At 41.6% G+C, this 120,528-nt stretch overlaps 9 protein-coding genes across 13 annotated transcripts in view; 6 read left to right on the top strand and 3 right to left on the bottom strand.

Annotated features, from left to right (window-relative positions):
* Positions 1-1,097: 1,097 nt before the first annotated feature.
* sacm1lb (SAC1 like phosphatidylinositide phosphatase b) lies at positions 1,098-11,527 on the bottom strand. The gene is made up of 20 exons (XM_062399313.1): positions 11,403-11,527; positions 10,836-10,933; positions 9,694-9,768; positions 9,443-9,570; positions 8,483-8,632; positions 8,196-8,255; positions 7,252-7,285; positions 6,709-6,810; positions 6,182-6,267; positions 5,590-5,676; positions 5,439-5,507; positions 5,139-5,218; positions 4,911-5,009; positions 4,272-4,410; positions 3,633-3,702; positions 3,430-3,502; positions 2,916-3,009; positions 2,564-2,656; positions 2,424-2,481; positions 1,098-2,273 (listed from the first exon to the last, which is right to left on the bottom strand). The coding sequence occupies exons 1-20, from the start codon at positions 11,429-11,431 to the stop codon at positions 2,137-2,139; spliced, it is 1,761 nt and encodes a 586-aa protein (XP_062255297.1). The 5' UTR covers positions 11,432-11,527; the 3' UTR covers positions 1,098-2,136.
* Positions 11,528-17,257: 5,730 nt separating this feature from the next.
* Positions 17,258-25,076, top strand: fbl (fibrillarin). The gene is made up of 9 exons (XM_062400217.1): positions 17,258-17,407; positions 19,405-19,524; positions 19,771-19,905; positions 20,190-20,284; positions 20,448-20,618; positions 20,923-21,055; positions 22,155-22,267; positions 23,101-23,246; positions 24,062-25,076. Exons 1-9 carry the CDS (start codon positions 17,398-17,400, stop codon positions 24,084-24,086), a joined length of 948 nt encoding a protein of 315 aa, XP_062256201.1. The 5' UTR covers positions 17,258-17,397; the 3' UTR covers positions 24,087-25,076.
* Positions 25,077-25,537: 461 nt separating this feature from the next.
* dyrk1b (dual-specificity tyrosine-(Y)-phosphorylation regulated kinase 1B) lies at positions 25,538-70,941 on the top strand. Of its 2 annotated transcripts, none has more exons than XM_062400215.1 (13): positions 25,538-26,236; positions 59,657-59,823; positions 61,624-61,743; positions 62,453-62,641; positions 62,787-62,934; positions 64,362-64,511; positions 65,010-65,146; positions 65,681-65,827; positions 66,154-66,294; positions 66,755-66,875; positions 67,621-67,803; positions 69,033-69,136; positions 69,323-70,941. In XM_062400215.1, exons 2-13 carry the CDS (start codon positions 59,755-59,757, stop codon positions 69,836-69,838), a joined length of 2,025 nt encoding a protein of 674 aa, XP_062256199.1. In that variant the 5' UTR covers positions 25,538-26,236; positions 59,657-59,754; the 3' UTR covers positions 69,839-70,941. The 2 variants fall into 2 exon arrangements, with proteins under 2 accessions (XP_062256199.1, XP_062256198.1); XM_062400214.1 differs by lacking the exon at positions 25,538-26,236 and adding an exon at positions 46,067-48,201.
* A 2,575-nt stretch (positions 70,942-73,516) lies between these two features.
* ppox (protoporphyrinogen oxidase) lies at positions 73,517-82,201 on the top strand. Of its 2 annotated transcripts, none has more exons than XM_062399523.1 (13): positions 73,517-73,631; positions 74,645-74,819; positions 75,679-75,813; positions 76,315-76,430; positions 76,935-77,067; positions 77,627-77,771; positions 78,323-78,516; positions 78,856-78,916; positions 79,129-79,247; positions 80,311-80,424; positions 80,831-80,980; positions 81,244-81,286; positions 81,379-82,201. In XM_062399523.1, exons 2-13 carry the CDS (start codon positions 74,736-74,738, stop codon positions 81,513-81,515), a joined length of 1,431 nt encoding a protein of 476 aa, XP_062255507.1. In that variant the 5' UTR covers positions 73,517-73,631; positions 74,645-74,735; the 3' UTR covers positions 81,516-82,201. The 2 variants fall into 2 exon arrangements, with proteins under 2 accessions (XP_062255507.1, XP_062255508.1); XM_062399524.1 differs by lacking the exon at positions 73,517-73,631 and adding an exon at positions 73,639-73,917.
* A 274-nt stretch (positions 82,202-82,475) lies between these two features.
* On the bottom strand, positions 82,476-87,684 carry rbm42 (RNA binding motif protein 42). The gene is made up of 12 exons (XM_062399766.1): positions 87,369-87,684; positions 86,842-86,898; positions 86,469-86,589; positions 86,253-86,322; positions 85,395-85,463; positions 84,814-84,968; positions 84,344-84,508; positions 83,888-84,019; positions 83,676-83,793; positions 83,184-83,281; positions 82,849-82,945; positions 82,476-82,725 (listed from the first exon to the last, which is right to left on the bottom strand). The coding sequence occupies exons 2-12, from the start codon at positions 86,895-86,897 to the stop codon at positions 82,613-82,615; spliced, it is 1,194 nt and encodes a 397-aa protein (XP_062255750.1). The 5' UTR covers position 86,898; positions 87,369-87,684; the 3' UTR covers positions 82,476-82,612.
* A 1,035-nt stretch (positions 87,685-88,719) lies between these two features.
* LOC133964635 (aldehyde dehydrogenase, mitochondrial-like) lies at positions 88,720-100,172 on the top strand. The gene is made up of 13 exons (XM_062398826.1): positions 88,720-88,885; positions 90,198-90,302; positions 91,246-91,386; positions 92,000-92,079; positions 92,226-92,337; positions 93,547-93,675; positions 94,089-94,202; positions 95,627-95,729; positions 96,338-96,522; positions 97,092-97,256; positions 98,250-98,407; positions 98,835-98,949; positions 99,737-100,172. Exons 1-13 carry the CDS (start codon positions 88,769-88,771, stop codon positions 99,767-99,769), a joined length of 1,557 nt encoding a protein of 518 aa, XP_062254810.1. The 5' UTR covers positions 88,720-88,768; the 3' UTR covers positions 99,770-100,172.
* Positions 100,173-100,760: 588 nt separating this feature from the next.
* On the top strand, positions 100,761-111,621 carry LOC133965071 (protein Jumonji-like). Of its 2 annotated transcripts, XM_062399467.1 has the most exons (8): positions 100,761-101,347; positions 102,613-102,768; positions 103,110-103,809; positions 104,088-104,226; positions 105,058-105,230; positions 106,291-106,437; positions 106,586-106,797; positions 107,179-111,621. In XM_062399467.1, exons 2-8 carry the CDS (start codon positions 102,724-102,726, stop codon positions 108,430-108,432), a joined length of 2,670 nt encoding a protein of 889 aa, XP_062255451.1. In that variant the 5' UTR covers positions 100,761-101,347; positions 102,613-102,723; the 3' UTR covers positions 108,433-111,621. The 2 variants fall into 2 exon arrangements, with proteins under 2 accessions (XP_062255451.1, XP_062255450.1); XM_062399466.1 differs by having other exon boundaries at positions 100,761-102,768.
* A 632-nt stretch (positions 111,622-112,253) lies between these two features.
* LOC133965058 (dysbindin-A-like) lies at positions 112,254-118,729 on the top strand. Of its 2 annotated transcripts, XM_062399443.1 has the most exons (11): positions 112,255-112,447; positions 113,693-113,746; positions 113,979-114,029; positions 114,112-114,172; positions 114,458-114,590; positions 115,299-115,431; positions 115,703-115,725; positions 116,145-116,291; positions 116,373-116,423; positions 116,707-116,835; positions 117,379-118,729. In XM_062399443.1, the coding sequence occupies exons 1-11, from the start codon at positions 112,281-112,283 to the stop codon at positions 117,630-117,632; spliced, it is 1,203 nt and encodes a 400-aa protein (XP_062255427.1). In that variant the 5' UTR covers positions 112,255-112,280; the 3' UTR covers positions 117,633-118,729. The 2 variants fall into 2 exon arrangements, with proteins under 2 accessions (XP_062255428.1, XP_062255427.1); XM_062399444.1 differs by lacking the exon at positions 116,373-116,423 and having other exon boundaries at positions 112,254-112,447.
* A 1,613-nt stretch (positions 118,730-120,342) lies between these two features.
* Positions 120,343-120,528, bottom strand: part of LOC133964719 (IgGFc-binding protein-like) — a 22,990-nt gene continuing 22,804 nt past the window's right edge. The window contains exon 35 of the mRNA XM_062398950.1: positions 120,343-120,528. This exon is cut by the window's right edge and continues 542 nt beyond it. The gene's annotated coding sequence lies outside the window, so the exon portion shown is untranslated.

Here is a 120,528-nt window from a genome sequence, read left to right as displayed (position 1 = left end):
AGAACTCACGTCATCAACAATCTGGAGTTTTTTAATGATGGAAACTTCAGGCAACAAGGAAAAAAACATTAATGAGTAGCTTTTTACAATCTCACTTAGGCGGAAGTCATATATGGCGATAAGGAACTTACCTCGGCAGCAGTAAATGATTTTGTACACTCAGACAAATGTCTGACTACTTTAAGCAGCAGCTTGAGGTGTGAAGGAGAGGTTGAACTGTGAGGGCAGAAAGGTATGTAGCTCGAGTCCATTTGTCCTGCATCAGTCTGTGCAGGTTCAAACGTAATGTACAGACTGATGATCTGATGTGGTCACAGCAGAGACTGAACATGAAGTTGTTTGTGACGGTGTGTTCATCCACTTCCTTCTTTCAGCACACTGACATCTTTCCATAAAGGTGACATTACTTCACTTATGGGATATATTGAAGTTGTTTTTTTTACATATAGCATACAGATGTGGTCCACTTCATTGATGATGCAGCACTTCTGGCCTTGTTATGACCAGAACAAATCAGATATGAGCCTAAAGTGGCCCACTTGTTACGTAGCAAATGCAGCCGAATTAACCCCGAAACAGATGTGGTGCTTCAGGCAAGGTGTAATCTGGATGTGAACCTACGGTGGCCCATGTGGTGAAAGGAGAAAAATAACACAAAACTAATTCGAGCCACCTTTGGCTGACGTTTAGTAGTGCTATGGCATACCTGTGGCTTACAGTAGAGTATATGCTAAAGGTATTGTTTATTGTGTATAGTGTCTTATCATAAAATCATAAGCTACATTACATAAATATAACAACCTGTTATCAATAAAGGAGTTCTCTTTCAGATGGACTACAATACACTGTCCCAACTCAGGCGTTAAATCCTACATTGAAGTGGAACCCTCAGAGGACGGAAGTGGGCTGAACCGGTATTTCCTCCCAAAATGGCAGTCTCTCTATCTTCAGGCAGATTTACATGTGTCCATGAAGGTGATGCAACAATCAGGTACCACAGAGGATGACACTGGAGAGAGAACAGACCCTCAAACACCTAGTTTAACCTAGATGTGGATTTGATAAAAAAAGAAACCTCATTAATTCGGCAGCTGTGATGAGGATCACAATATTCATCTTTATTCATTTATTTCATTTCTATATATTTTATTTGAGTTAAATACAGTAAAATACCTAAACCCCCCCCCACAATTCATTCAGTTTAAGGCTTTAAGATTTCAAGTCAGATGTCGAGTCAGAAAATGTTTGACAGATCTGGACCATAGCTCAGGAAATCTTACAACAAAAAGAAAATGGTAAATGCTGAAAAAACAACCATGAGTCCCTCACAAAAAAAATATGTTCTTGCACGAGGCTGATATATAAAGAACCAGAATTCGACAGTCAGAATTTAGATAAGAATGTCCACTGGCTGTGTTAAATTAATTTCAGACATGCACTTGGAGGAGGCGATGTCATAAACAGCTCGATATCCTCACCGCAATCGAGTGGGTGTGTTGATGACATTTTTAACACGCAACAGGTGAAAACATAAAAAAATCGAAAACAAAACAAACAACCCAGGACGAATTCTTCCAGCCTTTGGACACCTTATTGACCCGTTACTGTTCTGGAAATGCAGGCAACGTGTAACCTGGGACGTAGTAACTGCAAATGGACAGGAACATATTGTCAATGACAAACGTAAAAACACTAAATGAAAATCAACAGTAGAAACACTAAATCATTTAAAACTGTGCTGTGATATCACAGCTTCTGTTGTGAATCTGATCCCAAGCATCCATTAGGAATGCAGGAGGACAAACATGGAATTTAACATGGGTCCCACCACAATCTTCTGAAATCAAGAACAATTAACACCAGAGGTTCAGTGTCCAGTAAAACGTGTGGACAGACAGTCCTGTCCACATGGTTATCGCTACAGTGTGGACAGCAGCCGGCTCATGCACTCCCAGTCTCTTTCTTTCCACCATCATCATCGCACATGAGGCCTGCCCCGCTGCCCACCGCCCTCCTCCACTCCCCCCTCTCTTAGTAAAGGCTCCAGGTCTGCTGATGCTGGGGGTAAAGTGATGACGAGCTGGTGGATGAGGCGGTGAGCTCGCCAGGGCCTAGCTGCTTTCCACACACACACATTCAGTCCAGCTTCTCCTTCTGGACCAGCTTGGGAGCATCTACAAAGTCACGTCCATTGAAGAGGATGAGGCCACCCGTCACCACGCTGGCTGATCCCCAGAACAGAACGTAGGCCAGAGTCTCAGTCCACGTGTCCCCTGAGGAGGGACGGCAGGTCACAGAGTCAGTGGAAGAATCAAAAACTACATTTGCATTCATCAAATACTGGATAAAGTAACCAAAATACTTATAAGAGGATAAAAAAAAAAAATGTATAAAAAAAATGTCTGTTAACCAGTTTTTCTTACCAGCCATTAGCAGGCAGATGATGCACATGGAGAACGCTACCACCATGACGATGGGCAACTACAGAAGGAGAAAAACAGGTTAACAATAAACATATTGGGAAAAAAAGGTTGGTCTGTCCAACTTCCTGAGCTTATCTTACCGTCAAAAACTTCCAGTCTTTGGGGTCCCGCAGTGGGGTGGTCCGATCAGCTTCCTCTGCAGCATAGTTCCCCAGGAACAGATCAATGGAGTCCTGTAATATAAAAAAAAGACAAACCGTCTCCTACTGTTTCACCAGTTACTCATTCCTGCATTGATGCTTGATATTTCAACCTTATCCATGGAACAGCCCCATCCAGGTGTGGTTCAAATTACACTAACATTTTACTAAAATCAAAGGATATGATGCCCCTAATACTAATACATTAATTGTATTTATTTTACTGTAAAATACAAATCACTATCCACAAATATATACTGTAGCACTCACATCTATGAGGCTTTGGACCCACCTGTCTGAAACCATCAGAGAAGTTGTTCTTGTAATATCGAATCATGGAGTTCCAGCCGTCCATCAGCAGGCCCCACTGAGTTCTCTTCCCCGTCCTGAAAGATCAATGTGTCAACACCTCATAGAAACTCTCCACAGTCCCCAGAGGATTCATCTGAACCAGGTATCTGAAATGAAGCTTGTTGAGCCAATTCGTGCTCCCCAGAGTATACACTTTTTACATGTGAAATGTATTCCAACTTCTCACTGCAATTTTGCCCCTGTCAAGTGAAAGGTGGTCGAAACCAATGTTGAATGATAATAAAGGGAGATTGTATGAAAGGTGAAATTATTATAATTGTTTCTGAGGATGGAACTAAGGGACAGTTGAGAATAACCAGAATACAACCAGAGTAAAACTTTGCACATGTATGTTTGTGATATGTAGACAATCTAACCAAAATCAAGATGATTTCTATGTCATTTTTAAGCAATGATCATGTGTTTAACTGGATGTCAGCTGTGTGAAAACTCACCTGGTGAAGTCTGTCTTCAGGGCACCAGTACCAGCATACTGCTTAGCACAGGCATCAGCATTGTCTGCCCAGGCTGCACGAGCACAGACAGGGACAAAATACAAACCAGAAAGAGAATCAACAGAAGTACATCATGTTAATATATGACTTTAAATGTAGCTGTGCCACATGACTGAATTAAAAAGGACACTACTGGAGCCCACCATTCTTGTAGAACTTCTCAAAGTCCATCTGCTGCTCAATCTTCTGGCCAATGTTCAGGACTCCCATTTTCTGCAGGCACAAACATCCAATGTCAACCTAGTGACTCATCTGTCAAAAGGCTATTACGCTAAAAGCTACAGGTAATGTGTCATCTTAGTACAAAACCTCCCTATTTTCTGCCCCAGTTTTAATTAATATAACACTTAATCTTTATTTACCTGGGGTTTTGATCTGTTCAGAGTAATGAAGATTCCAACAGAACAAACTGTATTATGTGAGCAGAATCCAGGCAAAATCCAAACCTACCCACCCAACTTTGTATTCATGATGTCAAGTTATTATTTGAGAATGAATATACAAACAATGTGCAATTATTTTGTCAAGCAGATTAATTTAGTTTAAATACAACTTATCATTGAAATATTTGTGATTTCTAATTATTCTGGCCAAATAACGTCCACACTTAACAAATACAAAGAATTTGTGGATAAGTAGTGGTCAGAGACTTTTTTTGTGATACAGCATGTCAAAACTGGAATCATTGTATCCGACATGACTGTAAGGAGAGCACAGCTACTGCTCCACCTTGTTCAGTGCTCTTTATCATTTAGTTCACAACTTGCATGATTGGCTCCTACCTGTAGCTGTGATTGCAGTGACTTTCGGGCCAAAAGGCTCTGGATGACATTGGTGCGGTCCAGACAGTCCATGCAGTTGCTCCGAAAGATCCCCTCCTGACTCAGCTGCACCTTCCCATCTGCATCCACCAGGAAATACCTGAAGCCAGATGCACAACATTAGATCTGTTGTTAAATGCGACTGCTGTAATCAGGACGTAGAGCGGGTCGTCCCCAAAGCGGAAGGTAAACCGTTTGATCCCCGGCTCCTCCAGTCTGTGTGTCAAAGTGTCGTGGGCAAGGACAATGAAAACGAAATGCCCATGATGTCTGTGCTGTCAATGTGTGAGTGAAGTGTAATTAAGAAGGCGCTGCACATGGAAGTGATCTGATCCACACAAGTTTAGATAACATTAGACACAACTCCTGAGGAAGAATAAACCTCCTTTCCATATGTGAACTGTCTATTGCTGAATATGCTACTATACTGTAATAACCTACAATGTTGCAGTGCATCTGTTCTAAAACTGATGTAAAATGTTGTTGGCTGTTAGAATAACTACTATAAATCTTAAATGTTGCACTGCTACTCTACAATTAATGTATTGATGTTTTCCCTTCAGCATATCATTTCACAAACAATGCAAAATACACACTGACCCAAATTCATCCTGCATGTCAGCTACCATGTCCAATAAGAGCTGCAGGCGGTGCCACCTCATCCGACTGCACTCCTTATGGAAGTCAAACGCGATGTACCTGCAGAAAAGTGAGCACTCACTGAAAATACAGCAACCTCAATCAAACTTGAGGTAGAATAAACCAGAGGCCCTAAAGGAATGCAGCCATAGATGAGATGAAAAGTGATGTAAGTAATGGTAATCTTACTTGATCATGCCATTTCCCAAACTGGTCACCATCTTATCAAAGGCCAGCTCCAATGGCTTTTCTGAGCCCTTTTGGTTGATCTGAAAAAATCATAACAAATTAAGTGTTTCTATATGGAAAAATTATGCAAACAACCATAAAAACATGTGTTTTTGTTATCGCATTCTTTCCCCTGAATGTTATTTTTAATCCAGGATAATATAATGGATTTTAAAATAAGGAACCAATATCTAACTGATAAATTGGTCGCATAAAATGAAAGCAGTAGAAGAGTGAAATGTATCTTTTTACACGTCTTACCAAGTTCAAAATGACTTGTCTTCCATAGAGAATGATCTGTGAGTCAAAGTGTCTCTGGAATGCATCCAACTACAGAGAGAATAGAAACTGCATGAGACAAAGAAAAATTACAAGCACAATGATGGCGGCCTTGTTTTGTAGTGCAGCTTACATGGTTGACTGTTTTGTTGATCTGTGGTTTTGGCTTGTACTTGAGGTTGGGCCTTTGAGACCAGTAGAAGGGGATGGAGCCTCTTGTCTGTGAGGAAAAGGGGAACAATACGTCAAGATACTATAATCCAGCTTTCATTCATCCCTCCATAAGAGAATATACAAAACATTTAAGCCACAATCCAGAGTAGGAATACTGTCAGAGTTTCATATCACTGTCTTCTTTCTAATGGAGCACAATTCAATGTGGGAATGACCAGGGACCACAACAAGAATGTGGACTGAGTGCAATGATCTGCACAGCAAAGTCAAAGCAGCATCTGCACATTGACGGGGGAAATAAACGCACAAAATGGCCACAAACTTCAGATCTGCTCGAATTGATTATGCTAATAATAATAATAATGCTGTAGTTGTTAATGATATAGTTTTTAAAGTGTTGGGTTTAAAACATAAGGAGAAACCTCAGCAGTGAGAATTCTTCACTTACTGTTCCTCCTTAATGATCTTTCACTTCTTCCTAATGGTGAGACTGAACAGCAGACTTCACTGTGTCGTTACAGCAGCATTATTGACTTGAGTATCTGACTCACCTGAACAAATGAGGCCTTGGCACTGTTGAACTGCACAATCTGCTCCGTTTCTACATAGTTAGCAGCGTGGCCTTCAGAATCGATGCCTGCAGACAAAAATACAGAGACCCTTTAAAAAAGTTCTACATTGTAAAGGATCAATGTCCCACCATTGCAGAGACAATCTTGTCATCTTTGACTTAATGTCCAGCACATGAGCCTGCATAGCATAGATATGCATGAAATTCACTTAAATGTTTGTTCACCGCCTATTCACATGAAACTAATATGAAATGATGTCATCATTTTCTTAAAATTTAGATTCAGAAGAGTCTACTCTCTCAATAAGATAAACAAATCTGACAGGACCTAAAGTAACCTAGACGTGTTATCTGCTCCCTCTCATATGGAGCTTTTATAATGAACATAAGTTGTACTCGTATTCAAAAGTGAGACTGGTCAAGTGAATCCTTGTTTTCAGCACTCGGAGTAGTATAATTTTTCATCAAACGCATGAATTGTTTTTCCTTCATCATCAGCAGTATTACCTCGGACATAGTAGCGAACACCAGCTCTGAAACAGCTCCTCCTGGAGATTATACTCCACTCAAACGTCTTTCCATTGATGCAGCTCGACTTCATGATGATAACTAGTTAAAAGAATGTGTTAAGGAACCAACAGAGTTGACATAAAATAGAAACGAGTCACTGCTATACATGTAAAAAAAAAACATGATATAAACAACAAATATCTGATTTAAAATTTAAAAAATGTCTATCTTTATGAATCACTATTAAATACAATTCTCAATATACAGTAACATTTTAGGCTGTACTGTAGACTGTAGTATAATTAATAGCCACCGGTTACTCATCCTGGTCAAGTTAAAAACAAAGTCAAAACATTTTAAAGGTTACAAATGTAAAATATAAAGCAATACAATCTTCAATTAACTAGACGATTAATTTAATGTTTCACTCTGATAAAATGGTGAGAAAGGAAAAGTCTCAAACTCCTTCACCTAAATGCTCACCTCATACATTTTATGAGGATGGGAATAGACTCTGGCAGTCAGCCAACAAAAGGATACAGCCATGGACAACGGGATACACAAACTTGTGTAACTGTAAGATTAGAGCAGTGTTAAATGATTATATGCTTTACTCTTGTAGTCATTATCATTCATTTCAATTCAAATACTATGTGCAACTCTTCTGAATAACATTTGAAGGCACTAATGCCACAATGGCTCTAAGAAAATATACTAATAATACCCCCTTTACTTTCCCTCAAGCACATAGTCCATAACACAAGTTGCAACACTGGAAAGAGGCCACTTACAGAGCCAGGGTTACACAAGTAACATGTCTCAATTTTTTACAGGGAGAGTCATATACTGGTGGACAGGTTTATCTTGAATGACAGCTATTTCCCTCCACCAAACAATTTAGAGGCCATCCTCAGGGCAGTGTTAGCAAGTCTTGTAGCAAGAAATATACTGATGCACAGCATGTGCAAGATGTACACAGATATGAGAAGATTAAAAGCTGAATAGATTCGGGTTGAGGTTGAGCAAAAGACTAATAGAGACATCAAAAAGATGTCTCTATTAGAGTGTTTACACATTTCAGGTTAACACTTGGAAAAACCAAATCCTCAAAGGTTGGAGGCTTGATCCAAGTGGTCCTATAGAAACCAGCCTTGCTTTATAATCAACAAAGATATGGATATCTCACTTTCTAGAATAATAGCTGAATGACGGTTTAAGTCAAGATGAAACAATGTTTCAATGATCAGCTAACTGCTGTAGACTTCTGGTGCCTCTATATTCTTTGACGTAGCCAAGGGAAAAGTATTTTATTATGACTATTACTTTAAAAGGGCTGTTTGAACAAAGACTACAAGAGGATTATTTTTATCCTGATCCTTATCCTTAAGTTCCAGAAAGAAGTATTACTGAGAATACTCAGGGAACAAGCCCAATAGTGTGAAGTAAACCTGATGCTATGAAAGAGAACATTCATTCTGTCTTACCTCTGGCTGAGCAAGGAATTCCCTCAACAGGTGGCCATTCCAGACGAAACGCTGGTCTGCCTGTAACATGGACAGTTGGCAAACATCAACATAGGGACAAGTACAGAGGCATAGAAGGCTGTTTCCTTTGGATAAAATAAATTGTACTAAGAGACGTATTAGAAGAGATGGAATCAGTTAACATCTCAAATATCAAATTATTATTCAACTACTTGTTAATTTAACTTTGTTTCTATCATTTGTGAGATGGACCAATATATAAAAAGGTGTATAAAGTTATTTCTAACCCTCTCCAGAAGGCTCATCTCCTGAAATTCAGGGCTGGTGTTGGCCAGGCGCTGCAGACTGTGGGTCAGGTCATAGTCGGTTGCAAAGTAGAAGCTGTCTGTATGAAGGACATTGTTGATCATGGACAGGAAAGCCTTGTTGTCTTGCATCTGAAACAAGATACAAACAGTAGTGTTGACTCCAGTCAGTAGGACAAGCTGCAGCCTGCAGTCTGGACACTCACAGCTTTTGTGCACCACATTTTCTCCTTTGCCCTGGTAAGTGGTGGCTTGAGTGGTAAACAAAGAATAGAACCTCTGTAATTTCATCCATTGGTTTAGGAAATGTCGGTTTGAAGCTGTGAGTTTGGTATTTTGTCAAGCACCATCTTAGTTTTTGGAAACCAGAAATAACAATATTTGGAAGGGCGTGAGGGGGTTAGGGTTAGAGCACGAGGACACAGCACGCCCACCTATGCCTTCAGCCTGCACACATTTGACAGTAATAGCTGTGCTTGTTTTATGTGTGAAGCTGTGAAGCTGTATAAAGTATATTGTTCAGTTATTTATTTGTCACAAAGTACTTGGTAATTAAAAAAAAATTGCAGTAAGGCACCTTGTGCAGTATCTTCTTAAAATTAATGAAAGAATCACCTTCCTTTCCATTAGCCACTCTGCAAAATAAATGTAATTCTATGGGATGCAGTGAGTAAGACATAACCATAGCTTTATAAAGCAATAATAATTTCTGTGTACTTTTAATAATAACTAGGGTGAGGTGTGACAGATCAGATGCTTTTAGCTTTGGGTACATGTGAGTTCAACACTTATACAAAAGGTGCTCAGATCCAGTGTCTCTGGATTGTGGACTCACCAATGTAACATCTTTAGGCCCCCTGTCAGCAGGAAGACAATTTGAAAGATGCTTCTGACAGTAAGTTAAGATCAAAATACGTATTATTATCAAACATTAGAAGCTACCTGGTTGTCTGTAAGGTGTAGTATTGTCTTCTTATAAGAGATGATTTCAAAGTCCAGAGCCTTCCACACAGCATGACCCAGCAAATCTCCCACCTTCTGCTTCTTTGTGATGACAACCAGGTACATGCCTGACAAAAACAGTTGGGTGGAAATGAGAACGCACAACACATTTCTTCACCATTAGGTGATAGTTTCCATATATTCCAGGACCGGGTGGATCATAATCCTCCTGCACTACAAACTGAACTTACCTGCCACCAGACGTACAGTCCCCATGACTCCACATAATGGTCTGGTCTCAGCTGAGACAGGGATGTCCCTCCTGACTAAGGACATAACAGTGGTTAGTTTCAGTTTGTTTTATATTTGATCAGCATTATCTTACTCAGTTTGAAGCAGGGACTTAAAAGACATTCCGCTCCTGTCAATTTCTATAATTAAATTTTTAGTTGATACATTTGCCATTTTGTCCAACTGCACTCAATAGCCCATAAAAACAAATTGAAGTAAAAATTTGAAAACTAAAATCTCTCCTACACAGAAGTATTTATATATATATATATATATATATATATATATATATATATATATCCTCTCAGGCTACGTCATACAGAGTGAAGACACTCAGGGAAAGACAGAACCTTGTAGTGAAGAAACTTAGGGACAGTAAAGTTGCTTAAAAACAAGCACTGAACTCCAGAGAACCTCCGGACATTCTCTGGAGGTGCTTTATGTGTCAATGCAAATATCTGAGTGAGAGCCTGCAGACTTTCTGCTGAGTTTCTCCAACCAGCCCCCTAGTAAAAAGTATGTGAAAGTCAAAAGGAGCCGATATGAGAACACAGCAGGAGATCCGCTGCGAGCAAGATTGTGTGCTGGTGATGTTTCTAACATGTGGCAAATGCAAATAAATAAAATAAAATAAAGGATAAATGAAAAAGAAGAGCCAAGGATGTAGAAGACAACAACAAGGATGTCAAGAGAGCTTTTTGTGGCAGAATGTATACATTATTTCCTGTCTCTGTCTGCTGCTCATTCCCCACCTCACCACTCCAGAGAGTTCCGCGTTGAACATGTCTGAGAGGAGAATCTCCTATTGTGTTGTTCAGGAGTGAAAGGCACACTCCAGAGAAAGTCCCTCCCGTTACGTTTTGATGATTTTCAATCAAGGAAATTAAAGGAGATTTGTTCTACTTTTCAACCGCAGCTCTAGAAACATCTCTAGAATAATTAAAACAAACAAGAAGCCCCTGACCACCACAAAGGGTCACACAAATGGAAACTGAGGTAAATGAGGGAGTTCGGGTTTTTATTTGAGGTGTTTTTGCAATAAATCAATGAAAACTTATCCTACACTTTGTTACATGTAGGATAAAGTAAAGTGAACGCTCACCTGTGAGAGTCATCTCAGTCGACACCCTGTCGATCGCCAGGACATCCACTGAGCCGTCATCGCAAGCCTCGATGTAAAACTTCTCTGGTGTGGTGCGCCTGGTGAGACAGAGAACAGGTATAAACAAACAGCAGCCGGAGCAGGGAGGTGGAATCCTCCTGTTTGAGTTCTAAAGATACTACGAATCAATACGGAGCCGGTGTGTGAGGCTCGGAGACAGGTGGAGGCAGAAGACACCGAGCAGACACAGGAAACCGCTGAGGGTTGGAGCTAAAGTTACAGGACGATCAGCGTCTCACATCCTGAACCGCAGCGCCACAGGACTTTAGAGTCACTGTTGAAGAACAGGTGTGTGAGGAGGCACCATTAGCAGAGCAGACGTGTCGTAATGGAGGTGTTAGCAGCGGGGTTAGCAGCAGCCCGGGCTGGATGTAGCCGGTTAGCTGCTGTGTCGGTAGCCTGTCCGGGGGACGAGCTCACGGACACGGCTCTCTGCCTCCTCTCTGAGACGGAGGGAATAACACAACAAATGAAGCGCTGTGTTGTTCACATGCTGTTTACACTTACAAGTTAAAGCTCTCATAGGCGCTCGCCATCTTGCCTCCCCAGTGACGTGTCTACTTCTTCTTCTTCTTCTTCTTCTTTTTGTTGTTTAATGACGGCTTGCACCTTACGTTAAAGGGGCAGTACCGCCACCTACTATGCCGGAGTGCTGGTCATTGGAAATACATAAATAGAAAAATTATATAAAATAGAAAACAAGAAAAACACAACTTAAATCCTCTTCATGAAACCAGTTTCGTTTAATAATTCAAATAATACTTCACACTTCAATATATATATTTAGATATATATTTTTTATTTTCTATTTTAAATGTTGATATTCTATTTTATTCTATTTTATACTATTTCTATAAAAAGAAATTGGTTGTAATTACTTGAGCATTGCTAGAAGAGAGCCTGTGACTCAAGCATTTCATTGCCAGCGACTGCTTAATGATATTGTTGTGCATTTGACAAACAGATTCTACTTGTTAACTCTTCCACCCCACATTTCCTCAGCTCTTTATAGTTGTCCTCACTGTGTTATATTTCAGACAGTGAAAGATGACATGTTCCACAGTTTTCTTCCCCTAAACCCCATTCACACTGATGAATGCTCCTGATGAATGCTTCTCCATGAAATGCATTGTTTTGTTTAGTCAGGTGCACCATTGAGTGCATCCTCTCAAGCTGCACTACTGCCTGGTTTGGTAGCTGCTCCGCTGCTGATCGCAAGGCCCTGCAGAGGGTGGTGAAGACAGCGGAGCGCATCATCGGCTGCCATCTCCCTTCCGTGCAACTCATCTACAATACAAGATGTCTGAGAAAAGCACGGAAGATCATCAAGGACCACAGCCATCCAGGCTGTGGACTTCTCACACCGTTGCCGTCTGAACAGACGTTACCGGAGCATCCGAGCACAGACTACCAGACTCACAAACAGCTCACAACCCAGGCCATCAGGCTTCTGAACCATCAACACTGACCCCCTTAACAGTCACCATGTACATTCTGCTCCCACACTCATACAAATACACTTACTCCACATATATTCATTTTATTTAATATTCCCCACTTCTTCACCCTGTAAACTGCTGCTTCATTTGGACTTTTATCTGCCTATGTAATACCCATATTCATATTATTTAATTTAATTTAATATTACCCACTCCTTCACCCTGTATACTGCTGCTTCATTTGACTTTGACTTGACTATGTTATATGTATACATATATTCATATTCATATTATTTAATTTAATATTCCATTCACCCTGTAAACTACTGCTTCACTTGACTACGTTATTTTTTACGATGTGATGTTATATGTTATGTTAGATAGCATGTTTTTTTTTTCTATCCTCTGAACAGTCACCATGTACATTTTGCTCCCTGAATCATACAAATACACTTACTTCACATATACTTATCTAATTTAATATTCCCCACTTCTTCAACCTGAAAACTGTTGCTTCATTTGAATTTATTTCACTATGTTATATTTTATACATATATTCATATTATTTTATTTAATATTCCCCACTCCTTCACCCTGTAAACTGCTGCTTCATTTAACTCTGACTTTAATTTGACTATGTTATATGTTATACATACATTCATATTACTTAATTTAATATTCACTTGACTGTGTTATATGTTATATGTTATAATGTTATGTTATATGTTATGTTACATAGTAAAAAAATTTTAACAGTTTTTTTTCATTTTGTAAAGTCGCCTACTGCGTAGATGTTTGCCTGCCATGTCATAAGAATTTCACTGCCACGATGACGCTGTCATTGGTGCATGTGACAATAAACTTTGATTTGATTTGATTTATCATCTGTGTCCTATTCTTAGCCTTGATATAACTGTTTGTTCTCCAGTGTTTAACTCTATTGTATTCATTCCTCCCACCTTTCGCTTTTTGGATATACATGGCGTCCTTTTCTTCCCTCACCCCATTGTTTTTGCCAGTCAGTCATGATGCTACTATTTATTATTGTTTTGGCCTTTCTCAAAGCTACCTCCATAATTCTTTACTGTTTTATTGATTGTTTAGTGAGTGAATCTGCCATTTCATTAAACTCAATCCTGCTTTGAGCTCAGATCCACATGAATCTGACTTCAGTCTGTCTGTGATGTAATCTATATAGTGTTTCATATATTTCATTCAGAATATCTGCTCTGCAGTGGGATCACATGGACTGTATTAATACCAATGCTGAGAGTGAGTCTGAACATACCATAACCTCTTTTAACTTGTTTTGCTCTGTCCACCGTAATGCCCTCTTGGCCACATCTCAACTTTATATACTGTCATGTGATCCGTTGTTATTTCCTTTATAATCATATTTAACTCTGGGATAACCAAAGCAAATCCAATTTTTTACATGTTTGGGCTTCTTTGACAATCTGTTGGGACCAGAGTATTGTTTGTAGTCCTTATTCTTCCCTCGACTATGTCTGCCCCATTTCCTTTTCCTTTATCTCTCTTAATTTGTTTGTGCATATAAAAGTCTAAGGATAAACGGGAAATAACCATGTTGGTGTCGCAGGATAAGGACCTGTTGCACTTTATATATTATCATGTATCATCATCTCTTTTGCCATTTTACTTTCTGTCCATACCTAGCACTCTGTCTGGACTTTTCCAACTTCCAAGCATGGTCTAAGGGTCCTTAAAGTTGCGTGTTCTTCTTCTTTGTGTCCCTGTAGGTTCGACCAGTTGTTTAGAATTAGCTGTTGGTATCTGAGGTCCAATGGCTTTTCTCCAATCTCCACTTGGACAGCTATATTTGGGGAGGTTTTAATAGCCCCACAGCAAAGTCGCACTGCCTGATTTTTTATTCTTTCTAGTTTATTTGGCAAAAGTTTTGCTGCTGACCTGTATACCACACTTACATGGTCAATAACGGATCTAATTAGAAATATATATTTATATATATATTCATCAAAGCTCTTCTACTGGTTCACCATTCAGACCCTCTGTGACATCTCATTGCATTCCGAACTATTTTGCATTTTTTCTTATCTTAAATTATATGAACATTCAAGGTCAGCTTTGTGTCCAAGTAAGATATCGGAACGTGCTTACCTGCTCAAATTGTTCCCCATACATTTCTAAACCAGCCTCTTAAAAGATCATTTCTTTAGTTTTTTCCACTGAAAACCTAAATCTCAATGCATATGATCATTTCTCTACCATCCTGATCGCATTTGTATCTTCTCTTAGGATTAATTTAAAGTTAATCCATAATGCCCAATTATAAGCAAATAATGTTTTTACTATATCAGAACTTATGTCTGAGTACACATCATTACTCATAATGGAAACAAGTATTGGGTCGATCACACTACCCTGAGGCGTTCCGTTATCTACCTTATACCTTGTTGTTATTCCAATCTTGACCTGGATATATTTATCGAACAAAAAGTTTATCCAATTAAAAGCTCCTCCTGTTATTCTCAATTAGTCATGTTTAATCATTAAACCCTCTTTCCATACCATGTCATACGCCTTCTCGATGTCAAAGAACACTGTCATTATAAACTCTTTATTAACTTGAGCTTTCCTTATTTCTTGCCCTAAACAGATGACTGGCTCCATTGTTCCTCTCCTTTTCCTAAAACCCCGCTGATAAGGAGATAACAAGCCCCTTCTCTCTTTATGGAATGTTAATCTCTCAGTGGTTATCTTTTCCATTATTTTTCGAATATGCGATGCGTGACGTGTCTACTCCTTCTTCCTCTGGGTGTTGGTGTCCGTCAGCTTGGAGATACAACACCGCCCCCCTCAGGTTTGGAATTAAATTGCAGTTCAGAGTGATTCTACTTCCCTACGTGTACACACTCATGATCTTATCTTGAGATATCATCTTTCTGTAAGTCCTTGCCTGTGTCCCTGGTCAACACCAAACAAACTTCCTGAATAGGACCACTTGAATTTATTCCCTTTTCATCATGAAACTATTTTTTTTTTGCTTCACCAAAATGTGCAGTCAAGATTTTAACTTTTACTTTTTTCAATTGGATGCACATAAAGAAGTAAAGCATGACATTCAGTTCTTTTACATAATTGTTTTTTTCTACAGATATCTTAAAACCCAATGTCAGCTTTTTTTAGGGCTTCCTGCATTCTCTCTGGTTCTGCTTGTTTTGCCTCTCTTCCAGGTTACTCCATCAATTGCAAACAAAGAGGGACTATCCCTGACCCAAAGTTTTGAACGACATATTATGATGTTAATTATAACTGGGCTATTTACACTACCCTATGGTGTCCCATTGTTTATGCCTGTGCCATTCAAAGAAGAATCCCCAAATCAATGGAGGGTGTGTGTGCATGATCTCTTACTTGAAATCTCATGTATCAGAGATTTACTCCCATTTGTCTTGTATCCTGTTTGAATGTGACCCACAAAGCTGTATCACACTATCTAAAGCTGCCTTCAGGCCAGACTTTTATTTCTACTTACACAAACACAGACACACAACACCATATTCCTCATTCTTTGTATGTGAAAACCTACTTGGCAACAAACCTTAATTCTGATTCCAGAAGAGCATCCACACATTTGATCATTTATTAGCTTATTCAGCTGAGCTACTGGTAATTGTATGGGCCACGTGGTGGATAGAGCTGGTCAAAGCCCCAACAGTTTCCTGTGTTTGGATTCTGCAGCCTTCTTGTTTGCTCTGAGATAAGGAACATCAAGGCGCGGCCTTGACCTTCTTCAGGAGATTTGGTGCTGCTCGTTCGGGCTTGAGAATATCCGCTGTCATGTCGTCCTTCAGTGGAAACTTGGGTGCTTAGGGCTCGAGGGAAATTAAATTTGTGACAAAATAAAACTTGATTTGAATGTGGATTCATCAGTTTTTATCACCAGGCCATCAGGCTTCTTAACACAATTCACATCCAACAATCCCCTGAATATCTGTTTATCTCTGGAAAATGTGCAATAACTACACCTATTCCCATACAGTTTACACTTGTCACTTTGGTTTTACACTTCCTCGTGTGTTGCACTTGCATCCTTGAATGTATTGTTTGACATTATTGTATTTACTTTTCTTTTAATATATTAACCAGTTTAGCTGTTTTATTTATCTTGTAAGAACTAATGCAAATAAAGTGAAGATCATTTTCAGAGGTAAGGCTGTTTCTAAAGCTCCGAACACTTATGTTAACCTGCTATATCAAAAGAGTCACATTTACTGGTAGAGCAATGTAAACATTTCTTCAGCGGAACAAATTTGATGGAACCACATTAATGTCCTTAAGCCAGGTTATACTATAGTATACAAAAATGTAAACCGTTTTTTAACCCATTATTTTCTAATAAAGGATATTGTCGGGAGGGGGACAACACTATTCTTAAATCATAGTGTTTCTTTTTTTTATATTATGCTATAAAAAAGTATGGTAATAGTGGTACCCTTCATTTGAAGCAATAATGGGAAAAGAAACTGAATGCAGACATCACAGATGAGCAGTGGGACAGTGTTTGGGTCAGTGTGGGGTCTATTAGTGTCTGTAATAAAGAAATTCAACTCAGGATTTAGATATATCGCCTTCACAATTCCGTATGCTTTATACTTTATAAAGAATTGCTGTTATCACAAATGTAAGATTGTTTGACATTTTGTAATTGTCTGTGTTTGTGAGCCAAGTGTAGTTTGGTTTGTTTGTATTGTAATATTTAGAAAATCATGATGATCATGAAGATTCGGATCACTATAATGAATCTTGTTATTGTCTGTGGAGGGCAGCGTTGTGTTTTACAGTTTACAGCATTTTGGATATTCATTTGCAGAACAAGTGAATAAGAGTTGCACTCCAGTCCAGAAGGTGGCGGTACAGTGTAGCTGGGTTGTTTGCTCTACCCTAATAACAGCAGCAGAGGCAGAGCCCCGCACATGTGGTCCTTCTCATAAGCTCAGCGAGTGTGATCAGAGCGAGTCGGAGTCCGAAGACAGAAGAGTTGAGTGAACAGCGCTGGTTCAACCCGTCACATCTTAAACATGAGGCCAGGTACAGTACAAACATGTCAGGATTTATTATGTTCTCGTCCTGTCGCGATTTGCCGCCCCGCGTCCTCGTTCAGAAGTTGTGTCCGTGCGGCCTACACCGCCACGCTGCTGCCTGAACCTCGCCGAGCCGCCCGCATGTGAATGAAGCGGCCGCCGGGGGAACTTTATCTCGTTAGCTCGGTCACATGTGATGTAAAATATGGTGGTCGTCGAGTTGAAGTAACGAGTTGCCGTGAATCAGCGACACGTCAAGCACACGTGTTGAGTTTCACCCAACACGGTTAGTGCGACACAACCGGAGCGCGCAACATGGAGTCACCTCGTGTGTTCCCCCGTAGTTATCCAATACGAGGCTTTGGACGAGTCACTGTCCCACTAACGTAAGCCTGGAGCAGAGCCGTTTCCGCCCGGTCTGTGATCTACCCGCTGACACGGCGAGAGGCGTCGTGTGTACACGAGGCGGAGGACCCCGGAAGAATCGTGGGGCCGTGGTCCCACGTGGTGTTCACACAAACTAGTGAAAATCGTGTTAAACCGCACCGATCGGTCTAAAACAAACCGCCACCTGATATAAAGCGGAGCAATGCGGACCCTGAGCTTTTTAAATGGCGTCAGGGGGCCACGTGTGTCGGTTCACGTGGTAATCTGTGTACATTTTAGTCCTACACACCGTGCCACCTTTTTAAAAGAGTGGCCTCCACATTAAATATCCGACCTCCTGCTGGTAGTCTGTGCATGTGTCATAGGTACATTAGTAGTATTTTGACCCCCAGTACCACTACTCTGGTTTGGCGTCGTGCTGTTCCAGAGTTTACTGGTTAATGGCCTGTATGAACAGCACTTTTCTAGTCTTGATGACCCTGTGTAATTTACAGCAGAGTTGTTTCCATTCATACAGTGCCACTATCATCGACCTCCATGGATGGAGCAGATTCCTCACAACTTTCTGAGTTGTTTACAAGCAGAGGAGGAAACTCTAACTGACCCACTTTCCTCTTGGTGGAGATAACGTCAGGCTCTATCTTTGGTCAAACAACCGACCTTAATGAAATAATTTAGACTCAAAAAGCAATGCTGAAACCCCCCATTATACAGCACAGCTCTCATCCAGTGTTTAGCATTCAGAATGCTGGTCGAGGTTTCAGGAGTTGAGTAAGATCACCCAAAACCGAGAACATTTGTTTTCATTAGTCTCGAATGAGCCTTTCACATGTCTGCCAATTCTATACATAAGCCCAGAAATCACAAACCAAACAATCACAAAGTTGGCTCCGAAAGTCCTGAAATGTATTAATTTTATTAAGTCGATTGCAGTATGTAATGTCACCACAAGATGTCAGCACATGCCACACACTGATCCTACTCAGTGGACTGGAAACCTAAGATTTCACATCTGTATTTAAAAGGGCACAGCAGCAACTTTACTCCTGTGAGTGGAATATAGCTAAAAGTGGCAGAGAACGATGTCTCAAGATTCCCATACTTCAGTGTTGCATGGTAACTTGGAGTTAAGTCCTTTTATTTATAGAGAGGCCCTTTATTGATTACAATCGGGAAATAATAATGCTACAACAGACCAGGGACGCCGCTAGAAATACATTAACAGAGCTACCAAGTGGAACACTTGTAAACTTATTTTAATTCATCAACAGCAATGTCCATAATAAGTCAGGAAAATTAAGGTGTCTGCAATAAATTTAAGAAGATGATCAAAGCATAGAGGGGAAAGACAGGGTTTTTGGAAGATGTATTTTGCTACATGACCAACGAACATTTCACTTCATCTTGATTTGCCTTAACTTCCCTCTTAACCAACGAGCAATGTAAGAAACAAAAAGACCATCAGTTTTTACGTGATCTGTTTTTGTGGCAGTCCCCACATGCTAGTTTAAATAGGTGAACAGTAGCGCCGTCGGGTTCAGGCGTATGCTCCCAAAATAACTTCCTGATGTGCAAACTCCGCTAACATCTTTCTGCTGGCTGTGTTTTCCTCCCCAGGGTTCAGTCCTCGTGGTGGTGATCGAGGAGGTAGAGGAGGACGTGGAGGCAGAGGTGGATTCGGCGACCGTGGAGGATTCGGTGACCGAGGAGGACGAGGGGGATTCAGAGGAGGTAGAGGTGAGGCGTGGTTTTAAACATTATCGTGTGTTATCACATTATGCACATTGTTATAGTTATTATGGTATTAAATGTGGTGTATAAGCAGCTTCCTCAGTGATTTAAGATTTGTTAAGCTTTAGAGAACACGTGTGTAAAGTTGGTGTGTACCTCAGACAGAAATGAAAAAGCTTTGTCTCGCAGGCTATCACTATGATCTCAACAAATATTGATCTGACGTTCTCGACTTGCATGTCTGTTTTTCAGGAAGCTTCAGGTCCCCGGAAGGTGGTGGATTTCGGGGGAGAGGCGGTGGAAGAGGTGCCCCAAGAGGAGGGAGAGGTGGCCGAGGGGGCTTTGGAGCAGGGAGGAAGGCCTTGGTTGAGCCACACAGACATGAAGGTTTGTATTAAACCTTTTAGATATTATTATTTGGGATGCCTACTGTGAAAGCTGTGGCCCTGCTGTTGCTTGGATTAGGTGTTTAGTTGCCAACTTCCAGGCTGAGATCAGGTTCACTGGCCTTTATTCCTTTTGTGGGAATTGATATTGTAGTAGAAATTAATGCCTAACTCTACCTTGTCCCATTTCTGTTTGCGGAATTGCTTTCTGTCTGAAAAGAAAAACCAACAAGTGATTTTGTGATACGATAGACACTGACTGTAAGTGTCTGTGTGCCCACTCAGGTGTGTTTATCAGCAGAGGGAAGGAAGATGCTCTGGTGACCAGGAACATGGTTGTGGGAGAGTCTGTGTACGGAGAGAAGAGGATCAGTGTTGAGGTAAGGTTTTGATTGACAGCAGCATAGTAGTTGCAGTAATGTGATAGATGTGTTAGATTCTTAATAGCCTATCTCCGCTGCAATGCATTAAAACTGACTTAAAAAATGGATACAATATCTGTCAATGTCTACGACTGTAACGCTCAGATTCCTTCTGTTTCAGGAAGGAGAGACGAAGATCGAGTACAGAGCCTGGAATCCATTCCGCTCCAAGCTGGCAGCAGCCATCTTAGGAGGAGTCGACCAGATCCATATCAAGCCTGGATCAAAGGTCATGTACCTGGGAGCAGCCTCTGGCACCACAGTGTCCCACGTTTCTGACATTGTTGGACCGGTGAGTACTCTATGCTCAGTGGATGATAAAGTAAAATGGCCTAATCAGTACAGAGTAGTACGACAAAGCTAGACAACATACAAACGTTTGTACTATAATACAACACCAGTCCATTATTACACTTTACAGTTTTCACATAATTAAAAGTGGATGTAACTATAGAGAGTGAAGATAAAGAGGAAAGCCCAGTTAAAGCTATTTTGTCATTAAGCTGAAACTAGTGTGAATGTCATGATTATATTTTCTAGTGTAGGAGCATAAAAGCTTTTGGTTACATTGTTCACGTTTGCCTTGTGTATTACAGGAAGGACTAGTCTACGCTGTGGAGTTTTCCCACCGATCAGGTCGTGACCTGCTCAATGTTGCAAAGAAACGCACCAACATCATTCCGATCATCGAAGATGCTCGGCACCCACACAAATACCGCATGTTAGTTGGTAGGTATCCCTGAGCCACAGGATTATTTGTCGTGACGTCGCCACGACAGAGTGAACTAAGGGAACGACAGTGTGTTCCCTTAGTTCAGTCTGTGAGCCCTCGATTTTAAATTAGAGGAAGACTGACTTATGTCACAGCAGAGGAAAGTCTTTGTTGGTAATTACTTTCAGACATCAGAACCTCACTAGGGTTCTGAAAGTTAATCTGTTACAACTACACTCCAAGATGATTTAAATTGGTTGAGCAGAGTGAGACATCAGATACACTCAGGTTGCTGAATGAGACTTGAGACCGCTATGTTCATCTTTACACCGCTCTTTCACAATATTGTTATTATTGTATGTTTTGAGGGGTACGAAAAAGTTTTTCATTATCTCTTGAAACGTGCAAAAAGCAAACTGATGAGGGTTTTATTTACCATGCAGGTATTAAAAATACTTCTGTGATAAATATAACGATGATTTTAGTAAAAACAGTGAAATGGTATTTGGGGTTTTACATGATCCTGTCACACGTGCACATATTCATGTATGACAGCTCATTTGTTTACATAAGTTGGTGACACTAGCAGCTTCAGTTTACTCTACTGACAGTCTGTTATGTTAAAAAAAAAAAGCAATAAAGGTGACCTGTCTTGTATTTGAAGTGTGTACGCTCGACAAGGTGATGTCTAGTAAATCAAATGTTTTTTTAACTATGTTACCTCAGAAGCCTTTGCTGTAAACTGTTTAATCAGTTTTATTGTTTGCTTCACAAATACTTTTTTAATGATACAATTGATACAGTTGACCTAATAACACGAATTACATAAGAATTACATTTTGAAATGAGTTTGATCTTCTGAGAATTTCTTAACCTAAACAGAAAAGTTGAGTTGGCCTTTACATCACCAAGCACAGCAGTGTTCTTACTAAATCCACGGCCATGAAGTGTTGGAATAGCATTTTCTGTACTGAATGACTTACATAATTCACACATGAACTTGTCATGTGGCTTCATACATCTGCTTATTCACAATGGAAAGTGAAGAGTGAATGCAGCCACCAGAAAGTGATGCTGTTTATAGACAAACTCATGCTCTCTCTGTTCTCTCTTTAGGCATGGTAGATGTGATTTTCGCTGATGTTGCCCAGCCGGACCAGACAAGGATTGTAGCTTTGAATGCTCACAACTTCCTCAAGAACGGAGGACACTTCGTTATCTCCATCAAGGTACAGCTATGACTACCCTGCCAGATCGAAGCTCTCCATCGTTCAGCACATTAAGTCCACCCTCCAGTTAGCATGTGTTAAATTCATTATTTAACAGATAACGCCTGATATGTTTATGAAATCACGGTTAGGACAATCAGAAGTTAATCTATTTATCTGCCGGATGAAGTAATATATTTTCAGATGGTCTCTTAACTCAGTTTGCTCCAGGTACACAGTTCAAGAAAACAAAGTCACTAAATGAGAAACAATGCGCATTGTCACAGAAACTTCATACTCTGTTCCACACAGTTTGGTATCAAATAAACGTAAATGTCACATACGGTTCTTTTCACTGAGATTTTTCTCAGAGTCCATACGTGAGAGCACAAATGTTTGAGTCAGATACTAAAGATATTTTACACAGCTTCTCATAAAATTTCAACGGGCCAATGTTAGAATACAGCAGGAAAGACTTGCAGGTTGGTGGGTCGATGACGTTTCTAGAATGCAACAGATGCAGATGGAATAGAGAAAGCATCTGTATATAGCAGAAAACGCAGATTTCGATTTAGAGAGACAATGAGATTTTGGTGATAAGGGTCAATGCCAGTGTTGACATGCTGTAAACACAACCACAATATCACAACAGAGTTAATGTTAGGTCCTGGTTACTGCGTTCTCTAATTTGGTGACTGAAAAATGTCTAGACTATTTTTTTGGGGGACTGGTGTCTGAAAACGATTAATCTGGTAAAGAAATCAGTAGACACAGCCCTCGGCTGATAGTATAAATTCATGTACAAGTGTTCTGAGTTTGTTTGTCAACTGTGGACTGTTTATTTCTTACTACAGGCCAACTGTATAGACTCGACAGCAGCTCCAGAGGCAGTGTTTGCCTCAGAGGTGAAGAAGATGAGCTCTGAGAACATGAAACCACAGGAGCAGCTCACACTGGAGCCCTATGAGAGAGACCATGCTGTGGTGGTGGGCATCTACAGGTACGCCAACTTACCACCCCTCCTCTCAGAGTCACACACTGATTGTGTAAAAAAAAAAATACCAACCTGATTACTGTTCCCTATGTAATATCCCCATCTGTCTGTTGTAGTTAATAATTTTGTCCTGTTCCTGAAATTATTGGATAATATTGCCAAATATTTTTGCTCTTAAACATGGTGTTTAACCCTATGAAAATCTGCTATGACCTCCTCAGTTACAGGTTCAGAGTTTAATTGTTAGTCTTCATACATATTTAAGTTTATTATAAGTATTTCACTCTTCTAGGCACCCAAATATTAAATTTGCGTTAGTACCCACTTGACAATTTGTATAGGTAGTTTATCTAAATGATTTAGTCCTGCACATTAGATCTGGAGGTAGGAGTGAGAACACCAGGGATGTCAGTTCAATTGTATATGCATAGCGTCAGATAAAAAAAAATACATAGAACTAAAGGCCCTTAATCCAGCTGGGTTGACATGATGGTTTTGAATTCATCTTTTTTTTCCTGCAAATATCTTTGTCCGTCCTTTGAATCGGTGTCCTACCTGAAATTGATTTTCTGCAGTTGTACAGTATGCTTGGGAAGACCTGCAGTGCAGGACAAATGGCAGACCCGTGTAGGATTTTTAAATCAGGACATAGTGGATAACGCATTGATATGGTGAATTTGGAACAACATGGCCATTGTGCTGAGGTTAAGCAGTTTCCCTTCCCACGAATGTTCCTATAGTCTAGTTGTTGCGACAGGTTGAGACCCTCAGTTCCTGCAATGTTTCATGTATTTCTAACATGCTCTTCTCTCTCTCTTTAGACCTCCATCTAAACAGAAGAAATGAAGTGGAAATGGATTCCCGTTTTCAACGTCCACCTACTTTAGTATTGTCTGTCTGTCGCCACCTCTCCACCTGTAGATTTCTGAAGTTGAAAGCATGACTAGCACTCCGGGTAAAATTGATCTGGATTTTTTTTTTTAAATCTGCCGACAGGTTAATGACCATCCGATCCACGGCTGGAGATGCATTGCATTCAATTTTGTTACAGTTAGGCCTCTGAGTTATTTGCCAGATTGGAGCAGGTCATATTTGTAATACATGTCTGGAAATGCATAAATGCTCACCTGTACATTTGATATGCACATGTGCTCAGGTCTGTGTTCAGGAAGATTACAAAGTAAATGAAAGCAGTCAAGTATTCTATATTCACAGCCTTCACCAGCTGCTGCAATGGGAAATATTTCAACTAATCCAGTAAACATCAATCTGAAATGCTTTGTCAAGACTTGTACTGTATGTATATACACAAGTTTTCATAACTACTTTTTTGTGGTTAGTGTTTTTATTTCAATACCTCTTTGCTTTTCTGTGCTCCTGGTCCTTTTCTTACTGTATTGTCTTTTCTTTCAATGTTTTACAGTTCCTTGCTCTGCTAATGTAGAGAACATTGCTGGATGTACCATGTATTCAAACATCACATACCCCAGATAGCAGTGTTGTCATTGTATAAGGCATCTGTTCAAACATCTTTATTGCAAAATATACTTCTTAATTTGTCGTGTTCCCACGGTGTGGAGAGTTTCAGGTCGGGACAATTTGTAGGCAAAGAACCATTAATGCTGATGTGTTTGGTGGTGAGGTGGTAAACTGACCCTGTGTGCCTGTGTACAAATATAGAAAGTGATCTAGTCACCCTGGCTTGTAATTTGAAACTTGTATAACTTTTGTGTTTGCAGAGAAGAAGCAGAATGTTGTAGATATTTTATAACAAATCATGCTTGAAACTTTATTTGTCATAACCAACAATTTTGTTTAAATAAAATGTTTTTTTTTTATTACTATAATCTTTGATCCAATACTTCCTTACACATGTTAGCCTTGTAACGGTGCTCACGGTGACAGCGGAGACTTTCACGCGGGATGATTTCAGTTCAGAGACCTGATGACATGAGGCCAGATGTGCTGCACGGGAGCCTAAACCCAGAGTTACATTGGCTACATGAGCAGTAGCTGCCCCGTAGGAGACACTGCCAGCCCGAGAAAACAAACGGCTTTACGCCTACCGGTTTCTACGCAAATGCTTCGAAAATGTGTTTCTGCACTTGTGCTACATGTGAAATAATGTTGGTCACCATAATTAAACCAGAGCACTAACTTTCGGGAGTAACTTGAGTGACTGTCCGCGGTGGATTTGTTTTGGCAGCCATTTTGTGGGAAATTTCTCTGGAGCGCGCTGGGCCGTACTTGCCTGGTGTCGGGAGTGCGCTCTCAATGCAGCCCCTCTCTCCTTTGGCCGATATTACCATCACGGAGGGGCTGGCCGGCATAGCGCTAGCTGGAGCCGTGTGTGCTAAAATACGTCAAGTTTCTCCATTGCTCCCACCGACACTGTCCATCGGCTGGCCGCTGCCCGCCAAGCAGCCTGCAGTGTGCGGACTGTCTTCAAATTTCAATGGCAGAGTTTTATTAGACAGCTAGCATGCTAGCTACCCGCTAGCTGGCTAAGGTTAGCATATTTCCTCTAAATTAATTTAAAAACAAAACGAGCTCGTCAAGGCAGCTGACCCACGCTGCTGCTGAACCGTGGTGTCGTGTGTATTTGAGCATCAGTCTCGAACAAGTCAGTCAAGTCTGTTGAACAAGAAGAAGACTCGAGCGTGAGGTGCCCGTAGTTGAGGCGGCGAGCTGCCCACCTCCCCGCAGGCACGGCTAGCTGCGCTGCGCCGGTGATCGGTTCCCAGCGACTACCCGCTCTCTGAGCTCAGGAGAATAACGCTTTTTTTCTCTTTTTTTTTTTTTTTTACTGGAAACTAATCTCATCGTGGGGGGGTTCTTTTTTTTATATCGTCTAACAATCCTGCACCATCATATTTGGATTTCTGCTGTGGAAGGACGACTGACCCGGGGGAGGGGGCTCGGTTCGTGCGGACAGAGGGAAATAGGGGTTCCGAATATGGCTGCTACGCGGAACCTGGTTCGACACACCGCCTGAGGTAAGACATAAGACGACCGGCGTTGTCCTTTCTTTAGAATAGCATGTGTGCAATTGCGGCTGGTTGATTCTTGTCGGTAATATGTGTGCATTGACAGTCAATGAGAAGCAACAGTGCTTGGTAGCGTGATGGTTCGTCTTCGCTACGGTATTCGCCCCTGTCACCGGCCTCGTGTCACCATTCCTCTGCCGCTGCTTGTTAATGGGTTAGGGGCTTGCTTCAGTCGTGGAGGTGGGTTAACATTGTCGGGCCACGCTGAACAAGCAAGCCTCGGCTACAGTAGCTGAGATGGGCATTATGATGATGGACGACAGAAACCAATTCAGTAGCGGGCAATGTCCTCCAAGTCCGGTTATCCCCCCCTGTCCCTCTCCCTGAGCCCGGTATCTGAGGGGGTTTTAACCCTCTAACGTGTCGACTAAGGGCTGATCGGGGTAATGATCGATGCCATCAGTGCGCGTGTATCTGGGCAAGTTTCATTAGCAGCGGCATCGCGACCTGCCCTGAGTGAGCGCACGGCACCGTAAAGACTGGGAGAGGATGCCGGCTGAACAGAACGGAGGGAGAGACGGGCGGGGGGGCGGGTGTGAATGGATGCGGTGGTACCCTCCCGTATATGCGGTTATATCCCGCATGTGGCGCGTGGATGGCGATGACTTAAGGTGTCAGCGGCAAACCAGCAACCCCCGACTGTCCTCTGTAGATCTGCAGCATTTCATCTGCTGTGGCAGCTAACGGTAGCCACTAGCTTAGCTACCGCATCAGCCCCAGCCCCTACCCTGCCCTCTAGTATAGAGGGACACAGGCGCTCAGGTGCCGGGAGATGACGGCTCCTTGGCCGGGAACACGACCACGAAGAGAGCAGGGCTGACGAGGAACCATGACTTGACATCTCACGGTTTGCCTAGGGGTGTTAGTGGCCCTCTCTCTGAGCAGAAGATGCTGGGGTCTGAAATTGTTGGCCATTTAAATAAGAGGGTTGACAGAGATGCTGTGCCCCACTCCTCCCTCCCCACCCACCTCGCCGAAGTTAGGTGGCTGATTTTCCTCAAAATGTCTCAGAATGAACATCTCTCACCAGCCACTTCATCTTTACCTCATTTTTATAATTTATTTTTTGATTTGTCTTCTCAAATCACGCCTGGCTAATATTCAACCACCGGTGTGCATGGCTGTTTCATTTCGTCATTCATCCAATCAAGCAAAAAGGCCACACACAGGCCATGGTGGAAAATGTCTGATGAGAGGAAGGTGCACATTCAAGCTTCTGTCCGAGGTCTCACCGACCACCGGAGATGTGCTTCCTCTATATGTGAGGTTAGAGTGGAAGCAGACCAAGGATCGAGGTGATTCCAGTTGTGCTACACAGGTCTCCAGCAATATTGTTTGATTCATGTCACAGTAGATACAGTGAATCCATTCAATTTGTGATGACTGCCCGTTAAGAGGCTGAGCTCTGTTCGTCATGAAACCTGTTCCAGCTGAACCTGATGCTAAGCTACAGTCAGCCACGAGTAGGTATAAAGTGAAAAGCACCTGATCGTAGCTGGCGGATTAGCCTCTTTTCCACAGCTCTGTCAATGTGTCACAGCCATTTAACCATCATCACCACCACGAGCATGTATGTAAGCTAAGATTTCTGTGATAACATTTGCCATCTGTGGCAGTCATCATATATTAAAACAGGACAGAAGGCATACAATAAGTGACTGTAACAGTCTTGGACTTAATTCAAATTGAATGTACAATTAATGAATGTCCTGGTGTTGCAATACTGCTGCATAATGCCACAATGTGCACTAAGCACAAAAAGGACTTCAACTTCTGTCTTTTGGATCAAAGACTGGGTGCACGGCCCGGCCACATAGGAGTGGCTTTATCAGTTGCTTTTTCACTGCAAGATAATACCTCATCCCACAGACCCTACCCTAATGTTAAGTAATTCTTTTGGCTTGCTTTGATGGAGAGGTTTTCCAGTCTGTGTCTTTTGGCCACAAACAGCCAATGGACTTCCCTGACTGACAGCAGCTGTGGCAACACGCTCAGGCCATGTGTGTGACAGCCTTAACACAAATGCAACACTTAGTAGACTCTGATAGACCAACTCCAGACCCTACCAGGAAGTCAAGTAACACTATGTTCCCCCATCGTCTTATTCATCTTGTGATAACAAAATGGTTACTCAATAGGAAACTTCACACTTAAGGGACTGTATCTTTTCTTTAGCCTCTGCCATGTAGTGCCAGTGTTTTAGTGTTTTTTCCTGCATTCATATCCCCCAATAATACCTCATAATAAAAACTACATTTCAGCACTCACAATACTTCATCTGTAAATTTGGGTTTTGGGCTGACTACAGTATGCGGAGAACATCAGCACAACCATGCTCAGGATTTTCACTTCTTAAAGTAATACAACAACCAAAATGAATTTTGAGCGTTAAACCCTCCCTGTCAAAGGTGGGTGTGGAAAATTGTCCATGTTCCAGAAAGTTCGTTTTTTTTTTTTTATGTACTCATCAAACAAGTACTTTTTTGAATATACATTTCAGGTAAGAAGAATTACAACTGTACCTAAATACATCATTGGTCCATCCTAATAACAGAGTATTAAAATGCATAACCATAACAATATGGCAGATACATGTTACAAATAGAATAATATGTGTGTGTTAATGGCAATGTAAATTGATTGTGTTACACTGGCTTATATGAACCAAAACTACCAATAACTATTAATTAACGCCTCAGTAACTAATTGCATTACTTTTACATTAAATTAGATTTTAATCATTAGTTTGGAGAGTGTTTTGCAAAACTGTAATACAAATGTATCACAAAGTACAATTTGACAGAAATGGTTGGGGCTCTCTGTAGAGCACTGCATTGAGGATGAAACAAATGGTGTTTTTTGTTATAAATTGTTCTCTCATTATTTGATTGATTATTTAATTAGCTGTTCAGTGTAAAAAATGTCAGATAACTCTGGAAATTGCTTTTTAAAATGGCAGATGTCAACAGAAGCAGATTGGATCAGCTACAACTAAGGCAAGGTAAATTCTGTAATGGCTTAAATGAAACATTTGGCTGCGCTCTTGTTAATATTGGTATTGTTAATATTCTTTCTTTTTGTGTGTTTAAAATGTCTGAAAATTGTGGAAAAACACCAATTACTATTTCTAAGAGCCCAAGGTGATGTCATCAATTGGTTGTTTTCCCCAGCCAGCAGTTCACTACAAAAATTATTCTCGTTGAATATAAAAAAACAAGCATGACATCCTGAACATTTTGAAGCTGAAATGTTAGCTAATTGGTATTATTTTAATTTATGATTATTTGATAAAGAAGGACCATGACTCCTTACAAATGTGTCCCCTTGGATTAGTTAACCAGAGAGTCAAACAATATATGTTATATTTAGCATGGATATTGTTTAGATCAGGCTGTCATTGACTGCTAAATTGATCATGAGATAAGATTGGCCAGGAGCGGCGTGGTTTGCCTTGGCTTAACTATTTTTGGGGAAATTATATCGCAATGTATTGTTTTGGAGAAAAAGCAATAGAAATATTGTCCAATAAATAAATGGCCACTGTTCGGTACAGATGAGGCAGAGGCACAGTTGGCCACTTTAATAATCAGTTTCAGTTTAGAGATGAAAATATTTTCTCTGTTTGTGTTTCCTGACATACCAGTCAAAATTTGCATTAGCATTAGCTTCTGGGAACCGTCTCACAACCTCAATTCCACCTTTTTACCAACACAATCTGGGATGCAAATAAGTGTGCAGAGTGCTTTTTCTGTAAGAGGGACCATTACACTCACAGTGATATAACCAGTAGCCACCTGTGCTACTGCTTGAATCAAACCCGGGCCACTGAGTTGTAAGAACTCAATCTAACAAGGTGAGCTACTGAGGGTGCCCACAAGTTCAGAGATACCTGGCATCACAAAGCAACTGTCAAAGTAACATCTTCGTCAGCTGGCATCTACTATAAAGTTGAATATAAATGCAAGCGCCTGTGCGAAGTGGCTAATGTTGGGCTACTTCAATGTTTCAAATGACATGCTATCTTTGAGCTTGACAAGTGATAGGCATAGTCCTTTACATTGATTCAAGGCATACGTATGAATTGGCTTGAAGAGTTGCAGTAAGGTTGCCTCAAGGAGTTATTGTCATGGTCACCAGACAAATGATCATCTGATGCATTTAATGACGTTTTTATAAAGGTAATTACATTTTATGCTTTTGTCTTTGCCTGGGTGCAGTACTGTCTCTAAACATGAGTAAGGCAGCCAATCCAATCTTCACTGTTTCTGCCTTCCTTGTCCAAAGGATTTGGATTCAATAAGTGGAAGTATAATTGATTTTAATGTAGTACGATGCATGTTGCAAGCGCTAGATGGCAGCACATGGAGTACGGGTCTATCTAGTTATCTGCACTTAACTGTTACAGCTAGCTCTCAACTTATTTGCTCAAGAATATTTGTGAGAGCATTTTAGATTTTTATTTAATGTTTTAGGGTTGGTCATGTAAATCTTCAAGTTACATAAATTATGTTGATATTTCAGAATCAGTAATAAAGAACCATTTAATATCTCGGGCTCTATTATGCCAGTATGGGAAATCAAAGCCTGCTTTATGGCAAATTAGATTAATAATTTCAACATAAATGATTGGGTATTTACAAAGTCTCCTCCTGGTTTTTAAAGAGACAGACAGGTCCAATTAAAACTTAATGAACTCTTGATGGTCTACCAATGCAGTGGTCTACCGGTATTTTTCCCGGTATTCCCTAGTCTGAATATTTACAATATTCACACAGGGTATTTTTCTCTGCCTTTCGTTTGCGTTTCTATGTGTCTTATATCTTTTCAAACTATGGTGATTGTTAAAAACTGTTTAACTGCACTACACCATTTAAGCCCAGATTGAAACCCTGACACTACAGGCCAGAGCTCACTTTTCTAACTTAACAAGAAATTCAAGTCAGTCATTATGCTGTTCCAGCGTTTTACCATTTCTTGACCACGTAAAGTGTGTCACAATCACCTCCTCCGTGTTTACATTGATTCAATGCTTATTTCCGCCACAACCATGCCATGTGAAATAATTCTTGTGTAAATCACAAAAGATATGGCTGTAAACTGATTGTGACACAACTAGAGAAATAATAGGAAATAATATCAAACAGACATTTTCCATTGTCATATGATTTATATATGTATGTTATGTTGCACCTCCCTAGTGCAGCTCGCTAGCAAGAGTAACTCTTACATTTACAAGAACACAGCAAGAGACGGCTCATCATTTCAGGTCTGGAAGTCACAGCAGCATTAACACGGTTAATGAGACTAATATACACAACTATTATCTATATTACTATTCGGCGAAAGGAAAAATTGGTGCAGTTTGTCTAGTCCTCAAATCACACTAGACTATGTTTGTATGTTTACTCTGTGCTTTTATCAAATGTGTCTTTGTGTGCATGTGGGGAATGGTGTTATGTTGTGTAAGTGCCTAGATTGGCCCTTGCCATGCAGCAGAATACTTAAAAAGTGTCTTGTTAAATATAAGTGTGGAAGTAATGTGTCAGCACGAGCAACACAATTAAGAAAGCAGACTGGGCATAAAGTTGCAATACAGCTCTTTTTATCCTTTACTCACATTGCCTTTATTCCCTAACAAAGGGATTCCATGACACCATGATACCAGTTGAGTTTGTTAACTGTTACAACTAAAGAGAAGACAGACAGAGCTGACACGAGAGAAAGACCCTTGGTACTCTGTCAAGTTCTGGTTTTGGGGTTTGTGTGTAAATTAGTGGCCCGACCAAAAAGTCAGCTGTGGTACAGTTACATGCCATAGATAATCACATTAGCAGCATGCTAATAAAGTACAACTAACTCAGAAACAGAATTCAAAACATTGTTGATAAAACTGGCTATTTTACAGAAAGAAAGCGTTAACTAAAGTGAGTGTATGCAGCTTCCTTCTATTACTTTAAGTCTTCCATATTTCTCTATTTATGACTTTTCTACAAACCTTTAGAATGGAGACAAAATGATTCATCGGAAATGTCCTCATCGACAAAAACAAGCGAAAACAAGTCAACACCATGGCCAAAGGGTTCAATCACACAAAGACATTCACAGGGGAATGTTAATGTGTAGGGAAATTGTAAAAAAATAGTTATCAATAATTAGTCAGAAACTACATAGAAGCCTGGAAATGTAAAAAAAAAAATTCTTCGAAGTTCTCAACATTGTATCAAATTTATAAAATTCCATTGTCAAATTCAGCCAGTAAAATTGGATCGATAGAATTCAGATTTCAACACCAAAGACAACAAGTCAAACCAGGATAAAAATGATCTGACATTTGAGCCGGCAAGCTTTCAGAAACCGGCCACACACAATCATTTGAAAGGGTCCAGCTCTGAAATTTTTTCTGAGAATCACAAACCACAAGATATATTTTTTCTAATCAGATTCGATTCAGTCCCAAAGCTTTTTGGAAAACAAGAAGAGGTATTTGGTTCTATTATTTTATGTCTTTGTTGTGTGCAGGAAGTCTAAGTCCTGGACAGACAGCTCTCAGGCAGCTCGGCTGGAGAAGAACTCCAGGCCAACTATGCAAGTGTGAAGAAACCACTGAAAACATAGCAATTGGTTTTTGGCACCTAATTTGAGACCCTAAAATAAATCTGACAGGACAGAGCTTTTAAAAATGCACAACTTGAAAATGTTAACTAAACAAAGTGAAAGTCAGATATAAAATCAGAACGATCGTTGTCAAGGTCAGTAATTTCACTGCAATAAATCCAGTGGTATTTCAGTTATGACTACAGTTTGAAATTGCAAAACTATTTATAGCAATGATTTGCTTCCATAAGAATCAATATAACTGATAGATGGTTTTTGTAGTAGCACAATCCCTAAGGTATCTGCACTGAGCAACGGTGGCTACTCTTTGCTCATGAATTTAACACTTAATTTGTTGCAGTGATCATTAATTATTTTTCCAAATTGTTTTGTCCTACTTTGATTAAAGGCAGGTTGGGTTGTAACAGTGAAATCATGGCGTAGATCAGTTAGCCTTATAGTTAGGGCACATGCCACATGGGCACAAATGCCCTGATTTCAATTGTCAGCAGGCCAGACCTTTCACTACATATCGTTCTCCCTCCATTTCTCTTTTCCCCACTGCCTCAATACAAGATAGGCATGGAAGCCATAAAAGTACTTTGAATAGATTGAACTTAGTTTATGGCTTCTTTCTGTCTGCTGTCACTTTCGTTAGCATCCACAAGTAGTTGAAGTGTGGGCCAGTGGTCAGCAGATCCAAACGTAGGTGCTTGAAGGATCAGGGTCTTAGCCAAGCCTAGACATGTTTACATTTTCAAATGATTCAAATAATGATTCAAATTAATGAGGCTTGTGGACTGACGTTCACATGATGTTTTCTTAAAAAACGAAATGACGGAATTCTGGGTTTTCACTTAGCTCAATAGTTGTATTTAATTCCAGCAGCCGGAGTAAAAGCTAAAAAATAAGAGCCTTGACACTGATGAAGCAGTAATATTGCAATCACACTGACTTGAGTTTTGAAAATGACCATCCCTGGTCTGTTAGTTTGTGCCTCTATTGTGTAGAGCTCCATTTGAACTGTGACAAATCTGAACAATGTCAATGTTTGGTTCTCATCTGTCCATCGCACTCCTCTGCTCTCTGCTCCTTTTCTCTCCTGTCATGCTCTTAAAAAAAATGATGAATCTTAAAAATTCTCTCATTTTTTGTGTGATAATTAGATCGTGAATACATCAAATTGATATATATATATGTGTGTGTATGTGTGTTCGGGCTCAGGGGATCATAAGGAAACCGTTCTCTCACTCTATTTTAACCAATACCATTGTTGGTCTGTGTCTTTTCTCCGATTTATGACAATTTATAGAGCTAGAATCATATATGTACCATGTGACAAAAGCGTTGGAGAATTACTGGGCTAGACAAGTTGGCTAAATATACCTTTTTACCACCGGTTTCCTGACTCTGCATTAAAACAACGGGAGAAAAATTCACCTGTTGCCTTCATCGTTTTTCATTTGAAAAATATTGTATCCATGTCCCTCAAGCCTCACCTCAGTGAAATAACTTGCTAGCTACCATCTTAAGATTACAATGATGAGTAAGAGGTGCAGCCCCTCGCTTTCTTTCTCTCAATTTCTTTTTTCCTTATCTTACGCAAAATGGACACGTGCCAAGAAGAACACAAATTACGTCAAATTTGAAATGTTGACCTTGTGACTGTCGTGGCAAAAGATAAAATAGTTGCCACTGTCATAACTCTGCAGAGTGGTTAAATCCTGTCGCGTGTGTTAAAAACCTTTTGTTCACGAAGAGGCCTCAAAATGTCTCAATCCCTTTCTCAGACTGAAGGTCCTGGGCTGTCTAACCAGTACCATAACAATATATCCAATCAACAAACCCCTCTAAAACACAGGTCAGATTTTCGTCCTGCTAAACATTTTAAGCAGCTGAAATGTCAGTTGACATGTAAGATCTAAAATCTTTTGAAGTCTCAGTTGAGGAGTCAACATTTGTCATGTTTATGTGTTTGCACTCAACACAGTTAACCTGAGGAAAAAGTGAGTAAAGCAGTTGAGGTGTCAGTTAAATTGTTGAAAAGGCTGGAAAAGCTAGTTCGTGGATCTTGAGTTTAGATTCTTGTCCGTTTACCTTTGTTTACATTAAGTGTTTGCTAATCCCTTTGTGCAGAGGCTTGCCCTTAATTTGAACCCTAATCCCAACCATTAATCTAAATTTAGATTAAAGTCACTTTACATCATGTTGAAGGCTGGTGCAGTGAAAACTGATTGGAGGCCTCAGTTTTCAGCCGAATCAGACAAAATGTCTTCATTTAGTTAGTTTGAGGTCAGTGAATCAGTGACATAGGCTAATGCAAGCACACATCCATTGAGCCTATGAGGAGCGATTCATGTTGTCTGTCCCTTATTTTCATAAACCTATTTCATTAAGTTTAAATACAAATTGAACTAAAAGATGAACTACATTAACAGCATGTCTGTGTGTTACAAACACTCCGGTGGGGCAGACTTGATAACCACCTTCTGGTAAAGCCTCTCAGCTTCTATGGCTCTAGTTTTGTCTTACTTCAGGTCTGTCAATCTCTCACTCACGTGTGTGTGGTGGTAATTTGGGTGTGAGGGTTGTTGCATGTGGCCCCTCCACCTGTCCTTACTTGGACTCTATTTCTGGGCCTCACACTGAACCTGTCTATGTCTCGCCTGGCAACAGTACCAGTCTGTATATATATATATATGTATATGTGTATATAAATATATATTTATTTATATATAGTCTGTGTGTGTTATTCTTGTCTTGAGTGCAGCCGGACCGGAGTTGTGTATGCTCACAGCTGTAATGCCAAACAGTGACCCAACTTGACTCTTCTGTCAAATCAACGATCTTGTGTGGGTGATGTCAGTGTTGGAGTGAGGACAACAACTTGGATTTGGAAGATATTATCATGCTGATAACGGATGGTGCATGTCGGCTAGGTTGGTGGTTGTTGCTCGAAAGCGGAGATGTCTATATTGCATTATTCACCAAATCCTATTGTTTGCCAAACTAAGTGGTGACTTAAAAAATACAGTGGTCATGGCAATTAAGTTCATTTGTTGTACCTCCAGCTTACAACAGCGACGTTCCCTCTGGTCGTGGTCAGACATGTCAGCTCAATATTTTGTGAATCCACAATGACGTTAGATCTTTTCGCAAATCAAGCTCATTGGAACAATTTTGTGAACTAAGGGAGGAAAAAAGGCCCATATTTTTCTGTCTCTAATTAAGAATTGTGACTTTTCCTCTGCCATTTGTTTTTTGAGAAATGTTTTCCATCACTTGAACCAACTCAACATGAAGCTGCAGGGCAGATATTGAGTGTTGTGGAGAGACTTCATGCATTTCAAAGAAAGCTCACATTGGTTTCTGCTGATCTTTGTCCAGGCAAAAGGCTGGGGTGATGACAGGATTCATTCATTGAAAACCAGTAGGTTTGAAAATTCAAGTATACCCACTTAAGTGTGGAGATTTGTGAAGGAACATTTGTTTTTTTGAGTGAATGCTGAAGTTTTTGCATTGAGAACACTGTATGCTTATTGCTGTAAAAACGTACACACCTTTACTTCAATGCTCTTGCTCATTAGGTGGCAAATGTTGGCTATAGATTACAATAGGAAAAATGTACCTACCTGATATGTTGTAAATCTGTTCAGTACCATACAATGCATTGTTTTGTTTTTGTTGGTACAGTTGTGTGCACTGAGGTGGATGATATCTGTTACTTAAATTAGGGGAAATCTTTATGTCAGAAGAAGATTTATATTTGAAATTTGAATGTATAAATGTATCTTGATACATAACAATGCACTGATGTTATGCCTAACAAAAATGCAATATATGCACTCTTATATTGTCCATTTTAGCTGTTGATGTGATTAAAGCCACACTTTTACCCCAAACCAATTGAAATGCTCTGCCCTTCATCATCAATTAATACATGGAATTGACATAGTTTTGTTTATAGTAACAAAAACAACTTTTTCTGGATAGTCAAAACACATCTTTTGATGGAAAAGTCAACAGTTGTGGACAATTTTGGGTTTGATATCTTGCCTAAAGTTAGGTTCCAAAATCTGGAGCCAATTAGCACTGGTTCTTACTCTGCGGTTGACTGCCGGACTGAATCACAATGCAAATTCTGGCTTATTTCGGATCAAGCTCTGAACTGATGTAGTTGCCCTTCTTACAGGCAATATAAACATGCAACGAGACAGCACAAGGACTCGGAGGAGTTAAGTCAGTAACATTTATTGATGAAACATTAATATGATGAAGAGGAAAGAGAAGCTTCATGTCTCATATATCCACCGACAATCTAGGCCTATAGCAGCATAACCAATAGCAGGTCCAAGGCAGACCTGAGCCAGCCTTAAACGTAATGAAGAACCTGGTGACGTACAGGATACATTTAGAAATAGAGATCGGCTTTGGCCTTATTTGTTGCTCTGAACTTGCACAAAGCCTCAGAGAAAACAAACCGAGCCCGACCTAAACCTGATGGGCATTCTGTTTTTGTGTCGAAATGAATGTAAATGAATAGTGAGGGATGTGGTTCGATGAAAGTATGCTTACAGATATGGTATACTACCTTGCTTAAAGAAGAACATTGTTGCTAACTTTGTGATTGTCTTTGTTTTACAGACTTGATTTGAATTTTTCTTGAATTTATCAATAATCATTGTTTACATCTGTGTTACAGAGTAGCAGGTGGGTATATTGTAATTGGTTGCATCTGTCTGTCTTTCTTTCAGTCACACCAATAACTGTGGTAGGTAATCCAATTTGGATTAAACCTGGCTGATTGGTTGGGAGTGGGTTCAGGACCTGCTTCTTTTTTCAAATCTATCAAGGGTCAAAGACACAGCATGGGATCAAAGTTGTATCCCAAAGTAGAATTTTTCTAGACCTCTAAACCTTATTGTCAATATCGTACAAATATGATGTGCATCTAGAGGCAGGTAACCAACATTTTAAGTCCCACATGGATTGGTGCAAGTGGGTAAAGCCCTTTTACATAACTGCTAATAAGTCAAAATGCCTTTGAGCAACCCTGAACATAGACACATAGTTTCACATCTGATGAAGGGGAGAATTTAAGTAGCTTAAGTGACTTCAGTTTTCTTGAGCCTGAAACCTGCTCATTGCATCTCAGAGAAAATGTATGCGCATAGAGCTGCCTCATATGAAGTATCGATACATATTTGTTGGTGGGCACCTACTAACAGTGTTGATGGCGTAATTGTCATGTATTTTGATAGTGTAATTGTTTTTACTGAAGGAGAATGAGCACTAAAATTGTAAATTGTATATGTACATGTTGTTGGTTATGTGCCATACAGTACCAACGCCTCATAATGCTCACATGTCTATGTAACCTTATAATATCAAGCTTTTTTTTAGGTCGTTTGTACAGTAAAATGACAGGACTTAGTTTTCCAAGGTTCCGTTTATAATGGGTCTGTTGTGTACTTGCCACTGAAGGGGATGTGATCTGTCCATGGACTGCGTATCTGCGCATTGTAAATGGCCCATGGGTTAGGGTCAGTAGGCCAATATCACTTGCCATTTGTCTGCTGCTAGATATAGTCAGACAAACAAATTTGAATGCAATGTGGCGGCATATTAGAGGACGAAAAAGCACAACCAAAGAGGAGAAATTCCAATGACAAATGGAGGTTTGGAGATGATGGGGTTGCATATAACTGGCTCCAATATGATGCATGGAGATGATTTGAACAGTATGTCACCAGGATGCAAAAGAAAAAAAACTAAATAACTTGCTTGTCATTGGAAATAAAATGATGAAACTAAAAAATATCTGTGACTGTGAACGCAGCTACTGTCACATAGGTTGTATGTCTGTATCCCGGACTCAGTCGGAGCCTCCCCTGTCAGCAGATTCTGTGACAGCGCTAACGGCAATGTCTGAGCACACCAACAAAGAGTGTGATTGCAGTTCATCGTAAGGAGTAAAGGAAGAGCTTTATGATTCAACATTCTACCTTATTAATATGATATGTGACACATATTATCACTTTGGCTGGAAACATTTTGCTTGGCTGCTGGAGCGTTCGTCTACCAGGCATTTTGGCCAATGGGTCAAAAAGGTAATTTCAGACCCTGTCTTCATCTGTTTGTTGGTTTGTTTAGATTTGTACCAAACCTGTTGTAGGGATGCAGCATGGACCACAGATGAACCCATTCAATTTGAGTGGGATCTGTTTAAAGCGGCAGATCAAGGAAGTTTTGTAGGTGTATCCTGAACCTTGTGGATCATTTTTCATCATTTTCTCAGGAAATACTGTTTAGATCTTGACATATTAAGGCGTATTTAAATATTTGACACATAAATACCTGTTCATACAAACCACTCCTCCCTTAATACCTATAGGGATGATGCGTGAAACTAAGCAATAAAATACTAATACCAGTGTGTGTTTGCGTGTGTGTATTTCAGACAGAGAGAAACCGTTAGTCTGATATTGAAGAGCATATATATATATAAAGAGAGAATATCACACATTTTTTACATAACATTTTTACTTAAATGCATATGTTTAGTTTTGTTTATTTTGTCAAATAAAGTTTCCATATGTTAAACATCAGTGTTCAAAACTGATCTGAGCAGCCATACTTGAAGGTAGAGTGAAAAGCCAGTCATAACAATGAGAGGAGGTTGCAACTATGGGTAGAAAAGTTCACATTTTCAGACAGTCATCCTGTAGCTAGTCCTGTTGCTAGTGTTGGTCACATGAAAAGTATAGTAGCACAGAAGTAGAAGAAAGAGAACTTGTTAGCTCAGCTCAGCTCTTGCCTAATTTCTCAATTGCACACAGCTGGACAGTCATTGAATGAACTGGGCTTCAAAGTCATATTTGGGGTTCTGGGCAATTTCTGAAAGACTAGATTCCTTCTTTTAAAGCACCTGGTAGAAGAGTTGCAGCAGCTTTAGGGTTTGGGAAAAGGATATTATCCTTTGAAATGTAGATGTATAATGTTGCAAAATACTGAAACAACCCCCAAAAATACAAGAGCCATTAGATTTGAGCCACAGTTTGTAATAGTTGAGTAAATGTTGGTAGTTGCATTCAACCACTGGGTTGAAACACATTTGGAAGAATCTTTCATCATGAGTAAGGTTTGTTATGAACCAAGTTTGACCTTAATTGGTCAATGTTTTTTATGAATGGCCAGTTTCCTTGTGTCTCTATAACAACATACGGAAAACACACACTGTGTAAAGTGTGATACATGGAGTCAGGAAAATGCCACAGTAGAGGGCTTGAGAAGTTGATATCATGTAAACTGATTTCACTTGAAAGCTAAAAACACTGGACTCTACAGTTGCTGACCTCTACAGTGTTTGTCGTTTCTTTTCAGTTTGTCACTTGCATTCTCATACAAATGTGATGGAGATGATGTTGGAGTTGCAGTTTCTCAACACAGGCAGGTGGGACCCCATGTGAGGTGACCTGATCTGCAGATATCAATCGCTTGGAATGAATTGGAGGATCCTGAAATGAGTTCATGGGAAGCTAAGGTTGAGAAAGTGTAACACGATATTGAATAGTTGTGAGTCATTTTCTTAACTAAACTATAATTAAACACAGCCAGTTGATGAGCAAGGACTTCAAAATAAATAAAGCAACACGCCTATGGATGCTACAGGGGTGCACTTCATTACTACCTTTCCAAGTCAGAGGTGTTCGTAATACTAGTTACTTTTTTAATTATGTACATTTTTTAAAACATTTATTTCCACTTAAATTGTTGTCGTAATTTATTCTTTATTTCTTTTCCTGCTAGGTTATGGAAGCGGTTCGGTCGTTCTTTGTAATGTCTTTTACTTCTAACTCCCGATAAAAAAATATCAACGGGAAAGAAAATAAATAAATCACTACAGCAAACAGTCATAAAGGTTGGTTCATATTCTCCTGTCTACCTCATTGTGACTTGTGTGCTGCTGTAACAAGTGAATTTCCCCATTGTGGGATCAATAAGGTTTTATCTTATCTTTTATCTCAATAAGTGACTAGATAAATGACTATTTGTCCATTTGTGTTAATTTATAGAAACTTTAACAGTTCAATCCTTTATTTGTTAATAATTTCCAAGTGAATGTTTCAGGAAATTATTTCAGTGTTTAAAAGTTTATTTATACATTTATTTATAATTGAAAGTAATTTATCTCAACGTGTTGTATTTTTTGGACATTGTTTTGCCTCAACTGAGTTCATGGCATAGTTGAAAACTTAATCTATTTATTTGTAATTTACAGCGAGTCAAGTTATTTAAATAAAAAGGAAGCACACGTGATTCTTACCATAATTTATCACTTTATACTGTTTTTCCCTTTGTTTTAATTTATTGAGACTCTTTTTGCCCATCCTATAATGATTTTTAACACTGTTGTTTATACCGAGTTCGCTAGGTCATGGCATAGTTCAAAACTTTATTAATGTATTTATTTATAATTGAAAGTGTTTCAGTAAATCCTATCAGTGATGTTTTATTTGAAGAAATGAATGATTCTCATTTGACTCTGAAGCCAAGTCTCCCCATCGGCTGGCTCTAATGTGCATTAATGGCATTTATGCAGGCAGAGCATTGGCAGGCCTGATCCCAGAGGCTGTAACCCAGTCTCATATCCTCCTGTTTGCCTGTGTCACTCCGGTGTTCTCGTCTCTCTGGCACCGCCCAGTGCCGACGAACAGAAGCTATCAGTGCTCCTCTCTCTGAAAGCTCCCTGCAGTAGCACCATGGTAATTCTGCTCCTCTATCTTCCCTCTGCATCATGTTTACCTAGCAACAAGCATCACCCGCGGCTGGCCATCCCATTGGTCATTTGAAAACGCACCGGGGACCAATGGCAGGGCTGTTGCCATGGTACAGTGTATAGTTGCCGGGTGGAATTTTGCTGCAAGGCACGTGAGTCTCGGAGTCTGCTTGCCTCCTCGCGCTGCCGCTGTAATCTGCGTTAGTTGCGCCCGAACGTGACCGAGTGGAAACCAGTCACTTTGAAACACTGACGCTGGTCCACATGTTCGCTCCTTCAACCTGCGGTTCACAGCAGAATCTGCCGCGGAGACGACGGGAAACTGCTGCAGCTCCCACAGCCCGTTCCAGTCGCCGTTTGTGCCCATGCAACATGCTGCATCACTGACTAAACTGACGCACCATGTCAGCTTGTATTGACGTCTATAACCGCCCTAGTGTTTTCAACCAGACAGAAGAAATATATACGAAATAAATAGAGATTATTTAATATATGCATTTATTTACTTCTGCAAATTAAAGCTGTTCTGGAATTTATTTGTTACATTAAATACTATGCATAATTCAATCCAAGTTCAAAATGTGTTATTAAAACATTGCTCTTTTTGAATATACATTTCTGTGAATGATTTAAAATAATTCCCTTTCCTTTGTTGTGCCTTGAAACGGTTTAGAGTGATATAAGCTTTCCATGCAGGACGTTAGGTCAACATGTAGGCTATCTGATGGGTTAGAAATGATTATTTCATGGAATTTTATTTTAGATATAAATTTATATTATTCCTTCCTTTTTTTAGTCCCACTTTTTATTCTCTTAAGACATTTTTCTTTTTATAATATTCACTCTGTAATTCGCAGAGAAAATAAAGGATACTTGTGTAGGTCACTCAATGTATGTGTTGGCACATACACACTTTTTAACCTGTTGCATAGGATTTGCATTGCATGAGGATGACAAAAAATGCGGCACACTCCATGTTTTCTCCTCAGTGCAAACAGACATATGCAAACAGTAAGCTAGTAAAATGCCTTGGAGAGTAGAGCTAAGGTTTGTCTCCTTGCCTCCTTTTGTTTATGCCCAGCTACCTTCTTGCATCCTGTCGGTTGTGTTTCTGATGGCATGCCTACCCATACGAAACTAGGCTTGGCATGAAATCAAAATTATTGTGCATGCACAGGTGATATAACCTGTTTTGGGCCCAGAACAATGTGGCTCTTAATCTAAAGTCACTGTAAAGTCTGCACATACTAAGTTCTGTTTTGTAGACGTTTTTTATTAGTGTGTCCTCTACATCGCATATTTCATTTATTTCTCCTTCATTTACTATGTATTTGGTTAATATATCATTAAAAGCTCATAGTGGCAGAAATTAAGATGAATTGTCAAACTTTTAGGAATGAAATCGCCAGCTTTGGCTTAACTGAACTATAATGTGGACATGATTTATTAGACACTGCTGTGTGACCATTAAGTCAACTGTGTAAAAATACTTCTTGCAAGATGATTCCTGTTGTGTTGATGCTATATCATGTATCCTAAAGATGAAGCTGGCCTCTGTATGGGGTCCTGCACATGCTGAACTTAACTTCAGTCCACCTCTCTTTCTGTCCTTATAACTCTGAGAAATTAAGATTTGTACATTTTTTCTTACACTGGAAAATGTATAAATCACTAAAATATAGAAGTCTAAATCTAAAGTTTTCATCTAAAAGAAGCATTGACAGCAATTTCTTTTTAACTGTATATTGTGATTCGCGTGATGAATTTCTCTTTGATTTGATGATTTTTATTGAAGTTGACACTTGTAGCAAGTGTTCATAAAACCTGACACACACTCATCTCCACATACATACTTCTCATGTACTATTTGGAACAATTCCACCCCGTCTCGTCGTTTGGTTCAGGTTGTTTTCTATATTTTCTAAGTATAAAAAGTAATAATCTTCTGGCTCCAACATTTGCATAGCGCACACAGTGTTTGTTATGGATTCCACTCGTAAAATGTATTTCTGGTCTCATCACAGCTCATAAATTCCAACCTCTGGTGTGGACGGACAGAGCTCCAGAATTGATGTCGGTTCTGACATTTGCACCCAGCACTGTATTCAGAACTTTGAGCACCGGACAAGCTCAGTTTCTTTTTGATTATTGTGGAGCCCCTTTTGAGTTGGGGTCTCACAGGAAGAGTCCCTAAAAATGTGACGCCTGACAAAGTGTTGCCTTCCTGTGGAACTCTGGGAGCTATGTACTTCTCCTCTGCGACAGAAATGCTTCACACTGTCCGGGCTGCCACTCCGACCCGACAGGCGCAGTCACCCTGAGCTGGGCATAAGGCATTTTTTGAAGCAGACCACCTGTAGTGATGCATCTGGACGTGATTACCATGTTAGCGTACATTGCTGCTTGGCTGTATTGCTCTATGTTACTTCCTGCTTGTTTATGACTTATCCCTGAAACAGATCACTTCAATGCAAGCTGTATAATTATAGCATGTTTTTAGGCCATGCCATCCTATTTTAGCTGTGGCTGGTCAGCTGTTATGCAGAGTGTGGGAGTGCAGTGATTTAGACCATGGGTACTGGAGCCTGGAGCTTCAGTTGATTATCCAGAAAACCTGCAGAATCTGGAGTCAATGAGATTACTTAGCCAGAATGTAGTAATTAAACTTGCTGATGTTTACCTTGAAAGTTGGTCGGCCAGTTTTGACCAAATTGTTGTTTCTGCAGCTTCATTATAACGTTATTAGGTTTCATGTAAAGTATCAGCAGATACGACTTAGTTCAAAAACAATACTACAAAAAAGCTACCAAATTAAAAAAGTGCAGCACTTAAAATTTGGTGAGCATTTCATATTTTAAGTGTATTTCTCTTAACTGCATTGCTATATGATTAGCACAGCCCTTCACCTTTTGTGTGAAAGGTAATAACAGTAGACATACGTACTGCGTGATCAATCCGCACAAGTTCTAGATTCGAATCCCAGAGAGAAAAGGAGAATAGAAAGAATGAAAGAAAGAAAGGAGGGTGAGCCCAAGTGACACACATTTGTCTGTGCAGTGCGAGCTGCGTTTGACGGTGAGTTTCCTTTAAGGGGGTGTCAGCTGGTGTGTGACAGGGTTTGTGTGCTGAGCTGTTCCCGGGCAGCATTGTGCCTGATTTAGCCGGAATGCTCGGATAGCAACAGTAACAACTTTTAGCTTTGGCTGCTTTGTGAGGAGAAGTCACCGCAGATCTCAGCTGTGGAGAGTCACTCAGTGACCGTGTGCTCATGGAGGCCTCCGGCCCTCCCCCTGCCCCTGCCCCCGCTCCCCGGCTGCAGCCCCCTCCCTCCATTTCTACCTGACATCTTCAAACTATTTCCGCGTCATTCCTGCCTCGCGCCGTTTGAAGAGACAGTGGGAAACTAAGCCGATCGCTCCTCCCACACACCCAGCCGCCAGCCAATTGAGGCCAGGGACGGGACTTGGAGGAGCCAATTGCCGCTCAGCTGCCATGGCGTCGGGTAGCAACAGAGGCTGAAGAGGGTGCGTGCGCCCGAGCACAGAGAAGTAGAAATATTTTCAAAGACTGGAGGAACAACATGAGCCAGTGAGAACTGCATGGCAGCAGCAGGAAAACCCAGCTGTCTGCTCCTGTTAGTGTCTGTCACATAAACAGTTTTCATGTATAAAGCGGCCATTACCTACGGCCCTGTGTGTTGTATTAAACTGTGTCCACCTCAAGGTACTTCTTTTGAAATGACCTGTATGAGTGTCTACACATGTTAATAGCGTTGATCAATGTAGGCCTCTGTCTCCTGTACTTCTAGCCCGGGTCTCCGTAGATGTTACACAATGAGCTTCTTGTGAGCATAACACAAAACAAATAGCACTCATTTCTTCTAGAGGTTTATATAGCTGGTACAAACACACAAGCTGACATTTGTTTTCTGTAATTCTTTAGATTCTGCTGAGGCTCAGAGTAACAAGTTTAGAAAAGTACTATTTATTACTCTACTTTATTAGTATGTGTGACACCATCTTCTAACAGAGTTTATCAATGAAACTGTAGAAAGAAGTTTCAGTAAATCAACTGAAGGTTGTCTATGTCTGCGTGTATATAAAGTCCCAGTATATATATCCCGCTGTTACTATAAATGGACAGGACAGGAGAGGTCTGCTTGGAGCAGACTACTGTGGTCAGGGGGAAGGTTACCGTCCCGCTAACTCACTTAGGTTGCTGATAATGCTTCTTTAAAAAAGTCGGCCTTTGGGCACTGTTCGCTTTGAAAACACGCGTGAAATGTCGCAAACGTCATTTTAAGTCGTGTGCGCGGTTCCGTCGTGCGTTATCGGCACAACGCGAGGCTGCGTCAGACAGAGCGGCTCCGACCCCCGCCACGGGCACATGGTACAGTCCCTAACGCAGGGTGGGGGAGCCGTGTGGGAGAGCAGCACAGATTCCGTCTAACGGAGAAGCACGGAAAGAGAAAACGGGCGAGAAACATGAGTCGAAATCGCCCCTGTGAAGGTTTCCACCACGAAGGAAGAAAAAATCACCCGTTCTGCAATTGAAAAGCAGAACCGGAGAGTAAGTGTGTGAGGACAGAAGAGCGGAAGCGGACGGAAGAAGAACGGGCGCGTCAAGAAGCGAGCAGAGGCGTCTGACAGCAAAGCTCAGGAACTCCGCTGGATTTGGTTTCTGTTGTTCTCTCCGAGACGAGTTTCAAGTTTTGCTCCGTCGCAGTTTGGACATTGTTGGTGATTTTACTTTGGTGTGATCGCCTCGGAGTTGGAATCCCTCTCGGACCGAGTTGCTGTGGTAAACAGTGTCGGGAGTGTGGAAGTAGCTTGTAAGTGCAGGCCGTCAGCGGCTTGTCATGCCTGCCCCTAACACGCTGAAACGTTTGGCTCATGACCCTCGATCCTGGATCTAAACTTTCTCAACCCGATTCCCCCCCTGTGGTACCCCCGAGGACAAGACGCGTGTAAGTGAGGTGAAGTGTTTGTAATGATTCGTCCCAGTCCCGTCGGCCCATGAGTGTGGATATCCCCTCAGAGGAACTTTGTGTGGAGCTACACGTCTTTGTGAAATCAACACGTTGAAGTGGACTTTTTTGTTTACATGTGTTCGCAGAACTGCTTGTTGTCCCAGATACAAACTGTACCGTGTCCGTGGATTACATTATTGTTTGGCTACTAAAGGGCCCCTCGTCACCCTGGTGTGGGCCGGCACCCGTCTGACCAGGTGGGCTGGTGAAGGGGAGCTGAGTGACCGCAGCACTCCCAGGCCTTGTGGAGCTGTGGTCGCACAGGCTCTGTGACATTGCCAGTGCGGGGCTGTGTGTGTGTCACTGGATTAATCTGAGTGATAACATCACTCTACACTGCTCCACTCTGTCCAGTGACCAGTCCCCCCAGAAAGCGCCAGTAATTGGAGCTATTTTTAGTGTAAGGGATGGGGTAAAAGCAGGCAGCTGGAAACCCAACTCCCCTCCACCTCCTTCTCTTCCACCCCTTCTGTCACACTACCTCGCTCAGCCCACCTGGCAGTATGCTGGGCGAGCCTGGTTAGCACAGACTCAATTTACAGCTAGTGAATGATCTTCCAGACAAGTTGTCTGGAACAATAACAAAGGTTGGATGAACTTCTTCTGCTGAATAATAAGAGATCTGTCAGGGCTATACTGACCATGAACTCTTTGTAGCAGGATTCTAGCTGAACTGTGTTCCACTGGTTAAGACCTCACTGGCCACAAACTTTTTCTGGAATACCACTTAGAAGATGTCTGAAGGACTATTAACTGTGAAGATTTGGTTGTACCTGCCCTGGACTAAGTGAACGTATCATAAGCAAAAATAGTCTATGCCTTTACCCCTTGGACATTTAGCTCAAAATCATAAATAAGAGTATTCACTCTAAGAAAGGCTTACCTTTGACTACCTAAAGCATCGGTCACCAGCGACCTGGAGCGGCACAGACCTCCAGCACACAGAAAGAATGCATGAAACTGCCGAAACCAATAACTAGAAGCTAACCTGACTAACCAAATATTCTATTTCCCCCCACTCCCCATACCCACAGAGAAACAGAATATATATGTAGAATGAGAGATTATATCTTTAGTGTAACTCCACAGAAGACAGAGATTGCATCCTTTATATTTTTACTTCAGAGAGACAAGCTGCCTGTACACCAGTTGGTTGCCTTAGAAACCACAGTCACAAAAGAATTTACAAAAGAAATAAGCCAGAGAAGACGGTGCCTTTTGATTGGTTGGTCGGTTTCCCACCATTTCAAGATTCATTAATTTAGTTGGATGTAAACTGTTGAGGTGAACTCTGGGATTGAAAACACGCCTGATGACAGTTACCTGACCCCTTTCAAGTCCCACCCACACGTCAGAGTGTTTGATTGACAGTATTTCCTTGCTGGATTGAACAATTGCCAAGCCTTTCCATGGTGATCACGTCATCATCCGTGGAGGACAAGACTGTGCCCCCTTGCAGGATGGTCCAGTCAGAACCCTGGATCGCCTCTGCCCTGCTTCGCAAGAACAAGAGTCAGTACACACACACAAACACACACTCACTGAAAAGAACTACTCTTTTCCTACTGTAGCCACATTTTTGTGTAATTCTATCGCGGTGTGTTGATCATTATTTTTTGCGCTTAATAGAGCTCGGTCACGTTTTATTTAACAAGACATAACATTGGTTTTATGTATGTCCCAGTGATATCATGCTGCTGTTTGTGGTAGCATGTGTTGGCGTTGAATCGTGATTGCTCTGGGTCTGAATGGGGGGGAAGCAGCAGAAAGCATCATCATTGTCAGCTGAGGAGACTGTGTGGATGCTGTCTCTACATACTTATTGGATATTCTTTGGTATAGCTACTCATACATTAATTCACAGAATAAAGTAATAAGGATAAACTTTTTCCAAAACGAAAAACTATACTTTGAACTGTAGTGAATATCCGTGGCACTACAAAATACAGCAAGTTGTCTGTCAGTCATGTGACCCTTGTTCATTAACCGCTGAGGTCTTTTTGTAGCCTATGCCTCACATAGCGTTGACTCGTTCCATGGCTTACCAAACATTGTATCTTTAGTATATAGTGGGTTGAATTGAATGTATGATCATAATGGATAATGTGGTCTTTGGTTCTGTTCAGCTGTGTTGTTTTTTGTTGACAGCTATCTATATAATATTATTCAACTCAACAGCAGTATAAACCTAATTCTCCAAAATGATAATCTATCTGAACCAACACCTTAGAAACAGTCCGAACACAATCTGAACTTTAGATGCTACATGGGAGGATTTACTGCAGAGTGTATATACAGTAAGTGACAGGAATCCAGAGTGATACAAGGGTTTTTATTGCCACATCTTTAAGGCTTTTATCTCATCTGATAATGCTTTGATAGGCTTTATCAATTATAATATAAGATAATACTACTCATGTGACTTTGGGTTGCTATGTCCCTGATTGTGTGTTTGTCCCCAAAAAATGTACATTAATTATTGATCGCAGTCTGAGCTGCTTGTCTGTGTAGGAGCTTGGGTGCATTTAGAAATTGAGAGCATACATGACCTAAAAGCAAAGTTTGCATGACTTTGTTTGGTTGCTCTGGCACAGGCTGCGAGTTATTCATCAAATTAAGGCTGAAAATCGTAACTCAAACACATAATTTGTAAACGTACTGGTTGGAATGCAAGGATATAGTAAGTAAGTAAGTAAGTACAATTTATTTATATATAGATTAACATTTCACACTTGAATCACCTCTGTTTTTATATGGGCTTTAAGATGACTTTCATTCTGGACTAACCGATTCTGTGGATTCCCCTCATAGTCCCAGAGTGGGATCCCTCACGTCCAGGCTCAGTTTTAACATCCAGCTGGGAATTAAATTTGAGCCCTGGCATTTTGCAGCTTGCTTGTTCAGCTTCCCCTACCTGCTCACAGTGGCTCACTCATGTCTTTCTCTTCCTACTTGTTTATCAGTTTTATTCAGTTTTGTGTTATGTTGTTTGATTCAGCTTGTAACATTGTTACTCAGGTAAGACAGTTGGTAAACTAAAGTTGAATTTGACAATAGATTTACACATTTTTATCAGTTTGAAACAGTGAAGTACTGTAACAAATCGTCATCAGGATCTATGCAGTTCAACTGTTTGAAATATGATAAAGATGAGTAAAAGCACAGTGTCAGGAACCCCCTGTAGATAGTGCCTAATGACTTACCTGTGGTGCTTAAAGGTTAGACTCACTCAATTATATCTGCTAATTGTGTTGTCTCACCTTCATCATGATGCACTCCTCCACCCTCAGTAATCAAACTAGGCAACACAGAGGTTTGGTTGTTGGACTTGTTGCCTACAGGTTCAGTGTCAGTCATAGCCCCATGCAGTTGCTATGTGTCCAATGTCTTGTGTGTCAGGGAAGAGTCAAAAGCAAATGAAGGTGGATGAATTCTTTTTACTTTTCTGTGCTGTTTTTGACCATTTGAAAGAATGTTTTTCACCTCTCATCTGTCTCTTAAAAGGTCCTTGTTCACTGTTTACTACAGTATCTGCTGAGTTCTTTACATCATTGCTTTGAAAAACTGGATATCTTTACCCTAATACGGAGGCCCTGCCCTCTGGTCACCTATGACAACATATCTTGTTTGCTTGTTCAGTTTTATAGTAATCTAGGGTTTGAGCATAAAACCACAGGGATCAGGACTAAGAAAATTCTGAAACTCTTTTTAGAGACTCTCTCGTGTGCCCATTTTTCTTACTACACTGTGAATTACTTGTTAATGAAAATGAAAAACTTAAGCCCCTGCTTATGTTAGAGGGCTGAGCTTCCAGGACTGTATCCAGAGCTAAGAGGTGTCACCACCTCAAAGTTTTAGGCATATTACACTGACGGCTTGCTACAAGGTATCATGGTCAAGAGAGTCCTCGCCAAATTTCAGACGTTTAAACCCGGTACAAGCTCTGGTAGAGGTCTTTGTCTGGTTCAGAGTCAGGATCTCAACTGAGAAGTCCTAACCGTTTCTCCAAGGCCCAGAGGCTCAACCTTAACCTAACCTAACTTAACTTAACTTACCAATGTCCTTCAACTCCTTATATTAGTCTCTTCATGTGAAGCACTTGAAACAGTTCTTTGTAAATTAAGATGTTAACACCTGATTGGTGTTATTATTGTCCGGCATTCACTCCAGGACAGATTTACCCTCTGTTGGATGTTTGCTTCTGGGATAGTGACTGGTTAATGCTGTCTGTCAGCGGCTGTACAGTGAGTTATTGTTCCTTTCTGCCGTGCCCCCTGCCAGCGCTGTAAGTTTGATCACTCGGTATGTTACTGTGTGTTACTGCACTGCTGTTAAGGTTAGGGATGGGCATAATTAATCGACGATCGATTAATTGATCATTAAGAATTTCGTAGAGGAAATTATTTTTTCATTGAGAAATTCACTAATTACACATTTGACCACGGGGGGCAGTGTTTGAAAAAAACGCCACAGGCCTACTCAGTTACCTGCGACTGGCTGCGAGTTAGCGTGTATTTTCATTTCCAAAGGAGAAGTGGCGAAGTGTAGAGTGGGACCATTTTGAGTTTAAAAATGACTTGGTTCACTGCCAATACTGCGAAGCTATCCCCGAGACTGGGGGAGATGAGGAGCCTGCGTTGTCTGACACGGACGAGGGGAGCGAAAACACCGGAGCCGCGGCCAGGCTAGCCAAGTTAGCACGGAGCTACCTGTGTATCACGGGGACGTCAGTCCCCTCAGAGCGAGTTTTTTAATATAGACTATAAATAGTGAATTTTTTAACTTGAAAATAAGAATGATTAATCGAAAATTCGTCATTAATTCTCCCGACGATCGATGAAGACTATTTAATCTAACGCCCATCCCTAGTTAAGGTATTGTTTTGCTGGCCCGGGGAGAACATTGCAGTGTGTTATTGGAGAAAGGAAGGTGAGAATAGTTGTTTCACAGTGGGATATCTGTATGTTATCTCTCCAGCTGCCACCTAGTTTTAAAGAGGCACCTCACTGGTCAGTAGGAACTTTTTGTAATAATCTCTAGTGCTGATGCAGACAGGTTCATCTGTCTGTATCATTATCATTTGAGATTTGATTTGAACCCTTATCACCCATTTGCAGGCAGCAGGCTTAGCCTTACTTCATCCTGCCAGCTGTCCATTCCCCCATTTATCCAACTGTGTATTCTACATCAGTCTGGTGATCTCTGTATATGTGCTTATCTGTATCAATGACTGCTTTTATTTTGGATACTTGTATACACACGATTGTCTCAAGGCCCAACCCCATTGTATTTGCTGTAGATCCACAGCACTATGCTGTATTCAGTTTCAAATCCAAAGCCAATATCCCCCACTCCCTATTGTAATAAACCTCCTCAAACCCTAGTTCACAGGGTCATATAATATATGAATAATAAAACCAACATGGCTACGAACACAGTCAACAGTTAACTGTATAATTTAATATAACTTTTTCATCAAATTTCTTAAAACCCTGAATTCTCATTCAAGCATCATATTGTTAAAACAATCAAACATGTCTGTTGCTAACAAGTGGCCAAACATCACCTCTCCTCATGTGAGATTTGGACTCAGTCTTCTAATTGTCTAAGGGATGGCATTTTTTTTTTAATTTAAAATGAGTCACTGGCGCAGTTTCCTCTGTTTCGTGATCAAGGACTGTAGTCAAGATTGTCACTAGCTAAGCATGGTAAGGCAGTATGTGTAGAGCAGGGTCAGTCTGCTGAATAACCATTGGGACTTGGTGAAGGTTGTGTCATTGAAATGAACTTGGTGTTGGCAATAATAGTATTTCTAATATTTAACCCACCACATTTCTGTCAATAAGGCTAGACTTACTTTTAGCAACTTTCCTTTATCATTCAATAACAATGCAAATTACATCCTCCACATAGTCTGTAAAGTTGAATTCACAACCTAAAACTATTTAGAACAAAACATTAAATTAAGAAGTATTTTATAAGGCAGCATTGTTCTTAGCTAGATGTGCCTAATAAACTGAGTGTGTATCAAAGGCCGATTTCGTCCGCCAGTATCTTACATACTGTACATTGGTATCAGCACATGGGCTATTCAATAGGTAATTAAATAAATGTTTCCCTGATATTGTCATTTTGTTAGACAAAGAAAAATATACATTTCAACATATTTTGTTGACATTGTCTGCTGGTTTTGGATAAGTTACATTTGAATAATTGTTTAACACCTGGTTAGGGGGGTCTCTTTGAATAGGCCAGTATACGTCAGCAAATCCTCCTCCTGCTCCACCTGGCTTGGATACAGGTTGGCAATGGCCTTACTCAGGTGAACTGGCATTGCTGCCAGGAAGCGCAATTACTTCAGGGGTATTGACATTTAAACATAATTTGATCGCTCACCAGTTTCAGCAGTTTCAGCTGTGTAAATGAGATTGTATCCTTTCTTCTGTTTGTTTGGGCTTCTTTAAGAACACTGGCTGGCTGCTGGTATAGTGGAACCCTTAACTTAACATATATCTTACAGATTTCGGTATGGCATTGTATTTGTACAGTATGTGTATATACATATTAATGTTAGTACTAACAGAATACTCCTGCTCGAATACACTGATACATGTACTTAAAGTAAACCTGTGGATTAAAAATCTTTCCTCACCACAATTTAATCTTGATGCTGATGTCACCTGCATTGGATGGGTAAGGCTGTGGATATAGATGAATATTGTGCAGTTCTTTAATAACTTCAGTGTGTACATGTAGGTTTTTAACCTTTAAACACAATCTGCCAACTATGCAGGTATTAGCTGTTATCCAATGGTGTTTGACTGCTCAGATACTGATTCAGTCAAACTTCTTCTTTAAGAGAATGTTGCATATTCATGGTTAAATTTGATATGTTTTCAACTCACACAGATTTTGACCTCATTACACACCTTTATTACATCCATTTGTGTTTGCAGTAATGCATTTTATTCTTTACAAATTTTAGGTCAAAGCTTAATGTTCCTGTGCATGCCAGTATTCTAGGTCATTGGGGATAGTGTTTCCATGGAACGCGAGAAACCTGGTTTCTTATTAAACGCATGTATGTGACATGTTATCGTGCCACAATGTCTGAAACATTACGGTAAGATCCGATTGGTTTATGCTTAAGATGGTTCAATGCTGCTGTTGAAGTGTATGTGTCTGGTTGCACCACTTAGTTTTTAAAAAGCAGCCTCAGTGTCGCTGTCCCGTCAATACATGCGCTTGAACAATCGTGTAGGTCTCAGATCTCAATCATGACATTTCATCCGTTCCTAAAGCCTCAAATAAGTAATGAAAATTCAAGGTTTGACCCGTGTCCCATCAACTAACTTGGAGGGGAAGGGCTTTATGACTTTAACTGCACCCTGCCATCATTGGGTGATAGTGAAGGTTTGGCTTCACTTTTGGTGAGCTGCCATGTTTTACATCTTTTTATGTAGTCTATGGTCCAGAGTGGAAGTTGAGTTCATTGGGTTCAAACTGGGGATGAAGCACTTCAGTCCAGTTGCCATCTGTCTTAGATGTATGTTGTTTTTGGACTGGTTGGTAACAGAGAGGCCAGCAACTGTCCCTGACGGACAGACTGACTGAGTCATTGGTCTGCCCCATTGGACAGGTGGGTGAGTGTTTCCGCATTGGCTGCTACTCATTCAAAATTAGCATATGGGGTTGTTTACAGTTAGTGTTTCCATCTAAGCACATTTGTCTCTATATTTACTAACTGTTTAGACAGCTTTAAAGAAGTTCTAAAAAGCACACAAATCTCTGGCCTTTTTTTACAAACCTCAGCTACTTTTTGTCGAAGACAGTCAGCAGTGTTGTTGTGGGATCAAGATGTCAGTTTTTACCTTCATGGGTATATCTTTCTCTCTTTGTCTCATTCAACTGACCACACAGCAGGTGACATGACGCTAAACAAGCTCCTAACTTTCTCCTGGACTGATCAGTGTACATGTAAATACAGCTGAAATCACAGCACAGATGTTTCTTTAACTTATGTGCCTGAGGATTTCTGACAATGCTGCTGTTACAGATCAGGATTATAGCAGAGCAGAGCAATGACTGCTGAGTAACATTTCGTGTTAATGGGCCATGTTTCAGTCACTTTTTTATACTTTTTCTGTTGTCAGACACAGTAAACAGTGTAAATGTCTCTCAGTTTCATTGGGAATCTATGTGTATTAGAAAAGTGTATTTGTGAGCACAGGAAGCTGAAAGTAGCTGAGACTTGGCAGGATGTAAATACAACACCACGCCATTGAGGAATATTTAAGAATATATTACATTTAGCTTGTCATAACTTAGTTTTCACTTTTATTCAAATGCTTGACTTCAGCATATACTGTATGCTATTATATTCTCAGTTAACAATGTTTGGTTCTGATGACCTCCATATCCCAAATTCTTTGGACTCTTTGACTCTGGCTCAGTGTTAATGATCTTGACTGTGGTTTAAACAGATTACAAGCTAGGGTAGGATATCTTTGAGTATGAGGTGAAATTAAACATATTAACTGTAGTATAGTTATACTTAAGTTAAATATATATGCAGTGCTTATTACAGATCCAAAATGACCATTCATTGTCTCCAAATGGTCGGGGCAAAGGACGCTCACACATGGGTCTCCCTTAGCTTTATAATGTTTCCCGTGTGATTCAAAATTGGCATTATGTTTGTTGTGTCCCTCCTTCCCTTCTTCTCGGTTTTCTGGCGGATTGTAAACAACAAGGTGCAAACCACCACCAGCTCTACAAACTCCCGTTACCGAGCAACAGCAGCAGCCAGTTTCCCGTTTTCGGGTATTGCTCAGATATTTGCTGCACGTTCTGGATTTGGAATAATTTTGCGTGAAATACGGCCCTGTAACTTTAGGCAATTTGTTATCATTGACTCGAGTTTGAGGTAGCTACTAGGCTATCATTACATAGCACTATCCTGCCAGAGCTATGTAGAGAGTGTGTCGATACCAGAGTTAAGTATAATGTTAACTAGACATATGCGGTGAAGTTTATGTTGCCTGTAAGCAGTGCGAATATTTCAGTATATAGCCAAGGCAACGAAATGAGGCACCGAAATCTGCGTTGTGATTCAGTAAGGTAGGAATTGCCCGTTTAGAAACCGGTATGTGGTTTGTACCCGATTAAATTTTCCTACCCCTAGAACACGCTGGTGGTGAAGAGACCATTCCTCAAGGCCGTGTTGCACAACTGTTGTTTCACGGATATATTTCATTATCTAGGAACTTGTGAGCAGAAAGTTTTAATTTGTGATTGTACTGTGTGTTGATGTGCTGCCTGGAGTGACTCCTCACTATTGCCCTTAATATTGTAACATCATTGTGCATCAACACAACACTGATAACGAGATGAAACAGTCTGCAGGAAAAGAAAATGTCTCTTGTGGAGACCTATTGAGCAGTCATTGAAGGAGGGAAGATAGGAGTGAAAAATGAAGGGATGTATGAATGATAGATGGATAAAGAGGTGCAGAATCAGATGTAGAGAGGTTTTTCAGAAAGCAGGAAGGATGATGAAGGAAAGGGGGAGGAGAACACGGCTGGTAGGGTGGGTTGGGTTGCTAGGGGAGAGTATGTCAGACTGCTGCTGAGAGCCAGGCCTGCTATTGGAAGCTACTTGCTTAGCAGGAGAGAGGCGGAAGAGGAGAGAGAGAAGTAGCTAATGAGTATTGTAGGGTGGTTGCTGAGACAGCACTGGGTTTATTTATAGAGTGCTGGCCAGCCAGCCCTTAGATACCAACAGCGAATCAGCTGACAGAGAAAGAGGGGGCCCCAACCAATGGCAGCACAAGAAGGGGGATGCCAGATTGAGGAAGTGCTGTGAGTGCCTCTCGGTCTCTTAAAGAGACGGTACAGATTTCTCAGTACTAGGCAGATATTCTCCCTCTCCAGCAGTGTCATGTCTGTAAGCAGGCCAGGACCCAGAGCACCACAACAGTCCCAGTGACTGTGATTGGATTACTTTCTCTACCTCATCACACAACAGAACAAAGTACAAAAATGCAGTGTAACACAGAGGTTCAAAGCTGTTCTCAAGCAGATCCTCATTTAGCCACAGAGCTCTATTTAGAATCTCAGGGAGCCATTTGGAAAAATATGTAAAGTGCTGAATAGAGCTGTCTAGACCATGTATGGAAGATAATCGTGGTGAGGAACCTATAATTACAAAGTTTATTCTTACATCTTCACTGAGAGTGTCTTCCCTGAATTATGTTTTACTAGCATAAAAATAGACCTAATTTGGCCCCCCTGAAATCTCTTACTTTGACGAGAACAGAGAGCAGTGGCACCACTCACAGAGGGCATTACTAACTGGCTTTTGTTCATCTAAACCTATGTAAATCTGAGGTTGTCCATCTAATAGCCTTTTCCCAAAGGCACTGTATAGCCTGCTTTAGCTGCTTCGACCTCAATATTGTCAGCGTGCTTGGTATCAGGGCCAGTCCACACTGGAATCCTAAACCAAGCTGTTTCTTGCACTAAACTGAAGGGCTCTTCATCTGTGGTCATGCAAGGGAATGGATAGAAAACTGGCTGTTGGTCACATGTTAGTATCGCAGATTGCACCTGAATCTCTTTGTTTTGGAGACAAGTTTGTACTTTTTGTTCTTACTTACAGAAAACTGTTTTCTGATGTGTTCTTCTAGTGCTCTTTTTACTATTGCATCTATTACTATTGCACTGCTAACATTTTTTCCTGCTCTCCTACTTCACAGTGAAAGCTATAGACATATATAGATTTAATACTGATATGACAACTCTGCATCTATTTTACATAATTCTTCACAACATGGATGCTGATGTTGCATTTATACAAGCCCAGTCATTTGTTTCTTACATGCAACAAAAGAATAATGCTCACTCTCCTTATGCGACAGGTTTTGTTTCCTTACTGTGCCTATCAAGCTGAGGAAAACCTATTGTTAACTAAAATGGAGCTTTGCAGTAATTTAAATGAAAGTGTTACAGGTGTCAACAGTGATTCATTTGCACGTACACATTTTCAGGTTCTCCTAGGAGGAAAGGGAAGAGTAATGTCTGCTTGCTCTTTTGTTTTTGTCTGAGTCGGCCTCTTTTGGAAACTTGCCTGTTAGTCTACAGAACTGAGATCTGGTGACCCTTGGACCCTTGGTTTCAGTAACTTCAGACAAGCTCCTCCCGTAGCTCTGGATCCGATCTGCGTTCAGGAGTAGTTTTGGACCAATCTCCTTACAGAGCTGCTGCAGCCCAGGCTTGTTGTTGCCATGTCTTGTGTGGACATCTGCTTCTGTGTTGGAGTAAGGTCTAGACTCTTGACTCCCAACAGGTGGATTTTCCTTGGCCGAGGTTGCTCTGTTGTAGATTCACTTTGGTATTTGCATTCGCCTCTCATCAACATCTGCTACTGATATTCCACTTGTGTTAATCTATTTTCTCCTTGTATGATGCTGAGCTGTCCCGCCAGAGGTAGCAAATCCAGACATCAGGCTGTCCCCTCCATTGTACTTCACCATTGTAATTTTTGTTGCTGGTCTACTCTTCCACTCTTACTTTATACATAGTGCTGCATTTTCCTCTCAAACAACCCCCCTCAGCTTCATCTGTGCAAAACACATTTACACAGTCGCTTTGTGGAGAGTCAAGCTCCTATTTGACAAACTTTAGGTGCACTGATGGTTTTTAGAGAGGAGCAGCTTCCTCTGTTGTGTCTTGCTCCATGAGGTGTGTGGTTGACTCATTAACAGAGATGTCAAACCATCTCTAAAGTGATTCCTTTAAACCTTTAGCTGTTACCCTGAGCTTCTTTTGTACTTAAATGATCCTTCTGCTTTGTGCATTTGGAGTCATCATTGCTGGACGAACACTCTAGCAATTTGTAATATTTTCAAACTTAATGCAGATCAACAACCCTTCGCCATATCTCTTCTGAGATTTCTTTCCTTTGACACCTTTTTCACAACACACTTAAAACGTTTCAGTGATTTCTTATCGGTAATCAGTGCATTCATTAAATGAATTCCAGGTTTTCTGACTCCCACCTCTACTGAGCTTTGGTTGATGTCATTGGCCCAAGCCATTCACAGACTTTGTCAACACAAAGAGATTGTCAGCAGTCAAAGATCTTTGCAAGTAAATGGTGTCTGTAATAATTAATTAAACAAATGCAGTTCAGTCGGAGGGACGTTAGTTGCCTAAAAGGGCAGAGAGGATGGTGGACTACAGCTTTGTTTAGTTCCCCATTGTAAATGGAAGTCTGAGTATAGATTTTTACTTGCACAAACCTGGCAAGTCAGTAAATCCTCCATCTGATCCTGCTGTCTCTTCAATGTGAGGGTAAAGACTTAAGGAACAACCAAGAAACATTTCAAGATTAATTTGCTGATTTGTGAATTTAGCCAATGTCTGTTTAATTCCCAGATAGGTTTGTCTGTTATTGACCAGTACTTGGTAGAGAGCACTGACAGGTAGACATCATAGTCGGTACATAGCGATACAGCTCTTCAATGATCAGATTTAAGGGTGTTTATCAGAGTTATTCATGTTGTTTGAATAATACAAACTGGATATATTGTTAACATGTGGTTTAAGTAAATATTCAAAGTTTTATCATCCTCAAAAGGCCAGCATCAGTTGGGATCTAGCTTGAAATAAGCGTGCAAATCTGAAAGTCCTCTGGTGCATCTTGCATTTTCTGCACTTTGATATTCGTTGTGTATTTTGTAATATATATGGGAAATATAGGAAGCGATAATCAATGTATTTGATTGTGTTGTGATGGACCTTTGGTTTCTGTTCAATTATGGCGCAAAACCTGATATGCAGTAGGTGCGTTGTACCAAAGATGGAGGCAGAGGTAGATTAAAATGTTGGAGATTCCCTCTCTGATCATCTCTCTTTCTCTCTCTCTCTCTCTCTCTCTCTCTCTCCGTCCCTCTCTCTCTTCTCAGGTGTAAGCAGCTCAGGATGTCCGCCCACCTCCTCCTCCTCCTCCTCCTCCTCCTCCTCCTCCTCCACTGCCCAGGGCTTCTCCCTCGCTGAGCCAGCCATGACCAGCCAGCACACACATACACACCCCACCTTCAGCTCCATCCACTCCATGGCCGAGCAGCAGCAGGTAACACACACACACACACACACACACACACACACACACACACACACACACACACACACAGACAAACACCCCTCCGTAAAGATGTAAAGTGCAGTCTTATGTTAGTTTCTAATGTCTTATACAAACAAACTGTAACATGTCAATACCCACATGTTCCATCATTATAATGTAAAATATCCATAAACTGGCAAAAGTCCAAACTGTTTATCAAAATATCAAAATTTGGCGCCAACATATTGATAATCATATCTCCTGAGTCAGAAGTAAGATATATTGCTGTATTGATATTCAGAGCAGCAAGACTTAGATCAGAAGTTGAATAAAGAAGGCATTTAATTTCTGTTTACTAGATTTGTGCTCGCTATCGTTGTAGGTATTCTATCGTCATTTGTTTTTTTCTGTGGATATGAATTAGAAAATGCACCCATTCTACTAATGCTTTGAAGATAGAAGTCACACGTGTTGTTGATTGCCATGGTAATCACAGCCAACATCAGTATGCAAATGCCCCACCCACACCATGTCCCTCTACATGGAAATACTTATGGTGCTTTCAGGCAGTGAGCAGTCGCCTCAGGCAACGCCAGTGTTCTGTAGTTTAAATCGGCAGCAGCAAAGTGCACTATAGCTGAAGTGCAGCTCCAATCCATGTCCAGTCCTACCAGCCTTTACACAACAGACTGCAGCCATCCAATAGTTTATAGGTTCAAGGGCACTGTATCAAGACAACTAGCTTTGCTAACTAGTTTTGTTAAGATAGCTTGCCTGCTGGTAAGGAAGTGTATAAGTCAGTGAAGTCGAAGTAACTGTATCGTTGCCATCTCGGCAGTTTCTGTGGTCGACGTGGCCACAAGATGAGCCACCAGTTGAATTCCGATTTACAAGCATGGCAGGCGCCCTCCCTCTGCTTGCTGCTACCTCTTTCACCTCTGCCTGGGAAAGCTGCTGTTGCATAGTTCAGGAGAAAAGCAACTCAGATCCAGGAAGAGTAAGGCTGTTTTTTATTCTGGCTGCTGAGAACTTACAGAGCAAGTTTTTATCCTCTCAATCATAATCCACAGGTCATGGGAATTTGTTGATCACATGTCATCCGTGGATTTGGAAAAGGTTCATAACTGTTTTTCCAGGTTGCTGTGGGAGGTGCAATAACTGTTTTCAAGTTGTTTGGGTTGAGTCAACCCAAACAGTGGCTTGTGTTATCAGCTGATAACACAAGCCACCATCTTCACTTTGGCTATGGTCAGACTGGAACTTTAATCAAATTCTTGAGTGTAACCAAAAGATGCGCAGCACATGAACATTAGCAGCAGACAATAATGAGGTTCAGTGAGGACTGATACACATTGAACATGATTGATTAAAATAACCAAAACATTAAAAAAGGGACACTACACTAAAATACTTATTAAGTACTTATTGTAAACATATAGTCAACAGCACGATATTTAACATTCCTGGAAAAAAAATAGTTTAGCTTAGATAATTGTTGTATCGTAATTTAAATAGACACCGCAGTAGTAATTTTGAAAAAATAACCCTAAAGCAGTTACAATACCTAGTAGATTAATGGAGTAAGAATTTGAATTTGCATCATTCATGAAAGGAGGTGGAATATCTCATTGATTACTCAATTAATATTAGCCCATGCTACACAGTATATATGTCTTTGGTATCTGATTTAAATGTTGAGAGTTTTTGCTTTTGTCTTTTCCAATGTGGCACACACTCTGGTGTCATTGTCATAAACAAATGTAAGTATTAATAAATCGTCACTAATTGCAATGTTGCTGTTCTCTGTAGGTGCTGTCTGATATGACCATACTCCAGCGGAGGATCCCCCCTAGTTTCAGAGACCCTGCCAGCGCCCCACTGAGGAAACTCTCTGTTGACCTCATCAAAACTTACAAGCACATCAATGAGGTAACACACACACACACCGTTTTATGTGTTTGCATTTGTCTTTATTTGTTTGAATTACTCTTTCACCACCACCAGGGGGTTTATGGTTGGGGAACAACTGAACCAAACAGACCTGAAGGTGCTTTTCAACACAAAGGGGCCAATGCTTCTGTCAGGGTTCTATGTAACTGTTATTGGCTGCGTGAGATCTTATAAATTATGGTCAAAGAGGACCATGACTTTGGACACTTAAGTTGGTCCATTGAAGGAATTTTAGCAGAGAGTAATATCCGTGTAGCTCAAGTCATACCTTATCATACAACTAGTGTATTTAATATTTTATCAAGTTAATAAAGCATTGCATTAATTTGAAAGAATTAACAAATATCCTCATGGCGTCAGAGGTGTGTGTAAGGTGACCACTGAATCTGTGCATGAGTGGAGCCTCTGCTTTAAACCAGGGACCAACAGCTGCAATGACCACAGTTGTGACGGTGAATGTGTCACAACACTTGTGAATGTCTGAAGGCTCAGCTGAGAGAGAATACAAAAACAAATGTTACACATTTTGATAAGGAATACAAATAGATTACCATTTTCTGTATTGAGAGAATGAAGTGCTAACCCGCAATACAATTAGAAGTAAAAGTTAAGTAACTAATTAAAGGTAATTGAAGAAAGATGTTTTCGTTTTCTGTACTGTGAACTTGTTCTGTGCTTTGATCCACAGGTGTACTATACTAAGAAGAAGCGGCGGGCCCAGCAGGTCCCCCCAGAGGACAGCAGCACCAAGAAGGAGAGAAAAGTCTACAATGATGGCTATGATGACGACAACTATGACTATATTGTGAAAAATGGAGAGAAGTGGCTGGACCGCTATGAGATAGACTCGCTGATCGGGAAGGGCTCCTTCGGACAGGTATGGTCTAACTTAACATGTTGTTTACATTCCAAAGTCCAACAATCATTCTGACAAATTTCTTGTCACATGAAGAAAAGGAAAAACTGTGAGTGTATGTTTGTATCAGGACATAATGTAAACTGTTGTTGATGTCTGTTTACAGGTGGTGAAGGCCTATGACCACCATGAGCAGGAATGGGTTGCCATAAAGATCATTAAGAACAAAAAGGCATTTCTAAACCAGGCACAGATTGAACTGCGCCTGCTGGAGCTCATGAACAAGCATGACACTGAGATGAAATATTACATAGGTAAGATGAACAAGATGCCAACACACATTACAGTGAAGTGGGTGCAAGTGATGCTCTTGTTGCATTAAAATGGTTGACTGCATATACATGTGTTCACACTGGGGTTTGAATTAAATTTAAAGAAAATATTTTTTTTTTATTTGTGCTCATAGTACATGCATTGCAGTCCCACTCATTCTGGCAGCACATGAGCTGCAAGGCATGAAGCATCTGTGAAGTGTTATTAGATGCCTGTCACTGATGCTCTTCTGTTTCTATAAATGTGTCAATCCACATGACTCTGACAGAGTATCACTGACACTCACATCACACTATTACCATTCTTCAGTAGACATTAGTAAACAATCCAAAAATACATTGAAATTGTCGAGCTCAAAAATAAAGTTTAAAGTTAATTTCGATGATGGGAGAATTATAATGAGTTGTCTACACAGGTGGTGTTAGGGCTCAGTTCGTTTTCATGTGTTTTACACTGCACAGCGTTTCATGAGTCGGTCTTACAGTGCTTCAAAAACAAAAGCCCATACTGTGAGTGGCTCTGCTTGGACAGATCTACAATATGCAGTAAAATATGTCACCTTTATTTATCACCATCACTCTGAGCTTCATCAAATATTCCTTATGGAAACAAAAACCTTATCTGGAGAAAATGAAGAGAACTCCCAACGTGACTTCTGATATTTACCTCTGTGAAACTTGTTGTATAATACACAGCCTATGAAGTAAAACAACGTGTCAAAGTTCAATCTTAGTGTTGGAGGCAGACATTTGTCCAAATGAAGAATAGTAACTCAAGGTCAACTTACTGTTGATGACAACTGTCACAGTCTTCCTCAGCAATGGAATTTTCTCTGTTGCAATGGGGAAAATAGTTGTCATCAACATACTTCACTCATCCACTGATAAAGACAGAGTTCGCTTAAAGCTCCAGAAGAAGCAAGGGTTCCTTTTATTATGAAAAAATTAAAGTAATGCAGCTCGAGTCAGCTTTTCAATTATTTTCTATCAAACTTACACATACATGTCCACAGTAATATATTGGTTTGGGTCAATAAAGGCAAGTCTCAATTAATGACTTAACAAAGAACTCTTTTAACAACTCTTTATTTCTCCCTTAATGTGAAATCTGATATCCAGAAGCCAGAAGATTGATAGAGGTCACGTTAATGTTGATGTCCAGTTCTCACTGTCCGTGTCTATGTTAACCTTACTTCTTTTTCCCCATCTGTCTGTGTCTGTCTGTCATCTTGTCCCTGTGTGTGTGTGTGTGTGTGTGTGTGTGTGTGTGTGTGTGTGTGTGTGTGTGTGTGTGTGTGTGTGTGTGTGTGTGTGTGTGTGTGTGTGTGTGTGTGTGTGTGTGTGTGTGTGTGTGTGTGTGTGTGTGTGTGTGTGTGTGTGTGTGTGTGTGTGTGTGTGTGTGTGTGCAGTCCACCTGAAGCGTCACTTTATGTTTAGGAACCATCTCTGTTTGGTGTTTGAGCTGCTGAGCTACAACCTGTACGATCTGCTGAGGAACACCAACTTCAGAGGAGTCTCCCTCAACCTCACCAGGAAATTTGCACAGCAGCTCTGTACAGGTGGGAGCATGGAAACACCTACATAAGGCTCAAGGCTTTTTTTTGTTTGTTGTTGAGATCTGCCCCCAAGTGGCAAAAAGAAAAATTACAGTTTTAATACATAAGCACAACAGCACAGAAAAATATTTTTGGTCAGACGCCATTCAGTAAGACAGAGGAAAAAATGTAGGAATTAATTATACAGGGGCCTCTGAACGCACTTTCTCATTCACTTTAATGGAAAAATTATGTCAAGAGTTATGAACTTCACTGTATATCAGAATGATGAAAGAAGATGTTCGACAGTTACCTATTCCCATTCCAAATAAAGGTTTATTGCAGCTACAATTCTAAATATTAAATATCTATATATATATACATATATCATATTAAAAGAGGTCGGGTTATAAGTATTGTTTACACCCACTAATAAAATAAGTTATTTCCAGATGCATTAAACATTGTAAGCACGGTGGTCCTAATGAGGGAAATAAGAGAAATGTCTGTTTTTGGGCACAGCATTATTATTCCTGGCCACTCCGGAGCTGTCAATCATTCACTGCGACCTGAAACCGGAGAACATCCTGCTGTGTAACCCCAAGAGATCTGCCATCAAGATAGTCGACTTTGGATCCTCCTGCCAGCTCGGACAGAGGGTGAATTCACTCACATAAACATCCGCACACCTTCCTATGACTGTCAAATACTATTTAACATTTCGTCATCGTGGTTTTGATGCTAGGTGAAAAAACTGACGATATCATACACATTTCGTAGTTACAGTACAGTTCTAGTTGCAACAAGTAGGAAGAAATAAGTTGGAGGTGAATTGAACTGAATCTACTGGATGTTAACTCTTCTTTAGTGAATAACAGTAAATGGGTCGGCAACGATTCAGAACATGAATCAATTGTGCAATAAATGTTAAGCAAAAGCACTAAACTGAAGTATCTGATGCCTTTCCTTGTACATTATAGTGAAGTGAATTAATTTGAGTTAAAACTTTAAATAAGAAAAAAATAACACACCCTGATATTTTAGGCCATGGGAGACATGGCCGGCATTTTTTACATTTATCTGCTATCTTATAGACAAAACAAATACACGATTAACTGACAGTGGGCAGATGAACTGATAAGTTAGTGCTTTGTCCCTAATCTCCTGCCCCTCCTCTCTCATCCTGCTCCTAGATCTATCAGTACATCCAGAGCAGGTTCTACCGCTCCCCTGAGGTTCTGTTGGGAATGCCATATGACCTGGCCATCGACATGTGGTCTCTGGGATGCATCCTGGTGGAGATGCACACAGGAGAGCCTCTCTTCAGTGGCTCCAATGAGGTAAAAGTAACGTTGCTATAAAGCACGAGTCAGGCTGGAGAAGATTCAGTATTATCAATGTTAACATGTCTTTCTACATGTTCCCAGGCTGTAGTTTGCTTGTACAGGAAGGGAAGAAGTGGGTTATGTGTTTTCTATTCGCAACTGATATATACTGTATATTATATTTAAACAATATAGATTCTTTTTTAGATTGTTTCCCAAGACTTAGTAATTAGTGAATATGTATTCAGGATGCTGAATATGTGTGTTGCAGTATGTCGACACCATAATCCACATGTTCTGGACAATACAAATACTAATTGTGTGTGTTTGTGTGCGTGCAGGTTGACCAGATGAATAAGATTGTGGAGGTTCTGGGGGTCCCACCCAGCCACATGCTAGATGCAGCTCCTAAAGCCAGGAAGTATTTTGACAAGCTCTCAGATGGTCTGTGGACAGTGAAGAAGAACAAGGACATCAAAAAGGTATTTGATTTTAGTCCCATATGAAATTGTAAACAGCAGACAGAAGAGTTACACTTTTAAAATGCAGAAACACTGATGGTTTGCATGAGAAGGACTGAGTCTTTGTGGACTTGGTGTCTGCTCCAGCACAATGGGACTGCAATACCAAGTCCAAGTGAGAGTCAAAAGTACTTCAGTGAAAAGTTCTTGTGAAAGCAGTCAAATGTTACTAAAGACTTTAAATCCCAAGCTGTAAATACTTTATTAGAGCCACCTCTACAAGATGTAGATCATAGTTTTCACTGGGAACTGTTCTCCTGAAGAACTCGTCAAACAGCATAGATGGCTGGCAGGAAATGTTGAAGTGAGCTTGTGTGTGTTTTAGAGCAGCAAGTCCTGCACCACTTGTCTATTCTGTTTGATTTAATGGAGGATACTAGGTTCATGTTTGACTGTACTGAAATATTTGTGTGTTTTCCAGGAGTATAAGCCCCCAGCCACGCGGCGTCTCCATGAGATTTTGGGTGTGGAGACTGGGGGCCCAGGGGGCAGAAGGGCAGGGGAGCCAGGACACGCCCCCTGTGACTACCTGAAGTTTAAAGGTAAACCAGCGGTAGTGTGGAGGACACTGGATGACCAAACATTATTAGAGCATATTTATATTTTCATATTTTCCAGATGTATTAATGTTGATGTTCAGTCAATACAGCCAACATGTCACGTATTCATTCCAAGAGGAATATGACAATGAAAGGGTATCTGGACTTAAACATCAATGCACATGACAGACATTTAAAATAACTTGCTGTTGGCAGGCTGCGTTACAGCCATCAACCTCTTTTCTATTTGCTGTGGGGACAAAGAGATCCTTTCCAAAAGTGAAGAATTCAAAGTAGAAGTAAAATGAGTTCATGTTTTTTACAATCGAATGCAGTTGCCCTTGATTCAACTTCTCTTTGCTAAACATGACCTGGAAGACTGAGAATCTCCTCACACAACAGAGTGTAGTAAAAATTCCAAAATGGAAGTTGGGGAGGAACTGTCTGTAGTATAATTTATTTAGGTGAATTCAACTACATTCCCACCCAGTCACTTAAGAGGTGTGATAAGTCACGTTAACATGGACATCCAATCCAGTGTTTGTGTTGAAACTACTAACAACAACTGTCCACTTATCAGGGAGAGTCAAAACAGTCCACATGGATTATTGTTTGTGCACCAATGCAATGCATGTTTGGCTAACATGGGGGTTGTGAGTAGGTTAGGCAGCAATCCAGCTCACTCCTGCTGCCTTGTAGCTACTACAAAATGTTATCTTCACCTTGGTCATGTTTTGTCCTCTTCCAGACCTGATCCTGCGTATGTTGGACTACGACCCTAAAAGCCGCATCACGCCATTCTACGCCCTGCAGCACAATTTCTTCAAGAAGACGACAGATGAAGGAACCAACACCAGTTCATCTACATCCACCTCTCCTGCCATGGACCACTCCCATTCAACCTCCACTACTAGCTCTGTTTCTAGCTCTGGTAAAATACACACCACCTGCTCCACACACTCTTGAATCCTCTATCTGCAGTCTCTCACTAGGCTATCCTTTATCTCAGTTGTCTGACTCAGTAGAAAAGATAAATCTTGACGAGTTGTCCCGGATTTTAGTATTATTTTTTAACCTGCTAAGGAGCAAGAAAGGAGTTGGGCTCTTTAAGTGTCCCAGGTGCTATGAAAAGGGAAAATGGAGGGAAATAGGTCTCCTCCAGCTGTGTTAGTCTAGTGAAGTAGCTGAGAAGGGAAGAGACACGCAGATACCCAGCTGCTGCCTGCTGACCACTGAAAACCGGTTGTTCAGAATGAGAGGATTCCATTTACCTCAAGGAGGGAGTCAGCTTACCTGTTGCTGTAGAAGACCACAAACAGCCAGTCTACACCTGAATGGACTGAACCCTAAGATGACTTGTTTTATAAACCGATCTTAGTGTGAAACCAGAGGGGAAGAATGAAGCTGCAGTGAAGTGCTGCTGGACTTCCCTTTTGCTGTGTCTCAGTTCAGGGGCTGCATCCTTCAGAGGACGGGGCCCACGTGGCCCATGAAGACCGCCTCCTTCGTGGGCCGTTTAGACCTTGAAGGCCGAACCTTAATGAGAAAGGTTTATAGAGGCCTTCAATAATCAGCATCCCCAGCTCGTTCTGCCACCGAAGTTGAACATGATGATACATACATTCAAGGTTCATCACTGAAGGGCAATGAATTCTGGGATAGGTTGGGCCAGGAAGGGCCCACCTGTTCGAGCATTCGATTCTCAGAGGCAGAAATACGCATTTGTCGGCTGCATTTAGGGGAGCCTTACAAATGGGACAGTGTAGTTCTTGTCGCGCCACTGTGAGACAAATCTGCCCTGAGTGCCGCCTCCTAAGGATGCACCAGCTGAATTGAGGGACAGCTTTTGACATCAGTAACAGGAACACACATCAGTCAGACTAGTGTACTTCCAGTTCTGTTTGTAATACGTCAGTTTAAATCAGAATAGGGCAGTTCTACAGGTGCAAGTATTTTTTTTCCTTTAGTCCAGACAAAGTGAAACAAGAAGCAGGTATGAGAACCCTCTCGAGAGGACTCATAATAAAAGCATCTGTGATGTATCCACACATGTAATCATGTTTCAAAGAGTGTTTAAAAGTCACATACGATGATTTCATGAATTTCTGTCAGAGCTGCCGACCCCAGTATGAGTTTAATGTTTCCCTCTTTTATCGACAGGTGGCTCCAGTGGTTCTTCCAATGACAACCGCAACTACCGCTACAGTAACCGCTACTACAACTCTGCTGTTACACATTCAGACTATGAGATGACCAGCCCTCAGGTAAAAGCAGCATTGCATCACTGTTTAACACAACACCTCTTCAAGTGACATCTTACATCCCAATCCCATTCCACCAACTTGACCTGTGATTTGGACCTGCTCAAGAAGCTTCTTTAGGTTCCTCTGTCAGAGCAGGACTCTGAATGTGTCTCACCTCTGTGTTTTGTCTTGACTCTTCCCCGCCAGGCTCCCTCCCAGCAGCAGATGAGGATGTGGCCAGGCAGTGATGGTGGAGGTGGGGGTCAGGACCCAGCATACACCCAGTTGCTGCTCCACAAGCCGGCTGCCTCCCAGCAACACCAGCGCCACTTCCTGGATGCGCCCCACCACCCCCACCCAACTTACTCCCACCACGGAAACGGTGGGCGTGGCCTGCGGCAGGGCGGACAGACGGGCATCGGAGGAGGGGGGGGCCAGCAGGGATCCTCGCCCCAGATGAGTGACAGCATGGATGTGGGCGTGTCCCTAGGGCTGCACCACCTGGGTGCGGTGTCTTCCATGGAGGCCTCTCAATTTGGCTCTGCCTCCCTGCCCCTCGCTCTGCCAATTGGACTGTCTGCCTTCCGGACTCGGACGGCCCCCACCGCCCCAGGGCCACAAGCCCCAACCCCTGAGGACTACTACCCTGCCTCCAACAACAATAACCCCGCTGCGGGGGGCAGAGGGAGGCCGGACTCAGACGAGGGGCCAGCCAATTCTTGATAAAACCTGAACCATGCCCTAAAGCCATACAATTTTAACTACAACTACTACAACTACACACATACAGCCAGAGTTCAGAGACAAAGAGGTGAACTTTGTGCTGAAGGAGACAGTTTGTACTGCATGAGAGGAGGAGGAGGAGGAGGAAGGAGGAGGGGGATGCTGGGAAAACTCTCCTTTTATCCTGTTTTAGTTTGTTGTCTTTTGTTGCAACTGTAATTGGAAAGGAATGATTGTGACAAGTTTGTTTTTATTAATATTATTATTGTTGTTTAATATTTGATTTTTCTCGGGTTTGAGGAGTTGTGTGTTCTACTTGGTTGTTGTTTAAGCCTGGAGAGGAGGAGGAGGATGAAGAGGAAAGAGAGAGGAGCCATGCTTTTCCATTTTACTCCACATGGTGGCTGTAAGTGGACAGAGAGCACATGTTCATGTTCAAACTGGTTAGTTATGACATAATTATATTTGCAGCTCTTAGAGACGAGCAGTCTTGACACACACAGACAAACACACACATGTATACAGTGTGTATATATATATATATATATATATGTATTATGTACGTATACACACACTGCTGCATCGAGAAGACAGAAGCTGGTTTCAAAGATAGGAAACACCAACATATGTGTGATTCAGGACTCATGGATTCTCTCTCGTGTCTGTGTTAAACTCACTTTTTCTTTGAGTTTGTGTCCTCCCTCTGTCGCTCCCCGCCTGGTTGTCACAGAGTACGGAGAGAGGGAGGGAGGTGGAGGGAGGAGAAGGTGACAGGACACTGATGCCGTGCTGGTGCTCATAGGGATCTCCTTCTCCTCCTCATCCTCCTCTTCTCCCCGCGCTCTTCTTCATCTCCTCCTCCTCCTGTTGTGTTTCTCCTCCAGACAGCTCCTCCTCTCTGTGCTGCTAATCACCATGACAACTGGTCCGGATTGCTGCTAAAGATCCAACACAGATCAATTAAAGAAATAAAAAGAAATAGAAACAGAAATAAAAAAAAAAAACTTTTTAACCCTTCTGCTTAAGAGAAAAGGATAAAGTAAGAACCACTGCATCTCAATGTATTTATTACTATTTAACAAGAAAAAACAAACTGAAAGTAACCCTTTTTTCTGCTCTTCTTTGTTTGGTTGCCTTCTTTCTGCAGGTGAGCTCTGATTGGCTATTGTAACAGTGACAGTAACTGGTGACATGGGAATGCCACCGGTTGTGGGGGCTGGGTGGAGGGGAGGGGTTGGGGCAAAATAAAGTTGGATATATAATAAGAATAAAGAGTATACTTTTGCACACCAAAGTCAAACAAACATCAGATCTCCGCTTTTCTTCCTACTAATATGACCTTGTGTGTGGTCAGGATGAAGCTCTGATGCTTGGCCTCTCTCCACCCACGCTAAGCCATAGACACCTCATGTGTTCGTTATTAGATAAAAGAATGAGACGTGAAAAAATCATATGAATAAATACACACGTTATATGTCACAACCAATGGTAGACAGCCAATCAAAAGCTAGTGTTTGACCGAGACAGATGAACAAAGGATTGGGGAGAATTTGGAAAACAACGAAAAGCAGGATATAACATGACTAATTGATTTTTTTTAATTATTATTATAATTCATATGACTGTTTTCCCTCATTTGGTCTTATTTTCTACTGAAAACTTTTGAACTTGCTCAAATACAACCGTGGTCTAAGATTTTAATGTTAATTAAAAACAAAGTGGTCGTGGTCATACTTTTAAATCAATGGTTCTTTAATCTCAGATTTATGTATGACAGCATGTTCAGTTCAGTGGGAAACAGCAGCATCCCATTCACCTTCAGAATAAAAAGACTGATTCATGTATACAGCTACAAGACTCCAGCAGCCGGGTGCAGAAGATACAAATGACATCTCTACTGTGCTGGTGCTATTACTAAAAAGGAAGGTGGGTTGCAAACAATATTTACCAGATGACCCACCTCATCAAGTCATTAGGAGCGGGTTGATCCCAGTCTCCCATCATTCTGAGTGCTTAAGTTACCTTGGGCAACTGATCCCCAAATTTCACCTGACAACTGTGCCGCAAGTGTGTGAGTGACGTGTGATGGAATAAGTGCTGCCCAGGGATGCACTGTATGAATGTGTGTGTGACTAGAAATGCACTATAGGAATTTACCAAGTGTTTGGAAATTAAACTTTAATTTGTGTGAATATGTTTGTCAAATAACAAGACGCTGTATAGAAGATCACATGATTACAGCTCTTCAGTGAACTCCTTAAGGTTGGGGCAAGTAAGAGAGAAGTTTGCTGTCAGCAACGACTAGAGATGATCACCTTGGAAACCAGGGTCGATGACAACTCTTCATTCTGCACAGCTCATTTGCTCTGGAGCTGGAGTCTGTGCCATGAGGTACCACCAAGCAAAATGAGTGGATTATCCAGCTCTCTGCTCTTCACGCTGGTTCACCAGCAACACAAAGCTTGCACAGTTTTAGCAGATATACGGAATGTCACCATGGCAACCCATGCTGCACAACGAGTACTGTGATGATACCTGGAAGTAGAAATTAGAAAAAGCTACGTGTCCGTCATTAGAGAATACAGTCATTGCCCAGGATCCTGAAAGAGGCTCCAACATAGAAGCAACAAGAAACACAAATGAAAAGAGACAACATAACTTCAAACAATGTGTCATTCTGTGTGTCTAGTTGAATGACTTTCCAGCTAGCAAACTGGTCTGTCAGTGTAAACAGAGGATCTGATCCCACCAGATTCCACACACACGGCCACAGTAACACTTTTCTAACACAGGTTGTTCCATGGAATGCAGACATGCAGTTTTATCATAGATGTTTAATGAATTGTTTATCCATGAGGCACACACAGATCATCAGTGTTGCAAGAAGTGGACGGACTGTCTGAGCATCACAACAAGCACAAGCATCAGCAGAAGGTTAGTGTCTCAGATCTCTCTGAGTACACTGAAGATGTGTACTGTTGTTCCTGCACAGTGGATCTGATGGTCTTCAGCTTCTCCGCTGAGCTCTAACACTGCAGGTCACAGGGTCAAAGAGAGGAAGCATGCAGCTGCATGCGTAGGAAAAGCGTCTGAGAAACTGTGATAAGCAATGTGAACAATATTTACCTGCACCAAGGAGGTTATGTTTTCACCTCTGTCAATTTGTTTTTTAGTTGGTTTGTTTGAAAGCAAGGTAACACAAACACAACTGGACAGATTAACATAAAACTTCCGGTATGGGTCCAGGAAGAACCCATTCAATTTTTGAGATGGGGAGCAGATTAATTCAACATGGCGAAATAGGGTATTTTTCAACATTTTCCATGATTTCACAGAGAATAATTGAATACATCGTGTACAAAACCCCCTGATAATAATGAATGTGTGAAAATTGGTGTAGATCCAAATAAAAATATGGATCTAGGCAAAGTTTATGTTGTTTTAACACGACTATTGGTGGATGTTCTACCAAGAGCCATTGTCCTTTTGACTTAGTTCAGGAGACTGGTGTTAAAAATTCATTTTAACTTGATTATTATCATTATTATTATTATTATTATTAGAAATAGTAATAGTTGCAGTAGCAGTATCATTATTGTATTTATTATTATCTAAGTTATCATTATTGGTTCGGCTTTGATATTCCCTCCACACCAGCTGGTGGCGCTATTGCGCATTTTCATTGATTGGTTGTTACCATAACACATGATGAGGAAGAAGACTCGTGGACATTTCTGCGCTGCCGTCGTAACCCGCAGGAACTCCGGGATCCGTCTGACGTAACTTGTTAAAGGTCAGATGTGTCTTTCTGTCTGTCTGTCTGTGTCTGTATCCGCCTGCCTGTGGACTCCTCCTGTCAGCTGCTGTTCACCTTCTTCATGTGCAGCCTCTTGCGGGCTCCTCAAACATGAGCCCTCTGTCATAGCAGCGGAATAACCCGACTCGCCGTGTACCTCATTCACCTGCTGCTTATTACTGGTGCCTGTTCCGGACCTTTGCTGTTAGAGTGCCGAACTGTCTTGTGAGACCAGACATGAAACATTCCGGTTGTCTTTTAAATACTAAATCTTTTTTCATCGGTAAGCTTTTGTATATGTTTGACATATGTTTGGTAACATTACATTTTTTCATGTCATCTTCTCGTCTTCTGTTTTTTTAACTGATCATCCCTCTCTTGTTCACCTCTTTTTACAAAGTGCTGTAGAGAAAAGTTGTTTATGATAAAATACTTATTATTATAAGTGTCGGTAATCGCAGGGCAACTCAATATACATGCAATACATGGCCTGAGATAATATCTCTAAAGAGGGTGTAGTGCAGAATTTGTGTGTTTATTCATTGCATTACCTTCAAAGATACAGCCTGAGATGAAACATTGCTTTAAAAAGTCTCAAACGTACTGTAACTTGTCAATCTCTACACCCATAAACTGGCAAAAAGGTGTGTATATAAAAATATATATATACATATAACTAAATGAGTGAATATCAATGTTTGGCAGCAGCATATCAATTATTGTATCTCATAAGTCAGGCAACAATATATAGCCGTACTGATATTTTCTTCCAACCCCAAATATTTGAAAAACTCTGTTTGCTGAGTAAGCGTATATATTTTAGTTGTTGACAAAGAAGGAGGGGGAAGATAATATACCATTGGTCTACAGGAAGTATTTTAAGATTTAACTATTTAAACAGAAACACAGCCATTGGGTTGATTATATAAGGAAGTCCTGGAATTCCTTTGAGTCTGTGTTGGGTGGGGGAGACTGATAAAACTAACTGTTTTTCATATCACCACCCACAGGCCTCTTCAGCAGACACACCCTGTCCCAGCTACATACTCACCCGCTGTCTCCTCACCTCCCCTCACCCTGTCAGTGGGTCGCTGCACGCCAATGACAACTGTAGCAGTCCTGGGAGGGGGGATCGGGGGGTTGGCAGCGGCTTACTACCTTTGCAAAAGCCCCCAGGTTTCAAAGGTAACACATACAAACAGACACACACTCACCATATGATGTAATGATGAAAAGGAGGCCAACACCTTTTTCTCTGATATACCTTCCTACCTCCATCCACCTGCCTTGAGTATAATAATGTCTATAATAATAGAATGCACGTATACGAAAAATGAATAATAAAGGTTTATAGAAGTGAGGAATGTCGTTTGTTTCATCCACTGTGCAGGAGTCCTCTTGAAAAGCTGCACTGCACTTTGAATATTCTTAATGAATCTTCACCATTAAGGTCCCCTCTTCTAAAAAAAGTTTGAAAACACGTCTGATTTGGAATAACCCCACCTTTGTGTGGCTTGTTTAAGTTTGTTTTCACGTGTCTGATTGACATGAGGATGACTTGACAACTCACAAATGAAGCTACAGCTACAGATTGTAGCTCATGCTAATGTACCACCTGCAAAGATGATCAAGTGCGTAGAGCTGCAGGTAGGATACATGATCATGTGTATGGCGTGCATAAGAATGGAGTCTTGTGTTCTTCCCGACCTTAAAGTTTGGTTCAGATCTCTGACTAAAATGTTCCCACACGGCTGATTTGAAAATGCCCCTGGAGTTCTGCAGACTCAGGGTTATTTATCCATCCTGAGGTAATTAAACTAGTTTAACCTGCAGGCCGACCAGTGACCTGTGTGGAGTTTGAATGTTCTCCCTGTGGGACCTTTCAACCCTCACAGGCATAGATAATGGACGGATTGGATATCCATATCAAAACATGTGAAGGACTTGGACAACTAGATTTCTGCATTTGTTCTTCATCTGTGGACTATGTTTGTACGAGCCTTGGTTGTAGTATCTGAGCAGTCTGTCTCCTCTGTGTCTCCAGGTCATCCTTGTGGAGGCCAGCAGCCGTGTGGGAGGTTGGCTGTCGTCCACCAGGAGGGCGGATGGAGCCGTGTTTGAACATGGGCCCAGAGGGATTCGGCCTGCTGGGGCGGTTGGACGCAACACACTCAACATGGTGCGCTCTACCACAGAAATTTAGCTATAGTTAGGGTTATGTCAACTTTATCATTATCTTACACTGTAAAGTCAACAGCACAGGTTTAAGAAAATCACCTTCTGATCTGAAAAAGAAATGAACTCAATACATAAGATGGAATTCTGAAGTAGGCTGCTTGATATTGATGACGATCTTTGGGGAACTTGGGAATAAATCAAAATCCTGATGGGGACCATAGTGCCCAACCACACAAGGGAAAAAGGTGAATGAAAACACAAAACTAAACTGGAGGATCCATTGTTGAAGAATAATATTCACATGAATAAAGTAGGAGATAATGAAGTCTTTAACTCATCCAGACCGTCTAAAGGTTTCTCTGCCTGATCTGCAGAGGTTCGTTTCAGTCAGCCTGACTCAGCATCTCAGATATAAGTGATTGAAGTGAAATCAATACTCAAACATTCAGGACCTCGGAAAACGGATGTTAACTTGTCCTAAACTCTTTGTGTGTGTGTGTAGGTGGATGACCTGGGCCTGGCTGGGGAGATTCTTCCAGTCACCTACAGTCATGTTGCCTCTAAGAACAGATATCTGTATGTGAAGGGACAGCTCCACAAGATGCCCTCAGGAATCAGGTCAGATGTTGTTGTTCGATTTGTCAGCGTTAACTTCAGAGCTATTTGAATCCATCTAAAAGAACAGAAAGTTAGATTTCACTCAAAATGTTGATGTTCATCATTACATCTTATGCTGAGTGGCTCTGTCCATTTATTTATTTTAGAACACTGAAGTGGAATGTGTTCTGCTGACTCATCAATGATAATCCCAAGATTCCGTTTGACAGCGAATCACTGTTCATGCCGCCTCAGGCTCCTTTAGTTATTTCCCATACTTTTTTAGCTCTCCTCTTTTGTCATACTATGCTTACTAGTGGCTGCAGAAATCAGGAGGAGGACACACAGCAGTTTAGCTCATAAAGTTAATAAAGCACTGAGTGTGTTGACATCACTTTGTGTAGGACTCTGTATTGACCCTCTCTGTAGATTCTGTGTTAAGACCACACACCTTGTGATTTTCACATGTACTACTACTGCAGTACTTAACGTCTCTGTGTCTTTCTACTACCTTCTTCCTTTCAGTGGACTTTTGCGGACAGTCCCGCCCTTCTCTCGTCCCCTCCTGTTGAGCGTTGCCATGGAGATACTTGTGAAGAAAAACAAGGAGGACGATGAATCTATCCATTCATTTGTTACTCGGAGGCTGGGAAAGGAGGTGAGGGGACTTGCTTAAGACATTGTCATTTCTCATTCAGATTCTTTATTTTATATATATATATGAATAAACAAATGATAAAGGGTTAGGGTCATATCTTTCGTCTTAAGTACTGACGAAAGACAAGACATGTCACCTGTATAGAAAGTGATGTCTCGTGGCTCACAGGTAGCTGTCACGTGACACAGGTACGCACATTTAACCAGGTGAGCTACCTGTGATCTGGTTAAATGTGCGTACCTGTGTCATGTGACAAGGCCTTGTCACAGTGGCCTGGATTCTAATCTGGCCTGAGTCTCTTTGCTGCATGTTATTCCCTCTCTCTCTCTCCAGCCTTTCCTGTCTCTCCCTCCACTGTCTCTGTAAAGAAAGACAAAATAACCTAAACAAAAAATGAAAAGGTTGTGGGGCGGACCTGTCCTTTTAAACCGGATTTTGTGAGATTCAAAATTGGTATTTGTCAATGCCACCAGTTGTCTTATGTGACTATTCGATTTTGATTTGCTTTCTATCTCATTTTTATTTCCTCCTCTGTGTGTATGTGTGTGTGTGTGTCTAGTTGGCGGACATAGCTGTAGACAGTTTGTGTCGCGGTGTGTTTGCAGGGGACTGCAGGAAGTTAAGCATACGCTCTTGTTTTCCGCCGCTCTACAACGCAGAGCAGCATAGAGGTTCCCTGACACTGGGCATGCTGCTGGGCTCAGGTACACTTTTCCACTTACTGTTACTGTTTCTGTTTTGCTTTCCCATTTAGCTTTGAGAGCGAAGCTTCTCACACAAACAACCAATCTCTAGACAATCTTCTCTAATCCTAATAACATCCAAATCAAATTCATTTTTTCTGCGCTCCTAATGACTCTTCTGTATCATCTCTTAAACAGTTGAGGCTCTGCTGCTCAGAGTGTGTTTGGTTGGTCTGTTCTGGGCTTCTGTAGAAACACTGCATACAACATGGAGGAAGAGGACCATGTCCTATCAAAGATTGATCTGCTCTATTCTGTAAAATGCTAATGTAAAGATAATGAAAACAAAAAGGTTCTTACCTCATACACACTGGACCTTAACATGCAGTTAAAAAGCAGACCGGCCTGCAGTATCATCAGGGTCCGTCCTCATACCACTTGGTAATTTGAACACTGTAACATCGCACCAGTACTGTCCCACTGTCTTTCAGTCCATCTCAGTGAAATAAGCTTGAAGTGTAATGCTTGTTTAATTTGGGTATTGTGTCCTGTTGCATGTATTAAAACCCCAGGTCCCACTCCTGTGATCCCCCCTGGCCCACTGGCTCAGAGGTCTATAGAAGAGTCGTGGGCCCAGTGGTCCCTGAGAAGAGGAGTGGAGTCCCTCCCCGAATCCATCACAGACTACCTTCAACAAAGCGGGAGAGTAGAGCTTCACAGAGACGCAGCTGTTAAAAACATCTGTCCCTCAAACTCTGGCTGGAAGGTCAGTGAAGCTCTTTTTTTGTTTTTGCCTGAATGTGACAATATGAATGTGATGCTCAGATGTAGCTGGTTTATTATAGAGATTATACATATTCTAGTAACCAAACTAAGTTGTGATGTTCTGTGAAATTTGCACACAATTTTAGCCATGTAGTGTCACATCTCCTCTCTCTGCCATCAGCCTCAGTTTATCAAGTTAGAATGCTAAAGTGAGATGGTCAACCAGGTGGATCTTTAACCTGCAAAACATCTGAGTGGAGGTTCTAGGTCGGGAAACAAAACAGGTTCTTATATTCTGCTGTTATTAGGCAACTTTCATGAAAGATGTGTGTCTGTGTAGATCAATTTGGAGGATGGAGTCGTATCAGCCGATCACATCATCTCTGCTCTGCCTGCTAAAGGTCAGTGGTGACGACTGGACCACAGCTCTTCCAGTGTTCGTTTGATCAGCAGCAGAAACTCTTCACTGTATTTTATACAAATTGAAATTATACAACTAGACAAACTCACAATTTTTACCAAAATCAAAAATGCCTTACACTTTCTGCTACAAAACAATATATATAATTTATTTATAACCATCACATTTCATTACATCGCTCTGTTACCACAGCCCTCTCGTCAGCCCTGCCTTCCTCCTGTCAACCTCTCATCCAGGAGCTGCAGGACATCGCCACGGTAACGGTCGCTGTGGTAAATCTGGAGTATGACGGTTCCATCTTGCCTGCAATGGTGAGACTTACTCAGAGACGCACACAAAACACTGTTAGGGGCAGTAGAGGACTACTTGACAGTGGTAAACTTATTTAAAATGTAAATTCAGGATTTTTCTCCGATGAGAATATTACTGTGTGCCTGAGGTTCAAGCTCGTTCTTGTGCCTAACAAATCTGTACTAATGAAGCTCAGGCAGTAGCATTGTGCCCGTTCACATTCTGATGACTTTTCAGGTGCCAACAACAAAGCAAACGATGCAAACAGTAATAATTTGCCTCTGGAAATAGTTCATCATTTTTTCTGGGGTTGGTCCTTGAGTCAGCTTATGTCAGTCGAGCCATGCAGCAACGCAGAACACAGAACAGATGGATAGAAGAGGAGACGGGGGATGGAAAAAACAGTGTTATTCATTTCTGTTGCATACTCAGATACTCTGTGTCTGACTGACATTGTTATCAGCAGCCTGGCAGGACAGAAGGTGTGATAGAATTCCCTTAGTGAGCTGTTACCAAGACACTAACGTTTACTTGCACTGACTGTGTCTGAATTTGATGTTGTCATGTCCCAGATTTAAAAAAACACAAATCACATCAGGTTCAATGGAACTAAATATGCAGACCTGGTTGCGGAGTGCAGGGCAGGCGGATGGAACACAAAACGTGTACGGTAAAGATCGGTTCTAGGGGCTTTTTTGGAAGCTCAACATTACACCTGCTCTGAAACCAAGGCAAGGAGTTACACAAAGCCACTAGGGAGCTATCTGGAGAGGCAGAAAGGGACAGTCTCAGGGTATGGCTAGGAAGGTGGGACAAGATTTGTGGAGCCAGCAGCTCCTGAGAACATTTAGCTGAGGGGAGTGTCAGGGAGACATCCTGGTTCAAAGATGATGTTCTGGGAGAAGGGTCGAAACACTCCACAGCAGATGACCCTGCAGCTTGTAAGAGGGTCACCTGTGGATATCTGAAAGTACACACACACACACACACTCAGCTGAAGCATTGTGAATGTCCTGTTTCTTTTCAGTGGTAGTGTTTGTTTCTAGAAGTGACAATACAAATCCTTCTCTTTGACTCTGTCAGGGTTTTGGTCACCTGGTTCCATCATCAGAGGATCGGGGTTTGCTCGGGGTCACCTATGACTCTGTTCCCTTCCCTGAACACAACAGACCTGATGGGCAGACGACTAGACTGACGGTAAATACACACACACACAGATGCACACCTTTTAGCTCTTGTTTGGTCTCCACCAGCTCCACCAGAGTTGTTCCACTGAAGAGAGTTAAGTTGTGGAGCCCTTTCTTATAGGGCTGTGCTTAAACATGAAGTAGAGATGACTGGTGGAGGCCAGCACAGGAAATCCCACACAATTATTTAAAAGCTGGTATTATGCTTCCAATGATTATCTGTGTGGCTTCATCACTCAGTCTCACATTGAGCCTCACACATAATCATTCAACCCATCTTGTTAATAATATTGTTATAATATTAATTGTGGCAGCTGAAGAGGGACATAGCCGTGCAGGTGGTATCTGCAGTGAACCATCTTGTTGTCGGGTGAGTCCACATCTCTGACCTAAACTCATGTGACCGTGTCGTCTAGGTGATGATGGGCGGGGCCTGGTTCCAGGAAGAGTTCGGGGACCCAGAAACAGTGTCAGAGGAGCGTCTTCTAGCGAGAGCCACAGAGGCGGTGCACTGCCACCTGGGAGTCACCGCAGCACCCAGGTGGAGCTGGGTGGCTCTACAAAGGGTGAGACAGGACAGGACAGTCTGTGGATTCAAACATGAAGTCCAGACCAGCTAAAGATTCATGTGAATGATTCAACTATGATTCTCTGTTTTTACTTCCCTATTTCATTCATTCTTAATTGTATCTTAGATACTGAAGATACTGCACCAGTATCTTCACTCATCACTGGTTGCCGTCCCCTGGCCTTTGACTTATACTACATCTCGACTGTACTGTAGGTTGTTGTAACAGTAATGACATTTCTGCTGTGTTTCTCTCACCAGGACTGCATACCTCAGTACTATGAAGGACACTACAGGAGAGTTGGTGAGTGTTGACTTCTGCATCACATCTAAAGATGATGTATTTACAGGCTGAAGTGAAATATCATTGTAAGGAGTGTCTGTCTCCCTTTACAGAGTCCATGCGTAGCTTCATAAAGAAGAAAAGTCTCTCGCTGTCTCTTATTGGTTCCTGCTATGATGGTGTGTCGGTGAATGATGTCATCTTCAGTGGACGGAGAGCTGTGGAGGAGTTGTTGGGGACTGGGGTTTGATAAAGTAGGCAGCATCTCACCAGGAGGATGCTTTGTGTTGTGAAGGCAGACAGCCAATATCACGTGCCAGCATCTTTCTACCCATAATGCCTCCTACCTCTCAGGTGCTGCCTCCCTCGGACACTGCATTTGAGGACCTTTTGCGTCACAGCGAAGCGACAAGGCGGTCCCATTTTAAAGGCTCCTCGGAATGTAGGCGACAAATGCTGCCATTCCCCAGAAACGAAGGCTCCAACCTGTTTATCTTTCCCAGACAAATCTATCCCAGGATGCAACTGTTTTTCGAAGAGGTTACAGCTAATACAAGCAACAAAAACATCCAACGCCTGAGTATCATGCTTGAACTTTACCAAGCAGCTGATGCTACACTTAGTAAAAAACCAAGGTTCATTCAAACTCTCATAGCAATAAGCCTCTTTAGACCAAACCTTCTGGGCATTGGCAGATAAAGTCCTATTTATCTACTACTGCTGTGTATAAGATTGTATTTTAATATTGCAATATCCAAATAAAATGACAGGTTGTTAAATTCATGCTGTGTCGAGGTCAAGCACCTGTTTCTGTTCTGATTCTAGTCCTCTTGAGTTTATTTATGTGTTGATACATGGTCTTTATTGCGTCCCAGTAAGTGGGATTTACCTACTGATGTGACTCGCACTTTAAATAAAGCCTTGTTGTAACTACAAGCTGTTTGTCATGTATGCACACACATTTATATTAACTGTCACCATCTGATTTCTATGTTACACTGAAGCTTTTGCTTGGAGACTTTCATCAGGTCATGTCAGTATCTCTCCAAAGGCCCAATCTGAATGTTTGTTATGTCCTCTGTGTGGCTGTGGTTTTTAGGGGATCAAAGACAAGAAAAGTTGAGAACTACTGGAAAAAAGACAAATGACAAATAGAGACGCCCATTTCTAATGAGAATAACGATCAGTTCAATGGGCACAAGAACAGCAATGGATTAGAAATTATGCCTTTATTTGATGAGCAAAAAACATTTAACATGAAGAAATCAAAATAAGTTGTTCTTTCACACAATGGTGTCCGTCCGCTTAAAAGCAAAACACACACACCCACAGTCCTACTGGTATGGACTATCTCAGGCCCAGTTTCTTCTTATCTTTCTGTTTCTTGCGAACCACTTCCATGTTGCGGTCCTTCCACATGCTCTTCCTCAGTTTGATGGGCCGACTACCAACATACCTCCCTGGACAAACAGAGTGAGAGGGATTCTGTTATTCATCATTAAGTTTAACCCCCAACGTTGAAACAAAGACAAACAGGACGAATCAGAAGTTATCGGTTACGGCTGGTTTAATGTGTGACTGACCGTTCATCTCCCTCATGGCTCTGACGTAATCGTTTGGATCTTTGAAGCTGACAAAGCCGTAGCCTTTGGTTTTTCCTGTGCGTTTGTCTCTCAACACCTGATGACACAAATGCACAACAAACTGTTAACCCACTGAGATTAGATACTAACCAGCTCTGTGGTTCTCTCACCAAGGAAGACTGTGAGCTGTGGGTGAAAGCACAGGATCTTTGGTTCTGTGCTTTCATTGTACATCTGGGTTATGTACTGTTAATGATCCTGTGTTTGTTATTGTTCGCTACAGATGACTCCAATGAGCATTGATGATGCAACAGCAAATGTGTTTACAGCCCAACCTTAGCTTTGAGGAACGACGGGTATCTGCTGAAGGCTCTGGCCAGTATGTCATCATTGACCTCGTTACCAAGGTCACCACAGAATATACGGAAGTCGTCTGCAACAAGGAGAAAAAACTGTTACACAAATTTTACAAGTGTTTAAGAAACGGACAAGTAACAAATAATCTGCAGCAGGAACACAACTAAAAAACAGGAGACGATGTTTACACCCAGCAGCTACAACCCTGGAGCGGGCGCATCACCATGTTTCCCCCCTCAGTGATACACAAACTCAGGCATAGCTTGAATGGCTGAATGGAACACACAGATGCTGGAGCCATGTAAGAGTCTAAGGTGGGTTTGGTATGGATGATGGTAAAACAACAGGTCAACATGCTGACATGTGATTGTTAGTGAGTGTTCTTTGATCAGCAGATCACAGTTGTTCTCTATGGGCAGTGTGTGGTGGGTTTCTGTGAGGGCCCTCAGCTCCCTGCAGTAGCACTGTACCTGATTCCCACTCCAACAGACTGGGGTCCTCCCAGCTCGTCCCAGCTGCTGTACGGATACACTTCTTCATTTTGTCCGACTTCCCCTTCTTTTTGTCCTCTGGTGCACTTTCCGCAGGCTGCAACAAACACACACACAAGTCAAATGATGTGTTTAGTTCTTCTGAGTGAAGAGCTTCTGGGTGAACCGCACGATACAGATCTTACACGTACCTCAGAGTGGGAGGGCTCCGGCTCCGGCATGCTGGGTCCAATGGATGAGCTGTCGTCACTCTCCTTCCTGTCCAGCAGACCTGCTGCCCTCACTGCAGCCTGCTGCTCTGCAACCCGGGCTGCCAGCTCCTCCTGGGAGAACCACATCACACAGACTCAGAGAGGCTACCGAATAGCTGCCCCACCCTCTTTCAATTTCAGTGTCAAACAATGAAACCAACTGTTAATAATACATTATTCATTTCACACAGCTAGTACAGTCAGATGTTTCCCAATTGTCCATCTATACATCACATTACAAAATACAGTATAAATCAAAAGTCATGTAATCATACCGTCACTTGTGTTCAAATAGAAATATACAGGAAACACCAGTGACATTAATAACAGGAGGGGAGAGACCATACATGTAGCAGAGCACCTGAACATCATTTTGGAAAATAACAATATAAATACCATTCTGGCTTGTCGCTGAGCTCTGACGTCAATTCTTTTATGTCCAACTGGGGCAGGAGGAGCAGAGTATACAGTCGGTGCCGCCTGGATAATCGACTGCGTTGGTTTGACAGGAGGCGGAGGTCCATGTCTTGGACTCGGGCCTGACACCATCATATCACCGACCTGAGTGAGACACAAGGCAACTTTAATCAATCAAATAGAATTGGTATTGGTTAAACATGGAATGGAGGTGTATCACCTCATGGAGCAGTATAAATGTTTCCAGTATTTATCAATAAATACATGAAGGGAGCAGCAAAGACAGTTGTAATGATAAGGTTGGTCACTTTCATCACAAGATAATTAATGAGTAAAAAAATAAGAAATTATGTAAACACAGAGAGAAGGTTGCCTCATTATAACTAAGATCTGCTGATTATGTGACATTCAGACCGGCCCCCAGCCCTGTTATGTCTCTGAGCTCTGACCTGAGGTGGGCCAGCCATGTGCTGGATGGGCTGAGAAGGACCCTGTTGGGTCTGGGCCTGCATGGAAGGAGGGAGCATCATGGGAGGAGGTGGAGGAGGCCGGGGCATCGGAGGCGCTATTGGAGGACCACGCATCATATGCATCCTCGGACCAACTGACAACAGGACAATAAACATATTAACCCAGAAAGACGATAGTCTGGCTGAAACCAATAATAGATTTATTGGTAAATCATACCATAACATCAACTCAATATTTAGCAAATTCAACTGCCTACATAGGGGGTTGAATACCCACACTCAGCCGGACACAGCACTTTTCCTGCACTCTTGCAATACTTTAACCATAGTCTACCACTATAAAAGGTAATTTATTTCACCAAATGGCTCTTTAAAAGATAATAAACTGAAACATAACCAATAATGCTTTTAAAATCCCAAAAGCAAACTTTCCTGAAGAAAAGAAAAACCCATCTGACCTTACTATAAAGAAAAAAAATATATTTCTGCCGTAACTTCTTTAAGGAGAAATAATGCTAGTAATGATAAACCAGTAAACTAGTAGTCTGCTGGTAACTTACCAGGCCTCTGCAAGATATGTGGGACGAAGGCTGGTCTCAGCATGGGAGGAGGAGGTGGAGGAGGACGTACTGAAGGGACAGACAAGTCACACAGAGTGTTAGATAAGTGTAAAGTTAGTGTAAACACTCGAAGAATCCAGCATGACAGCTTTGTTATTTATACAGACTCTATATGTTTCTGGACAGAAGCAGAAAAACACAGAGCAAAACCTCTCATCTCAACTACAAATGAACCAACAACCTACAAGATAAATACTTTATTTAAGAACCACTGGTTGATATATCGATATGTGTAGCTTGAGGGGTTTGAAAGTAATTTGACACTTGATGAGACAATTGTTTGCTAAGCACCAGAGACGGGGAGACTTGTGACAACGGAGGGAGGGATGAATGAAGCTAAATGGAGAGGAGCTTGAAGAGAACCAGGCCCAGTCTCCAGTTCACAGAGACGTCTCATCCGGTCTGAGCCAATCTGACAGGATGATTGTGATAAGCAGTGACGCTTGAAGAGAACAAACCAAGAACTCTGGAACCTATAAGTGGCTTCTACACAGTACTGAATTAAAAGTACGTTTGCAAACAACAGATTTCAGTTTCGGAGTTAAAAATGTATTTATTTTTATTAAGTAAAAATATGTTTGTATAGGTTATTGACTGATGGGGAGAATGGCAAATTCATCCATTTAAAATTTAAAACGACAATATTAAATATTTGTATCAATCACATCTATTAGATGACAGTATTATAAAAAGCCTAAAACCTTAAATAAGCCTGAATGATTTTGAACAGCTTTGAATACACGGTTTATCTTACTGCCAAAACCTGGGTAGTGTATATGTGCAGGAGTTTGTGTTCACCTGGTCCCAAGAAGACAGGAGGTGGAGGACCAACAAAACTAGCAGCTCTGGCATCTAATGTCTGCTGGACCTGTGAGAGGAGACAGACAAGAGAGCATTTGGAATGAGCCGCCATACTGCATGACTTTAACTGATTAATACCTGCTCATTAAGACAAAAGGTACATTTGCTGCATAGTATATGATTGTCCACTTGCTAATGTAAAATAGTACAAACCTGTCTGTAGGTGTTGGTTCCTATAATGGATCGCATCATTGGAACGGCCAGAGCAACAGGTACTCCCTCCATAGCTGGTGGGCTTCCTGACACTGGACCACCAAGAACCTCCTGCTCGAACCTACAGCAGGAAAAGTAAAGACACACACCGACATGAGGACAGTCCAAACATTACGTTTTGAAGTAAGTCTAATAGTTGGATCTGGACCATCTGGGACTGAATTGATTGTTAAAGCGGAGTATGACTAATAAAACCAGAAGTAACAATAGAATGGCACAGACACTTTGCAGGTTTCCAGCAGGGTAAAAGATTAGTGGTTTGAAAAGGACAGTATTTGAACGCAGCCCAGATTCTTGGAGCGGCTGTACTCACAGAGCCATCTCTGCCTCCATCTCCTTCAGACGCTCCTCTCCTGACTTGAGCGCCATGCTGTGAGACAAAAACACTGATCAGCGAACAGCCTGACACTCAATCCAGTTTAAATGCAAAACAATACGACAACTCCAGTTGTTGATACACCAGAAATATCGGTTCAGTGACTGTGAATTCTTCTTGGTGGTATCACATACTAGGTTTTGCACTTAACACTACCAATCGCTTCAGTTGTCTCTATGTTAAACATGATTATATCTACTTTCAGATAGCTTTTCTCTTTTGGGCTTTTGTATGCATTTTACTCTATGTTGTGTTGAATTTCCTCTAAACCTTGAGTCTGAATAATACAACTCCTCATCATCAGAACAGCTTCGTCTCAAACTGCTCCACTATTGATATTCGAGCTGTAAACATAAGGCTACATTAGGTCGTTGAACTGATTAACAGTGGGAAATAACCTAATCTCTTTCTAACCTACAATGAGTCGTAAACCTTTCTCCATCCTGATACCGATCCACACTCACCTTCATGTATGGTTCAGCCGCTTTGGATAGAAACACTCAACTCTCGTTAAGTTAACCGGACTTGTGTTAGCCAGGAGCTAGCGATAGCAACTAAGCTAGCTTTACTACTGTATCAGCCAGCTAGCCGTTAACCTGCTAACACTGGTGTTGACTAACGTGGCTCTGTAGCGACGGATAGTTAATAAGAAGCTACAGTGCGAACCGAGGAAACACTGGACTCATAGTTACTTTAACAACAACACATAGCTTTTAAAATACAGTCAATGGTTGTAATTGTGCGATGAGTAATGGGGCTTCCGACTTCCTCTTTGTAAACCGGCCTTACTGCCACCTACTGCACTGGAGGAGCGACAGCACCACTGCACACAGACCAGCTCACTTCACCTGACTGGTGGGTTTTCTATATCACTTCAAAAAATAAAAATCTGCCTGAAACATGCACCAGTCACTTTCTGTAGTCATTTCATGCACTGCATTTTATTTATGTATCTACATATGCTTCTACTCTATACATTGTGTGTATGTACATTACTTCCCATAAAGTATTTTTGCATTGCCCAATCTACTTCAGCACGGTTCCCGTTTGCACTACTCTTATCTTATCTACATTGTGCCCTGACTGCTTTGAGTACTTCTGTTATGCTACTTATATATTTGAGCGTGTTAGTTATATGCTGAATGATGCTTGCTTACATTATGTCTTAACACCATTGTGGTAAGATACTGTAACGTGTCAGTGGATACACTCTTGCAGTGCAGTTTTCTGCGTCTTTGCAAAGCAGATTCAGAGAGAGAGAGAGCGAGAGAGAGAGAGAGAGAGAGAGAGAGAGAGAGAGAGAGGATTCCCAGTCCTTCCAGTCAGTTTATTTGCATATTTTGTGCACACATGCCTTAGCAGTAAATCTGTATGGACCTCCCTCAGGACTGGAATGTACAGAACTCAGGAAACAGAGTAAACAGGTTGAAACACATAATCCCAGTTTAAGCTCTTTTAAAAAGTTCACGAATCTCAGATAAAGACTAAAGGGGACAAAGGTTAAGAAATAAGAGCTTTGACCAAAAAAAGTTGACAATTTTCTTTTTTATGCTCAGCTCTTCTCCAGTTGAAGTTGACCCATCTGCTTTATCCTGGCCCCAACATTAGACCCTCCTCGGGAAATATAACATTTAATGCACTGTATATGTAATCCGTGTTTTTGATTCAGCAGTTTCTGTCTCCAGTTCATAGTGAGTTTATTATCCCCAGGTCCCATTTACGATTACAATTCCTCACCACCCTCTCTCCCGGCGTGTGACGTAACAGGAGTGGGCGGGGGTTGGAGGTGACGCTATGCCCCCCAGCGGCGGATCGGAGCACAACGCTCATCACACCGTGACCCGGACGTGCAGGAGGACTCACCATGATCCGCACCGTGCTTTCTCGGACTTATCCCGGACTGAGTGGACTGTCTGTGCGTCCATTCTCGGCCGCTGCCATCCCTGCACCCAACAGCCAGCCAGAGGTCCACTTCAACAAGGTATGAGCTGGACGGCCGCAACTGCATGGACAGTTCTGGAGATGGCAAACTGCAAAACAACAAGTGTGTGTGTGTGTGTGTGTGTGTGTGTGTGTGTGTGTGTGTGTGTGTGTGTGTGTGTGTGTGTGTGTGTGTGTGTGTGTGTGTGTGTGTGTGTGTGTGTGTGTGTGTGTGTGTGTGTTGTGAGAGAGAGAGAGAGAGAGAGAGAGAGAGAGAGTGCGTGTGAGTGCGTGTTGTATCCGACTTCCATTGCTGTAATCAGAGAACAGGGACAAGCTCTATTTTGGTCTCATGTGTCGTTGAGATCAGAGCTGAGATCCATGTCAGCTGGTCTGCTGCTCCTGCTCATGGAGCCAGGGGGCGCTGCTCTGATGAACAGCAGCATGGACCATAAGAGAAGCAATAGGAGAAGTAACAGACTCCTCAAGAACTGTTTTTATTAAATACTGCCTGGTGGGAGAAGTTACACATGATGCTGGTAGAGTAATGTACTGGTCCCTGTACTCGTCCCTCCCAAACCACTGTTCTGTGACCAAGGTCCACAGAGCTGTGATCCTTCCAGAGTTTGCTTCTGAGATACAGTACTACTCAGCTACAGTACAACTTAGTTACAGTACTACTCAGCTATAGTACTACACAGTTACAGTTATATTCTGCTCAGTCCGCTGAGGTGAGGCCAGAGGAGGGATTTCCAACTCTCAGTTGAGGCTGTTTGCTTTGTAGATGTTCCTACATTTCATCAAATTTTTACAGGATGTGTTTTTTCTACACACGCCTCACATATGCAATATGTACACAGTGAGAGTTATTTAACTGAACTGCTTTTATTAGTAAGGACAAAGTGCAAAACAAGTCAAAGAAAAGTAACTCAAATAAAAATGAAATCAATAAATCTGAGTGGCAAATGAAGTACGCCTCACAATTTCAAACCAAAAAACTATAAAATGGTAATCTAAGTAAAAAAACAACAACCATTGCATTGCTTTTGATGGCTGCTGCTGAAAAATAATTCAATCTCTACTCTGAGCAGAGACTGAACTTCTCTCTGAACCCTGGCCCCAGCCCTCTACTTTCCTATAATTGACTCTTGGCCTTCTACACGCTCACTGCGGCCGTGAACTTGGGGCCATGTGGCCAACGCATGTTGTCAGCCCAGGGAGGTTTTCACCTGCCATTACATCACAAAAATAAAAGCTTCAAGAGTCTTTGCTGTGATAACGTCAGTTAACTTTTACTTTAGCAGAGAATGGGCAGATATGTTTGTGTGTAAAATAAGTCTGATCAAATCTAATGATACATTTGAATGTTTCAGCTGTTCATCAACAACCAGTGGCAGGATGCAGCCAGTGGGAGAACATTCCCCACCATCAACCCAGCTACCGGTGAAGTGATCTGTCAGGTGGCAGAGGCTGATGAGGTGCACACGCTCTCTGACACTTACTGACTCTTATACACTTATGTTCATGCTCCAGTGAGGGCGGTTGCATGCAGAGCTGCTTTGTGTTTGAGGGTGTGTTAACTGAGATTGGAATTGTATCATGAGAAAAGTGTGTTTTAGATGTAAACTGGTTTAAAGCAGTCTCATTAAGACTTACCAAGTGTCACTTACAAGTATGATCATACGCTTTGTAATTGAAATTTACTGAATATCTTCTTAGTTTATGCTTACAGCAGACATTTCAATCTAGGGTACGGCTTAACATAAACTATATGGTGCACCCACTGTCCAGCATGTGAGCCCATTGTCTATTCATGTTTTGCAGAAGTTGATCCTGAGATCACCTGAATTCTATAGTGACCTTTTGCTCTACTCTGGTTTAACTGGGATTGTCCTTTTGTTCGAGGACGTCAGCTGACTGACACAACACCCTAACCAAACATGCTACTATTTCCTCCCCAACACATTTAGTATGCAGCCCATGAGTCACACCTTTACAGACGATAAATTCCAGACCCAGAACCAGACATTCACACACCCCCCTCTTAAATATTAGCACAGGCACCTCCCCTTTCATCCCACTTGCAACCTCCACCTTTCCTGTGTGATCCTTTCGGCAGAAAGCTTTTACAAATACATTTACCAACACAACTTGTCTTAGAACCCCGTTTGCTGACCACATTTCCACCACAGCTTCTAGTGGTTATGTGTGGGAAAGTTGAACAGATCTGGCTTCACCTGGAAATTACTAAAATTAGACTTATAGCTACTGTATGGTGATGATGGTTTTTGTTATATAAATTGTTATACAAATTAAAGGGGATTACATGTATGACAGAATTCAATGTTTTGACTCTTGGTCACAATTATAATCTTTTTCACCAACCCTGCTCTAATCATGTTGCGGTGTTAATATTTCCAGGCAGATGTAGACAGGGCAGTGAAAGCAGCACGTGATGCCTTTAGGTTTGGGTCACCATGGCGACGGATGGACGCCTCTCATCGCGGCCTGCTACTCAGCCGATTGGCCGACGCCATTGAGAGGGATTCTGCCTATCTGGCCGTGAGTCATTTTTAACTGTCCAAAAATGACCAAGCAGTTCTGCCTTTATCTGCATTCACACGAGAACACAACATTGACTATTCACACAATGTTCATATAAAGCTGATCGTGCCAATTTGAAAACAAACATGCTTGATTATAAAATCCTGTGATAGATCATTAAGAAAGGCTCAACACTGACGATACAGGATTGATGTTTCTGGTATGTTTGGTTATTCTCTGATAAATCGATAGAAGGTCTTGGATCTGCCCCCTGATCCAGATACACACCGAAATGAAATGGGTTCTTCCTTGGGTCCTGCCCCACCCTCCACAACATATCCTAGGAATTAGTTGAATTAGTTTTACAGCTAAAATCAGACAAAGGCAGATGTTACCTTCTTGTCATGTCTAACACCTTGATCTTTAATGTACTTAAGGACTGAAGGGAATCCATCAGTGAATATGTTAGTATGTGGATCAGAGTGCTAATGACCCTGCTGTCTATTTTAAGTTGGATTTAATCGGACTGTGTATGAATCTTCCTCCAGACTATCAAAACCACCATTTGATATTGTAATATAGCATGTCAATTTGCAATGCATGCAGATCTGACATTGTATTGCTTCAACAGGAGCTGGAGACCCTTGACAATGGGAAACCATACGCTGTTTCCTACAGTGTGGATCTGCCCACTGTGGTGAAATGTCTCAGGTAATGACACGCAGCATCCAGCTCTTTGCTTCATCTCACTGGTGAGACCAAGTAGCTTTACTGTGACCTTGTGAAAATAAATCAGATTTGACCCTAAGGTACCTGCACAGATATTGTTGTGTGTAAACCAGTTGTGTTGTGTTTAGATACTATGCAGGCTGGGCTGACAAATGGGAGGGGAAGACCATCCCAATCGATGGAGATTATTTCTGCTACACCAGACATGAACCCATTGGAGTCTGTGGACAGATCATACCGGTGAGGGAGGTGGGGGGGGACACAAAGATAATGAGTGTGTTTTGGCACAGTGGACGTAATGAGAGAATTCACATTTCATGAGGATTTGTGGTCCTTGTTTAGGTTCTTAAGATTCAATCAGATAAACAAGTTTTCAAACATTGTTACAGCAATGATTAATGACTGCCTGGACAGAGAAGTCACACTACGTGGGTAGCGATCTACCAAGGTACCCAAGGCGTATGAGTCCCCTCTTGTAAAACCACCCTCCCACTTCCTTTCCACACTGCGACACAAACTCTCTAATCAACCTGCCACAAGCAATCACCATATCTTTACACAGCATATGGGCTCCAAACCCTGGCACAGCTATGCTCAAGATGCTAACTATCTCCTGGCCGCTGGCAGGTCCGATCTGCGCTGTGCTCAGGGATGCAAGATGAGCACTGCACCAATATAAGTTTCAAGAACACTTATTTATTGACTGAAGCGTCTCACTGATGAGGCTCAGACTGAGAGGAGCACCAACCTGCATGAGACATTTAACCAGTCTGCACAAACTGGACTAATAAAATCATTGGTCCTATTTTTATTGATATTCTTTATTAAAAGACCCCTTTCTGTCATTGGTAGTATCAAATCTATGTACCTACTTTACACAGTAGCATTAGTAGTCCGGCGCTACAGGTTAACGTTGCTTGTTAGCTCACATCTGAAGAATACAAATTTGAGAGCAATGAGCCGGTCTGTTTTGTGAAGACCGGCCCATTGTTTGGAATGTGGAATAGATGCCCAGATTGAAGATAAAAAGACAGGGTCATATAAGGCCATGTCATTCTAAACTGTTAAAGTTCACAGGCAAACATATTTGGGCTCAAGCAAGTCTGAACTTGACCCTAACATAAGCAGGAAGTTAAAATCTTTAGGGAGCATATCCAGAGCTAAAAAAGAGACATGTAAATTGTGTGTGAGGCTCACACTTTATTTATCAAACAGTTAAGAAAATGTATTATCTAAATAGTGCAGCAGTTTTTCAGTTCCTGTTTGCTGACTTAACACATCCACTTGAAGTTTGTTCAAGTTCAAAAGTTGAACCGTGGAGAAGTCTGAGCAGCACCCACGCAAATTCCCACCTCGCAGGGGCCTCAGAAAAGGGAAAGGGAGAAAGAGCAAATACTTGTTTATATAGAAGTATCATGTGATTGTGTCTTTTCTCCTTCTTCTCTCTAGTGGAACTTCCCTCTGCTGATGCAGGCCTGGAAACTTGGCCCTGCACTTGCAACCGGTAACACTGTGGTGATGAAAGTTGCAGAGCAGACACCGCTCACAGCCTTATATGTAGCCAACTTGATCAAAGAGGTACTCTCACAGAACATTGATCTCTTCATATTTCTAACGGGTGCAGTATTACCACTCTGTGGCTAGAGAGGGAATCAAAGGAGACGTTTCTATACTTTTTCACATTCGAGTTTCAAATGGTTTTATTGAAGCTTGCAATAGTCGGCCACTTGTTGCCATTTGCAAAGTTGTAGAGTTATGCAGTCTCTATTTGCTCAGCAGGAGATGCAGCACATGACATAAGTTACCTTCCTTCCTTAAGGATGAGAGACTCCTTTGATTCCTCTGACAGACATGGATCATATTAAACTGTAGGAGCTTGTTGTATTTTATATTCCTCCTACACCACATTATGTACTGACTTTTAGTTTTTATGTTCTCTAGAATAATAGCCACATTTTCTCAAGCCTTAGTCAACTTGGATCTGTTTCCAGGTGGGTTTCCCTGAAGGTGTTGTGAATATCCTGCCTGGCATGGGGCCGTCAGCAGGTGCTGCCATATCAAGGCATATGGACGTTGACAAGTTGGCCTTCACTGGATCCACAGAGGTAGGATCACTGTCAGAGTTATCTTTTTATAGTTGAACTATAAACACGTTCATCCTCTAACCAGTGGGCCGGTGGTCCGATCCCATTCTTCCCTGATCTTCCCCATTCCTCCCCATTCTTCCCTGCTGTTTATACTATGGAGAGTTTATACCCATCATTATACATACTTATACATATATCTATATATATAAATAGCATTTTTAAACTCATATTCTTTTAATTGTACCATACCTGGAGGGACACATTCCTCACATATGACTTCAGTTACTTCTTGCACTTACGTATTATATTCAGCTTTATATTGTTCACACTGAGATCTGATTGATCGCCTATCCATTTATGTCTTTTAAATTATATTATCATATATTAATTTATAGTCTTCATATATTCAGGTGCATAGGCACACATGCCTCTACTTGAATTGGGAGCAAATGTCTGCATTATACTTAGGCATGTTTTAAGTACAGGCATATTTGCATGTGCTTATACATAGGAAGATGTGCTATGAATCATGTACAGACATGTATGTAGGTATGCATACATGTGTTAGGGGTTACTTCAATGGGTTTTTGGGTCAGCAGACACTGTAAATACATGGATATGCAGTATGCATATGAGCACATGTATACATTATAGGAACACATTGATGCATTATTGTTATGTAAGTGGGTGGATGGATCTGCAGATACACACATGTTTAATGTAGTATGAATATTCGCAGCCCATCTCATGAAATCCACATTAAAGTCTCTCTTCCATGTTATAAAAACTGTACAGTGTGCACATCCTTCAGACAGTGTACATGCACACATCACATGAAATCCTGATTCATTTATCGTCAGACCTGTTGACTCCCTTTAGTAACCTGGCTACTGTAACATGTGTTTACAAACAGTAGCTAAACGAACCATGATTACTGATTGTAAGTGCATTGTAGTGAAGAAAGCTGCGCCGCACAACCTGTGTGTGTCTCAGAATGCTTGGACTGATACTGACAGGAGACAGGCTGTCTACTGAGAACAGTATTATGTCTCCACAACACGAAGGCAGGAAGCATTACATTTTCTGTTTGTGCTTCCATCCCTCTATCAGCAACATTCTTGTGCCAGATCACACAGACTCCAAGATGAACTGATTAGATTATGGTGGACAAAGGTCAAACCAAGAAGAGAGAACCGTCAACAGTGTGTGAAATATTCAACTTGCTTTCATAGTCATTTGTTCACTATGTGGGTAAACCTTCTTTATGAAGTACTTGCATTTATACAGAATAATCTACAGCATAAATACATCATACAGTTTATTTTCAGTCTATCTGTTTGCCTAATGGCCACTTGTAACCTGCATACCTTCTTAAATAGACTGTCTTTTTCAATAATATCTCCATTAATAAGGGTACATTTTCTCTCTGTCTTTCCCGTCAGGTGGGTCATCTAATCCAGAAGGCATCAGGCCAAAGTAATCTGAAGAAAGTCACACTGGAGCTGGGAGGAAAGAGCCCTAACATCATCCTGTCTGATGCCAACAGTATGTCACCTGTCTCTGTTTTCACAGCTGCAACATGCTGTTTTATGTTTTACAGTCACATCCTTATCAAGGCTGGATTATCTCTATTGCTTTGCAAAGTAGGAGTTGATAGAATGTGGTGCCACTGGTTTAAGATAATTTGAGTGTATCTTTGTTTGGGAATTTTCCAAATCCATGCACAAAACCTGACAGGGTGCAGCCCTTCAGGAGAAGTGGAGGAAAGGGCGCATGATCGAGGCCCAGCCATAGGTTTACAGGATAATCTGGCAAAGTGATTTTCAATGTTTTAATAGATGATAACCTCCACCTGGTTCTGTGTTAAATAGTAGAAATTTAGTGATTTAGTAGTTGCACTGCGCAAGTAAGTATTTAAAGCCATTGTGTTATATGTTTCCATACACTCTGTCTGGCTGGTAAACATACCTATCTGTAGTCATGGTATAATGTCACACCCTGATAACACTCCCTGATTATATTTGAACCATTTGCTTTCTTCAAGAGATGACAAGTCTTGAAATGCATCAACATACACAATAACATACTCGTAGAGAAGTATTTTAATATTGTCCCAGTGAAGTAAAGTTTTTCTTTGTCATTTCCTCATTCAGTGGAAGAAGCAGTGGAGCAGGCCCACTTTGCTCTGTTCTTCAACCAGGGTCAGTGCTGCTGCGCTGGCTCTCGAACCTACGTCCAGGCTGACATCTATGATGAGTTTGTGGAGCGCAGTGTTGAGCGCACTAAGAGACGAGTCGTTGGAAACCCTTTTGACTTAAAGACCGAGCAGGGACCTCAGGTAAAACAAACACACACACACACACACACACACACACACACACTCACACTGGTGATTTTGGACAAGACCACCATACATATCCACCTTAAAGTAATCCTCCATTATCTCAAGGCAATTTACATAATAAGATCAGGACGTTATAAACGTCTCAAGACAAAACCAACAGCTCGCACAACAAGCAAACACACCCAATGCAAGTGGAGAGAAAAAAACTCCCTCATAAAGAGGAAGAAACCTGTACATCCAAATGGGCGGGACATCTGCCTCAACCAATTGCAAAGGGAGAACTGTGGGTGGAAGAGAGGGAAGACAGAGAAATCAGGAGCGGTTGTGCAACCATTCTTTTTTAAGCTTGGTCAGGTGTTAAAATGATTGTGTCGGTGTCTGTGACATTTACATAAAACAACCCACAAAATGTCATAGAGCTCAGAGTACCTGTAGAATTCTTCATATCACTACGAGCAATTCATTTAAAATGAATCTAAAAAGTAAACATAATAAGGAGTTGGGGGCGTTTTCACCACTTAGACCCCCAGTGATAATACAGTCCTCTGTGGTGACCCTTCCAGGTGGATCAGGAGCAGTTCAACAAGATTCTGGGCTACATCAGCACCGGGAAGAAGGAGGGAGCCAAGCTCATGTGCGGGGGTGGAGTGGCTGCGGACAGAGGATACTTCATCCAGCCCACTGTGTTTGGAGACGTCCAGGACAACATGACCATTGCCAGGGAGGAGGTAGGATAGGACTGAAGATTTCAAATACAGAAAATACAACGGATATTGTTGTATTTATGATTTAACTGCATTCGTTAGAACCATAATTGAAAAAATAACATTAAAAGTATTTTTTTTAATTATTAAAGCAATCTATGACGTAGCTGTGGTTCTGCATTAGGGCTTGAGCAGCAAGACAGTGGGTTTTCATTTGCCCCAAAAATAAAAGAGAGAAAAAGGATTATCAGCTAACCTGAGCTCTAAAACTCAGTAAAGCTAAATGAACTGCAGCACAACTGAGTAACTATTATCCTCAATGAAACACAACACTGACCTAACGCTGTTTTCATACAAGAACACAGGTGGAGAACCCTATTTCTCATCAAAGTAATTTCCATAACATCCTTGAGAATAGCTCCATTGTGATGGCTGGTAATAGATGAATAGTTGTGATAAAGATGATCCTCACAGCTGCTCTTAGTTGAAACAAGTCCTCACCTTTGATAGTCATAGAGTAAATCTCCCTTATATCAAACTCAGCAGTGATACCACATCTGTATGCAGAAAATATTAATCCCTGTTGTGATGTTATTTCTATTTGCTTTATTACCTGTTGTCATGACTTGTCGTGTGGATCGGATCAAATGGTCTTGCACACTGTGTATGGCTAAGGTTCACATAAAATTTGATCTTTATAGCCCATATTCACAAATCATAATGTGCCTTATAAGGGTTAACAAGGTGCAACATCCTTGGCCCTAACCCTTGATACATAATTAAAAAAAATACTTTTAAAAGGGAAAACTCACTGAGAGTCACAATTGGGGGATCTTTCTCCAATGAAAGGTCAGAAAACACTGACCATGGGGCCGGGGGCCAGGGGCCTCTGTGGCTGGTTCCTGAAGGTGTGTCTCTGACTGAGGTTTGAAAGGGAATGTAAAATGTGAAAATGTTCTGTTTATGAAACGGTTCTGTCTTAGTGTTAATTATGAGTGGGTGTGTTCTCTCCTGCAGATCTTTGGTCCAGTGATGCAGATTCTGAAGTTCAAAACATTGGAGGAGGTGGTGGACAGAGCCAATGATACTAAGTATGGTCTAGCAGCCGCTGTGTTCACAAAGGACATTGACAAGGCCCACTATGTCTCCAGTGCGCTCCGTGCAGGCACAGTCTGGTAAGAGATTTACTGCTGAAATCTTTGTAATTTTAATCACATTTAAAGGTATAAAACATACATAGGTCCCTCTGCTGCGTTCTGCTCCAGTGCATTCGAATTATAATGATAAAATCTTGACTGTTCCTTCTCTTATCTCTGAAGTCTGTGTTGAGGTTCTGTGTGAGTTACAGCAACAGTTGTTTTACATCTGTTCATTCATTATTAATTTACATCCGTCGTTCTTGTGTGTCTGTGGTGTGTGTGTGTGTGTGTGTGTGTGTGTGTGTGTGTGTGTGTGTGTGTGTGTGTGTGTGTGTGTGTGTGTGTGTGTGTGTGTGTGTGTGTGTGTGTGTGTGTGTGTGTGTGTGTGTGTGTGTGTGTGTGTGTGTGTGTGTGTGTGTGTGTGTGTGTGTGTGTGTGTGTGTTTTTGTTTGTTCCCCTACAGGATAAACTGTTATGACGTGTTTGGGGCTCAGGCTCCGTTCGGAGGTTACAAGTCTTCAGGTACCGGCAGAGAGCTTGGAGAGTACGGTCTGGACAACTACACAGAAGTCAAAACGGTAATTAATCATAACACACCCACATAGTTTGCTGTATAAGAACACTTACTGTGTACTCCCACTGCACATAAGAAACGTTGCAGTGCATTCATGGAACAAAATAACTGACAGATTACATGTTGCTCACTGACTCTAAGGATTCAGAGCAGTTAGCGCTTCCTGTCAGTCTGTAAAGCTAATGCTAACTCGCTAAAATGTTGAATTGACACTTTAGTAATCATCAGTTGTTTTCCGCTGTTACATCATAACACCTAAGCTACCAGAGCCATGTGTTTGCTACAATCAGTAAACATCGACAATAAAATAAATAATAACATAGCTTATTACTGGACCTCAGGAGGATGTTCTGTTCAGGTTTATTTAAGGACAGAATTGCTGTTTCAGATGAGTGAATGTATTTCTAGGTTCAGCCCACCTTATATATAGATATACGTACATAGTATATATTTTAAAGATTCATTTTGTTTAAAAAATAGCAAATCAAACATTGAAACACGTTATCTGTTGTATCGGTGAAATCAATACCACACTGAGATATATCATAGCAATGTCACAAGGGTAGTAATCTTGTCATTACACTGAAATAATTCACTCACATTCAAAGACGGACATGTGTTCACAATAGTAAAAACATGACAACCACATACTCTGATTCTTCTTAATGCTGTTGTATTACCCTGGGTTTGTGTGTATTGGAATCATTGGTTATACACTGTGTCACATTCATAACTTATTACTCTTTCTTTCATTCTGAGAGTAAATCTTGTTTTTTTGTTTGTGTTGTCAGGTGACGATCAAGGTTCCACAGAAGAACTCTTAGACGTGAGCCCAGTTCACCATGAGGCAGCTGAGAGGAGACTCCTCCTCTGGGATCTGTCCTGAGTAGTTCTACTGCTTCCTGTCACACATGCACAGTTCATACCTGTTGTAGCAGGAGGAGTCCCATTTGTTCAGAACTGTTCACTGCTAAACTTTCTCTTGGTTTAAATATGTAACATCTACACCTTGAACAAATCATAATTGTGAACAGAGTACCACAACCTTAATTAATAACTGATGATGTCAGCAGAATATAGAAAACTCTGTTCATGACTATGTTACAGATACCTTAGATGGTCCACCTGCTTTGATATAATTGTAAAACTACATAGTCACAGTATCATTTTAAACTGTAGACTATGGGATTTCTAATTTTTTCAGAATAAATCATTTAAACCAATAAACTTGTCGTCGTCTTTGCGTGCTAATCCCAGAGAAGATTTTAATGGGTAACTCTGGGTTTGGGAACTTGGGCCTTATTACCTCTAAGAAGGAGGTTATGTTTTCCACTGCCTTTGTTTGTTTTTCTATTCGTTATCAGGATTACGCAAAAACTACTGGACTGATTGCCATAGAATGTGCAGGAAAGATGGCGTATGGGTGAGGAAAGACCCTTTCCCATTTTGGTGTGGATCCGGAGCAGGGGACTGATCCAGGCATTTTTTTCACTTTCTTTTACATTGGGAGACAGGCAGTTAGCCTCTCAGTGAATACGTAATGGATCTTGATGAAAAAATCAGGGGTGTTTCAGGGACTGATGTTAATGAGTGTGTGCAATTTGGTGCAGCTCAAGTGTATTGGATTTGGTTGCAACGCTGTTTACCCCTGAAACTCCAAAAGCTGTCGTGGACTCAAACACTTCGCCCACCCCTCCATCAGCATTGTGGTAAGAAGATCAGTGAATTGTCGGCTGAACTGTCCCTTTAAAACTATGAGGCCAGGCAGAGAAAGTCTGCAGAAACTGTCTCACCCCCCCGAAGTTTGCGTTTACACACACACATCCTCCGGAGAAAATACCAATGATCTCACGGACATTTGCGTCCACAGATACAACTCCTGCTTGAAAATGTACGAATGATCTCCGGAGTTCAGTGCATGGCGAGAGCACCTCGTGTGTGAATCATTGGGGCTTTTTGGCTGCTCGCAGCGCCTGTACCTTAATGCCAGTAATAAACGCGCATGCCGATCAAACCGTCCGGCTCCATCACACTGCTTTGTGATAAATGATGCAAACAGTCACTTAACACACTCCAGCCTCGGGCAGTGTTTGTGTGTGTTGGTTTCCCGGTCACGTGGTGGATGCACAATAACCGTACTTAAAACAGCGCTCGCGCACTGAGACACCACCGGGGCTGGCCTCGGTTCGGAAGCGGCGGCGGCTCACGTGACCGCGGTGGTGCAGCGCGGAGCAGCGGTGCCGGTGGTCGCGGTTCACTCATGGGTTCACCGAGCCGAGCGGAGCAGTGAACAACGGCCCCGCGGAGCCGGCTGGATGGTCCGTGTGACCCGTCGTGTGCGGCTGTGTTAGTGTGTCCGGTTGTCGGTGCCCTCATGATGTAGGCCGGTGATCCTGCTGGAGGTGGGTGGTCGGTTATTGTCGTTCCGTGTGAGTGCATATGTGTCGATCGGAGGTGAAACGATGTAACGATGCTCAGGGAGAGGCGGTGGGCACACAGTGTACTGACCCCACAGGCGCGTGTGAGCGGCGGGGAGCGAGGCGCCCGTAGGCCGGTGATCCTGCTGCAGGTGGACGGACAGTCATGGTTTTGCCACGAGCTTTGTTCCACATGACTTACACTGTCCGCTGTGATCCACTGACACGCTGTGCACGAAGGAGATGTGTTATATGAACCAACTGGGTCTAAACTAGGTAACAATAAACCCAAGGGGGCCTCCATCCTCCTGCAAACAAAGATAGATTACTTAGTTTGATTAGATCTGGTCATAGATTGTCAGATCAGTTAGATACAAGCACTGTTCTGCTCATCCACATCATCAGCTTCCATCTTTGTGCCCTTAAGCAAAACTGGTTGTGTAGGGCATCTCTCTATGTGGAGGTGTGGCAGGTTGGTGCTGGGCAGGAGCATGGAGTCCGTGCCTCGTTACGAGAAAACACTAGAGGCCAGCGGACCATGCTGTTAGAAACTGCAGTGAAGATTCATCGCGTGGACCAGACTACTGGAAATATTCTTTAAAGGTTTAGTGTGTAAAATTCAGTGACATCTAGTGGTGAAGTTGCATCTTGCAGCTGAATACCCCTCACCCTTCCAAACACGAAGGAGAACCTGAGGTAGCCTTCAGTTGTCGTAAAACTCAAAAGATGTTTAGTTTGTCCAGATTGGACAATTGTAAAAAACATGGCGGCCTCCGTAGAGAGGACCCGCCCCCGATTTTGATATAAAGTGATTCTTAATTCAAACTCTATGACTAAATATTCAGAGCTAGGGGTTGGATTCACAGGGTAACTCACAATTTAGTGATATTTGATATACTGCAAGACAGTCATACATGCATCACGATATCTAACTAAAGAAGACAATATGTCCCTAGAGAAATAAAGTGCTGGATTTATTCACTATAATTTGGTGTTGGTTTCACAGAGTTTGACCCAAACTGAAATGAAACAATGAACAAGAATTTCTTCTCAATGTCTCTGTAAAAACCCTTGTCACTTGTCAATGTGCTAATTTGCCATCATACCAATGGAAAACAGAGATGAACTAGCAAAGGTCAAAATTGCCAGAAGGTAGAACAATCCTTCCTTCTGACATTTCTTGTATTTGCACTGAATTTAATGCATATTTTCAACGCTCCTGCGTATATTTCTCGACTCCTCTTTTCCAGGACAGAGCCGTGAAATTCCTACACCTGTAGAGAAAAAACACAGCAGGAGAATCAAAGGCCAAAGACGCAGGTGTCTGTAATTCATGTGCTGCTCAGTGTCTGCTGGGCAAGATGAGTACAGACAGACCCAAACGCAATATCATTAAGAAGAAATATGTAAGTGGGGTTTCTTTCCTCTTTCTGTTTTATAACACGGTCATAGTGGTTTTACTCCAACATTTAAGAAAATAAATATTATTAAGTATAAGTCACCAAACTGTTTTCGGTCAGTTTTGAGAAGAGGTATCTCTGATAGCAGTTTTGTCTCTGTTGGTATTACACATGGAGCCTGCAGTGTTTCACCGTCCTTGTGAGCAGAGCTGCAGATAGAATGTGGGCCACTTCTGGCAATGATGTGGCACTTCTGACCTTCTCGTGGCGTGAATAAACACTTGAGTTCATGTGATTGGAGGAGAAATGACCCTGAGCTGGTTGTGTCTGTGTCTTTGACTCTGCAGGACATCAGTGATGGGATGCCGTGGTGTGAAGAACGTCTGGTTCGGAAAGTTCTTTTCCTCTCGCTCAGGGAATTCAGAGACACACACCGTGCAACACACAAACACTCACAAATACACACACGTGCACACAAACACACGTCAAAAAGTACACTTCTACACGGTCCGCGAACACAGACATTACCTAACACGCACACTCAAAAAACCACACGCAAACAACAGAGTGTCCAGGGCTCACAACAAAGAGTCCCTCACAGACCTCCTAACACACATACACAGAAAAACACACACAGCTCACAAAATATACACATTTCAAAACACATACACCGTCATGAACACACCAACCAAGGGCAAAAAACTAACGTGTCTCAGGATTTACACACACCAAAAGCTATATGTACCTTCACACTACCGCACATGCAGACAAAGTCAAAAATGTATGCAGGGAAAATTACACATCATGAGCAGCATACAGACACACAAGACCACTCCCACACGATCCAGATGAATACGGAATCGACCAGGACACTACGCTCACAAAAAACACAACATACTCGGCTGCTGCCCATCGCCAAACACTCACAAACTGAAAAACACAAGCACTCAGTGAAAAACAGCTGCACTTCTGGAAACTCGAGGATGTTGCTGAGCGGCTCTGTCCCGTCCAGGAGTCTGAGATCACACACTCCCAAGAGACTCAATGGTCAGTACCAGCACTGCTCCTCACTTCTGTCCAAGTCACAGCTTTCATTCACCAGTACGGCTGCTACTCTGGAATATAAAGATAATTCCAGCTCATCGCATTTCGTTCATATATTAACAATAATGTTATGTAATGCTGTAATACAAACTATTTATCTCACGTCACATAGTGTTTTTGTTTCAGTTTTGTTCTTGTTGCTTTGGTTTATGACACTGTGAGAAGATCAATTCTCAAGGTGATGAAACCGCTTCATGTAAAGTTCGACCTGTTCTCTGAAGGTGCTCTGGTTAACGGCCTCAGCCGCTGTCAGTCCCTCCTGTCCACTGGTCCCAGTTGGAGCTGGCCCCTACAGACACGCCCTCCACAGCGGCGCCCTGCCAGCATTCATTTTGACAAGGATGACCCCAACAGCAAGAGGTCAGTCACTGTGGTGTGATCTTAACACTGACACATTTTGTGTCAAATCTTTCTCCCAAGTTGTTTCTGAGCTCATTGTAGCTGAGACACTGATGCAGCAGCTGCTTATGTGCTCACCCTAATCCCCCATTTGCTCTGCTCCGACCACCCTCTGTTCCCTTCATAAGGAGGAAAGCAATGTATCAGTAGCCTTTCTCATCCATTATATCCATTATAATGTTATATCCATTATTTTCATCAGATTATCTGTGACAGGATAAAAAAAGACGGTGACAACGATGTCAACTTGGAGGGAAGAGGAGTGAGAGCTTTTGGGAGAGAGGAGATACAAAAGGCCCAGACCCAATTTATTAGACATTTCCCTAAAGTCCATGTCACAGTATTATTTAACGCCAACTGAACTTTTTCTCTGAATCGGCTCCAGAGTCGACTGTGTCAAAGAAGCTCAACAACCAACATATCACATCCTCTTAAAAACAGCAAATTAACTTATCTTTGTTCAGATGCTCCATCAACTGTGAATACCACCTGACACATAAAGTGTGCACTCATGAGAATAGACATATTCTAGTGTTTGGTTTAATAATTTGTAAAAAATAGTTTTATTTTATGTCAATTTATGATTTATTTAGGCTAATAATGGGACCAGACAGAGATCAATGGGGGATTGTGTTGATCCAGATGTTGAGTGCAGATTTGTTTTGAAGAGTAGGTACAATTTCAGTCGATCAAGTTCCGCTTTAGTTGACTAAAGCCTCACTCGTCATCTGTTTGGTGCTGAAAAGGTTTAAGAAGTGAACTGTATGTGCGAATTTGTTTGTGTGTGTGCAGACCAAGGCTGCAAGCACAGAGGAAGTTTGCCCAGTCCCCTCCCAGCTCTCCAGGACCACCAGCACTGATGACATCAGCACAGAGCAACCTCAGTCACAACGTGGCCGTAGTCACCTGTCTGACCCGACGACGACCCAAGACTGAGGACTTCTTGTCTTTTCTCTGTTTGAGAGGTGAGCTACAGGCTCAGACACTGCCTGTACACAAGTTACTGTTGATTTACATGTAGATCGGTAGCACACACTCCCACAGTTCTAGCCCCACAATTTCTGCTCCTCCGTCTCCTGATATATATTCCTAAAGAGGAGTGTTTTTAAGAGGTAGCAGTAGTTTGTGGCCAAATGGCTCCCATAAGGACCATATGTAGTCCTTTTTATGGTCTGTACACTGAACCCTGCTGGATGTGTGTGTTACAACGGCCACATCTGTATAGTCAGACTGGACATAAACAACATTGTTTGGTCTTAGTAGCTAGTAAAAATGACTTGCATGCTTATTGGCTCATAGAGCAGGGAAAAGAGATATACGATCACAATTGGACACCTGAGAAACATTCAGGACACATTTAAATTTTATGTAGACTTGGATCGAACCACCAACCTTCTTGTGAGTGAACAACGCCTCCTGAGGCACGTGTGTGTGTGAGTGGGTGAGTGTGCGTGTGTGTGTGCCCAAGTATTCTAGGTGGGAGAGGCTAACGTGAAACTATGGTGGGGCAAATTAAATTAAATTATCATTCAATGTTACTACTACTACTAATGCTCTGTGATTGCTCTGACTGTTCCTCAAAGAATGTTAAAGAAATAATTGATTCTTGGTATCATTATTGCTGTTTTTCTAAATGTCCAGAGATATTGTGATATGATTATCCTGTATTCTTTTGGCCACAATATTTGTTAAGTGAAAATCATGGTAGCCCTAATATACACTTCTGAGGAGGCTGAGTGAGCAACTGTCCAATCACAACATGACAAGTCCAGGTTTAGACTTGCTTAGATGGTCAGCCCTGCCTTTTATTCAGTGGTACTGCCTGGAGACAGCACATGAGGCAAAATAGGGCTCAGGTCCAATGATTTCAGATATTTGATGCAAGAGAAAAACTGAAGTTTCCTTCCACTCCATAAATTCCCCAAAAGTTTCAGTTGTTATCTAGACACAGGGAACATTTGTCCTGGACTCCATCAATAGGGATCAACCACCAAAATCAATAAGGCACTTCCTCCTTTACTTCAGGTTCAGCAGCCCTGCCAAGCAACATGTCCTTCTTAGCAAGTGGACGAAAGAGGGAGCCATCCGGAAATCAGCGTCTTGATGCCCGTCTTTCCACCAATCACAGGACTGCAGCTGATAGGAAGAAAAGTATATTCGGCCGAACAGCAGGTACAGAGCTTCCCGTCTGTGTATATGCCCCGTGGAGCTGAACTCGGGCACTCATGTTTTGGCTTTGCTTAAAGAAATATTCCTATTCTTCTGTATTTATAATATTAGTCAATCTCTGTGCCTCTGTGTCTTTCTTGCCGTCCTACAGTGCAGAGGGACTCGAGGCCTCTGAGAGGGAGAACTGGAGGCTCCCTCTGTGCTCTTACTGCTCGAGGACAGAGTAGGAGGGAAAAAGGGGGGAGAGAGGACGAACATCGGAGGATGAGAAGAGAAAGGATGGAGGAGGACAGGAGAGGGGGGGCTAGGAGACACCTTGTGAGGCCCCGCCAGCTCTCACTACAGGTCAGGAGGACGAACAAGGTCAGATCATCTTTTCTACCTGGAAAAAAACAATTACTCAGTTTGATTATTCCGACACCACATGAATACACACTAATCGTTAGTGAAAATTTAGGGGAGGGGCTTCTAAAGGTATTCAGCCATATGCACTTCTGCAAATTTAACTGGCCGTTAAAGTCACACCCATCTTTGAGAAATGAAGTGAATATTTATTCCTCACTCACCATAGTACTTTTCTAATGAATCACAATAAAGATTCTAAATTTGCCCTTGATGCTTGTTCACTTGACCTTTAAAGAACGATTGTTCATCCATTAACAGAATTGTGTGTATAGTTGTTTTTTGTTATTATAATCATTCCTAGGCTTCAATGACCGACGTCATGGTCTTTTTCTGTTGCAGGTTACCGTGGTGACTGGAGTTGCTAAAGAAATAACTTCCTGTGTCAAGCCAGTCCCTCCCTTAAAGCCCAGCGCAGGGGTTGGCAGTAGACGATCCCCCAGGTCCTGCACAAGATCAAGCAATACCTGTAAACCAAGAGGCCATCCCAAAAGCAAACCCCAGGAAACCAGCAGCAAACAGATCTCCCGGCAAAGCAACCACCAGCTGCCTCGAAAACACCACCTTCCTCTCCACCACCGAACAGTCATTAACTGCCATAGCAAGACCTTCCGTAGTCTTCAGAACTCAGGAAAAAAATCCAACAGGACCCCGGCTCAAATACCACTTACTAATGACTCAGTTATCACAGAGCTAAGTGAGAACCCTGGTGTCCTGAGGTTATCCAGAAGGAGGAGAGGTCTCCCACCAGACACCAGCCCTGCCCCTCCCAGTCAGGTTGCTTTGGACAAGAGCTCAAAGAAGTGCAGAGCGGTGCAGAACAACAAAGGTGATGTCTCACTGCAGAATGATTGCCATATTGGTGGGATGCTACAGGAAGAGGCCAGCAGTGATAAAGATGTCAGAGAGGAGTGTGTGAACCATGTGGGTAAAATCGCTGGGAGCAACAGTGAAGACAGATGCGGCCATGTGGGAGAGATGAGCCTTGAGAGGGATGGTGGTATTAGTGACGACCTGCACGACCAGGCGACTGTTGGAAAATTGAGTGTGGCAAGCAGTATTGCTCTCGAGGCCTCTAAAGAAAGGGCCAACTTTACCAACATCATCTCAGACTATGGCCTTGGCCCTGTCAGCGAGGTCATAGTCAGACATAAAAGAATCCAGAGAAATCCTTCCACTTCATCCACAGTACCCAAGCCAATCACCAGGACTACTGACTCTAGGACTGTTGCCAGAGCTGCCACTCCCAGGACCACTCTAGCACAAGCTGCTATCAACTCAGAGACATCTGCATATGTACACACTGAGCCATCAGGCACATATTCTGCCAAGCACCCTGCTAAGGCAACTAACAAATGTACTAGCAAGGACACTACCAAGTGTACTTCTCCAACCAGCAGTTACTCTATCCTTAATTCCCAAGGTGCTGTAAAAGACTCTTCCAATGGTTCTCCAGAGGACTCGGCTAAGGTCATTGCACCTGTCAGTAGCTGTTCGAGCACTTCCAAGGGCTCGACGAAGGGCCTTACCCAGACCAAGTCTACTACCTCAGCTATGAAGACCAGGACCAGCCCTCGAACTATTTTGAAACGATAACACCTGAGCTACATCTAAAAAACGAGTCAGTGTTCAAATAATAGATAAACCATAATTAGAACAATATTTATTGGATCATAATTGGATACTATTAACAATAGGTGATGTAGGGTGATGGCTATTGTCTGGTTGGATTTGAAATAGTGGCTTGCCAGTGATAGTGGGATCATTTTAATTCATTATATCGAAAATAAATTATTGAAAGACAGCATAGAGGGAGACATGTTGTAAACTTGATTGTAAAGTGAAAACACTGATTTCTGAAGCTTCCCTGCTGTATCCTACATTGGAGCTTGGTATGTGTATTATATTCAGAAGGAAAGGCTACTGGCTGAATCAATGCACATTAATTAAAGCTAGGGTTGGCTACACTTAAAAAATGCAACTGATACATCACTTCCATCAGCCCTCTCTTCAAAGCTACGTCCTCAAAACACACGAGTGTGCACTGGCTGACAACTACTAAAAGCCGACTTTTCCGTGACTGTCGTCTCTGCTTACCAACCCTACCAAGCAGTCATTCTTATTTGCCTTTGCTCTGGTGTTTTTGTTGTGGTCGTTGGGAACCCACTGCCATTTAATGTAAACAGGAATCATCTGTTCAAGGTTGTCTTGATTAAAAACATTCAAGTAATACGAGTTCCTCACCACGAATCCTTGGGAGGAGCAAAGAAGAAGTTTGACTTTTTAAGACTGTCAAAGTACAAGTGAAACGCTTATATGATCAACGAGATAGGTTTACTGGCAGTTATCATTTTCCTGTTCATTGAAAAACCCCTTCCTAAATCATTTTTAGTGGAAGTGATGGATGAAACCTCATGACATATCCATGCAAACTTTGGAACATAATCTTGTGCAGAATGAGGAGGATGGGTGTTCCGTTCTTAATCATTAAATTCTGATAAAGTTTCTTGTAACAGCCATTTTGACAAGAGAAATGATTACAGCGAGAAACCCTGTTTTAACATTCTTATGGGCATCCAAGTCACCAGCTCTTCACCAGCCTAAAGCTGCTTTCAGATATACACTGAACTCTGGAGATCCTTCCAACATTCTTTGGAGAGGCAAATGTCCAAAGGGGAACCCCCAGACTTTCTGTGTACTTTCCCTCGCCAGCCCCCTCAGAAGGACTATCAGAATGTCTTCAGATAGTCCATAGTAGGCGATGTGAGAACACAGCAGGAGATCCTCCGCAGGATTCACCGTGACCGACGAAAAAGAAACATGAAGCAAACAAATATCTCAGGATGAAAAGAGGTGCCATACACATGGAAGACTCTGAAGATGTCAAGAGTTTTTGGTGCTAAGGGATGGAGGTGCTGTAAATAAATGCACATGATGGCTGCAGCAGAATGATTACGTGGCATCGTGCCTCTGCCTGCCGCTCCACCCTTCACCTGCCGCTCCACCCTTCACCTGAACACTCCAGATATTTCTGTGTTGCTGTGAACGGGTCTGAACAGAGAATCTCCTGCTGTGAAGAAAGACCCAATTCTCCGGACCCAATTCTCCAGACATCCTCTGGAGGTAATGTCTGAAAACTGCTTATGTAACATCAGGAGATTCTTCAGTACAATGTTCTTCTTAATGGAAAACCCCTTTTTGAAGTAGGTTCCATGTGAAATATACAGGAACAACAATGGTGTTGTTTTTACCTGTGTTTTTTGGATATTTTTACGTTTTTATTGCCCGCTCTGTACCCACCGACCTGGTGTGTGAGAAACAGCGGTGGCTGCGAACTCACATGCAGCGTGCTTGTTTCTGAGTCGTGTGGTCTGTGATACTTTTGTAAATATAAGAGGACATATGTTTTGTGAGGCGGCTGTAGACAGAAACTGTACAAAGAATTTCTTGCGGTTTGACCTTCACTGTTAATGTGACCATCATGTTTGACTGTATGAACCCTGTAGATGTTGTGGATTTTACTGGACCATCAGAAGGTTTTGGGATGACATCAGGTGCTATCCGGTGCTATTAAATTGCTCATTGAATTTCTTTGGGTTAGATGAGTAGTAGAGCTGTGTGGTTGTACTGGATAATATGACTCAGCACATTCATGTTGCACATTTCCACACAGTACAAACAACCTGTGTAAAAGAAAATAACTGTCTGACAGCGGTGGACACTGCTGCCTTTGCTTTATTTTAAACACTTTCCAGGAAAAACGTAGTTGTTGTTCCCACCATAAAATAAGTAACTGACACATGTATTTGTAAATTAGCTATTTATGCTCTGTCCATATGTATCAGTCTAAATCAGCAGTTAGTGTGTTCATTTATAACATGTTAAAATTTAAGTTATGAATAAAGGCATGAATCAGTTTGAGCTGCAGAGCTTTGATCAAACCTACACTGTTGTTATTTCTTAATGTAAGTATGTGGTTTGTAGAGGAAGCAGTCGTTTACAAGGCACTACAAAAGCTCCTTTTTGAATACTTCCATTTTAAAGTGAGGGCTCTTCCACTTGATAATGATACTGTGAAGCATTGCTTAACACCGACCCATCAGAGTGCTCTTCCATAAAGAATAAATCGGGTTCACCACACAATGACACTGTCAAACCCTAACACCACAGCTTTGTTGTAAAAGTGCTTCCTTTTTAAACCAAACAATTGTTTTAAGTATCAGCTGTTTCCTCATGTTTGGTATTTCAATGGAATTATCACGTGTCAGAGTTTTTTGTGTTTAATGCTTGCTGCTATGTAAAGTGAATTCATCAGTGATCACTCGTTCCACAGTTCATTGCTGCAGACTATCACTGGATGTACACGGTGTATGACTCATTGCTGAAGGGATCTTCAGATCTACTATGTGCTGACATTTGCATGAACATGTGTGTATTATTCAGCACCTCACACAATTCATTTAGCTGTGGCGACGATATTCAATTGCAAAGGTTGGCAAAAATAATTGTGTTTTCTTGCAGCGACTGTGTCTCATGTGGACAGAGACAAGTTTCCTCCGAAATGGGTCCTCGAATAAATCAATTCATGCCTTGTTTCCATTAATTCATTTGTTATGTATCTCATGCTAGTTACATTTAAAACAACTTTAAAACGTTATTGAAGTTTATGAGCAAACTTGTTCAGCCCCAAGTGAACATGAAAACATCTGTGCAGGGAAAGTGTAAAAAGTCTGTGCAAATGTCAATGATATGAATGAGAATTTGTAATAAAATTTCTTTGTGCAATTTTTCTCCAGTTACATTTATCTACTTTAAAATGAAGCTGTTTCAACAAATTTCTCTCTCTCTCTCTACCACTCTCTCTCTCTCTCTCTCTCTCTCTCTCTCTCTCTCTCCAACTCTCACTGTCAGGCTGTCAGACATTTGCTTTTGCACTCATAGCCCTACCGGACATTATCCGGATCTCAGTAGTTCTGTGCATGTCTGAAAGCAGCTACATCCTGCAGACCTACTGTGTGGCCCACACATAGCCACAGGAGGGCGGTAGCGCCAAGTCCATCAAGCAGCTCTGCCCTATTTACTCCAATAGAAGAGGCAGTGTGTGGAGATATTATACCCCGAGTTTATCCTGTAAGGCAAACGCAGGAAGCTTGAATCTCTTTTAAATTGTTGCCACAGCTCTCAGAACCACAACCAGTGTTCAGGTTCAAACACAAAGAAGAAGAACAACAGCCAGTGTCGTCTGTAACTTTTCACATGACCACAGCCTAAGGTATATATAAAGTCGCGGATCCGGAAACACGGATGAGACATCTAACCATTATATATATATCTATGACCACAGCTGCTGTGAGGGTGGAGGTGAAACCTGCGAGACCATATGCAGGGCAAAGAGTGGGGGGCCGAGTTAAATCGAAACAGGATACGGCAGTGTGTGTATCCCAATGTGTGTGTGTGTCAGTGTTTGTCTGACAGTGTGTGTATCACAGTTGTCTGAGCAGAGATCTGGTGTGTTGCATGAAGCTCCGGTCAGAGAAACGACGCTGAGAGGAACCATGTTTGAAAACTTCAGAGAAAGGCTTCACATGGTGCAGCAGGATTTCACCACCGGGTCAGTCTGCTTCAGTTAGCCTCTGCTTAGCTCCGGCTCCAGCTAACCTCACATTCACACAAACAGCTCGTCTCCGTGTGCACAGCGTCAACATGACACCTCTCTTTGGGTCACACGTGTCCTCAGTGGCATGTATGTTCGAGTCTCAGTGACATGTATGTTAGAGTAATGTGGAGCTGAAGCTGTGCGGCGGTGTGCTGCTGCCCCTGATGTCAGCTGAGCATCATGTGATGGAGTGTGTTTCCACTCAGCTTCCACCGCAGCACACTCGACGCACTGTCACTCATTTGAAAAACTAGGAAAGCTTTGGACGAATCCTCTGCATCATTTATACATTCGTCCTGTATATATAAATGATGCAGGGGATTCGTTGGTTGTTGATGTTTAAGGCTGTGGCTCAGGGGGAGAGTGGATCATCTGTTTGACGCAGTTTGGAGGGTTCAATCCTCACCTCCTTCCTGTTCTAAGATTATAAAACTGTAATAATCCCAACGGGGAAACTCATTTGCCTCCAAATACAGACAACAAACCATAAACATTCACAGGACACATACAAAAAATGAAAACAGCGAGAGGCGGTGGACTTGTGGCAGAAACTTGGACTATGGGCAGAAAAGGTATCTGGTTCGACTCCACGGAGAAACAACATAAAGACGAACCTGGATTGATCTGTCAAAAAAATTCTTCCAACCCTGTCTAGTGCCCCTGAGCAAGGCACCTTACTCCCCCAACATCTGCTCCCCGGGCGCCGTACATGGTCGCTCACTGCTCTGTGTGTCCTGCACCAGATAGGTTAAATTTCCCTACCTGCATGAATGTGTATGTGTATGTGTATGTGTTTGGGACAAATAAATGCATCTTAATCTTAATCTTAATCTTAGATGCCAGGGATCCTGTCCCCAACTGAAATTGTTCATTAAAATAAGACCTTAGTCGTTCAGTAGACCACCGGGTGAGCTTCTGGTTCTGTTGGTATGGTTATGGCTGACGACGAAACCTCTGATGCTTGAGTAATGGTGCTTCAACCTAATTAAGCAGTTAAGGGTACACTTGTTCAAAGAAACAAAGGGTTTTAAAACTTTATTTTAGTGTCCAACTCGTCCTTCTCATTTTAGTTTAGCCCTGGCCCACAAAGAGAGTATGTGTGCCTTCAAAGCACAGGACTGGTTAAAGCGTCGTCCTTGTTCTCTTTTCTGATGTTTTCTATGTTCTGGTTGAACTGACATCTTATCTCCCTCCCTCCAGCTTAAAGACACTTGGAGATAAATCAAAAGACACCAAAACCAAGAGAAGACCCAGGTGAGCAGAACACTGTCGTGAATGTGATATAAATGATCTAAACATATTACTTGCGAGGTCAAACATTCTTCCAAGCAGTACTCCATTCCCAATCATGCCCTGTATCCTCTCTTAGGTACTGGTGTCATGTCATAGTTATGATATTGTTGTTGTAATTTTAATTTACTCTGCAGAGAGAAGTTTAATCTCAATGGTGAAAGGTTTGATCAAGTTTCTCCTGTTGGTTGTTCAGGTTTGAAGAAAGCCCTCCACTTTTCTGTGCTGGACTGGAAATCCTGAGCAGGTCTCTGCACACACGCACACACAGTCAGTGTCTAAGCAGCTTATGAGCAGCATATTCATGAATATACCATTTGTTCCTGTAGGTATGAAGAGAATTGGTTTCTACTCCACAAAAGAACCACAGACTGTGCTCAGGCCGCAGAGGTAGGATCAGTACTTCTCCATTCTGCACTGTTATGTAACATCAGTGAAAATCCTTAACGATCAACGTACAATCTTCTGGTTTGTGTAATTCTTATAATGGATGCTTGAATATAAGTAGATATTTATTCACAAACAGACTAATGTATCATATGGTATGTGGCAGAAGGTATACTGAACACAGTGTTGGGGTTCCGATACTCCGGTCAATTGATATAGTATATGATGTTGTTGTGTGTGTGTGTGTGTGTGTGTGTGTGTGTGTGTGTGTGTGTGTGTGTGTGTTAGTCAGTAGATGGGGACATAGTGATGCTCTCGGCGCACTGGGAGAGAAGAAGAACAGCTCTGACACAGCTACAGGAAGAACTGCAAAGCTTGCCGACCTTTGTTAGTGAACTCGATGCCATCACTGCTAACATAGGTATGGAGTCTGTTTCATTTCTATCTAACAAAGCCAGGCCGCACCACCAACAACAGCATGCTACCACAACATCAACAATGGAGCTTAATATTTGATGTCTGTATTTCTTTAATTCATCACAGTCAAGAAGAGACAGGGACACATACAGCACACACAATATAAAATGCTTTGAAATGTGAGTCTTACCTCCAGCCCTCTGTTTGTTTGTGAGAGAGGGAATGAACATTTAATCAAGACAAACACATTGAATAGGAATACTGGCGAATCAAAGACACACGTTATGTATGTATATATGCAAAACAAAAGGCTGGTGAAGGAGCATTAGTTGTTATGATCGTTCTAGTGATTATCTATTATTTGGGTTTTTCTCTCTTAAAAAGCTAATCATGTGACACTTGTTTATGCAGGTTCTGCTTTATTAATAAAGTATGTATTGATTTACATGGTTAGATTTAAAGCATGGAGCTATTCATTACAGAACTAGCATATATACAATATTACTTAACAAGTTACCTCTTCAATCTACAAGTACACAGGCCTGTATGTGTGAAGTTAAATTACAATTAATTATACCTTATCTCCACAACACTTCCCATGTTCCACACCTCGCACGCTACTGTGACTAGAAAGTGTGTCAGTACAAATACAGCAGCAGAACGAGGAGCCAGTGTTGGTTTGCCTGAAGTTAATGTGCGTGTGTGTCTCCAGCTCATCTGGAAGGGGACTTTGAGGAGATGGAGAGCAGACTGATCTACCTGGAGACTCTGTGCTGTCAGTGTGAACAACAGACGGTCAAACAACATCATGTCAACCAACTGGAGGTTTATAAGAAAAAGAAGAGGTATGAAATGTGCATCCCTGCGCAGCTGATCTTTTTTAATGCTTCATTTTAAAAGGTGAAATATTTCAGCAAATAGTGTTATTTTGTGTCTGCTTTTTTCTCTGTCAATGGGTTTTCATCTTTTTGTTCTCATTTATTCACACAAATAAAATAAAAAAACAGTCGGTCTGCATGGTAGAAAACCAACACTCTGTTTGCTAAGTCAGAGCAACAGAATGACATCATGTAATCCTTGTGTAATGATGCTTGTCTGATGTTTGTCTTGAAACAGGAGGGAGGTGGAGGCACTTGAAGGTGAGCAGCAGTACTGTCATTACACACTGGGGTGCACCACACTGACTATGTTCCTACTCTCTACAGTGCTGTGAGAAGATAGTTTCAGATATGGATCAATGGATGATAGATGGATGGATTGATTTATTAAGTTATTGATCCCAAACTGGGTAATTCCTGAACATTTAATCAAGGGACCACATGATTACAGTTTCTTAAAACAACACCAAGTCTACATCCCCCTTGTTATAAACAGTTCCCCTTTTGTTGTTTGCCTGTTATGTCGGTGATAGTAGTACATCACTGATAGTACTCATGTGTTGAAGACAGTAAAGCCGTTGATGATGTAAGGCCGCAGAATAATGTTACTGTTTATAGTGCGATGTGAATCACTACAGAAATCACAGGATATTCAAAAATATGTCTGTTCTTTTTTGTAGTGGAACTAAATTCGGAGCATGCTCAGAAGGTGGCGGAACTGGAGCAGACCATGTGCCAAAAACTGCGAGACCGGCAGAAGGTCTATGAAGAAGCCTTTAACCAAGACATGGAGCAATACTTGTCCACTGGACAGATACAGCAGAGAGGTAAGGTATTCCAGGCAAGTTCAAGTGACGGGGACCATTTGCACACTAATTTTTACATTCACACTAAGCTGATGATTTCAGAACAAATCTCCAGATTTGAGGACAACAGTCCTGCATTGCAGTCAGAGATAGGTAAATGTATACTTTTAATGTTTTAAAGGTTGTCTCATCTATTGTAATGTGATATATTATGATTATTATATTGTTCAGGAAAATAAATCAGTGTTCTAAAATCTGTTAATTCCAGTTCCTGTCAGACGACTGATTAAAGTTACATATAGGGATAGTTCAACCAACAATTTAAATTCACTCAGTATCTACTCACCATTATGCTTCTTTCATTATCTGAAGAACACTATTATTGGCTTACAAACATTTTAAATTGCGTGTGTTATGCATGTGATGGTATTTGTAGAGCCAACCAAACCGGATGTGGGTGTTCTGGATCACATGACAGTGACCAACATGTCAGACCAGGAGGCTTTGGATGACTTCCTTAACTCCAGCGGCGATGACACTAGTACTGGATCATCACTAACCTCAGGTAACCCCGACTTACTTGTTCTACAGCCTCAGGAAAGTTCAAGACCTACAGGAGCTGCTAAGATATTGCCCGTTAACACGTGTATCACTCATCTTTTGACCGATACAACCCGTCAGTGCTACAGTACGAGTACTGGATAATGTGTGTGTTCAAAGACATGGAGCAACTAACTTGTATTTGTTTTGGTGTTACGCTCCCTGTAATGAATGTAGACATAGCCGGCCCTGTAGCTTTGTTTTGTTCACATCCTTGGTTGTTCTGAGTGCGTTGAAAAAAGAAGGGGTTAAGGGCTCTGAAGTTATAACTGGGTCAATGGGTGGAGCTCACTCATATTGTTTTCTGACGATGATTTTAATATCAAAATCTCACCACCTTCCCAGGAGAAGTGAATTTACTTACCGCTGATCGATCCCCAATGTTTACTTACCACACTACTTAGATGGGACAGGTTGATCTAGATCTCAGGACTCAGGTAATACGAGTCCATACATATCGAAACATTTTATGAAACTTTATGAAATAAGACAACGTCTTCTCTAACAGGTCCAGACCTCGAGTCCTGCTCCTCTGAATCTACAAGAAGCCAAATGAACCAAGCCCCTCCCACTAACAACAAATCGTCCAACCAGGATGCAGTATGGGGGCGAGATGAGGAAGTGGCCAGTGAGGACAGTGATGTACCTGTGGTGCAGTCAGATGAGGACGAGGTTCAGCCGGACATGTCATTGGTCGGTGTGCATGATGTCGAGAGGGCCTCTGATGAGAGTGACTCTGCAGGGGACCTGACCTCTGGGTAACAGAACAACCTGGACCTTGAAACTCACTGAATACTGGAACACTGACTACTGCTGTTCTGGTGCACTGTGCTTCGCCTGGCTCTCGTCTTCGGCAAACATGTGCTACTTTTCTGCTTTGAGGTCAAACTGCTCTTTTCTGATTTGACTTGAAAACATGCCCACAACACAAAGGCTGGATTTTCATATCAAACACTTGTGATGGAGGAAAATGTGGTCAGTCAGTATTGAAACTAACAGGGCCGTTGTTGATTCATAGTTTTCCCAAATAAAATATAGTAGCATGTGATCACTGGCAGGAAACCTTGTTCATAGATAGTGACAAATCCAGGGCAATCAGAGTTAGTTCCTGACATGCATCAGCAGAGGAGAAGACAGTTGCCACAGTGACAGGAGTCTTGTTTTACTTGTGTAAGTGCTTGGAGCACCCTGGCATTCACAAGATAGAGGAAGGTCAAGTATTTTGAGTTGGGAGCAAATGTATCACTTATACATGCTGGGTGTATAGAAAGTAACCTTTTGCAATGCTGACTGTTAAAAGTCCTCAAGACGTTTGTTGTTTTCCCCCAAAAACACACGTATTTACCACCAGAACTCTGCCTGGGTAACATCTCCAGTGACTAAGCCCACGCTGCAGATGGAACATCTGGAGCCACTGGCAGATCAAACCTAGATAAGCAATATGGATCAAGTTTCTGACAGAAACTGTCCACAATCCAGCAGGTGATTATCTATACTATTGTTGTTTTAGACAAATCATACGAAAACCAACAATGACAGGACTGAAAGTATCGTGGTGATGGATGCAGTATGATATCCTCTGTTGTGGCAAAATACAGGTAAACAGTAGAGTACATTGTTCACCATTTAGTCGACCACAGACTGCCAAGGCAAGTCAAGAACGGTTGGAAGAGAATGCATCGTTGGGTTTTGTCTCTTGTTCATGTGAAAATACAGATTAACACCAGAAGTATGCTAAAACATGTCTGTCAAGTTTTTTGGTTCAAACCGGACCATCTGCTCCAGGTTTTTGTTTGACAATCAGGTGTGTTTTTATGTCCTCCCCATTCAATAAAGTGTCAATATGTCTGTCTATCAAATATTTGTGTCTTGTGGGGTTTATTGCAAAAAAATACTGGCCAGTGGGTAAGATTCAGGTGAAAGGGATCGATTGGCAGAAAGCAAATATAAAATAATCCTAGTGAAGTCTTCACTAGTGTGCTTCATCTAAATTGTATGAATTGTTGTTTTCTTTCTCTTCTTCTCTAGAATGGGCCCTTTATATTGAAATGCTTTATATTTAGATTTGAAGCAAGTTCTCTCTACGAAGGCTGCCATGTTTTTTAGAGGAGCCCAAACTGGAAAAACTAAAAAACTTTTGCGTTTTTTTGACAACTGAAGGCCACCACAGGTTCTCTCTCATGTTTGCATGGGGAGGGTGAGGTGAGGGGTATTCAGCTGCAACATGCAACTTAACCGTGAGATGACACTAAATTCTACACACTGAACCTTTACAACATCCTTGCCCAAACAACAGCAGAGGTTATCATGGCTGCACATTAAAGCATCTGCTCGAAACACACACACACACACACACACACACACACACACACACACACACACACACACACACACACACACACACACACACAAACACATCTTTTTGATAGGCTGGCTGCTCAGCCCTAGTCAGTTGGTTAATGGGTGGAACTAAGGTGAGAATTTATGCCACAGAACTCTCAGGGGCTGAATGTTTTGGAGGACGTGGGATTTCCGTTACTACTGTTGCCTAAAAATAGATATGAAGTTGGACATTTTTAAATGTGTACCATTATCTGTTCTATTGAGCTGAAGCCTGATTGTCAAGTGTTGGACATCTCATTGCTTTCAGTGGTCATTAGCTCTTTGAAATACGGTTACATTTCTCAAGGATGGAAGAACACATTGGTCATCTACATTTGAAGGAACTTTCTAAATGTGAGTCTAGTTGTTCTTCCATTCAAATGCAACCTTCAAAGGAGGCAGCTCTGTACTGAGACACAGCTACTGATGAACTACAGGTAAATAAGTCATCCTGCTCAAACAGCTGCAACACGTTTAAACGATGAGAAGAGGTATAACCAGAAAACGGTACAGTTGGGCTATAGCGTACGCATAAGTAAGAAAAAGAAGCATGTTTTTGTTATTTAGGTAATGGGGAATAAATCGATATACTTGGATTGACTATATAAATGACATCATGTTCTGCATGTCGACTCTGAATCTGCACAGAAAGCCATGACTCTAGTAGTCAGAATATAAAGGAGTTTCTCTCTGAATTGTTGTTAAGCAGAACTTTAAAGTAACAAGTGATGCTCTGTTGTCCAGGATTGCAGAATTTTTTTTTTATCCTAACCTGTATATATGTAAAAAAAATTTACGGTGTCTTCTCATCTTCACATGGTCATCAGTCATCATGTATGTCTACAAAGAATACTGCTTCCTACTCTGATCATAGTTTATATTCTCACTACCAGAATTTTGGTGTTAAACTTTGAAGATACAGAAACTATTTCATATGGGTTTTTACTTGTGCATCTTTTATTTGCAAAGCGCTTTGTAACTTTGTTTCTAGAAGTGCTATATAAAAAATACATTTTTATAATGTCAGTGAAATTATACAACAAATTATACATAGGTATGTACGTAAATTACAGACACAACAGACACTGCATTAGTGCAAACTAATAAAGTTTATTGTATATGTGAGAGGAACAAGCAGAAGGACGATAATTAATTCAATCCTCCACATTTACAGGAGAGTAGTGACAGCAGTTATTTGCGGTTACACAGGGAGCTGTTTCTGTTATTGAGCCTGTTTTGAATAATGTCAGTACAGTATCATGCAGTACAGCTCAAC

The sequence above is a fragment of the Platichthys flesus genome, chromosome 11 (genome assembly GCF_949316205.1).
Source record: "Platichthys flesus chromosome 11, fPlaFle2.1, whole genome shotgun sequence".
Lineage (NCBI taxonomy): Eukaryota > Metazoa > Chordata > Actinopteri > Pleuronectiformes > Pleuronectidae > Platichthys > Platichthys flesus.
The sequence above is the reverse complement of the archived record's forward strand: the minus strand, read 5'-3'. Positions and strand labels throughout refer to the sequence as shown.

What these genes read in the sequence shown, in the direction of transcription:
- sacm1lb (XM_062399313.1), bottom strand. Translation starts at nt 11,431, where the DNA reads ATGGCGAGCGCCTATGAGAGCTTTAACTT. An exon ending in TTGGGAAATGGCATGATCAA is followed by an intron (nt 5,010 to 5,138) that starts GTAAGATTACCA and finishes ACTTTTCTGCAG; the next exon opens with GTACATCGCGTTTGACTTCC. An exon ending in CTGAAGACAGACTTCACCAG is followed by an intron (nt 3,010 to 3,429) that starts GTGAGTTTTCAC and finishes TTGATCTTTCAG; the next exon opens with GACGGGGAAGAGAACTCAGT.
- fbl (XM_062400217.1), top strand. An exon ending in TGAGCCACACAGACATGAAG is followed by an intron (nt 19,906 to 20,189) that starts GTTTGTATTAAA and finishes GTGCCCACTCAG; the next exon opens with GTGTGTTTATCAGCAGAGGG. An exon ending in GTGGTGGTGGGCATCTACAG is followed by an intron (nt 23,247 to 24,061) that starts GTACGCCAACTT and finishes CTCTCTCTTTAG; the next exon opens with ACCTCCATCTAAACAGAAGA.
- dyrk1b (XM_062400214.1), top strand. Translation starts at nt 48,099, where the DNA reads ATGGTGATCACGTCATCATCCGTGGAGGACAAGACTGTGCCCCCTTGC. An exon ending in TGAGATGAAATATTACATAG is followed by an intron (nt 62,935 to 64,361) that starts GTAAGATGAACA and finishes GTGTGTGTGCAG; the next exon opens with TCCACCTGAAGCGTCACTTT. An exon ending in TGACTACCTGAAGTTTAAAG is followed by an intron (nt 66,876 to 67,620) that starts GTAAACCAGCGG and finishes GTCCTCTTCCAG; the next exon opens with ACCTGATCCTGCGTATGTTG.
- ppox (XM_062399523.1), top strand. Translation starts at nt 74,736, where the DNA reads ATGACAACTGTAGCAGTCCTGGGAGGGGGGATCGGGGGGTTGGCAGCG. An exon ending in GACGCAACACACTCAACATG is followed by an intron (nt 75,814 to 76,314) that starts GTGCGCTCTACC and finishes GTGTGTGTGTAG; the next exon opens with GTGGATGACCTGGGCCTGGC. An exon ending in AAGATGCCCTCAGGAATCAG is followed by an intron (nt 76,431 to 76,934) that starts GTCAGATGTTGT and finishes TCTTCCTTTCAG; the next exon opens with TGGACTTTTGCGGACAGTCC.
- rbm42 (XM_062399766.1), bottom strand. Translation starts at nt 86,897, where the DNA reads ATGGCGCTCAAGTCAGGAGAGGAGCGTCTGAAGGAGATGGAGGCAGAG. An exon ending in ACATGGCTGGCCCACCTCAG is followed by an intron (nt 84,509 to 84,813) that starts GTCAGAGCTCAG and finishes TGTCTCACTCAG; the next exon opens with GTCGGTGATATGATGGTGTC. An exon ending in AGCCATGAGGGAGATGAACG is followed by an intron (nt 82,726 to 82,848) that starts GTCAGTCACACA and finishes CTGTTTGTCCAG; the next exon opens with GGAGGTATGTTGGTAGTCGG.
- LOC133964635 (XM_062398826.1), top strand. Translation starts at nt 88,769, where the DNA reads ATGATCCGCACCGTGCTTTCTCGGACTTATCCCGGACTGAGTGGACTG. An exon ending in AGGTGGCAGAGGCTGATGAG is followed by an intron (nt 90,303 to 91,245) that starts GTGCACACGCTC and finishes TAATATTTCCAG; the next exon opens with GCAGATGTAGACAGGGCAGT. An exon ending in CATCCTGTCTGATGCCAACA is followed by an intron (nt 95,730 to 96,337) that starts GTATGTCACCTG and finishes TTCCTCATTCAG; the next exon opens with TGGAAGAAGCAGTGGAGCAG.
- LOC133965071 (XM_062399467.1), top strand. Translation starts at nt 102,724, where the DNA reads ATGAGTACAGACAGACCCAAACGCAATATCATTAAGAAGAAATAT. An exon ending in GTCTTTTCTCTGTTTGAGAG is followed by an intron (nt 105,231 to 106,290) that starts GTGAGCTACAGG and finishes CCTTTACTTCAG; the next exon opens with GTTCAGCAGCCCTGCCAAGC. An exon ending in TATATTCGGCCGAACAGCAG is followed by an intron (nt 106,438 to 106,585) that starts GTACAGAGCTTC and finishes GCCGTCCTACAG; the next exon opens with TGCAGAGGGACTCGAGGCCT.
- LOC133965058 (XM_062399443.1), top strand. Translation starts at nt 112,281, where the DNA reads ATGTGTGTGTGTGTCAGTGTTTGTCTGACAGTGTGTGTATCACAGTTG. An exon ending in CAGCAGGATTTCACCACCGG is followed by an intron (nt 112,448 to 113,692) that starts GTCAGTCTGCTT and finishes CCCTCCCTCCAG; the next exon opens with CTTAAAGACACTTGGAGATA. An exon ending in AAAACCAAGAGAAGACCCAG is followed by an intron (nt 113,747 to 113,978) that starts GTGAGCAGAACA and finishes TTGGTTGTTCAG; the next exon opens with GTTTGAAGAAAGCCCTCCAC.